The sequence below is a fragment of the Amblyomma americanum genome, chromosome 10 (assembly GCF_052857255.1).
Source record: "Amblyomma americanum isolate KBUSLIRL-KWMA chromosome 10, ASM5285725v1, whole genome shotgun sequence".
Taxonomy (NCBI): domain Eukaryota; kingdom Metazoa; phylum Arthropoda; class Arachnida; order Ixodida; family Ixodidae; genus Amblyomma; species Amblyomma americanum.
In genome coordinates, this window is record NC_135506.1 from 94,830,000 (window position 1) to 94,962,348 (window position 132,349).

General features: G+C 47.3%; 3 protein-coding genes and 47 non-coding genes across 51 annotated transcripts in view; 49 read left to right on the top strand and 1 right to left on the bottom strand.

Moving 5' to 3' along the window:
* The window catches only part of LOC144108811 (uncharacterized), a 9,278-nt gene extending 230 nt beyond the window's left edge, over nucleotides 1-9,048 (bottom strand). The window contains exons 1-3 of one of the 2 annotated variants that reach the window (XM_077641993.1): nucleotides 6,563-9,048; nucleotides 4,063-4,173; nucleotides 1-430 (exon numbers count right to left, since the gene is read on the bottom strand). The exon at nucleotides 1-430 is cut by the window's left edge and continues 230 nt beyond it. In XM_077641993.1, the coding sequence (XP_077498119.1) occupies nucleotides 21-430; nucleotides 4,063-4,173; nucleotides 6,563-6,830 (789 nt within the window). In that variant the 5' untranslated portion in view covers nucleotides 6,831-9,048 and the 3' untranslated portion in view covers nucleotides 1-20. Of the gene's footprint in view, nucleotides 434-4,062; nucleotides 4,174-6,562 lie in introns of both variants that reach the window. The other variant, XM_077641992.1, reaches the window with a different exon arrangement.
* A 6,184-nt stretch (nucleotides 9,049-15,232) lies between these two features.
* Nucleotides 15,233-15,305, top strand: TRNAA-AGC (transfer RNA alanine (anticodon AGC)). The gene has a single exon. It is a non-coding gene; the product is annotated as a tRNA-Ala (tRNA).
* Nucleotides 15,306-45,657: 30,352 nt separating this feature from the next.
* On the top strand, nucleotides 45,658-45,730 carry TRNAF-GAA (transfer RNA phenylalanine (anticodon GAA)). The gene has a single exon. It is a non-coding gene; the product is annotated as a tRNA-Phe (tRNA).
* Nucleotides 45,731-45,859: 129 nt separating this feature from the next.
* LOC144108563 (uncharacterized) lies at nucleotides 45,860-47,200 on the top strand. The gene has a single exon (XM_077641769.1). It carries the CDS (start codon nucleotides 45,860-45,862, stop codon nucleotides 47,198-47,200), a length of 1,341 nt encoding a protein of 446 aa, XP_077497895.1.
* A 5,757-nt stretch (nucleotides 47,201-52,957) lies between these two features.
* On the top strand, nucleotides 52,958-53,046 carry TRNAF-GAA (transfer RNA phenylalanine (anticodon GAA)). Its single transcript has one exon. It is a non-coding gene; the product is annotated as a tRNA-Phe (tRNA).
* A 257-nt stretch (nucleotides 53,047-53,303) lies between these two features.
* On the top strand, nucleotides 53,304-54,248 carry LOC144108564 (uncharacterized). Its single transcript, XM_077641770.1, has one exon. It carries the CDS (start codon nucleotides 53,304-53,306, stop codon nucleotides 54,246-54,248), a length of 945 nt encoding a protein of 314 aa, XP_077497896.1.
* A 3,815-nt stretch (nucleotides 54,249-58,063) lies between these two features.
* On the top strand, nucleotides 58,064-58,149 carry TRNAF-GAA (transfer RNA phenylalanine (anticodon GAA)). Its single transcript has one exon. It is a non-coding gene; the product is annotated as a tRNA-Phe (tRNA).
* Nucleotides 58,150-58,220: 71 nt separating this feature from the next.
* Nucleotides 58,221-58,293, top strand: TRNAF-GAA (transfer RNA phenylalanine (anticodon GAA)). The gene has a single exon. It is a non-coding gene; the product is annotated as a tRNA-Phe (tRNA).
* Nucleotides 58,294-58,362: 69 nt separating this feature from the next.
* TRNAY-GUA (transfer RNA tyrosine (anticodon GUA)) lies at nucleotides 58,363-58,435 on the top strand. Its single transcript has one exon. It is a non-coding gene; the product is annotated as a tRNA-Tyr (tRNA).
* Nucleotides 58,436-63,411: 4,976 nt separating this feature from the next.
* Nucleotides 63,412-63,484, top strand: TRNAF-GAA (transfer RNA phenylalanine (anticodon GAA)). Its single transcript has one exon. It is a non-coding gene; the product is annotated as a tRNA-Phe (tRNA).
* Nucleotides 63,485-68,415: 4,931 nt separating this feature from the next.
* TRNAF-GAA (transfer RNA phenylalanine (anticodon GAA)) lies at nucleotides 68,416-68,488 on the top strand. Its single transcript has one exon. It is a non-coding gene; the product is annotated as a tRNA-Phe (tRNA).
* Nucleotides 68,489-68,558: 70 nt separating this feature from the next.
* On the top strand, nucleotides 68,559-68,631 carry TRNAF-GAA (transfer RNA phenylalanine (anticodon GAA)). Its single transcript has one exon. It is a non-coding gene; the product is annotated as a tRNA-Phe (tRNA).
* A 68-nt stretch (nucleotides 68,632-68,699) lies between these two features.
* Nucleotides 68,700-68,772, top strand: TRNAF-GAA (transfer RNA phenylalanine (anticodon GAA)). The gene has a single exon. It is a non-coding gene; the product is annotated as a tRNA-Phe (tRNA).
* Nucleotides 68,773-68,842: 70 nt separating this feature from the next.
* TRNAF-GAA (transfer RNA phenylalanine (anticodon GAA)) lies at nucleotides 68,843-68,915 on the top strand. The gene has a single exon. It is a non-coding gene; the product is annotated as a tRNA-Phe (tRNA).
* A 67-nt stretch (nucleotides 68,916-68,982) lies between these two features.
* Nucleotides 68,983-69,055, top strand: TRNAF-GAA (transfer RNA phenylalanine (anticodon GAA)). Its single transcript has one exon. It is a non-coding gene; the product is annotated as a tRNA-Phe (tRNA).
* A 10,070-nt stretch (nucleotides 69,056-79,125) lies between these two features.
* Nucleotides 79,126-79,198, top strand: TRNAF-GAA (transfer RNA phenylalanine (anticodon GAA)). The gene has a single exon. It is a non-coding gene; the product is annotated as a tRNA-Phe (tRNA).
* A 65-nt stretch (nucleotides 79,199-79,263) lies between these two features.
* Nucleotides 79,264-79,336, top strand: TRNAF-GAA (transfer RNA phenylalanine (anticodon GAA)). Its single transcript has one exon. It is a non-coding gene; the product is annotated as a tRNA-Phe (tRNA).
* Nucleotides 79,337-79,406: 70 nt separating this feature from the next.
* Nucleotides 79,407-79,479, top strand: TRNAF-GAA (transfer RNA phenylalanine (anticodon GAA)). Its single transcript has one exon. It is a non-coding gene; the product is annotated as a tRNA-Phe (tRNA).
* Nucleotides 79,480-79,547: 68 nt separating this feature from the next.
* Nucleotides 79,548-79,620, top strand: TRNAF-GAA (transfer RNA phenylalanine (anticodon GAA)). Its single transcript has one exon. It is a non-coding gene; the product is annotated as a tRNA-Phe (tRNA).
* Nucleotides 79,621-79,690: 70 nt separating this feature from the next.
* TRNAF-GAA (transfer RNA phenylalanine (anticodon GAA)) lies at nucleotides 79,691-79,763 on the top strand. The gene has a single exon. It is a non-coding gene; the product is annotated as a tRNA-Phe (tRNA).
* Nucleotides 79,764-79,831: 68 nt separating this feature from the next.
* Nucleotides 79,832-79,904, top strand: TRNAF-GAA (transfer RNA phenylalanine (anticodon GAA)). The gene has a single exon. It is a non-coding gene; the product is annotated as a tRNA-Phe (tRNA).
* A 67-nt stretch (nucleotides 79,905-79,971) lies between these two features.
* TRNAF-GAA (transfer RNA phenylalanine (anticodon GAA)) lies at nucleotides 79,972-80,044 on the top strand. The gene has a single exon. It is a non-coding gene; the product is annotated as a tRNA-Phe (tRNA).
* A 68-nt stretch (nucleotides 80,045-80,112) lies between these two features.
* Nucleotides 80,113-80,185, top strand: TRNAF-GAA (transfer RNA phenylalanine (anticodon GAA)). The gene has a single exon. It is a non-coding gene; the product is annotated as a tRNA-Phe (tRNA).
* Nucleotides 80,186-80,252: 67 nt separating this feature from the next.
* TRNAF-GAA (transfer RNA phenylalanine (anticodon GAA)) lies at nucleotides 80,253-80,325 on the top strand. The gene has a single exon. It is a non-coding gene; the product is annotated as a tRNA-Phe (tRNA).
* A 68-nt stretch (nucleotides 80,326-80,393) lies between these two features.
* On the top strand, nucleotides 80,394-80,466 carry TRNAF-GAA (transfer RNA phenylalanine (anticodon GAA)). Its single transcript has one exon. It is a non-coding gene; the product is annotated as a tRNA-Phe (tRNA).
* Nucleotides 80,467-80,534: 68 nt separating this feature from the next.
* On the top strand, nucleotides 80,535-80,607 carry TRNAF-GAA (transfer RNA phenylalanine (anticodon GAA)). The gene has a single exon. It is a non-coding gene; the product is annotated as a tRNA-Phe (tRNA).
* Nucleotides 80,608-90,677: 10,070 nt separating this feature from the next.
* On the top strand, nucleotides 90,678-90,750 carry TRNAF-GAA (transfer RNA phenylalanine (anticodon GAA)). Its single transcript has one exon. It is a non-coding gene; the product is annotated as a tRNA-Phe (tRNA).
* Nucleotides 90,751-90,815: 65 nt separating this feature from the next.
* On the top strand, nucleotides 90,816-90,888 carry TRNAF-GAA (transfer RNA phenylalanine (anticodon GAA)). The gene has a single exon. It is a non-coding gene; the product is annotated as a tRNA-Phe (tRNA).
* Nucleotides 90,889-90,958: 70 nt separating this feature from the next.
* TRNAF-GAA (transfer RNA phenylalanine (anticodon GAA)) lies at nucleotides 90,959-91,031 on the top strand. Its single transcript has one exon. It is a non-coding gene; the product is annotated as a tRNA-Phe (tRNA).
* A 68-nt stretch (nucleotides 91,032-91,099) lies between these two features.
* On the top strand, nucleotides 91,100-91,172 carry TRNAF-GAA (transfer RNA phenylalanine (anticodon GAA)). The gene has a single exon. It is a non-coding gene; the product is annotated as a tRNA-Phe (tRNA).
* Nucleotides 91,173-91,242: 70 nt separating this feature from the next.
* On the top strand, nucleotides 91,243-91,315 carry TRNAF-GAA (transfer RNA phenylalanine (anticodon GAA)). Its single transcript has one exon. It is a non-coding gene; the product is annotated as a tRNA-Phe (tRNA).
* Nucleotides 91,316-91,383: 68 nt separating this feature from the next.
* TRNAF-GAA (transfer RNA phenylalanine (anticodon GAA)) lies at nucleotides 91,384-91,456 on the top strand. The gene has a single exon. It is a non-coding gene; the product is annotated as a tRNA-Phe (tRNA).
* A 67-nt stretch (nucleotides 91,457-91,523) lies between these two features.
* TRNAF-GAA (transfer RNA phenylalanine (anticodon GAA)) lies at nucleotides 91,524-91,596 on the top strand. Its single transcript has one exon. It is a non-coding gene; the product is annotated as a tRNA-Phe (tRNA).
* A 68-nt stretch (nucleotides 91,597-91,664) lies between these two features.
* TRNAF-GAA (transfer RNA phenylalanine (anticodon GAA)) lies at nucleotides 91,665-91,737 on the top strand. The gene has a single exon. It is a non-coding gene; the product is annotated as a tRNA-Phe (tRNA).
* A 67-nt stretch (nucleotides 91,738-91,804) lies between these two features.
* TRNAF-GAA (transfer RNA phenylalanine (anticodon GAA)) lies at nucleotides 91,805-91,877 on the top strand. The gene has a single exon. It is a non-coding gene; the product is annotated as a tRNA-Phe (tRNA).
* Nucleotides 91,878-91,945: 68 nt separating this feature from the next.
* Nucleotides 91,946-92,018, top strand: TRNAF-GAA (transfer RNA phenylalanine (anticodon GAA)). The gene has a single exon. It is a non-coding gene; the product is annotated as a tRNA-Phe (tRNA).
* A 68-nt stretch (nucleotides 92,019-92,086) lies between these two features.
* On the top strand, nucleotides 92,087-92,159 carry TRNAF-GAA (transfer RNA phenylalanine (anticodon GAA)). The gene has a single exon. It is a non-coding gene; the product is annotated as a tRNA-Phe (tRNA).
* A 69-nt stretch (nucleotides 92,160-92,228) lies between these two features.
* TRNAF-GAA (transfer RNA phenylalanine (anticodon GAA)) lies at nucleotides 92,229-92,301 on the top strand. Its single transcript has one exon. It is a non-coding gene; the product is annotated as a tRNA-Phe (tRNA).
* A 68-nt stretch (nucleotides 92,302-92,369) lies between these two features.
* TRNAF-GAA (transfer RNA phenylalanine (anticodon GAA)) lies at nucleotides 92,370-92,442 on the top strand. The gene has a single exon. It is a non-coding gene; the product is annotated as a tRNA-Phe (tRNA).
* A 4,986-nt stretch (nucleotides 92,443-97,428) lies between these two features.
* TRNAF-GAA (transfer RNA phenylalanine (anticodon GAA)) lies at nucleotides 97,429-97,501 on the top strand. Its single transcript has one exon. It is a non-coding gene; the product is annotated as a tRNA-Phe (tRNA).
* A 71-nt stretch (nucleotides 97,502-97,572) lies between these two features.
* Nucleotides 97,573-97,645, top strand: TRNAF-GAA (transfer RNA phenylalanine (anticodon GAA)). The gene has a single exon. It is a non-coding gene; the product is annotated as a tRNA-Phe (tRNA).
* Nucleotides 97,646-97,716: 71 nt separating this feature from the next.
* Nucleotides 97,717-97,789, top strand: TRNAF-GAA (transfer RNA phenylalanine (anticodon GAA)). Its single transcript has one exon. It is a non-coding gene; the product is annotated as a tRNA-Phe (tRNA).
* A 69-nt stretch (nucleotides 97,790-97,858) lies between these two features.
* TRNAF-GAA (transfer RNA phenylalanine (anticodon GAA)) lies at nucleotides 97,859-97,931 on the top strand. Its single transcript has one exon. It is a non-coding gene; the product is annotated as a tRNA-Phe (tRNA).
* Nucleotides 97,932-98,002: 71 nt separating this feature from the next.
* On the top strand, nucleotides 98,003-98,075 carry TRNAF-GAA (transfer RNA phenylalanine (anticodon GAA)). The gene has a single exon. It is a non-coding gene; the product is annotated as a tRNA-Phe (tRNA).
* Nucleotides 98,076-98,146: 71 nt separating this feature from the next.
* TRNAF-GAA (transfer RNA phenylalanine (anticodon GAA)) lies at nucleotides 98,147-98,219 on the top strand. The gene has a single exon. It is a non-coding gene; the product is annotated as a tRNA-Phe (tRNA).
* Nucleotides 98,220-99,107: 888 nt separating this feature from the next.
* Nucleotides 99,108-99,180, top strand: TRNAF-GAA (transfer RNA phenylalanine (anticodon GAA)). Its single transcript has one exon. It is a non-coding gene; the product is annotated as a tRNA-Phe (tRNA).
* Nucleotides 99,181-99,248: 68 nt separating this feature from the next.
* On the top strand, nucleotides 99,249-99,321 carry TRNAF-GAA (transfer RNA phenylalanine (anticodon GAA)). The gene has a single exon. It is a non-coding gene; the product is annotated as a tRNA-Phe (tRNA).
* Nucleotides 99,322-99,391: 70 nt separating this feature from the next.
* Nucleotides 99,392-99,464, top strand: TRNAF-GAA (transfer RNA phenylalanine (anticodon GAA)). The gene has a single exon. It is a non-coding gene; the product is annotated as a tRNA-Phe (tRNA).
* A 782-nt stretch (nucleotides 99,465-100,246) lies between these two features.
* On the top strand, nucleotides 100,247-100,319 carry TRNAF-GAA (transfer RNA phenylalanine (anticodon GAA)). The gene has a single exon. It is a non-coding gene; the product is annotated as a tRNA-Phe (tRNA).
* Nucleotides 100,320-110,926: 10,607 nt separating this feature from the next.
* On the top strand, nucleotides 110,927-110,999 carry TRNAF-GAA (transfer RNA phenylalanine (anticodon GAA)). Its single transcript has one exon. It is a non-coding gene; the product is annotated as a tRNA-Phe (tRNA).
* Nucleotides 111,000-132,349: the final 21,350 nt, after the last annotated feature.

Here is a 132,349-nt window from a genome sequence, read left to right on the forward strand (position 1 = left end):
TCTTTCATACTTTCGCTCGCTCACGGGTGGCGGTGCGCCTTATTGCGCACGTGGCGCGCCAGGTTGGACTCGTCGCCGAAAGCCATCGAGCAGACCGGGCAGCGGAAAGGCCGCTCGCCCGTATGTGTCCTCATGTGTGCCGCCAGCCGGGCCCGTCGGTGGTAGGCTCGCTGGCAGATGCCGCACCGAAAGGGCCGGTCCTCGGCGTGCAGCCGCACGTGCTGTGCCATCTCCGTGCCCAGGCGGCACGTCCAGCCGCAGCCGGCCACGGGACACTGGCACGGAAGGAGCCTTGCTGGCTGGGCCACCACCGTACGCTGTGGAAGGGGCAAGACTTCGCCGAGGCTGGAGGTCGACACCGGTACGGCTGCGCAGGCGGCAGGTGCATCGGCGGTGCTCAGCGAGCGGGGCGTGCTGCCGGGGACGTCGCCTGCTGAAAGTCAGGTGCATTACGTAAGCTGACGGAGGATACTTGGCACTGGACTAGAATACGATCTGAATAGCTGGAACATATATACTGCTTTACCCGCCGTGCTGGCTCAGTGGTTAAGGCACCCGTATACTGAGCCGGAGGACCCGGGTTCAAACTTGACCGCGGCAGCCATGTTTCGATGGAGGCGAAACGCAAAAGGCGCCCGTGTGCTGTGCGATGTCAGTGCACGTTAAAGATCCCCAGGCGGTCGACCTCCACTATGGCACCTCTTTCTTCTGTTCTTCTTTCACTCCCTCGTTTGTCTCCTCCCTTATTGTAGGTTTCGTGTGTCCACCGAAATATGAGAAGCAGTTACTGCGTCATTTCCTTTCCTCAAGAACCAATTTTCATTTTCATATATACTGCTTAGGAGGCAGCATAAAAACAAGAGAGAAGGAATAGAGCTTTCATTTTGTACGCTTGTTTTTGCGCTGCCTCTAAGAATGGTTACGGCTACAGCAGCTAGCAATGACGGCACATAAACCTATAGTGTGCATTCAGCTTTGCAGGAGTGAAGAGAAAATTTATGTGCACTTTGTGCCTTCCTATGAGGTTAAAGAGCAGGAGCAAGTACATGCACCTCCCACTCTCACTGCACAAGAGTGCCAACTACAGGGCTGCACAAGATCTGGCATACTGGACAATCAAAAACATTCTCAAGAATGCCTGCTGTCCAGACAACACTAGGCAACATACTGTCACGGCAATGGCCACAATATGAATTAATGAGCCCTTAAGTATGGTACACTAAAACGTAGTTCCAGAGTAGGATAATGTGCGGCGCGGCCGTGTCTTCTCCGAAAATGCCACATGGCATTCCCCCCCCCCCCACACACACACACACGCACGCACGCACGCACGCACACGCACACGCACACACACACACACACACACACACACCTGCAGGAACATGTGCTGTAGGAAAGTCACAGAAAGATGAGAAAAAGTACGAAGAAATCTTATCCATTACAGTTCAAAATACGGTTTCATGCGTAAAACTTGGGCGACTTCGGAGCAGGGCGATCGATGATGCGGCTGCTCTGCACCACCAAGCAGCACTTCGTAATTAACTTCAGTGAACTGCCGCAACACTTTGTAAGATCCGAAATACCGGCTATGAGCTGCTTTTCAGACAAGCCCTTGCGTCGCATAGCAGACCATACGCAAAGTTCGTTGCCAGGGTTGTAGAACACTGACGGAGGTTATAGTGGCATATCTTTATCCTGTTACTTACGTAGCTAACGGGCCAGCTCAGCATGTTCAGCGAACTGCTCAACGTTGAAAGCCAGTTTGTCACTCGGGCAACAGCATTGCGCCTAGTACTGTCCGAGCATTGATCCCTGTCATAGAGAAGGTGAAACGCGGTGAAAGACGCTTCCTGGGGTCCTGTAGTATAAATGAACACAATGAACGTGAGGATCAGGTCCCAGGTCTTGTGCTAATATAACGACAGTGTACGACCAGTATGTACAGTTCACAGTTAACATCACATGAAATTGCTCGCCTACAAGTCACTCATTAGACCTAAACTTGAATATGCATCCGCCATATGGAACCCGCATCATATTAACCTCGTAAACGATCTAGAAGCCGTTCAAAACCGCGCTACAAGGTTCATTCATTCTTCTTACTCCTACGACGTCAGTGTTTCAGCCTTAAAAACCAAATCAGCACTATCGCCTCTTTCCGTTCATCGTCGCATAGCCACGCTATCACTGTACCACAAGTTCTTTTACTCATCACTTAACCGTGCCCCTTACATCACGCCAGCATCATACATTTCTCATCGCACTAGCCACACGCTTCAAGTTTTTCGCCCACAAGCCCGAACTGTTACTTTTTCAGCCTCCTTCTTCCCACGTGCAGCTAAAGATTCGAACGGCCTTCCCCAGCATATCGTCGACATCACCTGTCCTTCATCATTTGCAAGCAATCTAAACAACATTTTTTGTTCATGATCACTAGTGGCATTGTTTTGTGCCTTTTCTGCTAATCCCACCCCTTATGTAATACCCCGTGAGGGGTCTTTAAGGTAATAAAATGAAATGAAATGAAACAAGATTCTGCTGTATTTACACCTGAGCAAATACATGCAATTCACTCTTATTCCACAATTTAACTTAATTCAATGTAATCCACTCTTAATTAATGCACATTCATCTGCAGAATCAACCCTTCATTCATCAGAATCCATCATAACCCAACTTAATCCACCCTACTGCACCTTAATCCAATAGTAATCCACTCCTAAGCCTACGTAATTCACTTTAATTCCACTTCAGTATGCCAGGATAACCCATAATTAACCACAGTCTACCATAATCATTCGTGCTGGAACTTAATCCAAAGTAATCCACTAATAACCCATCATAATATGATGTAATTGAATGTAATTCAATCTTAATCCAGCCAATGCAGTTTAATCCCCATTCAATGCACCCTATAATGCAACTTAATCCCAAGCAATCCACTCTTAATCCACCGCAATCCAGAATCTATCCTTAATCCAATTTAATGCTCTCTTGATTTAGTGCAATCTGCCGGAGTCCACTCATCATCCATCACAATCCACAGTAATCAAACTTAATTCACCTACTGAAACTTAATCCAATGCAATACATCCTTAATCAAACTTAATATACTGTTAATCCACCACAATCCTCGTTTAATCTTGCCGCTTAAACTATGTTCACCTCTAACCATCAAGTAACATGGCATCCATTGTATCCCTATTCACTTCCCATGAGAAATTTCTGGGTTCAAATGTGACCCGTAGAGCTTTTTTTCTGGTATTTTTTTTTGTTTGTGTGATGCAGAACCACACAGACATCCCTGAAATCGCTCACTGCAGCCAGTAATGCTAGTGCATTAAAAAAGTGCCTGGTGCAGCTATGGCACTGCATGATACGACATCTCAGAACGATTACAATATTACATTAGTATTTACACACACTTGACAAAGGAACCTGTGAATTTTTGGCAAAAATATTTGGTGCTACTAAGCTCTGCATTAAGCATTAATTTATGAGCTTATGTGGCGAATTCGGGACCAAAGCGACAAATACCCCTTAGCAGAGGACCTCCAGACAATCGTGTCAACCTACGATGGTGTGCCCCTTGTACCTATCAACATGGCATCAGCACCAGCAGTTTGACTGTGACGTCATCACAATAGGTCTATGTCCTTGTTTGGAGGACCTCCATTGAAGGGAACTTTGCATTTTATTTTGATTTGCATCCTGCTATCAGGGGCATATAGCAGAAATTGACACAGGTAGAGCATATGTCTAAGTTTCATAATGTGTTTCAGGCGAATCCCCGGAGATGGAGTCAGTCTGCAGTAAGGGGCAATTACTCGCTAGCATCCACCTAAGCGCAGCCATACGACTACAGAGGAGAGCTATACAGCTTTCACAGAACGTTCGTAGTTCAGTGTTCGAACGCAGAACTACGAACATTCTGTGAAAGCTGTATAGCTATCCCCTGTAGCCCTTTATCATATATATATATATATTGATCCCTTTATTATATATATATTTAATGCCTGCTGAAGCCGTAAAAAAAAACAGCACCAATTACAGCAACGATACCTCCTCCAGTCGACAACTGTGACTCCAGGTATTCAGCAGGTTCAGCATGGTAAGTGATGTGGCCTGCTGCGACTCCTGTTACATCGCGGTTTTGATCCTCACCATTCTTGTCTGCACACAAAACCAAGTACTCATGCCTTACACAGCCACAGACAGCCTGTGACAAATAATTATGCAGCTACATAATTGCTAGTGATTGTTGTTGCTGGATGGCATCAGTAAACATCAGTAACTACGTTCTGGTGAATCAAGCCAATGCTACAAGTCGTCTTCAGTACACAATCAAGCATTAGGAACTTAGCAGGTGGTCTACAAATTCACCGTCACAGTACGTCAGTTCATTCAGATCAGGGCATGCACTCATTTAATGCAAACAGCATGCACAAAAAATTTATTTCCTGGTATTATTGTTAAATCAGAATTCTGAGATCAAATTCCATAGTTCAGCACTGTTAAATGCTACTCAGCCCGAAAATGGCATTTTGCTAGTTGCTAGAAAATTCCATAAAATTTAGCTTCATTTAGATGTGAAATAATACCTTGTATTTGGTGTTCTCATGTACAGAAAACTTTACAACCAATTTACTAAAAAACAAAGCTGTGATCATTGTTTCTGACTGTTCTTGGCCAAAGCAAGTGTCAAACAAGCAAACTAAGGCAGTTTATTGCATAGCAAGCAAGAAACAAGCCATTAGAAAAAGCAAAACAAGCAACACAATCTAACTAAACAGTAGCAAACAGATACAAGCCTTCTAACACAAGAATGCAAACAAGTGATATAGGTTTCAGAACACTCAGTAGGTCAGCATAATCAATAACCAAACAGTAGCAGCCAGATACAAGCCTTCTAAAACAATAATGCAAACAAGTGATATATAGGTTTCAGAACAATCAACCAACTCAAATAAAGCTAAATAAAGACCACTGGAACGCAACTAGAGAGACAGGTCATTCTACTAGTTTCGCACATGTTAGGCATTAGGACTAGACTGACAAGTACTTATAGCGAGCTAGAAAATGACTATGGCAGGTAGCTAATAAACACCGGAAAACAGAATGCTTACAAACTGCAAGGCACACTGAGGTAATGCAGTACAAGGAAATACAGGCAATAACAATGAAATTCAAAAGTTGTCACATAGAATCTGGGGACACTAAGGCATTGGTACAAAAAGCTGCCTCAAACTGCATTAAAGCTGCTTAGAAACAAACATTTGATTAGATACAAAGCTCAGATCACTTTTCTGCTAAGGTAGTATAGCAATTATCTGGCACAACTGCAACTATCTGCTGAGAGCTGAGCTAACACTAAGCGAAATGAACAGCACTGGACACCTGAAGTCATATATTTAGCTATTCTTCCTGCCCTTCGTTGTTCCGCTTCCTTACCATTTACTAACTGCCACTTCAACGGTAGAACCAGGGAACAACATTGTTATAGTAGGACACAACTTAAAAAAACAGCAGTTGCTAACACTGGGCCAAGGTCCTTTGCATACTGTATACTCTGCTGGCCAATAACAATAGCAAATGAAATCAACTTTTTACTGTTTGACTACACTAAATAAGCCAGGTATTAAAATTCTAGCGGTTATAACTTTTTTTTCCTTGTGATTAGCAGTTTGTTCAGGTAACAAGAAAAGTTTTAACAACGGATAACTTTTTGCCGTGAAGGAATTCTGTGCGACAGTCCTGAATGCTGGTGAAGCTTTTCTGCAGACTTAAGTTGTGTCTGACTATGGTGTCAAAAATCACGACAGTGAATAATAGCAGGGCAAAAGGATGAATCAGCAGAAAAATCGTTAAGAAATATGACTCCTGGTTGACACAGGTCTTCTTGTAAACTGCACACTTGACCACGCACAGAGGCAAGGAAAGATATCACACATTTTCGAAGGCAGTTAACTCAAGCAAGTGCAGACATGAATTGTACTAAAATATCTTCTACCATCTGAGAGATCGCATTGACTATTTGCAAACCTTTGTACTGGGCTGAACGCATATCAGCACAAGTCCATCAACTAGACTGCTTCTACTCATACAAGAGATGCCACTGGTGGCTACTCATTAAATTTTGATTGCACAGACTCAATAACAAATCATAGCTGCACTGGAATGATAAAAGATCAATGGACCTCAATTGTTTCGTATAGAACAAATCTATGCTACACTGGAGCACAATTTTTTTTCAACAAGGACTAGGCCATACCCCAGGTATCCAAGAGGCCGCATGTGATTGCAGTACTTTGTTATTTATCTGCCCCAGACTGCATCACTAAACCTGGAAATGGTCCAAGTGGCTTTGCTAACAGAAGGCACTGCTTGGAGTCAGTGTGCAGCGCTCAGCTGCGATTCCCATGACTGATCATATGAGACTCCAAGCTTTCTTTTCGACTGAACGCCTGCGAGCAGGTGCCACATTTGAAAGGTTTCTCGCCTGTGTGAGTAAGCATGTGCCTCCTCAAATTGGATTTGCGGGGAGTTGCATAGTGACACAAACCACATGTGAATGCACTCCCCTTCACGTGCTCACTCAGGTGAGTCAGCAGAGAAGCTTGGCTGTTCAGCTGCATGCCACATGTGTCGCAGCGATAGGGCTGGTCAGCAGGATAAGACTTGACGATGTCGAGCAGGGACTTCTGGTCGATGGCCGTGTACCTCAAGGATCGTGGGTCTTCACCGGTTGGCTGGTTGTCTGTCAGGTTTGAAGCACCAAACCTGTTACTTGCAGCAGCCTTCACTGCTGACTCGCTGTTGCGCTGATACATAGATCTCGCGCCTTCTAGACCACCAGTCCCTTCAACGCTCAAACAATAAAGGGACCCGTTCTGAAGCTGGAAGTAGGCACCTCGTCTTCTGGGAGGCGGCTTAAAGGATGCGTGCAGAGGAGGTTCTGAAACATAAGCACAAAGTTGCAATGGTCACAGCACTGGAGAAGCATGCAAGAAGAAAGATGCAAGTATTCAAAGTATAATGACAAACTTGAACAACTAGGCAACACCATCATGAAAAAGAACATCAGATGAATGCGTATCAAGGACTGCAGTGAGCTGCGACAAAAAAAAAAGCATAATAATTAAACAGACCTGAAGTGAACAAGGCACTACTGTTACTTTGTTCCAGTAAGCACTGTGCAAAATAATATTCACAGCACTCGGATGTAAATCCAAAGAGCAAGAAAAGCTACACGGGCACTTGGAAAGACACCACTGCTCTACGAGCATTTATCAAACAGAAGCGTTGACAAGATGCACACGAAGTATCTGACTATTTGTTAAAATGTAACCAGAAGAACAGACACCAATACTCAATTAGGGAGCACAGGCTACAAAGAAAGAGGCACGTCAGCAGCAAGAGTTATAAGACATTAGTTGCACTGCATTTGTCCACGACTGTTTATTTGCATGAGTACTATGCTGAGCTATTTTGGATGCCTTAATGGTACCTAATTTCTCCCTGAAGAATTGATTCTGAAATCATTTTTTTCCATACCCAGTTCATGGCAGCCCACCACATTTTAGCGGGTTTTCAGCAAAGAAATTATGGTAGCAAACATGGCAACTGTCAAAGCATATTTTTCAGTTGCAACGCTGCCCTTCAATCATTAATTTTTTTTTAATGAACCAGATAAGTTTTCTTCACGTACAAGGCTTGACAGAAACTGGCCTAAACAACCATGCTGGTCACGCCAACGTGTGGCCACTAGAAGAAAGGTAGGAAAGCGTGTCTATACAGCTGGTGGCCACTATAGAGTCAGGCTCAATTCAAAGCTTTCATGTAACTGATAATGTGTAGCACTACGACACAAAGCAGTACACAGACTGAATTCGACACTTCTCCGTCAACATCATCTTGACCCACAGATGTGCTTTCCATGCCTCCAACAGTTGCTCAGATTAAATACCAGACAAAAAGTGATTGGTTTAGCGATGACATGCAAAATGCACACCTCAGGTGTAAAGTTAACTTACATAAACAGTTCTACTGAGCCTAATCTTGACATAGGTGTTTGATGAGAATACGAAAGACGCTATTTCCAGAGCCAGAATAGGCGGAAGTCAGTGGAAAGCAATGATCACTGTCACTAAGAATACCAAGTGTATACTTGTCCACACACTTGTCTCGAATGGCACGCTCCACTGTGCATATATGACAATTGTCGCTTCCTGGAGGGCCTGACGTAGCTTTTAAAGACATGAGAAGTGAAGCACGATCCATGAGAATGCGCACACACGATAAAGTCAGGTTTCAACTCTTAGGCCCTAGGTAAACGGCACAAGTGCACCTCCTGGCGAGCTGTTTGAGTTCCCTACAGGCGAGTGGACGAGTGCACAAATAATACAAACAAGTGCACAGCAGTGCATGCAAGTGCATATTATTCTGTATAGGTAGGTGCAATAAGAAAGGTAATAGCTAGTATTTGCAGTAGAAAAATTTTGTGAAGCAGTGAAGTTTAAAATGCATATTGGGTGTTATTAGTACAGAAGAAAACTATTCAGAAAAAAGGGTCAGTCATCTTTACGGAGTAGCCATTGGTTGAATGTTTGTGTTTCGTTTTGTATTGCTGCTACCAGTGCAGGTACACACAAATAATGCATTATTATGAGAGCAGTTCCATTTTCTCTAGCATGAGCTCATTGCAGCAATAACAAGGCCGATTCTTACTCTTCGTAGCAGTGGTTAGTAGGAAACATGGAAGTTATCTAAACAGTACAAGCGGACACTAGAAGCGTAGCTATGTAATCTATTCTCCACAGGGGACATAACAAAATACACAAATGAATAGGTGGCCATGAAAAAACTAATGGTTTGCATATGGTCAACCAGTGCAAACAGTAAATTGAATAGAAAAAAGTTCCCTGCTGATTCAGAGAATGGAGCTTTGCCATCAATAGTTTCTTGACAGATGAGTGCACAACAGCCGTCTTGCTTGAAGCAGATGATGCAGGTGTGCCTGCGAATAATCATGGTGCTTGCACGAGAAGTATATAAGAGCAACACAATATTTGTTCCTGGACATAGGATTACAGCGCCATTTTTTTCTTTCACATCTACAACATGTTTGCCAAATGTTTACCACGGCATATAAGAACAGAAATCACATATGTTCCTTTATGTACTGCTCACTTACATGCACAAGGTCATTCTCTTCAGCCTACTTCTGTAAATATTTATGCTGCCAGGGTTTTGACACGGGTATATGAGTTAATGAAGGGTGCTGCAAGCAATAATGATAAGTGCACAGCACTACAAAGCTACAGCTACAGCAGATCAATGACTGGCTAAGAATGCAGCTTTCTGTTCAGAGCACAAACCCAGCTGTGGTTCTGCAGTCTTTACTGGGCAGCTGAAACAAAGAGAAAAACATGGTCAAACATAAGAATGACGCCACAATGAACGTGCGAATACCTCTTTTTGCACAATTACGGTTTCTCTGTTTTGCACACATGGACTCTGTTGATAAGTTGCATTAAATTAGCCATGCTTCAGTCATGACCGCAATGAAATGTGGAGATTCAACTGCACTTCTGCAATAGCGTACTCTCATTTTCCCATCAGACAAAATGCTGGTCAGCTGTGACACGTACAGAAGCTGATAAGAGACAAGTACACGCAAAGTTGAAACCAGTTTCACAAGTGTTTACAAGGGGTGACGATTTGAAATAAATGTCACACTGCATTTCTGTACGCTGCCAGCACATCTAATGGAGGACAACAATCATGTGGGTCGTGGAAGCCCAGCCACTCCCCTAACCTCCCCATAAGGAGGGGGAGATAAGGGCACTTCTGCTTCCAACCAGAGGCACAAATGGAAGAAGCTTCAAGCCTCGCCGCTGCTACTCTTTCTGTTATCAAAACAGATGTTTGACTTTTAGAGTAGCTGAGAATAGGAGACAGGGGTGCATGAGGCAACGAGTCTTTTGGAACAATTCCCTGTTTCGAGACACATACTGATGACTTTCTATCATTTTCTGTCATTTTGTTCCTGCTAGACTGAGGTGATGCAAACCCTATGACAATGCAACTGCAACCAAACTAACCATCACTTAAGCTACTGTTAATGCCTTTCACCGTCATTTTGTGAGTCACTTATAGCTCGTCAGCAGTGGCTCTGCAAACAGTTTGCATTGCTGTCATACAATATAACGTGACACCTTTTTTAGCATTTTTTTTTTCCATGTCAAGAACTTATGCCTCCAGACTACTACAAAAGTGCAGTTTGGAATGGACAGTTGCCTTTAGTGGTCTCTGAAAACATCTGATGGATAACTGTCAGACACAGTTACTAACTGCTCAAATTGCCTTAATGAACAATGCCGAGTTGCCTTCAGCTGGTACCAAATGGCTTCAGCTGGAATTAACTGGGAAATGCTCCTTAAAATAGTTTGGCCAGTAAGAACCAGTTAGGAATTTCCACCTGGGAGGCGTGAAGTAGGTTTCAAAGGGAAAAGAAAGGCAGTTTATAGGGCTTTCAAATCCTGTGTGAGAATCCGGTGTTACACATTTCTTCGATAAACATCCACTAAAACAGCCTCCTAGCAGTTGCTTAAATATTCTGTTGAAAAAAAAAAAAAGTTGGCATTTTGGCGTGTATTTGAAAAATTAGTTGGAGCACATAGCAACAAGCATGGCAAGGGCGACAAGCTGCACCAACCATAGCTATCCCCAAAAGAGCTGATTTTGTCTTCAGCAAACCAATTAAACATACGAATGACATAATATTGCAAGGGTCAGTAGCAATACACACGTTCAGGCTGGACTCTTGCTCAAGTTTAAATCATGCAGTTTGACTAGGTCAGCCACAGCTACATCCTCTTTCAATTACCTAATGATTAACTGCCCCCTGCTTGAGTTTAAAGGTAGCAGGCAGTACTCATTCCTCACTATTGTACTCAACACGACACGTAAAACATTAAATCTAGACAAAGCTCACTTCACGAAGCACTGTATGAGCCCAGCAGAGCTGAGGAGTTGGAGCTTAGCCGACATTCCCAAAAGAGTTGGGTTCTGATCCGCGTCCCAACACATTTGCTGCTGTGTGTACCTCATAACAAATTCAGTAGCTACAAACCACTAGCACACTAGCATCACTGAAAAACATTACAGGTTTCTCAGGCAAACGTTACCATCTGCAGCAAAAGCAGTGGTTACCGCTCACTACGTTTGCCATTCAAGGTGTCACACACACTACTGCCAAGAAGTTCACACAAACAAATTAATGTAGTCATTTCATCAACATGTGCAAGTGACTGCACTCCAGCAACATGCAAGTTGGTCCAAGAATGTCCACAAAGGTAATGTTTTACGCTGGCCCAAATGTAGAGTCCGCATTACCCTTGCACAGAGAGCTCGGGCGTCACACTGCTCTGCAAACAAAGCATGACTTCACCATAGTTGCTGGGTTCTGGAGGAAACACTTCTGTGGAAGTAGGGATACACAGACCTACAAGACAGGTGGGTAAAGCACTTGACCGGAAAACCAGGAGCTGCTGTCTAAATACAGTTCTTATTGTTTGGTGTGCAGAGCTCGAGCACTCTACAAATGGTTGGTGCACACTGTTCCAAACAAGCATTCTTTGCACAGTAAACTGCTGCTTACCAACTACAAAGATGGCTTACAAACTGGGAAAGCTGCCCACAAAGCTTCTCTACAAGTACAGGCAAAACTCGATCTAACAAAACCACATTTTACGAAGTTCGTGATCTAACGAAAAAATTTTGATTCCCCGGCAAGTACCAATCGGGTTCAGTGCTCTCAGTAACCCAAAATAATGAAACAAACGTCTACTAATCCCGACCTAACAAAGTTTTTCCGGGAAGAAATTAGTAAGAAAAGAGATATCTCACTTATTTCGTCCACAATGTATAGCAGATATTGTTGGCAGCATGCCAGCAGTAACATCTAGGCGCCCAAGTCGTGGCGTTGCTTTAATTATGATGGGACTGCAAGCTGCGCCGCTGCACGGAACAATGGACTCAGCAATTGGCGGCGCTTCCCACCTTGGCACTGAATTCGTTTTACCAGATGGCGCTTTCATGCACAAGCAATTCTGGCTGCCTTTGCAGGCTAATCATACGCGCAAGCGCGGGTTACCAGCAAATATGATGCTGCAGTAGCTTATGGGCGCAGCTACGTTGCGATTTTAAATTTCAAATGGCGGAAAAATTCCTTCCTCGATTTTACAAATTTCCCGATTTAATGAAATAATTTGTGGCTCTCTTCAGTTCGCTAAATGGAGTTTTAACTTTATGTATGAGGTGGCTTTGTGCAGTGCTTTCTCCTCACCCCTGCCTGAATCACAGAAGCCGTGTTATCCTGAAACATGGTGACATTAAAACCAGGCAGAAATGAAGCATACCCACAATGCTTTGGCAGGAAACACAGTCTGTAAAGTTACTGCACTGTTTTGGAGGTGCAGCAGAAAAGAGGGTCACTATAAAATAATGATGCTTTCCCTATTCCATTTAATCTTGAATTTCCCGACCTTCGCCATTAGCCAGACTGATGCCGTGCCCAGGGCTTGAGCTAACAAGGGAGAGGGAACATGGAGTGTGTCACTTCAGTGAATGCGAAGGGCGGGAAACTCAAAATGGAATGGAATAAGAAAACAATTCTGCTATACTGAGCAAGTTTTAGTACAGAAGAGGTTCTGCCTCTGCATGCACTTTGTTGCCCCCTTGTCTGTCAGTGCGACAGGTTAGGCTAGTTGGTACAGGTCCAATACACTACAGTTGGGCCAAGGAACCCATACGCAAGGAAGATATGGAAGGCGGAGTCAAAAGCCAGCAAGTGTATTGTCAGTTTCTTCCCCAGATGCATGTTTCTTGATTCATTTTAACTGTAATGTGCTAAAGGAAGTTCATTTGGCACGATGAAATGGACAGAAATCAAGACTAATTCACTCTCCCAATGTCTTGCCGGAACTTGCCATGTGAGAGAATTGCATGTGATCAAGACATAATGCAGAGCAAAAAGAACAGGTAAAGAGGCAGGAAAGTGCTGCCTGCACAGGTTTTATATACCTATCTCAAGTGGCGAAAAACTGGCACTGAATCTGCCGACATGTAAGGCACACCCAGGGTATGAAAACTTGGAAGATGTGAGTGACGAACTTGATAATGCCCTTCAAGTGAACACTACTGGCCAGGAGGTCTGCAGAGTGTCTGTGTTCTTGTATTTGTGTTGTGTTAAACTGCAAACCATGCTAAAGTGTCTTTGTAACATTCAGTAATGCTCCGTTGCTGGCCAGGTTAGTGTTGCAGGCTCAAAATAAGCTGTTGGTGCAACAGGTACCTGTAATCAGGTGAGGCACAACGATCCCAGCCAAGTGATTGTTGTAGCCCAGCTCATCGTCTAGTTCCTATTGCACTTCCAATATCTGAGAATGTTATATTCAGTTGACAACATATTCAGGGTAGTTGTGGGCATGCATGATGACACTTGCCTCAGACCTTCTAATGCTACCATTTGACAGCTCTGCAACACTTCAGTTCCACGCTGTTGTGGGCCACTGATCTACAGTTTAATCACAATGTGTACTTTAAACTTCTCCTTTGCCAATCTTTCCAGCCATTCTGCTGAAAGCGTTAATTAGCAATGCTGACCCACTTTCAAGTATAACAACAGTTTACCATCCCATCCACTCTTCTATTGTGAGATAACTGGCCTAATAGTCTAAAGCAGACTCCCCATAAGAGGACTGATTCAAGCATGTCATTTTCGCTTAAAAGCAGCAAGCCATTAGATTGCATTTGCAGTGACGGTCAATGTAACTGACAACTACCAGCATCAAGAAACTGTGTTAGCCTACAGGCAGACCACGAATTCTGGCCCAGATGTTAGCTAGTCACACCTGGTGCCTGAAATGGGAAGTGAAGCACCACATGCGCAGTAAAGCGTGCTCTGCAGCAATGCTTGTCAGTTCGAATAAGCAAAGCACTGAAACTACGCGTTTAATTGCCCTTTTTAGCACTCTGGTATCTAAGAACACCATTCAGGTCACATAGTCATGTTAACTACATTTGTGTCACAGATAAATATATAGCATGAGGCAATATGAACAAATGTGGAATAAAATAAGCACTAAACCTCACTTCAAACTGAACAGGAAAATGAACTCCAGCGCGGAAATCCATATGGTTAACACAATAGCGCACATTCTACTCACAATCGAACGCATACAGAAACACAGCTGCCGCTGTTGATAATTAAGTTAATCAATTTCGCTGAGCAACCGCCATTTACGAGCCTCTCTGTGATATTTCAGCAAAGAAGGGAGAATGCCACACTTCGCACAGCAAATGTGGTCAGGCTCATGAAGTCTGCGACGTTCAACCGTGTTCGAAAACACCGCCAAAAGAAAACAAAAAAAAGCACGCGGAAACGACTTGGCTGGTACGAGGGACGAACGTCTTCGTGATGGGACACTTGCGCGAACACCACTACCACCACAAACGGCACGAGGGAAACAGCCGTTCACCAGAAGAGTTGCATTTACACGCACACGCACAAAACACGCAGCTTTCGGTAGAGCTTGCCGCCTCTTTCGAACCGTGCTAGGGCGCGAAAAAGCAAGCCAGTACGCCAGCACCGTTGATTCGTTCGAGAATGGAGAAACACCACGTAGCAGAACGCGACACGCTCGCGCAGCAGTAGTTGTGCGAACGGACGTGTTGCAGAGCTCAACACAAAGAAGCAAAGAAATGTAGAAACATCCACAGAGCGCGGGCCGGAAATCAGATGGCTGTCGGTAACCGGAGCCGCGTTTATGTGACACCACGGCGCATAGACGGCGGATGGCGTACGCTCACAGGTTCTACGTCTCGTTCACGGGCAGCCCGTGGACGCTTAGCTTCACTCAAAGGCCCGCGCGAACGGTGCGGACAAGTGTAGGGGCTTGGAAAACTGCAAGGCGTGCTGCTGACCGTCACGCGAAGCGCTTGGCACCTCGAGTACTGTGCAGCGAACGCCAGGGCGCACGGCAGGCTTTTGACGGTTGGGGCATGCGTTCTCGGCGAATCAAGCGATTCGTCGTACGCTTTGCACGCGTCTGTTTCCAACGCAAGCGACGATGGTAAAGACGTAAAGCGCCGGTAGCTATCCAAAAATTCTGTCGTGCTACTACGCTACACACATTAATAAGTACCCCTAAAGACAACAATATCCGTTGGGGGTGTAGCTCAGATGGTAGAGCGCTCGCTTAGCATGCGAGAGGTACGGGGATCGATACCCCGCACCTCCAGAACACTTTTTGCTTTGCGTTTTTTTTTTTTTTTTTACAACGCTGCTTGTTATTTAGGTCTCGTTGTGCGCACGGTCAAAGCAGAAAAGCTTTAGTAAGACTTTAGTACTGCTCTCCCGCCGCGGTAAAACACGCACCATTCTTGCCGCTTGTTTGTCTGCCATGAAACGTGTGCAGAAACGCAAATTCAAAACACGCAGCGTAAAAAAAAGCCACGGTTTGATGTGGTGTGCATCCAGCGTTAAACCAAAGGTGTAAACCGCCAGCTACAAAACGCATTAATGCACTGATTCGTCTGCTTGAAGCAAGGAAGGTGAAAATGCGAACAGCGTGAATAGGTACGAGCAGGACTTTTACAACAGGGAAACTACACTGTCGCGAAAGCGTCAACGCCTTTCAGAAAAATACAGCTGCTGCGGCTACATGTAGGCTCCTTAAACTGTAAAAACATGGTAAAAAGGTAAAAACCATTTCCCTTCATCCAAAATGAAAACTGTAAGCACTCCTGCTGCCATCTCTCGGGATAAAATCAGAACGCGCGAGTCCTCTGGCGACACCCGAGATCCTTCATGTTTCGCTCTTGCGCTCTCTGTTTGAATTTGTTCCGAAAAGTAGATTTTTATCAAAGCATGCATCTCCACCGGTACTGTTTAACTATGCATGGTTGTAGCGTTTGTAAATAGCATAAGTGTTGATGATGATACTAGCCACAAACTGCTTCTGGTGTCTCTTTCTTCCTTTCTTCTTTCACTCCCTCCTTTATCCCTTACCTTAAGGCGCGGTTCAGGTGTCCAACGATATACAGTATTGTGCGCTTTTATCGTGAAGACTTTCAAAAGTTTCCCCGCCTCAACCGCTGGCTCATTTACGATGAAACTGCACACAGAGCTTGCGTATTATGGTAAATTTTGCATCCTAGCAAGTTTGACGACGGTACTTACTTAGTTGAGCCGTGCATGATGCGAAAACGTAATCGTCTATGTGGAGATCGGCGACCCAAAACCCGCCAACGACGTTTTTCGCTGAATGGCGGCAGTTGCGCCATCTATTTTCGGCAGTCGAAAGTGTCACGACAAGGCCGCCGAGGGCAACGTTTTTAGATCTAAAAACGTTGGCCGAGGGAGCGTTGCAAGAGGCGCGGATCCTTTGAATATGCCGCTACAGTAGTTTCGTCTGCCTCAACTGAAGCGCTTACAACATTTTCGGCTAATTGAGTGGAAAAAATATCAGAACAACTACTTTCACGAGGCTTTACCTTTCAAAGAATATTGTTTGCAACGATCGTCTCGGCGGCCTTGTCGTGACGCTTTCCACTGCCGAAAACAGATAACGCCACTGCCGCCCTTCAGCGAAAAAACGTCGTCTGCGGGTTTAGGTTCGCCGATCTCTACGTAGACGATAACGTTTTATTTATTTTATTTTATTTTATTTATTCATACTGTTAACCCTCTGCATGAGGGTCATTACAGGGAGGGAAACATATATAGACACAAGTGCAATTCTCTTCGCTAAAAAAAAGAAACACTCAAATGCACAGAATTACAGATTTGCACAGCAATCTTCGAGGAACGCGTTCACACCTATCACAAATTTTTCTACATCTGTTTGGTCCACAACGTCACTTGGTAGTTGATTCCAAATTTCTACAGCATCGGGAAAAAAGGAGTAGCGATAGACATCAGTACGTGTAATAATAGGTTGTAATACCTTACTGTGATTTTTCCGAGGGCAACGCATGCACGGCTCAACTCAGTAAGTACCGTTGTCAAACTTGCTACGATACAAAAGTTACCACAATACGCAAGCTCTGTGTGCAGTTTCACCACAAATGAGCCAGCGGTTGAGGCGGGGAAAATTTTGAAACTCTTCACGATAAAAACGCACAATACTGTATGAGACAGATACTGCGCCATTTCCTTTCCCCAAAAACCAATTATTGTTGTCAATGGCGGAACGTTTGGAAAGGTTTCCGCCGGTTCAGACGACGCGTGTCCCGCTGCGGTTGAAAAAGCATGAAAAAGCGTTGACTCAATTAGCTACGCCTGTCTCGCTGGTTTTGAAAGCCCAGCAAGCGAAGCATTCGGCGCAGTGTTTGATAAGGTGCAGTTGACGCGCCAGATTTCGATGCCTCTCTTTCTCCCTGGTGTTAGGGTGGCTAGAAAAGAGCCATTCTAGCCATCTTACTGGCGTTATTGCTTGCTAGAAAAATGTGCGCGTCAAAATTCTTCTAACAGGAAGTGTAATGGCGTTAAATCGCAGTGTTGCCAGAACAAAAAAAAAAACGCTTGACAAAACCGTGTACGTGCGTTATGCATTTATCGCTCGCTTGTTAAAAACGAATCTTCGAAATCATTTTCTGTTCAGTGGACGGACATAGCCCTTAACATGTAGTGCAGAGTTCACTGAAGGCAAATCCCCCTAAGGGCGCTAGGCACCGGCCAGTTGTGTAATGTAAATATGTTTGTAAATATGTAATGAATAAATCTAGTAGGAATGCAACTGTATGAAAAACAGGGCACTGTGGAATTACAGTAGAGACGAGGTGGTAAAAGGGATTTGGAAGGCGGTGATGGTTCTTAGTCTGACTTTCGGCAATGCGGTCCTGTGCATGAGACCAGATGTTCAGTCAAGGTTAGAAATCGAACAACGTGTCGTAGGGAGGCTAGCTTTGGGAGCACATGGCAATACACCAAATCAGGGGGTACAGGGTGATATGGGATGGGCGTCGTTCGAGAGCAGAGAAGCTAGCAGTAAGATAGCATTTGAGAAACGATTGAGAAAAATGTGGGAAAAGCGGCGGGCTAGGAAAGTTTTCAGATACCTGCACATTTGGAATGTTGACGCGAAATGGAGAAAGCGAACTAGAAAATTCACAAGCAAATATCTGGACAGCCGTCGAGGGGCAAATAGGCAATTATCGGTTAAGAAAAAGGCTAAAGAAATAGACAGAGAGAGAGCTCTGTGGAAAATGGGGATGCTGACGGAATCGGCACTGGGAACATACAGGATCATTGAGCAGGAAATTGCCAAATAAAATATATATAATTGTAGGGGAAGCTCTTTGTTGTTTGAGGCCAGAATATGGTTCCACGAGATAGACACGTTGTGTGGTGCTTGTGGGCAGGATGAGGAAACGGCTGAACTCTTGAAACTTTTCTGTAAAGGGCAGTGGAAAGCAGTGGGGCTTATTTATTCAAAGCATTGCGGTTTAAGGACAGCGAAGAAAAAGTAGATTTTAAGCGGGTGGAATTAACCAAGCGAAGGTTACTTTTCTGATTGGCGGCTAAAATTGAGACAAGAGTAAAATTTCAGAAGTCATGGCTAGGTGGCTTAAACCAACGCCCGATTTAACGGGTTACGCCTTGTCCATTTATGTATAGTGTACTAATCTAGTACACTATAGCTTATTTTTTTTATTGCCGGGCTTCGACAGAATACAACAAAAACATACACGGGTAGACACCCAAACTACAAAAAGGTAGCGTAAGTCTCCAGAGGGGCAGGCCTTGTCAGTTTAAAATTCCCTGAGTTCCGTCAAAGGTTCGAGCTTTGAAAGCCACTCAGGGGGAGATGCTTGTGTTTTCAGCATTTCGATGAAGTTGTGCATTGTCTCGCGGAAAAACAATCGCGCAGGCCGCACACCCGGGTCACAATGAAAGCCTGCCATTCGGGAGTGCCATATGCTATGGAGGCCCGCGAGCATTACTAAATCAAACGGCATGCTATCTTCTTTTGCTGTAGGCAGGAATCGGATTCCATAGGAATCCAATGGTAATTCTTTTTTGATGGTCCTTTGAAGGACGTCCCAAAAATATACCCCTTCCCAACAGTGCAAGAAAACGTGGTCGATTGTTTCTGGTTGTTTACATATAAGGCAGTGGGATCTCCAAGGTAGTTAAAACCACTTTTTTTCTTGGAAAGATTTTACAGACAGAGTCCCGGTGTGAAGCTTGAAGAAGAAACTTTTTGTTCCCGGTGGTACCTGCATTTTTCTCACCCGTTTCAGGACATCTCTGCCTGGGCCTCCGGAGCATATTGTCCTGTACATTGGTTCCAGCAATAAAACGTCACATACATCCTTGAACAATGTTTTCCGCTGAAAACCACTTAAACAAATTTTTGAAAATCTCGCCGTCAAAAACCTGACGCTAAGCACAACCTCTTTAAGAAAACCAAAAATACCTCCAGTCATAGTCTCCGTTCCAACAATGAAATCTGGCACAGCACGCCCGAGCCTGACTTGGCATACGGTACGTAGAAAGGGATCTTTATAATGTCTCGAAGAAAAAAAAACCTGTTTACTATCTGCCGTATGAACAAGTGCCCCAGACCAAGTCCCCCTACCTTGACGCTCCTGAACAGATTTGTCCGGCTGCACCTCTCCCATTTTGAGGCCCATATGAGGACAGCGAAAATACGGTGCAGCTTTTGCACATTTAACCCTGAGCAGTGGAATACTTGCATCACGTACCAGAGCTTGCTTATCAAAAACAAATTGCACACAGTTGCTCTTGCAAATACAGACAAATGAGCACTTTTCCATTTTTCGGCTTTTTCACGCGTTTCTTAAACCTGTGTTTTCCAAAAAGGCTCAGTGTCCCTGTAAAATTCGAGTGGAACACCTAGGTATTTCACAGGTGTTGTCACCCAAGAAACGCTGGCAAAAACAGCTGGAGTTGACGGCCATTCTCCGTGCCAGAATCCCAGGCACTTGCCCCAATTCACCAAACTTCCGGTGACCTCACTGAAACCCTTTACTGCTTCGATTGTCCTGCTTATGCTATCTTGGTTAACGCAGAAAACAGCAACGTCATCTGCGTATGCTAAGAGCTTCACTTCTGATTCCTGTACACGAAAACCATGAATAGCATCGTTTGCTATAATGTTTAGGCAGAGGGTTTCTATATAAATACAAAACAGCGGGGGGCTGAGGGAACAGCCCTGGCGTACCGATCTCTGCGCACTAATGGGGGCCCCCGAGGTCTTGTTTACTATTAACCTCGTAGTGCAGTTACGGTAAGCCATGGCCACACCCTCTCTGATAACAGAACCAACGTTAATGTAATGTAGAATGCAAAGCAGCAATTCGTGCGCCACACAGTCGAACGCCTTCTCAAGGTCAATCTGAAGAACTGCGACCCGAGCATATATTGCGTCACAACACTCAAGCACGTACCTAGCCTTGTGAATATTCTCGACAATGGAACGCCCCGCGATCCCACACGTTTGGTGAGGTCCGACTATTTTATGCATTACGGTCTGTAGCCTGCCTGCAAAAACCTTAATTCAAATTTTGTAGTGTAAATTTGTGAGGGCTATGGGCCTGTACGATGTTACCTGTCTGAGTTTTCCTGTTTGATCGGTTTTTGGTATGAGCACAGTATGCGAGGATGCATATGATGTAGGCAGAGCATGCAACTCATACGCTTCATTAAATACCACTGAGAGGAGCGGTGCTAGTTCTTTCTTGAAAGCTTTATAAAAAGCCGCGCTCAGGCCGTCAGGCACCGGCGACTTTCCTGAGTTTAATTTATCAATAGCCTGTTCCACTTCTTGTTCGCTAATTGGCAGCTCTAATCTTATTCTGTCTGCGTCATCAATACGTGGCATGGCCCCTAAAAATATCTCCTTAAATCTTCCCATGTCAACATGCCTCGAAGCGAAAAGCGCTTGATAGTAATCAAAAAAAGCCTTTGCTATGCTGTCATCGTCAGATGCAGCGGTACCGCCCCATTTAATTTCCGAGACATGGTTTCGCCGAGCGTGCGCCCTTTCCATTCCTAACGCCCGTTTTGTGGGTGTTTCGCTCGCGGCGAATTGCTCAGCTCTCGTGCGCACAAGTGCACCGCGATATCGCTCTTCCTCTATCGTTCCCAGCTTTTGTTTGGTTTTTCGGACGTCTTCACTGAAAACACCCGGTGCCTTGCATTCCTGAGCTAATAACTTGTCCAGTAAGGACTTCAAATGTGCCTCGCTTAACCTTTCTTGAAAACGTATGCAGCTGGCCCTTTCTGCTGTTTGCAACTTTCCCATTCTTCTCCAGCTGCTCGATTGCCATTTACGGTTATTTTATTAATTTCCTGTGCTGCAAACCCGGTGAATATTTCGTCTTCCAGAAGCTTATTGTCGAATTTACAGAGGTCCCACTGGAAAGAGTTTTTACGTTTTACCGCGCCTATACTACATTTCACCACGCAGTGGTCCGAGAAAGTTGCAGGAACAACATCGTAGCTGTGACACTTTGGCGACAGGTCGACCGATACATATATTCTATCAAGGCGGGCATGGCTACTTCGTTGGAAGTGCGTGAACATCATGCCGCGCTTGTATACCACACATTCTGTTACGTCCTCCAATGCAAACTTATCGATCAATCGACGGAGAAGTTCAGTGCTTTCATCGCGGTGGGACCGCGTGCTGGTTTTGTCAGCCGCGCTCAAGACAATTAAAATCTCCCAACTATATCAGGTGTTTTTCTGTGCTTAAGAAACGCTGAATGCTCTCAAAAAGAGCTACCCTATCCTCGCCCACGTTAGGTGCGTAAACGCAAATTAGCCGCCATTCAGAGCAGGCGAAAGCAAAATCCACTACTACACAACGACCCGAAGGGCACGATGTGTACGCCTGCACCTCGAGGCTAGGCAGCTTTTTTATAAACACAATGCATCCGGCAGATGTGCCCATGGCATGGCTCACGACAGCATAGAATCTTGAAGTAAAACGTTGCACGATGCTCTCGGTGTCTTGTTCCCCTTCCACTTTCGTTTCCTGAATAGCAAACAGATCGATATTATGATCTGTTAAAATGCGGTGCACTTGGCTCTGCTTCCTTTTAGCTGCAAAACCTCTGACATTGAGTGTTGCAAAAGTCAAGGAGGTTGCAGAAGCCATATTTAAAACGTGTGAAGACGCCGAGTGCACCGTGCTCACCTTTCACGTCTAGCACGAAGCTAGACGCCGTTGCCACCACCGGAGCCGTCAGGAGCGGATGCCTGGTTTTGCTGCGGAGGCAGTGGAGGCGCCTTCTCGGCGACCCGCTTGCCTGCCGCAAGGTTGGGCGTTGGCCTGAGTGTTGATCGCCTGGACTGGGCTGTTTTTGCTGGCGGCTCCTCAACGCCGCCAGCTGCGGGCTTGTCCCCTTCGTTGTCGGCCAGGTCGTGAGGTCGCTTGGCTGGGGCGGCGACGGTTGTCACACGGGCGCTGCTCTGGTCCATCTGTTCCTCGCTGGTCGGTGGCTGGTCGACATTTTTAACCGGATGACTAGCCCGTCGCCGGACGACAATTCATTTGTCCCAGCAGGATTTACCGTGCCCGGTTCCTTCCCACCGCCGCTGGCCGTGTTTCCGTCGCCGCTCGGGTGGGTGCCCCGGAGACTCCGTCGTCACGTCGGTTCCCTTTGCCGCCTCTTCTGTCTCGGCGACGTCCATTATGTGCTCCGTCGTGTCGACTCCCATTGCCAGCCCGGTTGCCACTGCGTATGTGCGGACGCAGTCGCTGTCGGCGTGGCCGTAACGCCTGCATTTCGAACACCGGGGCACTTTACATTCTCGGCGAACGTGGCCCGTGCCATGACAGCGCAAGCACTGCATCGGTCTCCCAGGCGCCACAACAAGGTCCAACTCCCCGGCGACACGTAGTTGGTGAGGCAGATCGTCGACCTTCAAACCAGGTTTCAGTTTTAGGAGCACAGTTCGTGTTGTAGATCCCGTCGTGGACTCCTTGGACGCGCCACCGTTCCCGGTAACTTCGGTTACCTTCCCGAACGCAGCAAAAGCCGTCCGGATGTCTTCGTCGGCCACACCTTCCAGCATCCAGTGGAGCCGTAGCTTGACTTGTTGGTCTTCCGGATCGATGATAAGACATCGTCGTCCTTTAACTTTCAGTTCCTTGAAGGCGAGAAGCCTCTTGGCTCCTTCAGTGGTCTCCAAAGTCACAGCCCAAACTTGTTTGATTTGGTGCGCCCCCAAAGCCACCACGTCAGGGAGCGTACCAGCCTGGGCCAGCGCATCACGAAAATCCTCGACCCGAAAGGGCCTAACACGAACATCACCGTGCAGAAAAAGAGTGTTTAAAACCACACGTCCGGTAGGCAGCTGTGGCAAGATCACCTGATAATCCATATCTTCGCTTCCCTCGATCCTGTTTCCGTGGCCAGCAGGGGCCGCTGTCGCCGCTCCGCCGGACCTGTATATAAAGAATGTTGACACGAAATGGAGAAAGCGAACTAGAAAATTGACAAGCAAATATCTGGACAGCAGTAAGGGGGCAAATCAGCAATTATCGGTTAAGAAAAAGGTTAAAGGAACAGAGAGAGCTTTGTGGAAAACAGGGATGCTGACGAAATCGGCACTGGAAACATACCGGACCTTTAAACAGAAAATTGTCAAAGAAAATATCTATGATAATTGTAGGGGAAGTTCTTTGTTGTTTGAGGCCAGGACTGGAGTTTTGCGGACTAAGACGTATAGAGTCAGGTACCAGGAGATAGACACTTTGTGCATTGCGTGCGGAGAGGAGGAGGAAACAGCTGAACACTTGGTACTTTTCTGTAAAGGGCTTCACCCTACAGTGGAAGGCAGCGGGGCTGACTTACCCAAGGCATTGGGGTTTAGGGATAGTGAAGGGAAAGTGTATTTTAACAGGTTAGAAGTAACCAAGCGAAGGTTATCTGATTGGTGGCTAAAAGCAAGACAGGAGTAAAATTTCACAAGACATGGCTAGGTGGCTTGAGCCACCGCCCGATGTAAAGGGTTCAGCCGTATCCATCCATCCATCCATCCATCCATCCATCCATCCATCCATCCATCCATCCATCCATCCATCCATCCATCCATCCATCCATCCATCCATCCATCCATCCATCCATCCATCCATCCATCCATCCATCCATCCATCCATCCATCCATCCATCCATCCATCCATCCATCCATCCATCCATCCATCCATCCATCCATCCATCCATCCATCCATCCATCCATCCATCCATCCATCCATCCATCCATCCATCCATCCATCCATCCATCCATCCATCCATCCATCCATCCATCCATCCATCCATCCATCCATCCATCCATCCATCCATCCATCCATCCATCCATCCATCCATCCATCCATCCATCCATCCATCCATCCATCCATCCATCCATCCATCCATCCATCCATCCATCCATCCATCCATCCATCCATCCATCCATCCATCCATCCATCCATCCATCCATCCATCCATCCATCCATCCATCCATCCATCCATCCATCCATCCATCCATCCATCCATCCATCCATCCATCCATCCATCCATCCATCCATCCATCCATCCATCCATCCATCCATCCATCCATCCATCGGAGCTCATGATCTCGCGTCCGTCACGCTCGGTGGCCGGAAGTAGAATGCAGTAGTACACTACAGCTTATGTAACAGACAAAGCATATTTAGAGTAAATATGGGCATATTCGTTAAACGAAAGTTCGTTTGTAAATAAGCCCACTTGAAGATCAAAAGTATCTTCGTGAAATGTCCATTGAGCCATACCATTCCACGAAAAGCCGGTTCAAGAAGTGCAGGGACACACATTTACAGAGTTTTACATATTTTAGTGCGGAAGCTCTACTTCACAGGGCCATACCCACCCAAGATCTCTCTTGCGTCCCTGACCATGAGGGTGCAGAACTAAAATATTGCCGCGACCGGGTTTCGAACCCGCGGCGGCTTCAACAGGTCAGCTTCGCTGGCCACTGCACGAGAGCACTATGCTATCTCTGCAGCTGGTAACTCTTCGTGTTAAACTTCAACGTGTTGCAAGTCATACTGTATGTTATCGTACGTTCATCTTTATGAAGATGGCGGCCAAGGCAGACGCATATTAAAGTCCCTTGATAATTTATCAAGGGGCTTTAGCGCATGTGCCCTGAGGAAACGGATATGAGGAGGAAACGGCTGAGCACTTGGTACTTTTCTCTAAAGGGCTTCACCCTGCAGTGGAAAGCAGCGGGGCTGATTTATTAAAAGCATGGGAGTTTAAGGACAGTGAAGGAAAAGTAGATTTCAAGCTGGTAGAAGTAACCAAGTGAAGGTTACCTGATTGGTGGCTAAAATCGAGACAAGAGTAAAATTTCACAAGTCATGGCTAGGTGGCTTGAACCATCGCCCGATTTAAAGGGTTCAACCTCCGTCCGTCCGTCCGTCCTTCCGTCCGTCCGTCCGTCCGTCCGTCCGTCCGTCCGTCCATCCATCCATCCATCCATCCATCCATCCATCCATCCATCCATCCATCCATCCATCCATCCATCCATCCATCCATCCATCCATCCATCCATCCATCCATCCATCCATCCATCCATCCACCGTCTCTCCGTCCGTCCGTCCGTCCGTCCGTCCGTCCGTCCATCCATCCATCCATCCATCCATCCATCCATCCATCCATCCATCCATCCATCCATCCATCCATCCATCCATCCATCCATCCATCCATCCATCCATCCATCCATCCATCCATCCATCCATCCATGTGCGTGCTGCTCCGAGCCCATTCGTGGTAGTCCGCAACTCTTGTCGCGCGCGTCTTACAAGTTGCGTTTCACTGCAAACGCATCGACATATAGGCCGAGGAATACAATATTCTCCTGGAATCCGGGACCGGCAAGTGCAAATGTGTTTCCTGCGTGATACAGCGCGATGCTTGGACGACAGAGCTTATCTGCAAAACCGGCGACACTGAAACGCCCCTCGAGGCACTTCGCTCTTGCCTCGATCTTCGAGACGCCGCTTCCGTCAGTGCTTTATCGAGTGCTGTTCTGATGGCGCAAAGAATGGCTAGTTGAATAGATGCGTTGGTGCGAATGCTTCGATCCGAGAATGTGCTCGTGCCCGAAGCTGCGAGTGGCCTGAGTGCATCCGTTCTGGTTCGTGCAGTCGACAACCAGAGTGAGTGCTCGCTCCTCGTATGTCTGGGATTTCGCAGCTACGCGTCTGCTGGGGCAACAAACCCCGCTGGCACAAATTAAGCCCCCCCCCCCCCCCCCCCCGGCCACATAAGCCTCTTACTTAGTACCAGCGTACTCATCTGCCTCGCCCATCAAAAGCGGTGAGCCAACCCTCTCTCCATATAGAGCGATGTCTGGCGCAGCTAAGCAGCGCATGCTTAACGTCGCGGCCGAATTACCGGCAAAAAAGAAAAAAATATTTCTCAATCCAACTACAACAGCGTCTGACACACAGGAGCTTTTGGCGGATAGTAGGTCGCATGATTATTACGTGTACAAGACTGAAAAAGAGGTACAATATATATGTATTGCTCCTTCCGCGTTTCTCTGGATGAGCATTTGTTCGAACTTGTGATCAAACGTGAAATGTCCTTATGGTTGCGTATTTCGCGCTTTCTATGGAAGCCTGTAGTAGTCCCTACGGCTCTCTGATTATCCTTACGGTAGTCTAATCATGTCCGAAAATGGCACGGGAATTTAATTGGCATTATCAATACACGAGAGGGTTCCGAGCTGAAAAGTTAAGTGCTCTTCGCGAATGCATATCAATTTGAGTATGACATTATATTCCAGACAATAACATGGCTAAACTAATCGTATGCAAGTGCCTCTCATTTTTTTCCTTTATTTTTTTCTTAGACAGTGCCTAAGAGGAGGCCAAGGCTAAAGGCTAAGAGCCTGACGAGGCCTTGGCCCCTTGTACATGCGGTTGCATCGATGAACAAATCTCGCAGATACACTTCGGTCAGTACAATAATTGCGATAAAAAAAATACAAGTTTTCAAAAGGCAGAAAAAAATAATAATGTACCACCCTGTACATCAGTCCGAAACAATTCACTCATGCAGTACAAAACAAGACTTCTGGTTACGCTCGCAAGTCGGCACAAAAAGCAAAGGCAACATTATGTATCAAATGCGAAACCCGCAATAAAACGTCGGAACCATATATACCACGAAAGGGAAAGAAAAACAGAATCTCAAAATAATGTGGTTTTGGAACAATGTAAAACGCAATACATGTACAGCGGCAGTACAATTTTCATGTACACATCCCGAAAAAATCTAGAATATGGTTATCCAACCGTTAAAGCAAGTCATTGAGCCGTGTATGAAATTCCGGAGTTAACCAAGATGCTTCTACATTCACTTTTAAAAATAGCAAAGAATTTGTTGAAGTTGACGTCTGTTTTAGAGCGGTTCAACAGTTTAATGGACTGAAAAGTTATCGTTTGCCTACCGTAATTGGTTCGTACCTTTGGCGCTCTCCTTTTAAGATCGCGGATCGGGTATGTGCTCATATGTTCTATCGGAGGGATATGCAGTTTATTTCGATAGATCCATTGCAGTAGTTTGGGGTAATAGATCTGGTTTGCTTTTAGCATACTGTGTTTAATGAAGGGAGGCCCGGTTCGCAGGTTACGTCTATCGCCTTTGTAAATCTCACACAAGCGTAGTATCTTTTTTTGAGCAACAATTAACTTATTATAGTTACAGATTGTGGTGGTGCCCCAAACTAATATTCCATAACTCAATCTGGAGTAAAAAAGGGAATTATATAGGATCTGTTTTAAAGTTGTAGGTATAAGGTTCCAGATTTTGTAGATGCTACCAGTTATTTGCGCCAGTTCAGCTGTTAATTTATTAACATGCGTGGTCCATGAAAGCTCTTCACTGAACAATGTGCCCAAAAAATTTTTGTTCTTTTACCTGCTCTATTAAATTACCGTCATAGGTTATATTTATTGTTGTGTAGTCTCGCCTATTTATGGGCTTGAAAACTATATACTTTGTTTTGCTTGTGTTTAACCTCAGTTTGTTGTTTGAAAGTCACCGTGATAATTTACCTAGGTATTCATTAGCAGCCTTTTACAAGCTTTCTTTGCTTGCTCCTGTGAAAAACACATTCGTATCATCCGCATATAAAACTATACCAGAAAAGCCATTTATTGAAGTAATATTTTATGTATAATAAGAATAAAAGCGGACCAAAGCTGGATCCCTGGGGCACACCGTATAGAATTCGCATTTTACTTGATGATACTTACCCGCCGCGGTGGCTGAGTGGTTAGGGCGCTCGACTCCTGATCCGGAGCTCCCGGGCTCGAACCCGACCGCGGCGATTGCGTTTTTATGGAGGAAAAATGCTTAGGCGCCCGTGTGCTGTGCGATGTCAGTGAACGTTAAAGACCACCCCAGGTGGTCGAAATTATTCCGGAGCCCTCCACTACGGCACCTCTCTTCCTTCTTTCACTCTCTCCTTTATCTCTTCCCTTACGGCGCGGTTCAGGTGTCCAACGATATATGAGACAGATACTGCGCCATTTCTTTTCCCCAAAAACCAATTATTATTATAATTGGATGATACGCCATTCATGTCAACATACTGGCAGCGTTCACTTAGATAATTCTTTAATAAATTCAATGCTACGCCTCGTACGCCGTACATATGAAGCTTTTTCAACAAAATGTCGTGCTGTACAGTATCGAAAGCTTTTCTTAAGTCTAAAAATAATCCTAGGGTCAAAAGTTTGTTTTCAATATTTTCCACAATCTTTTCTTTAATATGAATCAGGGCCATTTCTGTTGATTTTTTCCTTTGAAACCCATGCTGAACAGAGGTTATAATCTGATGATTTTGAAAAAAAAGACACGAGTTGGTCACTTATAACACCTTCAAATATTTTTGAAAAAAACCGGCAGGACAGAAATCGGGCGATAGTTATTAATGTCTAATACTGCACCACCTTTATATACGGGTGTGACTTTGACAATTTTTAGTTCTTCAGGATACTCTCCAGACTCAAGCATTGCATTAATAATATGTGCCAGTATTGGGCTAATAATAGATGCAGTGTATTTCAGCGGCAGGGCTTTTATTCCGTCGTCACCAGCTGCGGCACCATTCCTTAGTTGCGTGATTTTTCTCTCAATTTCAGCAGGAGTAGATGGCAAAAACATGATCGATTCTGGCAGGCTATGTCCTTGCGGGTGGTTATCTGTGCACGTATTTTTCCCATCATAGTGGCCAATGATAACAAAGTGACGATTCATTTTATCTGCCGGTTCCTGTTCATCGACGTGCTCGTTGCCGCCCAGTATCTCTTGCACACCATCTCGTGTCTGCTTTCTGCTCATAAGGTGGTTAACCACGTCCCACATTTTTTTCTGGTCTCCATTATTCTGAGTAAACTTTTGCTGATAGAAACCGGATTTTGCTTTCTTCAAGCCCGAATTCAGTCAATTCCTGAACTTTTTATACTCAGCAAGCAGAGTAGGATTACGGTTCTTTATGAAAGCATGGTACATATTATCCCTTTCTTTTATTCTTTTATATAGATCTTTTGTTACCCAAGGTTTTCTTATTTTTCTGTTTATTGTCTTACTTTCTCGCAGAGGAAAAGCTGCGTTATAGCACGAAAGATACTGAGGAAGAAACTTTTTATACACTGATTTTGGGTTGATGTCCTTAAATATGGGATCCCAGTCTGCTTGCTCTAGAAGAGAACGGAAGTCTTCCAACGTGTTTTCGTACATTGTACGAACCAGCAACCTGTTACGCTTCCCTTTGCCATAGCTTTTCTCCGTGACAGAGACCAGGCAAAAGATTGGCATGTGGTCACTGATATTGCTTGTTATCACACCAGCAGACAGATTTTCGACTTCAATGTTCGTGACGCAGACATCAATACACGTGGCTGTATTTGAAGTAATCCTGGTTGGTAGCGTTATATTTTTGCATGCATGCTCATGAACAATATCTAGAAATTCCTTTGCGCATGGTCCATCAGATAGTGTATCAATGTTCACATCGCCGAGAATAACAAAAGAGGCAGCTAGATTCCCAAGTGATTCCAGGGAGTTTTCGAAAAAAATATAAATTCGGCTGCAGTGCCGGATGGCGGCCTGCACAGTGCACCGATCACCACATTAGATATCTTAACAAAAAGGCTTTCGATATTTTATTTCATCTTAGTTAAATGATCAAAAATTACATATGAATAACAATTTTTGAAGTATACGGCCATGCCGCCGCCTCTCATTTTCTCTACTAATGGTTACGCTCTTATAAACCTGAATGTGTGGCGGCACATCGGCGTTCGTCAACCATGTCTCAGTAAGGACTATTGCATCAAATTTTACCGTATGTGAGTCGAGAAACATTTCGAAATCATCTATCTTGTTTTTAACACTTCTCATATTCAGATGCATCGTAGCAAGCAGTCCATCCCTATATTTGTGTACGTTTTGCTGGAGTGTAGGGCTGTCATAATAGGAACAATTTCCTTGTCTGTCCATTTTAGGGGTTTCTGTAGCACATAGGAATGCGGGTCATGGTATATAGCTTGAAATTTTCGCAATATCTGCCATATTTGCTATCCTCACAATGTCTGCCTCCTCGTCCTTCCTAGCCAGAATTCGGCTGCGAGCAAACCACACAAACTTCCATCCGGACCTTTTCTTTTGAGCAATGGCTGCACCGAGAAGTTTTTTGTTCGTGCCAGTCAGGTGTTCGTTCACGTACACAGGAGTGTCTTCGCCGCCATAGTCAAGGTCTTTAGTGTCAATTTTCTGCTTCTTACATTTCAACAAGAGTTTGTCTCGCTTTGTGCGCTGCACAAAACGGACGACAATGTTCTCGTCGGATTTGAAGGTACTGACGCGGTGACACACATCGATATCAGAATCAACAATCGGCTCGTCTACCAGGCTTCCAATCCTTTTCACTATGTCTACCGCATCGCCTTCCTGAGATACACCTTTTATTTCCAAATTGTTCGCTCTCATATACTGCTCCAGTTCTTCCATTCTTTTTGGTCAGCTTTCGGTTTTCGTTGACGTAGTCACATATGTCACTACAGTGCCTCACACTGTGTTTTAAATTTCGCAGGTAAGCCCATATTTCGCGCTTGAAATCATCAAAGGTTTTTGCTAAATCTTTCACTTTTTTACTCATTGTTAGATGACAAAAGATAGCAAGCTATAAGGCAGTTTGCAAAACGCACAGTCAGCGTCACAAGAAAAAGCTAAATCACTTCAGAAGCGTCTCATGCAGAGAACATATGTAAGTAGTCAAAGTCATAAGTGGCAGCAGCGACGAAGCGGATAATTAAAATTTCAAAAATGTGAGTACGTCTCATTCATAACTAACCTGCAGTAGAAGCAAAAAGCCTCTAGCATCAGTTCTTCGCAGCTTCGCCGCTACTGCCAAGAACTGGCCGAGGTTGCGGTGCTCCTTTTGTAGCGCCCAGGCCCTGACGTACTGCGACGTAGGCGCAGCTCTGGTGCCGGGTTGAGGCGCACACGTTGATGATAAAGCCGGTTATCTTGCAGGATTCGCACGTGCGCTTGTCTGTCACAGCCGGTACCGCAACAGGAGTAGAAGCAAAAAGCCTTTAGCAGCAGTTCTTCGCAGCTTCGCCGCTACTTTTCAGAGCCTACAAAATTTTTTGAACTGGTTAAACACGGAGGCGGAGCTCTGATGGCCTAATTCCGTTGTTTATTAGTGCATTTAGGAGACCAGACCTCGAGATAGGCGAAGAATGTGAGTGGTCGAAAATTCCAGCACATGAAAAATCACCCTATCTCGTCGGCTGTCGTTACTTTCCGCCAAATTCGTATTCTAACGTTTGCACGAATCATTTTTTTGGATACTAGGGCAAAAATTGTTTTTTTTTCAATATTTTACCATCAAGGCCTGGGACATTACAGAGGGGAGTGGTTGAATGAGATAAATACAATACAGAAAAGATATCACGAAGCATACAAATTAATGATCGACATATATGTTAAACAATATAGGCGCTAATATAGACCCTTGCGGAACACCAGATCTTAGTTGTTGTAAATAACTTTTATATTTACTTAGTGACACGATTTGCTAGTGGTTAGCAAGATAGTCGACAAGAAGAGACAGCAAAAGTTTTCTAAAGCCATACTTATCAAGTTTATCGGACAACATATCATGATTAACGGAGTCGAACGCCTTCGAAACATCGAAAATAATGCACAGGCAAATTCGTTTTCATCAGTGGTGCTATTTACCAGATCAGAGAGTTCAGCAAGTGTTTTCTATGGGATGCCGCGACCCTTGAGGAAACCGATCTGGTTACATGAGAACACATCATGAGCCTCAAGAAAACCAATCATCACCAAGGAAATATGTTTTTCTAAAACCAGCGCAAGCGACGGTAAGATCGAGATGCCACGAGATACCAGAAAAAACTCTTAGCTTGTCACATGTTTAGGATTATTATGCAAACATGTTTCCAGGCAACACTACACACCCAAGAGGCCATTGTGGTTCATGCCCATTTAAATCATGTCAATGGTGCCGGAGTTCACTTGCGATGCGCTACAATGGTGATGCTGCCGCGTTGATATAAAACATGGATGATGCATGCTTTACACTCATGATGATATGCGCTCCTCATGTCACCACCCTGGTCGAGATCAGTAGCTGACCCAGGACGAAGCGAGAACACAACACAGGCGCTGTTCCCGTATCAGCGCTGTTTCTACCGTGATCTTAAACCAAGAAGCACAACTCTCCACCCTTATGAGATCAGTAGGAAACGTGTTGCGTCATTTGTGTTACCCCAACCACCGCGATGCTTTTTTTGCAGGCTAGTTCCCGCCGTGCTGGCGATGCCCAAGCGGAAGCACCCAGTAGAAAGCCTTGCCGTTCAAAGTGACCAAGAGGAGGTCCCTGTGCCCAAAAAGGTACCGTTGTCCGAAGAGGTTTACGCTCCTGTGGACGAGCAAGTTGCCGAGGCGGCTCAGGTTCCCGCCGACGTCGAGGTGTCCGCCGACATGCAGGTGTCCGCCGACGTACAGGTGTCCGCCGACGTGCAGGGGCCCGCAGGCGTCTAGGTGGGCGAAGATGCGGAGAAGCCCGGGACACTGTCACTGGACGAGATGGGCGTAGCCTGCAGCCCGTAAAGCCTAACAGTCGACTGCTGTTGACCATGAACTAGCCGGGAAGGCCATCTGTGCCACATCGCAGCCAACCTGAAATCTTGGAACGCCTTCTTCCGGGTCGTCGGGTTGGAACTACAAGAGGACGCCGCCTCACAGCTCACCCTTGTTCCGTCGAGTGACGGCACATGCGAGGAGCACTGGACAATGAAAAAAAGAGGCAGCAGGCAGCGAAACTCCTCTACCATCTGCTCACTGAGCACCGCTGCGTGGCGGAAGTCACCATCAACGACGACATTCTCGCCGACTAAGAAGATATTATGTGCCACGCAATTCGGCACAGCGTCGGGTTGAAGAGGCTCTCGTTGGAGTTGACGTGACCGGAGCTTGTTGTCTCCGGCGCCGTTGCGGCAGCCGTACCTTCCTTGACACGGCTCGAATCGCTCCAGCTGTGCGTGGACACGGGCGGGCACTTGCTTCGCTCTCTGGCGCCTCTGCTCGCAGACACTGCATCCTTGAAGACCCTCATAGTTGTGGATGTCCTTGAGGCCCATGCGACCACCAGCATTTTCTTGGCAAGGCTGTTCCGAAACAGGAGCATCACAGACCTGTCACTCTCGTCATGGATTTTTAACGCGGCAGTGCACCGTACGGCCCAGACAACCCGCATGTCGATCTTCGCACGTACCTAAGGCTTAGTACGTCCCTGACATCGGTGTTTATAACAGCCCCTAAAGATGGCCCAGAAGTGGACGTCTGGATGATATGTGACGCGCTGACCACTAACAAGATGGTGGTTAGACTTACTAAGCTAGAGGTGAAGACGCTCAAGTTGGAGTATGCCACAGCAGTAAAGTTGCTTTTGTACAGAAACAAGACGCTCAGGTACATCAACTTCACGTGCAGCTACTCCGATGACGGCTTTCCTCGACGGGAGTGCCAAAGGTGCCACATTATCCACCTCGATGGCGACGGCCATGTAAATCCCTGGGTTTCCGCTCTGATCGAGAACGACACCTCCATCACGGAACTGACATTCTCAATGTGCGGCTTTAGCCTCTTAGAGTGCCAGAAGTTCTGTCGAGTGGTGACAGCGAACAAGTCACTGAAGACGATCAACCTTGAATACCCCGGTCGCCATTCATGGGAGATCTGCGGAACACTCTTTGAATGTGGTCTGCAAGACAGTCATTGTCGGCGCTTCGTCGAGAAAGCTCGAGCAACGGAACTGATTGCTCGATGCGTGCTCCGACTGCAAGGCTTCACAGGGTTCATGCGCCTCGCAGGCGTAGTGCGTGACGGTAGAGTGCAGCGGCAGGGCTGAGGGGAAGACGCAACTAGAAGGAAGGAAGGAAGGCCTCAGACGTTGCTGGCACATACCCACTACGGGGGAGTGGCCAAGACACAGGCGGTTAATTGCTGGATACAGGAAAGTTTTGACAGGAAAAGGAGTGGTAATATGATGTAGCCTGATAGATTGGAAGACGGAAGGACAGGGGTCCTGTTAACTTGGAGATTGAAGACGGGACAATGGCTTAATGTGCATAATAGTATACAATGCCTGTAATGTTCCAATGTCGTACTGACTGAGAGCGGGAAGAAGAAATTAGAATGGGAGGCGCTGTGTTTCTTGCAGAAAATTTTGCACAGCAGAGCGCACAGTCCTGTCGCTTCGTCCAAGCAAAGAAGCGCCAATTGAAAGAACAACTGCGGAAGACACAGGCAAGCCCAGTTGATGGAATGGAATTTGCAAAAGACGCTTCCTCAAATGAGAGAAGCGGCGCAACTGGGTGACTCGTCCGATCTTTGTCTTCGTCGCATACGGCATTTCTTGCGCTCGAGCGATGTGCTCGATTGATCGGACGAAACTGATGCCGTGCTGAATGTTATTACTGTGTTACTCTTGGCTAGGTTTTTTTCATCCTGTAATATATCATAATCATTGGATTCGTTCTCCCATATACTTACATTTTTATTCATTTACAGCTAGAGCTGTTGCATCTGTTTTACTGTATAGGCGTGCATTCCGCCATAGAGTCTCGGCGTCAGCCGTGGGACATTATTTACCCATTGATATAAATGCATACATTTAATAACTGACTTATTTTAACAATATAAAACCAATTCATTAGCTGCCAAGATTGGCAGTTGTAAAACTGAAGAGAACGAAAGTTCCCTCTCCGCGTTAGAGAAGAGGCAGGAGCTGGACGTCCCGGAGGAAATATTGAGAGAGGGTGGAGAGTCAGGGGTAGCTAGATCAATTTTTGCTTATTCGCCTCAGCGCGCCGAGCCATTCGTTTACGGAAGCAGAATACAGGGCCAAATGCGCTTTGGCGATAAGCTTAGCTCTATACAACTTTGTTCCTGCGCCTTTACGCGGAGCTATATGCTGCAAGGAAACAGGCTACATCCTTCCTGTGATGACAATTTTGTGATACCAATAGAGTGATTCCCCCTCGCGCACTGGATGTTATTTCTACGAGTCTCTTTTTAGCTGGTCCTATTCAGTAACCATGCGTTCGCTCCAAACGATTCAAACACGGCACCTTTAGTTAGCGACCCTCTGGTGCACGTGTAAACAGTGGCGCCATGTAGTGACAAGACTTCAATGCAGATGAACGCTGGTGTGCAGAATTATTTTTCCCCTAATTAAAGGTTACAAGGGCGGGTGCATTGCGAGCTTTCTTCTCTTCCAACGAGGTAAACTGCGCAAGTAGAAGAAAATGTAGCGACCTACTGAAAGCAAGACTTCTTCGCACTGTCGTTGCTGCAAGGAAAACACTTCATTTAGCTAGGCCTAAGAGGTTTAAGATCACTAAATTATCTTGAACACAGGGGCTTGTTGTGGCTCATCATACATTTACATGTGGGTGAGAGTGTCGCAAATAAAACTTCACCGCTACCATTTCAAGCGAGTTATCGCTTGGAGCAATGCAGCGCCGACATGTGTTTATTCTGTAGCGGCGAGCAGCGCGCCGCCATGTTGTTAACGCATCCCGTAACGTGCCCGTAGCCTGCGCACTCTATGATTTGTAGAGTTGCTCGCAAGATGCAATGCGATACGCGGCGTTCCGCGCATGCGCATTGGTCCCCCTCAGAGGCGCTGCGTACTCCCCAACTGAAATCAATTTGTTGAGGTCAACCCACACACATAAAAACAGGTTTCTGTTCTGATGCTTCAGCACATATTGGAGCGCTCTTTGGTCTTCCAGGAATTTTCGAACCGTTGACTTCAGGTGCATCCGGAGAGGCCGATTCGTACAACTTTCAAGCAGGCACTGTCAATGCCCGGTGTGGTTCAGCATGCCACACGATGATTATCGACAAATTTGCCTGCAGCGTGCCTCAGACACTTGAGCTTTTGCAACAGAATGGGTTTGTATTGTAGTAAATCAGGACACATTGACTGGCCAGCGATTTCTAGAAACACTGCGCTCTAAAACACAAATACGCCTTTATGAGAGCAAAATGAAGTAAGTCGTCCTTTAGCGCACTACCTTTCATAAAATGAAGTGTGCTGGAAGACAGTTTATTTATTTGCACTCAGGGCCGTTTGGCGTTGCCGAGGGGAGTGGGAATAACATACGAGTACAGAAAACTCCTTTGTTGTTTAGAATGTCCAGAGAAAGTGCGAAAGCACGGATTTTTGCTACGTAGAAGACAACGATGAGCGGACAGTGCCGCGGGACGGAGAAGGATTACCGGGAGATTTTTGTGTTAACTTTTCTTTGCCGTTACTTTTCTCTCAAAATTAATTTATTTATGGTTATTCCTTTAAAATTTACTTATTTCCGCTTCGTTTCCTCGATTTTCACCCCGATTTCCTCAAGATCTCTCGAAATTTGTTAGTTATACTCACAGATTCCTCTATATATGTTTATCAGCCGAATGCGATAAATCTTGGTGTATTTTATGCTGTTTGGACTCGCACCAAACGCTGGCCAATCCCGCGGGTATGTGTCATCGCTTTTGAGGCAACAACAACAACGGAGCGCTAGCGCTAGGCCAGCTGTGCCATTCATCCTGAGAACATCATCATCCAGCTACGAACAGACAAGCTTGTTACAGAAAAAGGTTTATTTTGCTCTGGGTTGGTACACATCGGATTAGTGCCTGCACACAAATGGCCGGGCTGGGAACTGGTTCATAGCGGATGCCACAGCGAAGTAAGGACTGGGCCGATAAAGTGCAAGGGGAAGCAAGAGCGAGCTTTTAAAGCCAGAGGCTTATGTTTCAAAGGCAGTGCTTTCTGCAGTGCCGTACTACTTCGTTCTTGCTCTTTGTGTGATTTTTCGACAACGATAGGTTAACAGACTTAATGGGAGCCGAAAGTGCCCGTATGACGGCTGCACCTAAGTCGTTGCTGCTTCCGAAAAAATGCAGCTCGATCTTCAAAGCGTGCAAAGCACTCACGGAAATTTGTACTTAATGGTGTTCCGCGATTATATACGGGGGCATCTTTGTGCATTTGTCCGGTAAATAAAATTTGAAGAGGGCACTCATGCGCAGCCTTAAGGGTATGACGCAATATCGTAGTGGGTTAGGCTTTCATTTCTCAGCAGTGTGACACCCTTGAATGTGTTTTTATTTGTTATCAATCATTTAAATTAACTTCGATTACCCTAAAGTTTCTTACGGAGCTTCATCAAGCATAGTCTATTCATTATGAGCATTTTGACACCTTTCAACCCCTCTTTTTCCAATTTTTCAATGATTTTTCAATGCCTTTTTTACAAAGCACAATATCTTAACAGAATGTCAGCATGATTTCCGTAAGGATAGGTCAACGGAGTCTGCCCTTCTGTTGCAAAAAGAAATCATTATTACAAACATTGAAGCTAATAGATTTACACTGGGAATCTATATAAACTTCAGTAAAGCATTTCATTCGATATGTCACACAACCTTTTGTTAGATCATTACGGTGTCCGCGGGTTAACAAATACTCTTTTGCAACCGTACCTAACCGGCCGATCCCAATGTGTTGACATTGGTGGATGGATATATACTATTCCACCTTCCAACGGATTTAATCCGGCGTCACACAGAGCAGTACTCTTGGGCGTTTTTATTTAATGTCTATGTAAATGATCTTATCTGCACTGATGATAATGCTGTATTTGTATTAAATGCCGATGGTTCAAGCTTGTTCTTTAGTTCCACTAATGAAGTCGATTTGCTCAGTATGGCGAATAGTGCTGTCAAGACTACTGAAATGGTCCGAAACAAACAGCTTAAAAATGAATGAAAAAAAAAAGACAAAAGCTATTTTATTTGCACCTAAAAACAAACGTGTGGACTCTAGTCAAGAACTAAAACTAGGACATTATAAAATAGATATCGTGAAACAGCATAAAATACTAGGTGTCATATTCTTCAGTCAGATGACATGGGACAGTCATGTTGAACAGCTAGCTAAAAAACTCTCATCTGCTGTAGGTGCCTTATTTCGGACGTGTGACATATTTCCGATTTCCGTTACATTAAAAGTTTACCACGCCCTCTTCCGTTCATACCTTAACCACTGTACACAAGTATGGGGGACGACTACTAAAAAAAAAAACGTCAATACATTTCTGCCTCTAGAAAAAAAAAAACCATACGTTGCTTAAACAAAGTTTCATATTTACTTCCCTCAGCCGAGCTATTTCATCAGCATCATGTAATCAAATATTCACTCCCTTTATAATTACCGCCTTCTCCACCAGTTTCATTTTGTTAATGAAAAGTATAAAGAATTCTTATTCACATTTTCAGGTGCAACGTTACGCTGCAATATTTCTAAAACACGGGCGCCTGAAAAATGGGTGATTTCAAACCGCCGAATAAGTTACCTTCTACAGTCATTAAGCTATACATTGCCAGTGTTACTAAATAAGCTCAATGTACCCAGTTTTATTAACCCTGTAATAACCCGCAAAGTTTTGCGCTCCCTATTTATAAAGTGACCTGTGCATGCGTGCTATAGACATAGTAATGTGATCTTTATGTCTAACTTGAGTGCAATGATCGGCTTTGTTTTAATCTCGTGTGCATGTATAGGCTAGTCTTTGTATAACGCCTTGATGTCCTTTTTTATTCTTACTTCTGCTTTTATTTTTGTAAATTTATGTTAAAATGTGTTTTTTTCGAAATAGCAGTGCATGTATAACTTCTTTTTTGTACTGCTGTCACTGTGTCCTGCCGCCGGCTTTCAGGCCTCGTCAAGCTGTCCCCACAGCTTTTTGCCTGGAAGATCGTCAACATTGTGAAATGTTGAAAATAAAAGTGAACTTCACCTTGATCATTCTTTTTTTTTGTACACATGCGGGTTTTTGCGAAACAGCGCTCCAGGCACCAGGAACGGGGTCTAAAACGTTTCAGAATATTAGATGCCAGTGCGTGCATGCGTGATGTGTCAGCCACAAGTAGCGGTTTTCGTATTGCGCGAACACAGCTCGTTCGGTCGAAAAGCCGTCGCCGTAGTAGTTGGCACCGCCTGCCGGAAATAATCAGAACTGCGTAAAAAAAGCTGTATCATGATCGTTGCGGTTCTAGTGATTGATTATTGATTGGTGTGTGATAGGCGATGAAAAGTTAATGAAATTAAAATTCAAACTCAGTGGGAAGAAGAGCTTCCATCAGTGGGAAGAAGAGCCAGCTTTCAAACTCTCCTCGCCTGCCCACTGACGTCATCGCGCGGATAAGTGCCGCCCTAATCAGTGCGAGCTACTGCTAGCACTGAGTTTTAATAATTATTTCTAAATTCCACACAGGGCTTTTACATTTGACTCGAATACCCACAAAGACCACCTCTACGGATCTGTTGCACTAGAATATGCTCGTCGAAATCATTTCAGGTTCCCTTTAATTGAATGGAAAAGAAGCAGAGGGTAGAACTGCATCGAAATTGGAAAAAGCAGATCAGAAAGGAATCGTTCTACGATAACTCAAAAGGTAGTGCCCTACTCTTTGAAGTTAGATGAGGGTACCTTAGGACGCGTAGCTACAAAAAGAAATTCAAGGAAGATGACGACGCATGTGCTATATGTGGTAAATTTGCAGAAACAATTGAGTATCTTGTACTCGAATGTGATGGCATCCATCTGGGTGTCGATGCAGGCACAGTCACTCTCCATGTAAACGGGGCTTCAGGTGACGACACATGTCAAGAAGACAGCGGGAAATACACCTCAAAGGAGACACCCCAGCAATGGTGTAGACTGATTTTCATGACGTCGTGATTAACCCCCTTTCACTGAGGCACTTCCCAGTCCCCTGCGAATTCATGCTATACGCGCGGACTACTATCTGTGGCATTGCCACTGCCCGCAGCAAGCGGAGAAAGGACCGTCTCCTTCCTTTTCCTGCTTAGCCACTGCTGCTCTGCAACTTCGACGTCATTAGAACCGGTCGAAGCCAACTGGGGCATCCTCCACTGCTTTCTTGAGTTGTATGCCGACGAACCTCGAACAATGGCTCGCAAGGGAGTTAAAAAGCGTGCCTTTGGCTCTAATGTAGTTAACCCTGAATGTGTCGGATCGGCATCGAAACGTCGGGTTTCTGATGAATATTTGTTCGAGTGTCACTCTTTTCTCTCTAATTCTCCTCCCGACCAGGCAGATCTCTGCCAAAATGTCCACGTTGTGATCAGAGCAGGTGCTCTCGACTGTACGCCGGTAAGGCGTGGGTGCACCCTCTCTGCAAAAAGCAGCTCGCAGGTTTCCGAGTCATCATACTCCAAAGTTGACATTTCCTTGGTGTAAACAACCTGATGCCAGAGGGGCGTGACCTTGCTGGCAAAACCATCCAGTTTTGATTCTCAGCCGGTTTCGCATATGTCAAGCGTTCCCCAACCGCCTTTCTTTTCCCAGTTAGATCAGCCTCGGTATGCGTCACACCTAATCGCACCTCCGGCACCACTCTACCAAATGTCGCATATTTAAATCAGAAAAGCGCTCCGAAGGTACGCTATGAATTCAGAGCGATAAAAACAAAAATCATGTTGAAGCAGGGCGCAAAATGAGACTTTCCGGGAAACCAGCGCCGGTATAGAAATTTCACTTGCAAATCTGTGACGTCATCACCTTTGCTTGAAGGCATTGGTTGGAACTTTCTCCAAAACAGTAAAAACTCTCTTGTGCAATGGCGAAATTCGCGTTTAAAGTCTGACGATCTGAGTGGTTCTGCAAACCACACTTGTCACTGTTTTATTCACACTTCATTTGTTTAAAGCGGCGAGCTAGACGTGTTGGTAGATATTTTTCAGAAAAGGCAGCACGAAAAACACGTGGACAAAGTCGAGACGAAAAGGGCGGGCGCTGAACTTACAACAGCTTTTATTGTGAAAGAAATCACTTTTATAAACATTCTCTACATCCGTGGCTATCGTTCACGCGTGCGCAAATAGGTGAGGTCTTTTTCGGAAAGGGTGCTGGAGGTGGCGCTGACAGAGCCCTCCCCACGACTACATATCTGTTCGAATTCTGTGATTTCACTTGTGATGCGTTCTTTGCTCTTTCAGGTTACGGAGGTGTTATCAAATGACAGCATTCGGAAAGATCACCGCAGACACCCGTGCACGGTGGCGAGTTCAAGGTATGACGGAAAAATCCGCTACTACAAGGACTGTTTTACTGAAGATGAAGCCAGGTGTAACAATTGAAGACATCCCTCATCAGCTAAGAGTTGCGGGAGAGCTGGGACTTGTGGTTGTGTCTGGTAGGACTATGCAATGCCTGCACTGTCGCGGCACTGGGCACGTTCGGCGAGAATGTAAAATCCCTCGCTGTACGAAATGCAAACGTTTCGGTCATTGTGACGCTGATTGCGTTCGCACCTACGCATCGGCAACGGGAGCTGCGTTCGACGACGAAAAGGCGGAGTTCCAAATGGATGCCGCTGGAGCTAAGGAGGCGGCTAAGAGTGCAGGGGAAGCGGATAAGACAGCAGTAGCCATGGTTTTTCCACTGTCTTCGGCGGAGGACACCGGGACGCCTAGTGACCAAGGGGAGGAGCCTGAACCGCCAGTATCTATGGCAACCAAAATGGCGGAGGACGGCGGATCTGCAGGCGCTTCAAAAACTGAGGTGCCCCAGCCTGTGTGTGAGGAGGGCATGGATGACCCGGACGGCCGCTTGGCGACCATTAGTGCGCCCGTCAAGTGTCCTCATGAACCGACTCGCAACGAGGAGGCCGACGAGACTACAAGCAATGGAGAGGAGCCTCCAGCGAAAGCTACTCGGGCCCGGAGGCCTGATTTCAAGCCGCGCCCCAACTTTTAAGCTGAAAGGCGAGTGGCCGCAAGTTCACCTTTGCGGCAAGGCCACGGCGATCGACCTGATGACCCGGGTGTTAAACAAAGCGTCTAGCCATACGCTAGGCGTGAAAGGTAAGCGCCATGCCTTCGGTCTCTTCACCTTTTTGCCGAAATGGCTCCTCTACCTTGCCTGAAAATAGCCGCACTTAATGTAAGGGGATTGGCGGGAAAAAAAAAACAGAGCCAAGTGTATCGACTTGTAACTGACTACGACATTGTTCTGTTGGCGGTACAAGAAACTAAAGTAGACGAGGAAGAGACCGGGAGCATGGTGCAGCGTTTCACTTCTATGTATTACGCGATAGTTGCTCATGCAGCTGGAACGTCGGCTGGGTGTGTGCTCTTCTGTAAAAAGCTACCGGGCCTGGTTGTTCGGGCTTACGGGACGTGTTACTTTGGGCGATTTATTGTGCTTGATTATGCTTACTTGGATGTGGAGTGTTGAATAATCTGCATTTACGCAGCTAACAATGTCAAAGGGAGGGCAGCCTTTTTTGAAAGTATCGAGCAGTACTGTACTTTCGACAGGCGATTGATCGTCATTGGTGATTTCAACTGTCTTGGCTGCGCGTAACAAAACAAGCGATAGCATATTCAGAGACAGAAGCACCGAAAGATTGTCCGCGTTAGTAGATAACTGGAATATTGAAGATGTGGCTGACTGTTTAGAAGGCGAGCGAGATGTGCAATTTACGCACTTTCAGCGGTAAAGTCACGCACGTCTGGACCGTATTTATATGGCGGTAGACCTGCTTTCAAGATGTAACAATTACAAGGTTGTATCTGTGTCGGTTTCGGACCACTGCTTGGTACTGTGTAGGCTAGGCATAGTGAAGCGGGACAATGCGTTTCATTGGAGCTTGTGGAAATTTAATGATAGGTTGTTAAAGTGCGAACGTTTTTATGACAACACAAAAGATAAAATGTGCAAAGTTGTGCCTAATTCAAGAGAAAATTTATGTGAGCAGGGAAAACTATGTAAGCAGCAAATTAAAATGAAGACAATTGAAAAGGCTTGCTGCATGAAAAAAGAGGGAGAATTAAGGAAAAGAATTTAAGAGAACTGCTGTGGAAACTAATCGAGCAGGGGAGTAAAGCTCCTGGTCTGTGAATTGATGACGTAAAGAAAATTATACAAAAGATAGAAGTTATGGAAGAAGAGCGCTGTCGCGGTGCGCTGGTGCGTGCGAGAGCCGAAGAGGCGGTTTTCGGTGAAGCACCAACGAAACGAGCATTGGGCATGGAAAAAGCCCGTGCTGAGCGCAATCTGGTTGATAAGATATAATGGGGAGGGGTCATAGAAGGTTACAGCCTACAGGCCGATTTCACTCACGAACGTGGACTACAAAATATTTATGAAGGTGCTAGCAAGGCGGTTACAAAGGGTAATGAATGTGATTGTAGTATCAGACGTGTGGCATCAAAGGCCTTTATATTATGTCTGATATTCATAACGCAAGATGTGTTCTCGAGTTTTGAAATATTACAGACAGTCGTTTTGCTATTCTTCAGTTAGACCTGGAAAATGCTTTTGATTACATGTAACATAAACTTTTGCTTTTAATTTTGGATCAAGTGAATGTTAGATCAGACATCAGGGAGGAAGTGGTCATGGCATACCGCATCTGCACAACTAGACTAATAATAAATAAGAGTTTGAGGGTCCTAATAAGCGTGAAGCGTTCGGTGCGCTTGTTTGGTATATACATAGAAGTCCTGTAATTGAGCATAATGCAGAATGACGGTATTCAAGGTTTTAGGCTACAAGCGACAGAAATTACGCTGCTGGTTTATGCGGACGACGTAGCCGTTTTCGTGGTTGATTATGAGAGCGTAAGAAAGGCCATCGATTGTGTGCGGCAATTTAGTCAATCCGCAGGAAGTCGAGTAAATTGGGCAAAATGTATTGGCTTCTAATATGCTGAATGGCCAACGACTCCAGTTAGTTTTGCGAATGTGTCCTGGGTGACGACCTCAATGGAGTACTTAGGTGTCCCACTGGAGTGTTATCGACACAGCGAATCGTATTGGAAGGGGCGGTTGGAAGGCACACGTGCAAAAGCTGACATGTGGAAAGGGGCTCGGTTATCAACTTTAGCGAGGGTTACAGTGTGCAACTTATTCTTCATCAGCAAGCTGTGGCACCAGATGCAGGTACTGCACTGTTCACAAACTAACGTGCAGAAACAGCACCGCATTTTTGCAGTGTTTGTCTGCGCCTCGAGCTGGGAACAATGCAGCCGCACAAATTTGTTTAGAAGTGTAAAAGATGGAGGCCTAGGCCTAGGCCATCTGTTTTCACGCCCAATCGTGAGCATGCTTTTATTTTTTCATGACGCGAGTGACCCATTCTTGCGTACAATATGCCAAGTAAGGCTGGGCCATGCCTTACAACAATGGATTGTGGGAACATATAACATTCAAGGTCGGATTTTTGGATACAGAAGAGAAGTGGTTATGAGTGTTAGATTTTTAGCTGCTCGTTTTACAAAGCAGTACCTCTCTGCTGTAAAAAGAAAACACTCTATCGGGATTTACGTGATGTTGTTCTGCCTGATACTTTGTATTGTGCCATGTACCATGGAGGCTCGGGCGGTAATATGTTGAAGGGTGTGAAGAAAATGCAGGTACCACTGGCCACTAAATCTTTCTTTTAAGTTACACATAGGAACACTGGCCGTGAAAGCATTTATAGAGAGAAAGGGGATGTTTCTGCCTTGGGACTCAGATTGTCTGATTTGCAAGAAGCCAGAGAATTTCGATCACGTATTCTTGCATTGCTGGGAAGGCGTCTACTTCAGGGACGTCTCGCAAAGAAAGACTTTCCCCTAGACACGTATGGAATATGGTATCTGCCTCTACAAAACGAAGTGGGTGTACATTATGACACAGAATTGCTTTTGGGTCACCACTATTTGGCGCTCGGGAATGGCTGGCTACTACTGTGAACCGGATGAGAGGCCTGCCCGAATTTACTTCCGTGATATTGTGCACTGGTTCATTGAAATAAATAAAAAAACGGCCGATCAAGTTCCTGAATGGGTCTCGAGGGTAGAGTCCTTGGTGTCCCTAAGGGACTTTTAACATGACGATGCCAGCAGCAGCGGCTGGTTGAGCGTCAGTACTCAAGCAGCAGCCTACGCTCCCATACACGTGCCGAAATAGCTCAGTTGGGAGAGCGTTAGACTGAAGATCTAAAGGTCCCTGGTTCGATCCCGGGTTTCGGCAGCGCTTTTTTTTTGTTTCGCTCGAACAGTGCGCATAGTACGCAAGCAGCAGCCTACGCTCCCATCCACGTGCCGAAATAGCTCAGTTGGCATTCTACTTCCGGCAACCGTTCGGTGCGGACGCAGAATCATGTGCTCCGGCGGAGCGGCGATAGCGGCCCTTGCTGGCCGCGGAAACAGGCTTGCTGCCGACGCAGATAAGGAATACAAGATTGTTCTGCCTACTCTGCCAACAGGACGTGTTGTGCTTAACACGGTGTTTCTGCACGGGGACGTGCGAGCGAGGCCCTACAGGGTGGAAGATTTTCGGGACGCCCTCGCCAACGCTGGTGCGCTCCCCGACGTCGTGGCGTTGGGGGCGTATCAGATAAATCATGTGTGGGCGGTGACGCTCAGCAGTGCTGAAGCCACGAAAAAGCTTGCTGGATTGAAGGAGCTACAAGTGAAAGGACGCCGGTGCATCATTTTCGACCCGGAGGATCAACAGGTAAAGCTGCGCCTGCATTGGATGCTGCACGGTGTGGCCGACGAAGACATCCGGACTGCTTTCGCGGCGTTCGGAAACGTGACGGAGGTGACGCGGGAGCGTTGGCGCGTCCAAGGGATGAAGGAGAAAGGCTCAACCACCAGGACCGTGCTACTCAAGTTGAAGCCGGGAATGAAGGTGGATGATTTGCCACACCAGTTGCGAGTAGCCGGTGGGCTGGCCCTCGTGGTTGTGCCCGGGCGACCGATGCAGTGCTTGCGTTGTCACGGCACGGGCCACGTTCGCCGAGATTGCAAGGTGCCCAGGTGTTCCCAGTGCCGGCGCTATGGACACGCGGACGCGGACTGCGTCCGTACCTACGCGTCGGCTACCGGTCTCGGAAAGGCGAACGACACCGCGGAACTCATGGACGTCGCCGAGGCGGAGGAAGCAGCGACTGGCACGGACGAGGCGGGCAAGCCGCCTTCGACGCTTGCCACGTGTGTGAGCTCCGGGGATAGCAGCAAGGCGGCCGACGAACCAGCGAGCCAACCGCCGACGGCAGACTCCCTCGGTGCCGATAACGTGACAGCTGGGAACGGGGCTAGCCCAACAGAGCCCGAGGCCGTCCAGTCAAACCCGAACAAGGACGACCACGGGAAGAGCGGCGCCCGCACAACTAGCGTCACGCCCCTCGTCACCACCCCGGCGAAGCGTCCCCACGACCAGACCAGCCCCGAAGGGGACAAGGTGGTAGCGCCCGGAGTCGGGGAACCCCCTGCAAAGACGGCTCAAGCCCGGCGTCCGAAATTCCGGCCGCGCCCAAACTTTTCGGATGGCAAGCGGGCCGGTGACAAGGTTGACTCATCGAGCAGGCCGATGTTCTTCCGACCGATGATACCGGCGGCAACAGTGGCGTCTTGCCGCGCGCTAGACGTGGGAAGTAAGCGCCATGCTGTTGGGTCCTTGCTCTTGCGTAGAAATGGCTCCCGCCTCCGCCTTTAAAGTCGCTACGCTAAATGTCCGGGGCCTGGCGACCAGGAAAAAACAAGGCCAGGTGTATCGACTTATTAAGGAGCGCGAGATAGATGTATTGGCTGTGAAGGAGACGAAAGTGGACGGCAACGAAAGAACCGACAGCACGGTGCGACGTTTCACGGCTAGATTTTTTGCTGTCGTCAGTCATGCAGTGGGGACATCGGCTGGTTGCGTGCTCTTTGTAAAGAAGATCCCGGGGCTAGAGGTGCAAGCTTATTTTTCGTGTGTGTCTGGCCGGTCTATTGTCCTTGACTTTTCACTGAATAGCATTGAGTGGCGCATTGTTGTCGTGTATGCACCGAATGTGGTAGAGAAAAGAGTTGCTTTTTTCCAAAGCCTCCAAGAGCGCGTTCGCACGGAGAGGCAGCTCATCGTCTTAGGTGACTTCAATTGTGTCCTAAATGCGCGCGATAAGTCAAGCATCCGTGGGTTCCGAGACAGGAGCACTGAAGTGTTGATCAGAATTATTGATAACGGGAACCTCGAGGATGTGGTTGAATGGCTTGAGGGTGCGCGGGCAGTGAAGTTCATCCATTTTCAGGGCTCAAGCCATGCACGGCTGGACCGCATTTATACATCAGTTGACCTTGCCCCTGTATGCAGCCAGTACAAAGTTATGGGAGTGTCCTTCTCAGACCACTGTTTAGTTGAGTGCTGCCTCGGAAGTGTCAAGCGAAGCAAGGCATTTTCATGGGATATGAGGAAGCTAAAGAACACGCTTCTTCGCGACGATGTGTACTACCGAGCAGTAAAGGATGAAATAGGGAAAATAAACCCGTGCAAGAACCTGAAAATTTGGCAACAGTGGGAGCTAAGCAAAGAATCTTTAAAATGCAAAAAAAGACGAACTGCGCAACAAGAACACGGACGAAAGGGAGGCAGACACACACTAACGCAGACTTACAACTCTACTAAAGGAAGGAATACAAGGCAAATATATATAGCGATCCCAACGCACTTCAAATCTGATCAATATGGCACGTGACAATCTGCCCAGGCGATAAACAGACCACACAAGAACCAACGCTTACAAGATAATCTTATACCGGGCCGGCCCTTTCTATGAAAACAAAAAGCAAAGGAACGCTTAGCGACAGTGCACTCTTGAGAATTACGCGTTCTCCAAAGTAAGAAAATTCAAAACAAAACCACACCACTGTAGCCATCTGATACCACTGAAGCTCGAACCGCTTACAAGCGCAGGTGCTGACACCAAAACCAAGAGACGAAGCACACCCCCTTTTGAAAGCAAACAAAACGGGAAACAAGAACAACCACATCGGTTATCGTCAAAATCAAAAAAACAGTGAAAAAAGGCACCAGGTCAAAAGGGTAAAAACACCATGAATCAGCTCAAGAAGCTACGTCACAAAAACAGTGAAAATAGGCACCTAGTCATTTAAAAAACAAAAAGATGAAAGACGGGACAACAGTTTAAGACAACAACGGTTTTAAAAAAGGGGGGAGGGGTGAATGAAATCCGAAGCGTAGGAAAACATCTCAAACCATGACAGAACCGAAACAAAACTGAGATCGCTAATCAAATGAACAACGAAAGCATCAAACGCAATCAGGAGGCACTGCTCAATCACCAGGGCACAAACAGGCCACTAGGCTACACATGCCCCCGCAAAAACGAAAATTCTTTGGATGATAAGGAAATGGAAGCCTTGCTTACACAGTTGTCCGTGGTGCCGATGTAAAAAGTTTCGACGACGAGACGCTCCCATTTGTCATTCAATCTGGCCAGAAATTCCGTCTTTTCGAACCATGGTACACAGTCCCGTTGCTTCATTTTTGTGCAGTCCGCACAATGCTTAGCCAAAAACCCTCCATCGTTGTTTGCCACGCTCAACCGGTGCTCCCTTGCTCTTTCATTAAAGCATCTGCCGGTTTGGCCTATGTAGACTTTTCCGCAACTAAGGGGAATGCGGTAAACAACGCCGGAAACGCAATCTTTGAACTTCCTTAGATGTTTGATTTTGCAAGGGGTCTTCTTAGTGTTCTTCATCATCACGCACACCTTGGACAGTCTGCATGGAGCCGAGAAGACAACGTTGACGCCTCCTTTTCTCGCCACTTTCTTGATGTTGTGCGAGAATTTGTGGATGTATGGAATGACATGGGCCTTCTTTTGCTCGGCGTCTACTTTGTCTTTGCGTTCTCTCTTAATTTTTTGAAGCACATTTTCACACACACTCGAAATGACGTGCGGAGGGTATCCAGCTGCTTGCAAACGCTGAAGCTGGTACTGGAAGCTCTCTTGGACTTTGTGGTCACAGGACTTTTTTAGGGCCGACTCAACACATAGGGAAATGATGCCTCGCTTGACCAACTTCGAATGGGCACTAGTGTAGGGAAGCAAAGCCTTTTTTGACCTGGGTTTGAAGGACCAGCACACACGCTGTTTGTCAAAGTGCAGATCTAAATCCAGGAACTGAAGATGACCATCAAGCGGTAGCTCACTGGTAAACCGGAGCCCGAAAGATTCAGATGAAAATGCCGAGAGGATTTTTGAGGCCAAATCCTGAAGATTGCCGTCCCCCGGTGGGGTCAGGAAGATTAGGTAGTCATCGACGTACCTGCACACGCGGGTGACAGCCATCCCTCGCAGCTTTTCTTGAAGACGTCGGTCAAAGGATGACAGAAAAATGTCGCTTAGGGCTGGAGCTATGCTCGAACCTATACAAATGCCTGCTTTTTGAATATGATAACTCTCATTGAAGTGAATGACGGAAGACTTTAGATAGAAATCTATAAGTTCCAAGAAGTTGCCAGTGTTGAGGCCAACTGAATTCCGGAACTTCGTCTCTCCGTGAAGCTCCACGCATTCTCTGATGGCAGCGAACAGTCCTTCGTGCGGAATGGAATAATACATGTCCTCGATGTCGACGGAAAAAGCCGTCGTGGAAGTTGGTAGCCCTTTTCCCATCAGCTCAACGACTTCTTTGGAGCTTCTAACGAGGAACGGGTCATTGCCTAATAACACATTCAAATGTATCTGCAGGAAGTTTGTGTCTGCCTCCCTTTCGTCCGTGTTCTTGTTGCGCAGTTCGTCTTTTTTGCATTATGATCAACCAACTAGCCCGACAAGTCCTGTTGAATAATCTTTAAAAATCAAAGCAATAGAAAGGGCCACTTGTATCCGGTATAAGGAAAAACAAGACGAAGCTGAGTTAAGGGCACTGCTGCAAATGTTGCTGAAGCAGGAATGCAAAGCGCCTGGGCAATGGATAGATGTCAGGAAAACCAAGCAAGAGATAGAGCTCATGGATGAACGGCGTTATCGCGGAGCACTGGCGAGGGCGGAAGACACAGCTGCTGGCGAAGCGCCATGAAAACGTGCTCTCGGTCTAGAAAAAACCCACGCTGAAAGTAATCACGTGGATAAAATAGAATGGGGGGTTATCTTATCGGCAGACACTGACCAAATCGAAGCAGCCTTTAAAGAATTCTACGAGAAGCTTTCTTCATGGCATCCGGTAGACGCAGTCGCATTTAAGCATCAGTTTCTTGGTGCAATGCCACGGCTGGACGAAGAAAAGAAAACGAAAATGGAACTAGCAATAACTGAAAACGAAGTTGCGCAAGCGATAGATGAATTAAACCTCGGGAAATCACCAGGACCAGATGGATTCAGTGCGGCATTTTATAAAGAATTTAAGCATGAAATTTCCCCGGTGCTGTGTACAATGTTTAATGAAGCCTATAGAATAAACTTTTTGCCTCCGTCTTTTGGGACTTCCCATACAGTAATCATTCCGAAAACTGATGATATAGAGAAATTGCAATCTGTTTCCGCATATCGACCAATAGCACTCACTAATGTCGACTACAAAATCTTTATGAAGGTATTGGCGCGAAGACTGCAAACAGTGATATCGGATATTGTTGGACCTCACCAGACATGCGGAATAAAAGGGCGATCGGTTTTTTCGAACATTCACAAAGCGCGCAGTGTACTTGAAAGCTGCGATGATATTAATGGGCGAGTGGCCATTCTTCAGATTGATCTCGAAAAAGCTTTTGATTGTGTTCCTCATGAAATCTTGTTTTCCGTTTTAGACCATGTGAACGTCGGTTCAGTTATTCGCGAGGGTGTAGCCCTGGCGTATCGAAACTGCACGACAAGATTGATCGTGAACAAGTGTCTGGGGGCTCCCATTAGCGTGCAGCGTTCGGTGCGTCAGGGCTGCCCCCTCAGCCCTCTCTTATTTTGTATTTACATCGAAACACTGTGTAGGAAAATAATAGAAAACAATAGCATTAATGGGTTTCGGTTGCAAGCTGCTGAAGTTAAGCTGCTGGCGTATGTTGACGACGTTGCTGTATTCACGGTTGATCAGGGAAGCATAAGCGAAGCTGTCGGGTGTGTACGCGAGTTCAGCGAAGTCACCGGTAGCGGGGTTAATTGGTCCAAATGCCTCGGACTCTGGCATGGATGGTGGCCATCCCACCCGGACCATTTTGCCAACGTACCGTGGGCGACGACCCCTGGCAAGTATTTGGGCGTTCCGCTCGATGCTTATCGCGAAAGCGAGCTGTATTGGAAACAGCAAACGAAAGAAGCGCGTGACAGAGCTGAAAAATGGAAAGGCACCAATCTCTCAATTTTCGCCAAAGCTACAGTCTGCAATCTTTTTTTTATTAGCAAGCTCTGGTATGTCATGCAGGTTTTGCATTGCTCTCGGGTGAACATTCAAAAGCTACACCGGATTTTTGCCGTCTTTATATGGGGTTCCGAACGGGAACGTTGCAGCCGAACGAACCTGTTCCGGCGGGTAAAAGACGGTGGGTTGGGGTTAGGGCACCTCTTTTTAAGGCAGCTGGTGAACCGTTTTTTTTGTTTTTTCGCGATGTCTCTGACCCGTTCCTGCGCACCGTGTGCCAGGTGAGGCTGCGGCGATTGCTGCCCGAGTTTGTTGTTTCCACAGAAGAGGTCGCGGGTGGAATTTTTGGTTACTACAAAGAGATTGTAGCAAGTGTTAGGTTTCTTTCAGCGCGTTTTTTCCAGCGATTATTTGTATAAAACTAAAAGAAAAACGTTGTACCACGATCTTTGTGATATTGTTTTTCCAGAGCCCATGTACAGGGCCTTGTACAGTGGAGGTCCTGGAGCTGATGTTTTAAAAAGGGTGAAGAAAATGCAGGTGCCACCAGGAGTAAAGACCTTCTTTTTTAAGTTACACACCGGGACACTGCCAGTTAAAAAGTTTTTGGAGGGAAAGGATTTCTTTTTACCGTGGGGATCGAACTGCTTAATTTGTAAACAGCCCGAAACAATAGACCATGTTTTTTTGCATTGCTGGGAAGGGGTTTATTTTTGGGATGTGTTACAAAGGACAATAGAGAAAGAGCTACCACTTGACGCGGAGGGAATTCGTTATTTAAGCACAGACAATGAGGATGGGGTACCATTTGATCTCATAATGCTATTGGGCCTCCACTGTATATGGCGCTCCAGAATGGCAGGCTATTATTGTGACAAAGACGCACGACCTGCCCGAATTTATTTTCGGGAAAAAATGGACTGCTTTCTGGCTATCCAGAAAGCCGCTGCGGAGCCTCCAGAGTGGCTCTCGAAGCTGGAGCCGCTCTGTATGCTTCGTGAATTTTAGTATGACGAAGCCAGACTCATGATGGCTGACCACGACAGTGTCGTATGTACATAGCGTTTTGTGTGTTTTTTGTTGAGTGTTTTTTGTGTAAATGTTATGGGTCAAAGCCAGGCAATAAAGAAAAAAAAATAGCTCAGTTGGGAGAGCGTTAGACTGAAGATCTAAAGGTCCCTGGTTCGATCCCGGGTTTCGGCAGCGCTTTTGTTTGTTTCGCTTGAACAGTGCGCAGAGTACGCAAGCAGCAGCCTACGCTCCCATCCACGTGCCGAAATAGCTCAGTTGGGAGAGCGTTAGACTGAAGATCTAAAGGTCCCGGGTTTCGGCAGCGCTTTTTTTTTGTTTCGCTTGAACAGTGCGCATAGTACGCAAGCAGCAGCCTACGCTCCCATCCACGTGCCGAAATAGCTCAGTTCATTCTGCTTCCGGCCGCGCTAGTGAACGGACGCGTTATCATGAGCTCCGTCGGAGCGGCGTCAGCGGCCCAGCAGGGTCGCGGAAACAGGTCTTTTGGTGCTTTTTCTTCGACAGGTGCTGAATACCAGGTAGTTCTACCGAGTTTGCCTACAGGGCGTTTCGTTGCCAACACAGTTTTTTTGCACTGTGATATCAGGGCACGCCCATACCGGGTGGAAGATTTTCGCGATGTTCTGGCTGAGTTATCGCTCCTGCCGGAAGTAATCGCCATCGGAGCCTACAGGATGAGCCACGTGTGGGCGGTTACGTTTAAGGATGAAGACGCCGTGAAAAAAATTGTGAGTGCTGGTGAGCTGGTTGTGAAAAAGTGCCGGTGTCTTCTCATCGACCCAGCTAACCAAGACGTGCGCATGAAAGTCCACTGGCTTTTGCACAGTGTTCCTGACGACGACGTGAAGCTCGCCTTCGCGGCATTTGGCAAGGTGACTGACGTTGCCCGCGAGCGGTGGCGAGTTCAGGGTATGGCAGACAAAGGCTCCACTACAAGGCTCGTCACCCTGAAGGTGAAACCGGGAGTGAAGCTCGACGACATTCTGCACCAGGTGAGCGTCGCCGGTGAGCTGGCTCTCGTGGTCGTGCCGGGCAGGGCTCCGCTCTGCCTTCGCTGCCGTGGCACGGGCCACATACGCCGGGAGTGCCGCATACCGCGGTGCGGTGCTTGTCGACGGTTCGGCCACGAGGACAGCCAGTGCGAGCGTACCTACGCAAAAGTCACCGGGTCCGTTAACAATCAGGACGCTTCAGCCTTGCTCATGGACGCGGCGGATATGGAAGAGACGTCTGCCGCTACGACTGCGACAGCGGCGGGCGAGACGAATGCCGTGGAGACATCGCAACAGGACAAAATTGTTGCTGAGGGGGGCGTAACCATACGTGAACCAGCGCCTCGCAGGACGCATGGCAGAGGTCGGAGGGTGAGGTGAAATCCCCAGTCGCTACTGGGGCTCCTTCCATTCCTCCTGACCCTGTGAGCATGGACATGTCTTCCGAGGCGGCTAACCTAGCGGCGGGAAAGCGCCCGCACGACGACGGTGAGAGCACGGCGCTTCAACAGGACGGCAATGGCGGAGACGAGCCGCCGCCCAAAGCCGCAGGTATGAGGCGGCCGAGCTTGAAGCCGCGGCCGAACACTTCGTCCGAAACACGGCAGGCGGGGAAACCGCCTCCGTAGTTTCATGCCTAGAGCCCGTTCTGGGGTCTGGGGATTTTTTTTTTTGGGCGTGGCGCGAAGGCAGGCACCATAAAATGAGGCGTTTTTTTCTATCGATATGGCTCTCTTTTTAACTGAAGCACTGCGTGTAGCCACCTTAAACGTGCGAGGCCTTGCAGCAAGAAGGCGACCATGCCAGCTCAGTCGCCTTCTTCTAGACAACGATCTGCACGTAGTTGCAATACAAGAAACTAAAATTGAAAGCCAAGAAGCTACAGAACGTATGGTGTCCGTTTTCCGTACGCATTTTGAAGTATGTGTGTGTCATTCTGTAGGTGCCTCTGGCGGCTGCGTACTTTTTCTTCGCAATAATTTCGCTATTACGGAGCAGTCACTTTTCTCGTGTGATAGCGGCCGTCTTCTTGTCGTTGATTTTTTGTACTCTGGCGTTGAGTTCCGAGTTATTTGTGTGTATGCACCAAATGCGGAGTCCGAGCGAAGAGTGTTTTTTGACCGCTTTGAGACATACCTAAACTGTGACAAAGTACTAATCCTACTGGGCGATTTCAACTGCGTCTGTCAGGCTACCGATCGTGCAAGAAGTGCGTTTGTGAGAGATAGGAGTGCTGATGTCTTGAACGAATTGGTCCGTGGCCATAATTTAGAAGATATTGGAAGTGTTTTCACCAATGGCCCTTGTACACGGTATACCCATTTTCAGGGCAATAGCCATGCCCGATTGGACAGAGTGTATGTGTCGGCAGAACTTTTTTCACTATGCACATTGTATGATGTCAGACCTGTGGCTTTCAGTGACCACGCCCTAGTGATTACAACCTTTGGCAGGCAGCAAAGCAAAAAGCGGTTTAATTGGCATTTATGGAAATTAAATAAGTTGTTGGAGGACGAAGGATTCGCTAAGGAAGTAAAGCAAGAACTAGAGAAGCTAATTACAGCGCAACCGCCGAACTTCGCTGCAGAGTGGGAGGAGTTTAAGCAAAGGGTAAAAATAAGAGCGACTGAAAAAGGTACGCAGTTGAAATATGCCGAGAAACAAAAGGAAGCAGAGCTTCGTGAACAGCTTGAATACCTCACGTGTATAGAAAGCGCACAACCAGGCACATGCTTTAATGAAATCAGGGATGTCAAAGCCCAGCTGGAAAAAATGGACGCCGATAAGTATACTGCGGCAGTTATTCGGGCGCGAACTGAGCAGCTATGGGCAGGGGAGACACCAACAAAACGAGCGATATCCGATGAAAAACGATACTCGTGCCGAAAGCAAATACGACAAATAAACACTGGGGCAGGGGTTTCGGCAGACAGTGGCGTAATCAAGGAAACAATCTGTGATCACTTCAAAAATATGCTGGGTCATTCGCGGAAAGCGGAAAGGGGCTTCCATTGCGAATTTCTACCTCTTATGCCGAAACTTGACGAAGAAATCAAAATACGGCTCGAACAGACGATTTCCTTGCAAGAAATAGAGGACGCGATAGATGCATTGCCAACCGGTAAAGCTCCTGGCCCCGACGGCCTGGAAGCAGCTTTCTACAAAGCTTTCAAAACTGCAATAGCCCAGATACTGCAAGTCATTGTCGTTGAAAGTTATGAGAAAAAACGTGTTCCGCTGTCCTTCACAACTTCGCACATAGTGCTCATTCCTAAAACCGATGATGCTGAAAAGCTCCTGATGGTGGGGTCTTATCGCCCGATAAGCCTCACAAACGTCGACTACAAGATTTTCATGAAGGTGTTGGCGAAGAGACTGCAGAGTGTTATAACATCGATTGTAGGCACGCACCAAACGTGTGGCATAAAAGGTCGAAGTATCGCTACGAACATACACGTGGCGCGGTCCATACTAGAATGCTGTGACTCTTTTGATGACCGAGTGGCGATGATACAACTAGATCTGGCAAAAGCCTTTGACCGGGTGTCTCATGACGTCCTGTTTGCCGTACTAGAGCATGCGAATGTTGGCCGAATAATAACGGAAGGTGTAAGAATGGCATACGCAAACTGTACGACTCAGATTGTTGTGAACGGCGAACTCACTGGCAGCTTGCAAGTGCGATCTTCTGTAAGACAAGGTTGTCCCCTGTCGCCATTGCTGTTCGCGGCGTACCTTGAGCCACTTTGCTTGGCCATACGGAATAATGATTGCATAACGGGCTTCAGGCTGCAATCAGCGCACGTAAAAATCTTGGTTTATGCTGATGACATCGCTGTATTTTGTGCAAATACAGAAAGTATTTCTGAGGTAACGAACGTAGTGCACAATTTTTGTAGCTGCACTGGAGCCCACATCAACTGGGAAAAAAGCATCGGGTTCTGGCACGGTGGCTGGGACGTCACGCCTGAACACTATTCTCGGATGCGCTGGTCCACCACTCCAGCGTTGTATTTAGGAGTACCCCTTGACAGTTACCGGGACCCAGATCCGTACTGGCTTGACCAAGCATCGAGGGCCAAGGAAAGAAGTGATGCATGGCAAGGGAGACGGTTATCGATGTTTTCGCGTGCCATTATCTGCAACCTGTTCCTTACTGCTAAAGTGTGGTATGTGATGAATGTGCTCAGTGCTTCCCGGGCAAGCATTCAAAAACTTCATCGTGTATTTGCGGTTTTTATTTGGGCTTCGACCTGGGAAAGGACGAGTCGAACAAACTTGTTTCTTTCTGTGAAGAAAGGTGGGCTTGGCCTGGCGCGTTTATTTTTGAGACAAGTTGTCTCGCGTTTCATGTACCTACGGGATGAAAATGATGTCTTCCTCCGGACTGTAATGCACGTACGGCTTTGTCGACTTCTTCCTGACCTTCTTGTAAGTTCGGTACATGTAAATGGTGCGATAAGAGGGTACCTTAAAGAAGTTGTGCTCGCGTACAGAATGCTGCATGTTCGGTTTTCCATGGAGTATTTGTGTAATGTCAAGAAAAAAAAATTGTACGTGGACTTAGTGGACACAATGCTTCCTCTGCCGATATATCGTTTGCCACACATTGCAGGCCCAGGAGCTGATGTACTTAAAAGAGTTAAGAAGATGCCAATATTGCCAGCGATCAAATCCTTTTTCTTTAAACTCCACACTAATACCTTATCAGTGAAAACGTGGATGCACGATAAAGGTCTTTTCGTCCCTTGGTCAACAAACTGTTTCCTGTGCCACAAACCGGAAACCATTGAACATGTGTTTTTGGACTGTTGGGATCCCATTTTTTTCTGGGATGTCCTTCAGAGAACTTTAAAGAAAGACCACCCATTAGATGCATATGGCATAAGATTTCTACCTTTTCACAAAACAGATGATTTTCCATTTGATGCAGTAATGCTCCTGGGACTTCACAGCTTGTGGAAAACCAGAATGGAGTTTAACAAAGCAGATGAACAAGTGAAACCTGTACGGGAACATTTCATTCAAAATGTTGTGCGATTTAGGGAGGCGTATAAGGCCCTCCCTGAACAGCCAAAATGGATCGATGTGCTTGATGATTTGGCAAGACTGAAAAAATTTTAACATGCCGTGTCAGGCAAAGGTCTGCCGACACGTTTTAATTGTTCATCTTGTGTGTTTTGAATGTCAAAGTCGGCAATAAAAAAAAAAGAAATAGCTCAGTTGGGAGAGCGTTAGACTGAAGATCTAAAGGTCCCTGGTCCGATCCCGGGTTTTGGCAGCGCTTTTTTTTTTGTTTCGCTCGAACAGTGCGCATTGTACGGAAGCAGCAGCCTACGTTCCCATCCACGTGCCGAAATAGCCCGGTTGGGAGAGCGTTCGACTGAAGATCTAAAGGTCCCTGGTTCGATCCCGGGTTTCGGCAGCGCTTTTTTTTGTTTCGCTCGAACAGTGCGCATAGTACGCAAGCAGCAGCCTACGCTCCCATCCACGTGCCGAAATAGCTCAGTTGGGAGAGCGTTAGACTGTAGATCTAAAGGTCCCTGGTTCGATCCCGGGTTTCGGCAGCGTTTTTTTTTGTTTCGCTCGAACAGTGCGCACAGTACGCAAGCAGCAACCTACGCTCCCATCCACGTGCCGAAATAGCTCGGATTCGACTTCCGGCCACCGAGCGTGACGGACGTGCGATGACGGGCTCCGTTGGAGCAGCTACAGCGGCCATGTCTGGCCGCGGAAACAGGGCTTTTGCCTCGGATGAAGAGTATCAGGTGATTCTGCCTACCCTTCCTACAGGACGTGTTGTGTTAAACACAGTTTTTTTGCACGCTGATGTGCGGGCCCGTCCTTATCGGGTCGAAGATTTCAGGGATGCGCTGGCTCAGCGGATGCTGCTCCCCGAGGTTATCGCCTTGAGGGCGTATCGCATGAGCCATGTATGGGCTGTTACTTTCGCGAGTGCTGAGGCGGTGACGAAAATTCTTTCTGCCGGCGAATTGAAAGTCAAAGACCGCCGCTGTCTCGTCATCGACCCGGCAAACCAGGACGTCCGCGTCAAGCTGCACTGGCTGCTGCACAACGTGCCCGACGAAGACGTGAGGGTAGCCTTTGCTCCGTACGGCAAGGTGAGCGAAGTCACCAAGGAGCGGTGGCGCGTCCAGGGTGTCGCCAGCAAGGGGTTGACGACACGCTTGGTTTCATTGAAAGTGAATCCTGGCGTGAAGCTGGAAGACCTCCCTCACGAAATCAGGGTTGGCGGTGAGCTGGCTCTCGTGGTTGTACCGGGCAGAGCTCCGCTGTGTCTGCGCTGCCACGGTACTGGGCACATTCGCCGTGAGTGCAAGGTTCCACGATGCGGCGCCTGTCGTCGCTACGGGCACGAAGAAAGCAGCTGCGTACGCACGTACGCGAGTGCTGCCGTCCCAGTCAACACTGACATTTCGTCCGAACTTGTCATGGACGAGGCTGACGCGGAAGACGCTGCAGCAGAGGCAGGGGACAGCGTGGAGAAAAAGGCCCCAGCTGTGCCCCCTCCGGAAATATCCACAAGCGTAGAGGAGCCCAGCAGTAAGCGGCAGCAACAGGTAGCGCAGCCTGCAGAAGTCAAGGCGCCAACGGACGAAGTCTTGAGCAGTGGGGCGTCAGCTCCCGTCGTTCCCCAGCATGGTGACAGCATGGAAGTGTCACATGCATCAACCAGCAACCAGGCAGGGAAGCGACCGCACGAGCACAGTGCGAATGGAGAGCCCAAAGTGAGCGAAGGCGACGAGCCACCGCAGAAGACTGTTGGTGTCAGGCGACCGACGTTGAAACTGCGGCCGAATGTACAGGCCGATCAACGAGCGGCGGCTATGCCGCCGCCTTAGTTGGAGTGAGTGTCCTGTGAGTGGTTTGTGTGGGCGTAAGATGGCCTTTTTCGGTGACGGGCTGCATGGGCTGATTTTCCAGTCCATACGCAAGAGGAACTTGTGAAAAAGACGTTGGATTACCGCCGCCGCACCCATCGAACACCTTAGACTAGGCAAGTCACCCGCACCGTCGCTTTTTGTCCCGAGGCATGCACCATATGGCTCCTGTACCTAAACTAGATGGCTTCTACACCTCTTAGAGCGTTGCGCATTGCAACAATTAATGTCAGGGGACTGGCTTCCAAGAAGCGTCAGTACCAGCTAAGCCGGCTGTTCGTTGATAATGACCTAGACATAATAGCCGTACACGAGACCAAAGTCGAAAGACAGGAACAGGCGGACCTTATGGTGCAGCCTTTTACGGCACGCTACAATGTTTGTGTGTGCCATTCTTCTGGCACATCGGGCGGTTGTGCTGTATTTATTAGGAATTCTCTGGGGATTGTCGAGCAGAATTTAACCGTGTGTCAAACTGGCCGTTTGGTTGTAGTGGATTTTTTATTGCAATTTGCTATGGAGAGTCATATGCGTGTATGCCCCTAACAGGGAGAACGAGCGCAAGGAATTTTTTGAGCGCCTTGAACAATATGTGTGTGAGCGGTTAATTGTGCTTTTGGGCGACTTTAACTGCGTTTGTAAAGCAGAGGATAGAATTACAAAAAGACTCCTTCGTGATAAAAGTGCGGAATTTTTGAATTCGATTGTGCAAGAAAATGGTTTAGATGATGTTGCTGAAGTTCTTTCGGTTGCGCCGCATTTGACTCACTTCCAGGGTGAAAGTCACGCGAGACTTGACAGAGCGTATGTGTCGCTTGATCTGATTCCTTTGTGCAATAGCTACGAGGTGAAACACATGTCATTTACCGACCACAGCTTAGTTACGTTTACCCTGGGGAAAAAAGACAAGAAATCTCGTTGCTCGTGGGAACTGTGGAAGTTTAACGCACAGTTACTCGAGGATGAACGCTTTGGCATTAAAGTTAATGAATGCATTAAAGCATTGCTATCAGCAGAGCCTGGGAACTGGGTAATTAGGTGGGAAGATTTCAAACAGCAAGTGAAAATAAACGCGATTGAAAGGGCAAGCATTATATGCCACGGTAAACGTGTTAAAGAAAAAGAACTACATTGCCAACTTGACTTGCTCGTAGGCCTGGAAAGTTCCCAGCCGGGAAGGTATAAGAAAGAAATATGAGATACAAAAAGTAAACTTGAGATTATCGAAAAAGACAAGTTTACAGCTGCCATGATACGGGCCCGTGCTGAACGTCTCTGGCTTGACCAAGTACCTACTAAACGCTCGCTTAGTGACGAAAAGAAGTACGCGACTCAGAATGAAGTAAGACAAATCAGGTACAGAAACGAGGTAACGAATGATAGCAAATTGATTCAGTTGGCGTTTGTTGAGCAGTATCGGGAATTGCTTGGGCGGCGACGACTTGAAGAAGAGGGGTTTGCAAACACGTTCTTGTACCGTATGCCAAAACTAGGAGACGATATAAAACAAGGGCTGGAGGTACCAATCAGCGTAAGCGAAGTGGGAAGAGCAATCGAAGAGCTGAGTGCCGGAAAATCTCCTGGTCCTGACGGCCTGGGTAGTGAATTTATAAGAAGTTCAAATCCGAACTCACCCAAGCTCTCCACTGCGCCTTCACCGAAGTTTATGGGACAAAGAAAATGCCACCATCATTTAAAACAGCACGTGTGGTTTTAATACCCAAGAGTGAGGACCAGGCTAAACTTCTGTCCGTTGGGGCTTATCGGCCGATAAGCCTAACCAACGTTGACTATAAAGTGTTTATGAAGATTCTTGCCAACAGACTGCAAAAGGTCATAAAGGACCTTGTTGGGCCCCACCAAACGTGCGGTATTAAAGGTCGCACCATTGGAACAAAGGTGCACATTGCTAGAACTGTTCTTGAATGCTGCGATGCCTTCGGGGGTCGAGTTGCCATGATACAGCTTGACCTTGCAAAGGCCTTCGATCGAGTGTCGCACGGCATTCTTTTCGCCATTCTAGAATATGCCAACGTCGGCTCTGTGATACTCCAAGGTGTACAGATGGCGTACGACAACTGTGTTACCCGAATTATAGTGAACAAACAGCTGACTGAACCTGTACCTGTGTGTTCTTCGGTCAGGCAGGGTTGCCCGCTCTCGCCATTGCTCTTTGCGATCTACCTTGAGCCTTTTGTGTTATCACTGTTACACAATGATGGGATCTGTGGTTTCACTCTTCTGTCGGCGCAAGTAAAAGTGCTTGCTTACGCTGATGATATTGCTGTTTTTTTGCGCGGACCAAGAAAGCGTTAAAGAAGTTGTGAAAGTTGCGGGGGAATATTGCAAAAAGACTGGGCCTGAAATTAACTGGGATAAGTGCATAGGTTTTTGGCACGGTGATTGGGACAGCACACCTGCCGTTTTTGCTAACATGAAATGGACGACCTCCCCTGCGAAGTACTTGGGGGTACCCTTGGAGCACTACAAAAGCAGTACGGAGTTGTGGGGTGAGATAACGCAGAGTGCAAGGAAAAAAGCGGATGGCTGGAAAGGACGTGATCTTTCTGTTTTCGCGCGCGCAAGTGTGTGCAATGTATTTTTAATAGCCAGAATTTGGTATTTATTGCAGTTCGTGTTCATTACCCGAGCAAACCTGCAGAAGCTGCATAGAGTGTTTGCTGTCTTTATTTGGAGCTCAAATTGGGAGCGAACAAGTCGAGTTAATCTGTTCCTTCCGGTCAAAAGGGGCGGCCTTGGTCTTTCTAATTTGTTTCTGAAGCAAGTTGTCTCAAGATTTTTGTTTCTACGTGATCAAACCGATCCTTTGTTGCGCACAATGTTGCAGGTGCGCTTAGGCAACGTGTTGCCGGAATTTGTTGTGTCCAGTTACCCGGCCACGAATCGTGCTGTAACAGGTTTTTTGCGTGAAGTTGTGGCAGCCTTTCGCACTTTGAGCGCTCACTTTTCTACAAGGTATCTATGTGCGGTACCCAGGAAAAAACTGTACAAAGATTTGCTAGATATATTTATACCTGCTCCCTTATACCGTTCCTTTTACTGCGGAGGCCCAGGCAAAGATGTGCTAAAGCGATTTAAGAAGATGCCGGTAAGACCGACTGTCAAATCCTTTTTTTTAAACTTCATACTGGTACTCTTCCGGTGAAAACATGGCTAAACGATAAAGACATTTTTGTGCCCTGGACCACTGACTGCATACTCTGCAAAAAACCCGAGACCATCGAACATGTGTTTATCGACTGCTGGGACCCGGTTTTCCACTGGGACATCTTGCAAAGAACATAAAAGAAAGAACTACCTGTAACTCCTTACGGCATCCGGTTTCTACCTATAGAAAGTGAGGAAGTTCCTTACGACATGTTTATGCTACTGGGCCTCCACAGCATCTGGAAAACGAGAATGGCGGCCAGGCACGCCGACGCAAATGTGCGACCAGTGAGAGAAAACTTTATAGAAAGTGCAGTTTTCCTGAGAGATGTTCTCCGCAGTAAACCCCAGCCGCCGGACTGGGTGGCAGTTATGGATGAACTGATTAACATGAAAAAGTTTTAACCCATTGTCTCGGCCAAAGTGTGGCTAGAGATTTTTATGTATTGTTTACCGGTAATAAAAAAAAAAGTGCCGAAATAGCTCAGTTGGGAGAGCGTTAGACTGAAGATCTAAAGGTCCCTGGTTCGATCCTGGGTTTCGGCAGTGCTTTTTTTTTTCGCTTGAACAGTGCGCATAGTACGCAAGCAGCAGCCTACGCTCCCATCCACGTGCCGAAATAGCTGTCATTCGACTTCCGGCCACCGAGCGTGACGGACGCGTTATCATGAGCTCCGTCGGAGCGGTTTCAGCGGCCCAGTCGGGCCGCGGTAACAGGTTTTTTACGGCTACTGCCGAAGATTATCAGGTTATTCTGCCCAATCTGCCATCCGGACGCATCGTCGCCAACACCGTTTTTATGCACGGCGATCCAAGAGCCCGGCCCTATCGTGTTGAAGACTACCGGGACACTTTGGCCAACCTTGGTGCGCTTCCCGACGTTGTGGCGTTGGGGGCGTATCAAATGAACCACGTGTGGGCTGTGACAATGACAACTGCTGATGCTGCTCAGAAGCTTCTTTTGGCCGTCGACGTGAAGGTAAAGAATCGCCCGTGTTTGCTCATTGATCCGAATAACCGAGAGGTTCGCGGAAAGCTGCACTGGTTGCTACATGGCGTTACCGACGAAGACGTTCGCGTGGCACTGTCGCCCTACGGGAAGGTGTTGGAAGTGACCCGGGAGAAGTGGAGGGCGCTTGGTGTCACTGAAAAAGGGTCGACGACTCGTACAGTTGGACTAAAATTGCATGCCGACGTCAAAATAGACGATATTCCGCATCAGCTCAAGATAGCCGCAGAGCTAACTCTTGTTGTTGTGCCGGGCCGCGCTCCTCAGTGTCTCCGCTGCAAGAGCACCGGGCACATTCGTCGCGACTGCAAAGTGCCGCGCTGTAGTCGTTGTCGTCGTTTCGGCCACGTCGATGCTGATTGCGCAAAGACGCACGCCAGCGTAGCCGGACCAGTGCAGGCAAACGACATATCGGACCACCTGATGGACGAGGAAGACTCAGAGGAAACAGCAAGGACGAGCCGTAACCTGGTTACGCAAGGTGCATCGTCGAACTGTCAAGGGGAACAACTAATAGACGGCGGAGATAAACCCGCAGACAAGCGGCGACATGACGACGCAGAAGGCGGGAACGAGAAGGATGAGGCAAGCACTACGGGCCACCCCTCTCCCGGAGGAGGCGAGAAACCACCCACCGAGCCGGCACCAGTCACCGTGATGGACAGCGACAGTATTAGTGCCGCTGCAAAGCGACCTCACGACGCAGGCGAAAATGAGAAGGAGCTTAGTGTCGTTGCTGCAGACGAGCCGCCAGCCAAGACGACTGTTGGACGGCGTCCTTCATTTCGACCGCTGCCGAACACTTCGGCGGCGCGCAAGACGGCGGAAACGCCGCCTATGCCGCCGTGAGGACCGCCCTGTGCTAGCACACTCCGGATCAAACCGCAGTTGTGAGGTAAGCGCTATGCCCCCGGTTTTCTTTCCCACCTTGCTATGATGACTATGGAAAAGTCCATTCGCGTGGCAACATTAAATGTCCGAGGGCTTGCCTCAAGGAGGAAGCAGAGTCAACTGTACCGCCTGTTAAGCGACTTTGACCTTGACATTCTAGCAGTGCAGGAGACGAAAGTCGAGGGCGACGTGGAAACCGGGGGCATGGTGCAGCAATTCGTAGCGCGATACTGTGCTATTGTGAGCCATTCCGTGGGATATTCTTCAGGCTGCGCATTGTTGGTCCGACATAGTCTAGGAGCTAAAATAGAAGCCGTCACGTCATGCACGTCAGGACGGTTTATTGTATGTGATTTCTTGTTATCGTCCTTGCAGTGGCGTGTAATCTGTTTGTATGCGCCGACTGTTGCTGGGGAAAGGTGCAGGTTTTTTGAACAGCTAAAACAGTATACCCAGTGTAATAGGTTGGCCATTCTTATTGGTGATTTCAACTGCGTTCTTTCATCCCGGGACAAAACTAGCACCCGACCGTACAAGGATGCAAGCACGACTGCCCTAAATGAAATAATAGGGAACAGTAGTTTGGCGGATGTGGCTGAATGCCTTGGTGGTGGAAGAAATACACAGTACACCCATTTTCAGGCTTCGAGCAACGCTCGTTTGGATAGAGCATACGTAAGCCTTGATTTGGTACCCTTTTGCAAGGAGTACCGAGTGAGCGCTGTTTCATTTACTGATCACTGCTTAGTCAGTTTTCTAGTAGCAAGCACGAAAGAAAGGAAAAGAAGCTTCGAGTGGCAGTTATGGAAATTGAATTCAAAATTACTGGATGATGAAATTTTTATGGCAGACGTGACGACGCAAGTTGATGCAGTGAAACATATGGGTAATACGACGTGCAGAGAAATATGGGAGAACTTCAAGCAGACAGTTAAAATGAAAGCCTTGGAGCGGGCGAGCGCTATACGCAGACAAAAGGGGGCAGAGGAAAAAACGATGCGCAGAAACTTGGAAAAATTGATCAGTGAAGAGTGTAGTAGACCCGGCATGTTCATGGACGATATTCGCGCACTAAAGCATAAAATAGAACAGTTCGACATCGAAAGATACCACGGTGCTCTGGTGCGAGCGAGAGCTGAAAAGCTGATAGCGGTGGAAGTTTCATCAAAAAGAGCGTTGGGCGCAGAAAAGTGGCACGCGCGGCGCAATCAGATAGTGGAAATTGAAGTTGGTGGAAAAGTTAGTGACACAGCAGAAGATATTGAGCGCGCTTTCTTCGAGCACTACAGTGGGTTATTTGCCAACTGCTCAGTTGACATTGATCGTTTCAAGAAGGACTTCCTTTTGTTGATGCCCAGCCTAGACGACAGTACGAAGGAATTATTGGAGGCAGCTATCTCAGTAGAGGAGGTGAAAAACGCTATTGAAAGCTTGCAGCCGGGGAAGTATCCGGGCCCGGATGGTCTGACCTCAGCCTTTTATAAACGTCTAAAAAGAACAATTTCACCAGTTTTAGCTGCTGTCTATAATGAGGCATTCGATCTCAATGTACTGCCGCCTTCCTTCACATCCTCCCACACTGTTCTTATACCGAAATCAGAAGACCCCTCTGTATTGCGCAGAGTAACTTCTTACCGTTCAATTTGCCTCACAAATGGAGACTATAAGATAATGATGAAAATTTTGGCTAAGCGATTGCAGACAGTCATTACTGACCTGGTGGGGCCGCATCAGACGTGCGGTATTAAAGGCCGATCTATTTTCTCAAATATACATGTAGCGCGTAGTATCCTTGAGTGCTGCGACGCAATGGGCACACAGGTGGCAATGATCCAAATTGATCTGGAGAAAGCTTTCGATAGGGTGCCTCATGAAATTCTTCTGTGCATTCTAGATCATGTGAATGTGGGTAGAATTATTCGAGGCGGGGTCGCCATGGCGTACCAGGATTGCACGACAAGTCTAATTGTCAACAAGGTTGTGGGCTCACGCATTCCAGTCAAACGCTCGGTGCGCCAGGGTTGCCCTCTTTCGCCACTGTTGTTTTGTTTGTATATAGAGTCATTTTGTTTGAGCGTGATACAGAGCGATTGTATGCGCGGTTTTAAACTACATCAGTTAGAAGTCCGACTGTTGGCTTATTGCGGATGATATAGCCATGTTTTGTAATGATTACGACAGTGTAACACAGGCTGTTAAGTGTGTTAAAAGTTTTTGTGCGGCCAGTGGCAGCGCGGTAAACTGGAGTAAGTGCCTGGGATTCTGGCACGGGGATTGGCCGGAGGCCCCAGACACTTTTGCCAACATGAGTTTTACTACGACTCCTGGTAAATACTTGGGAGTTCCTCTTGAGTGTTACAAAGACAGCGAGGCCTACTGGAGGAGTGAAGTGGATAAAATGAGGGAAAGAGTGAATAAATGGAATGGATGGAATTGGTCAATGTTCTCGAGAGCCACAATTTGCAACATATTTTTAGTGAGCAAACTTTGGTATGTCCTTCAAGTCTTGCATTGCTCCAGGGTTCATATCCAAAAATTTCATCGGGTGTTTGCAGTGTTCGTGTGGGCATCTTCCTGGGAAAGATCAAGCCGCACCAAGTTATTTCTACGAGTTCGAAATGGAGGACTCAGTTTGTCACATTTGTTTTTGAGACAGGTTGTCAATCGGTATTTATTTCTTCGGGACGTTAAGCACCCGTTTCTACACACTGTCTGTCAACTTCGCCTGGGGAAGCACTTGCCTAATATGGTTGTCTCTGCTGGCAGTATGCCCGGTGGAGTGCATGGTTTTCTACGCGAAGTTGTGGTTTCATGTACGTTTTTGATGGCGCGGTTTTCACTCCAATACCTGAGTGAAGTCAACCGGAAAAAACTGTATAAAGACCTCTGTAGTGTGGTTCTCCCCTTGCCTTTATATCGGTCCCTTTACAGGGAAGGTATAGGTAACAAGGTACTAAAGCGTGTTAAGGCAATGTTAGTCCCGTCTGGTGTTAAGACTTTCTTTTTCAAATTACACACTGGAACTCTGACTGTCAAACCGTGGATGGCTGAAAAAGGTTTTTTTGTTCCCTGGGGTACTCACTGTATAATATGCAGAAAGGAGGAAACAATTGAGCATGTGTTCCTTGAATGCTGGGATGCTGTGTTCCTTTGGGATGTGCTTCAGCGCACAATCAAAAAAGAATTTCCGCTTGATGGGTACGGAATTCGCTACTTGCCAATTGAAAGTGATGACGGTACCCCATTTGATTTGATCATGCTAATAGCCCTACACAGTATTTGGAAATGCAGAATGGCAGTAAGGCACGCCGATCTCGATGCAAGACCGGCACGTCAATATTTCAAAGAAAGCATAAGCAACTTTGTTCAGGAGAAAAAGATGCTGGAATGTAGTCCAGAGTGGCTGTCACGTGTTGAGTTATTATTGGCGATGAAGGAATTTTAGCATGAGCGTGACCGCACAAGCTGAGCGGCCGTTGTTTTAACAAAGATGTTGATTGTGTTTTAGTGCTTATGTATGAATATGTGCTTTCTTTTCATGTGGGTCAAAATACCGGCAATAAAGAAAGAAAAAAAAGCCGAAATAGCTCAGTTTTGAGAGCGTTAGACTGAAGGTCTAAAGGTCCCTGGTTCGATCCCGGGTTTCGGCAGCGCCTTTTTTTTGTTTCGCTCGAACAGTGCGCATAGTACGCAAGCAGCAGCCTACGCTCCCATCCACGTGCCGAAATAGCTCAGTTGGGAGAGCGTTAGACTGAAGATCTAAAGGTCCCTGGTTCGATCCCGGGTTTCGGCAGCGTTTATTTTGTTTCGCTCGAACAGTGCGCATAGTAGGCAAGCAGCAGCCTACGCTCCCATCCACGTGCCGAAATAGCTCAGTTGGGAGAGCGTTAGACTGAAGATCTAAAGGTCCCTGGTTCGATCCCGGGTTTCGGCAGCGCTTTTTTTTTGTTTCGCTCGAACAAAGCGCATAGTACGCAAGCAGCAGCCTACGCTCCCATCCACGTGCCGAAATAGCTCAGTTGGGAGAGCGTTAGACTGAAGATCTAAAGGTCCCTGGTTCGATCCCGGGTTTCGGCAGCGTTTATTTTGTTTCGCTCAACAGTGCGCATAGTAGGCAAGCAGCAGCCTACGCTCCCTTCCACGTGCCGAAATAGCTCAGTTGGGAGAGCGTTAGACTGAAGATCTAAAGGTCCCTGGTTCGATCCCGGGTTTCGGCAGCGTTTATTTTGTTTCGCTCGAACAGTGCGCATAGTACGCAAGCAGCAGCCTACGCTCCCATCCACGTGCCGAAATAGCTCAGTTGGGTTTATTCGACTTCCGGCCACCGAGCGTGACGGACGCGTTATCATGAGCTCCGTCGGAGCGCATTCAGCGGCCCAGTCGGGCCGCGGTAACAGGTTTTTTTGCGGCTACTGCCTAAGATTATCAGGTTATTCTGCCCAATCTGCCATCCGGACGCATCGTCGCCAACACCGTTTTCATGCACGGCGATCCAAGAGCCTGGCCCTATCGTGTTGAAGACTACCGGGACACTTTGGCCAACCTTGGTGCGCTTCCCGACGTTGTGGCGTTGGGGGCGTATCAAATGAACCACGTGTGGGCTGTGACAATGACAACTGCTGATGCTGCTCAGAAGCTTCTTTTGGCCGTCGACGTGAAGGTAAAGGATCGCCCATGTTTGCTCATTGATCCGAATAACCGAGAGGTTCGTGTAAAGCTGCACTGGTTGCTGCATGGCGTTACCGACGAAGACGTTCGCGTGGCACTGTCGCCCTACGGGAAGGTGTTAGAAGTGACCCGGGAGAAGTGGCGGGCGCTCGGTGTCACTGAAAAAGGGTCGACGACTCGTACAGTTGGACTAAAATTGCATGCCGACGTCAAAATAGACGATATTCCGCATCAGCTCAAGATAGCCGCAGAGCTAACTCTTGTTGTTGTGCCGGGCCGCGCTCCTCAGTGTCTGCGCTGCAAGAGCACCGGGCACATTCGTCGCGACTGCAAAGTGCCGCGCTGTAGTCGTTGTCGTCGTTTCGGCCACGTCGATGCTGATTGCGCAAAGACGCACGCCAGCGTAGCCGGACCAGTGCAGGCAAACGACATATCGGACCACCTGATGGACGAGGAAGACTCAGAGGAAACAGCAAGGACGAGCCGTAACCTGGTTACGCAAGGTGCATCGTCGAACTGTCAAGGGGAACAACTAATAGACGGCGGAGATAAACCCGCAGACAAGCGGCGACATGACGACGCAGAAGGCGGGAACGAGAAGGATGAGGCAAGCACTACGGGCCACCCCTCTCCCGGAGGAGGCGAGAAACCACCCACCGAGCCGGCACCAGTCACCGTGATGGACAGCGACAGTATTAGTGCCGCTGCAAAGCGACCTCACGACGCAGGCGAAAATGAGAAGGAGCTTAGTGTCGTTGCTGCAGACGAGCCGCCAGCCAAGACGACTGTTGGACGGCGTCCTTCATTTCGACCGCTGCCGAACACTTCGGCGGCGCGCAAGACGGCGGAAACGCCGCCTATGCCGCCGTGAGGACCGCCCTGTGCTAGCACACTCCGGATCAAACCGCAGTTGTGAGGTAAGCGCCATGCCCCCGGTTTTCTTTCCCACCTTGCTATGATGACTATGGAAAAGTCCATTCGCGTGGCAACATTAAATGTCCGAGGGCTTGCCTCAAGGAGGAAGCAGAGTCAACTGTACCGCCTGTTAAGCGACTTTGACCTTGACATTCTAGCAGTGCAGGAGACGAAAGTCGAGGGCGACGTGGAAACCGGGGGCATGGTGCAGCAATTCGTAGCGCGATACTGTGCTATTGTGAGCCATTCCGTGGGATATTGTTCAGGCTGCGCATTGTTGGTCCGACATAGTCTAGGAGCTAAAATAGAAGCCGTCACGTCATGCATGTCAGGACTGTTTGTTGTATGTGATTTCTTGTGATCGTCCTTGGAGTGGCGTGTAATCTGTTTGTATGCGCCGACTGTTGCTGGGGAAAGGTGCAGGTTTTTTGAACAGCTAAAACAGTATACCCAGTGTAATAGGTTGGTCATTCTTATTGGTGATTTCAACTGCGTTCTTTCATCCCGGGACAAAACTAGCACCCGACCGTACAAGTATGCAAGCACGACTGCCCTAAATGAAATAATAGGGAACAGTAGTTTGGCGGATGTGGCTGAATGCCTTGGTGGTGGAAGAAATACACAGTACACCCATTTTCAGGCTTCGAGCAACGCTCGTTTGGATAGAGCATACGTAAGCCTTGATTTGGTACCCTTTTGCAAGGAGTACCGAGTGAGCGCTGTTTCATTTACTGATCACTGCTTAGTCAGTTTTCTAGTAGCAAGCACGAAAGAAAGGAAAAGAAGCTTCGAGTGGCAGTTATGGAAATTGAATTCAAAATTACTGGATGATTAAATTTTTATGGCAGACGTGACGACGCAAGTTGATGCAATGAAACATATGGGTAATACGACGTACAGAGAAAAATGGGAGAACTTCAAGCAGACAGTTAAAATTAAAGCATTGGAGCGGGCGAGCGCTATACGCAGACAAAAGGGGGCAGAGGAAAAAACGATGCGCAGAAACTTGGAAAAATTGATCAGTGAAGAGTGTAGTAGACCCGGCATGTTCATGGACGATATTCGCGCACTAAAGCATAAAATAGAACAGTTCGACATCGAAAGATACCACGGTGCTCTGGTGCGAGCGAGAGCTGAAAAGCTGATAGCGGGGGAAGTTCCATCAAAAAGAGCGTTGGGCGCAGAAAAGTGGCACGCGCGGCGCAATCAGATAGTGGAAATTGAAGTTGGTGGAAAAGTTAGTGACACAGCAGAAGATATTGAGCGCGCTTTCTTCGAGCACTACAGTGGGTTATTTGCCAACTGCTCAGTTGACATTGATCGTTTCAAGAAGGACTTCCTTTTGTTGATGCCCAGCCTAGACGACAGTACGAAGGAATTATTGGAGGCAGCTATCTCAGTAGAGGAGGTGAAAAACGCTATTGAAAGCTTGCAGCCGGGGAAGTCTCCGGGCCCGGATGGTCTGACCTCAGCCTTTTATAAACGTCTAAAAAGAACAATTTCACCAGTTTTAGCTGCTGTCTATAATGAGGCATTCGATCTCAATGTACTGCCGCCTTCCTTCACATCCTCCCACACTGTTCTTATACCGAAATCAGAAGACCCCTCTGTATTGCGCAGAGTAACTTCTTACCGTTCAATTTGCCTCACAAATGGAGACTATAAGATAATGATGAAAATTTTGGCTAAGCGATTGCAGACAGTCATTACTGACCTGGTGGGGCCGCATCGGACGTGCGGTATTAAAGGCCGATCTATTTTCTCAAATATACATGTGGCGCGTAGTATCCTTGAGTGCTGCGACGCAATGGGCACACAAGTGGCAATGATCCAAATTGATCTGGAGAAAGCTTTCGATAGGGTGCCTCATGAAATTCTTCTGTGCATTCTAGATCATGTGAATGTGGGTAGAATTATTCGAGGCGGGGTCGCCATGGCGTACCAGGATTGCACGACAAGTCTAATTGTCAACAAGGTTGTGGGTTCACGCATTCCAGTCAAACGCTCGGTGCGCCAGGGTTGCCCTCTTTCGCCACTGTTGTTTTGTTTGTATATAGAGTCATTTTGTTTGAGCGTGATACAGAGCGATTGTATGCGCGGTTTTAAACTACATCAGTTAGAAGTCCGACTGTTGGCTTATTGCGGATGATATAGCCATGTTTTGTAATGATTACGACAGTGTAACACAGGCTGTTAAGTGTGTTAAAAGTTTTTGTGCGGCCAGTGGCAGCGCGGTAAACTGGAGTAAGTGCCTGGGATTCTGGCACGGGGATTGGCCGGAGGCCCCAGACACTTTTGCCAACATGAGTTTTACTACGACTCCTGTTAAATACTTGGGAGTTCCTCTTGAGTGTTACAAAGACAGCGAGGCCTACTGGAGGAGTGAAGTGGATAAAATGAGGGAAAGAGTGAATAAATGAAATGGGTGGAATTGGTCAATGTTCTCGAGAGCCACAATTTGCAACATATTTTTAGTGAGCAAACTTTGGTATGTCCTTCAAGTCTTGCATTGCTCCAGGGTTCATATCCAAAAATTTCATCGGGTGTTTGCAGTGTTCGTGTGGGCATCTTCCTGGGAAAGATCAAGCCGCACCAAGTTATTTCTACGAGTTCGAAATGGAGGACTCAGTTGGTCACATTTGTTTTTGAGACAGGTTGTCAATCGGTATTTATTTCTTCGGGACGTTAAGCACCCGTTTCTACACACTGTCTGTCAACTTCGCCTGGGGAAGCACTTGCCTAATATGGTAGTCTCTGCTGTCAGTATGCACGGTGGAGTGCATGGTTTTCTACGCGAAGTTGTGGTTTCATGTAGGTTTTTGATGGCGCGGTTTTCACTCCGATACCTGAGTGAAGTCAACCGGAAAAAACTGTATAAAGACCTGTGTAGTGTGGTTCTCCCCGTGCCTTTATATCGGTCCCTTTACAGGGAAGGTATAGGTAACAAGGTACTAAAGCGTGTTAAGGCAATGTTAGTCCCGTCTGGTGTTAAGACTTTCTTTTTCAGATTACACACTGGAAATCTGACTGTCAAACCGTGGATGGCTGAAAAAGGTTTTTTTGTTCCCTGGGGTACTCACTGTATAATATGCAGAAAGGAGGAAACAATTGAGCATGTGTTCCTTGAATGCTGGGATGCTGTGTTCCTTTGGGATGTGCTTCAGCGCACAATCAAAAAAGAATTTCCGCTTGATGGGTACGGAATTCGCTACTTGCCAATTGAAAGTGATGACGGTACCCCATTTGATTTGATCATGCTAATAGCCCTACACAGTATTTGGAAATGCAGAATGGCAGTAAGGCACGCCGATCTCGATGCAAGACCGGCACGTCAATATTTCAAAGAAAGCATAAGCAACTTTGTTCAGGAGAAAAAGATGCTGGAATGTAGTCCAGAGTGGCTGTCACGTGTTGAGTTATTATTGGCGATGAAGGAATTTTAGCATGAGCGTGACCGCACAAGCTGAGCGGCCGTTGTTTTAACAAAGATGTTGATTGTGTTTTAGTGCTTATGTATGAATATGTGCTTTCTTTTCATGTGGGTCAAAATAGCGGCAATAAAGAAAAAAAAAAAAGAGAGCGTTAGACTGAAGATCTAAAGGTCCCTGGTTCGATCCCGGGTTTCGGCAGCGTTTATTTTGTTTCGCTCGAACAGTGCGCATAGTACGCAAGCAGCAGCCTACGCTCCCATCCACGTGCCGAAATAGCTCAGTTGGGTTTATTCGACTTCCGGCCACCGAGCGTGACGGACGCGTTATCATGAGCTCCGTCGGAGCGCATTCAGCGGCCCAGTCGGGCCGCGGTAACAGGTTTTTTTGCGGCTACTGCCTAAGATTATCAGGTTATTCTGCCCAATCTGCCATCCGGACGCATCGTCGCCAACACCGTTTTCATGCACGGCGATCCAAGAGCCTGGCCCTATCGTGTTGAAGACTACCGGGACACTTTGGCCAACCTTGGTGCGCTTCCCGACGTTGTGGCGTTGGGGGCGTATCAAATGAACCACGTGTGGGCTGTGACAATGACAACTGCTGATGCTGCTCAGAAGCTTCTTTTGGCCGTCGACGTGAAGGTAAAGGATCGCCCATGTTTGCTCATTGATCCGAATAACCGAGAGGTTCGTGTAAAGCTGCACTGGTTGCTGCATGGCGTTACCGACGAAGACGTTCGCGTGGCACTGTCGCCCTACGGGAAGGTGTTAGAAGTGACCCGGGAGAAGTGGCGGGCGCTCGGTGTCACTGAAAAAGGGTCGACGACTCGTACAGTTGGACTAAAATTGCATGCCGACGTCAAAATAGACGATATTCCGCATCAGCTCAAGATAGCCGGAGAGCTAACTCTTGTTGTTGTGCCGGGCCGCGCTCCTCAGTGTCTGCGCTGCAAGAGCACCGGGCACATTCGTCGCGACTGCAAAGTGCCGCGCTGTAGTCGTTGTCGTCGTTTCGGCCACGTCGATGCTGATTGCGCAAAGACGCACGCCAGCGTAGCCGGACCAGTGCAGGCAAACGACATATCGGACCACCTGATGGACGAGGAAGACTCAGAGGAAACAGCAAGGACGAGCCGTAACCTGGTTACGCAAGGTGCATCGTCGAACTTTCAAGGGGAACAACTAATTGACGGCGGAGATAAACCCGCAGACAAGCGGCGACATGACGACGCAGAAGGCGGGAACGAGAAGGATGAGGCAAGCACTACGGGCCACCCCTCTCCCGGAGGAGGCGAGAAACCACCCACCGAGCCGGCACCAGTCACCGTGATGGACAGCGACAGTATTAGTGCCGCTGCAAAGCGACCTCACGACGCAGGCGAAAATGAGAAGGAGCTTAGTGTCGTTGCTGCAGACGAGCCGCCAGCCAAGACGACTGTTGGACGGCGTCCTTCATTTCGACCGCTGCCGAACACTTCGGCGGCGCGCAAGACGGCGGAAACGCCGCCTATGCCGCCGTGAGGACCGCCCTGTGCTAGCACACTCCGGATCAAACCGCAGTTGTGAGGTAAGCGCCATGCCCCCGGTTTTCTTTCCCACCTTGCTATGATGACTATGGAAAAGTCCATTCGCGTGGCAACATTAAATGTCCGAGGGCTTGCCTCAAGGAGGAAGCAGAGTCAACTGTACCGCCTGTTAAGCGACTTTGACCTTGACATTCTAGCAGTGCAGGAGACGAAAGTCGAGGGCGACGTGGAAACCGGGGGCATGGTGCAGCAATTCGTAGCGCGATACTGTGCTATTGTGAGCCATTCCGTGGGATATTGTTCAGGCTGCGCATTGGTGGTCCGACATAGTCTAGGAGCTAAAATAGAAGCCGTCACGTCATGCATGTCAGGACGGTTTGTTGTATGTGATTTCTTGTTATCGTCCTTGGAGTGGCGTGTAATCTGTTTGTATGCGCCGACTGTTGCTGGGGAAAGGTGCAGGTTTTTTGAACAGCTAAAACAGTATACCCAGTGTAATAGGTTGGTCATTCTTATTGGTGATTTCAACTGCGTTCTTTCATCCCGGGACAAAACTAGCACCCGACCGTACAAGTATGCAAGCACGACTGCCCTAAATGAAATAATAGGGAACAGTAGTTTGGCGGATGTGGCTGAATGCCTTGGTGGTGGAAGAAATACACAGTACACCCATTTTCAGGCTTCGAGCCACGCTCGTTTGGATAGAGCATACGTAAGCCTTGATTTGGTACCCTTTTGCAAGGAGTACCGAGTGAGCGCTGTTTCATTTACTGATCACTGCTTAGTCAGTTTTCTAGTAGCAAGCACGAAAGAAAGGAAAAGAAGCTTCGAGTGGCAGTTATGGAAATTGAATTCAAAATTACTGGATGATGAAATTTTTATGGCAGACGTGACGACGCAAGTTGATGCAATGAAACATATGGGTAATACGACGTGCAGAGAAAAATGGGAGAACTTCAAGCAGACAGTTAAAATGAAAGCATTGGAGCGGGCGAGCGCTATACGCAGACAAAAGGGGGCAGAGGAAAAAACGATGCGTAGAAACTTGGAAAAATTGATCAGTGAAGAGTGCAGTACACCCGGCATGTTCATGGACGATATTCGCGCACTAAAGCATAAAATAGAACAGTTCGACATCGAAAGATACCACGGTGCTCTGGTGCGAGCGAGAGCTGAAAAGCTGATAGCGGGGGAAGTTCCATCAAAAAGAGCGTTGGGCGCAGAAAAGTGGCACGCGCGGCGCAATCAGATAGTGGAAATTGAAGTTGGTGGAAAAGTTAGTGACACAGCAGAAGATATTGAGCGCGCTTTCTTCGAGCACTACAGTGGGTTATTTGCCAACTGCTCAGTTGACATTGATCGTTTCAAGAAGGACTTCCTTTTGTTGATGCCCAGCCTAGACGACAGTACGAAGGAACTATTGGAGGCAGCTATCTCAGTAGAGGAGGTGAAAAACGCTATTGAAAGCTTGCACCCGGGGAAGTCTCCGGGCCCGGATGGTCTGACCTCAGCCTTTTATAAACGTCTAAAAAGAATAATTTCACCAGTTATAGCTGCTGTCTATAATGAGGCATTCGATCTCAATGTACTGCCGCCTTCCTTCACATCCTCCCACACTGTTCTTATACCGAAATCAGAAGACCCCTCTGTATTGCGCAGAATAACTTCTTACCGTCCAATCTGCCTCACAAATGGAGACTATAAGATAATGATGAAAATTTTGGCTAAGCGATTGCAGACAGCCATTACTGACCTGGTGGGGCCGCATCAAACGTGCGGTATTAAAGGCCGATCTATTTTCTCAAATATACATGTAGCGCGTAGTATCCTTGAGTGCTGCGACGCAATGGGCACACAAGTGGCAATGATCCAAATTGATCTGGAGAAAGCTTTCGATAGGGTGCCTCATGAAATTCTTCTGTGCATTCTAGATCATGTGAATGTGGGTAGAATTATTCGAGGCGGGGTCGCCATGGCGTACCAGGATTGCACGACAAGTCTAATTGTCAACAAGGTTGTGGGTTCACGCATTCCAGTCAAACGCTCGGTGCGCCAGGGTTGCCCTCTTTCGCCACTGTTGTTTTGTTTGTATATAGAGTCATTTTGTTTGAGCGTTATACAGAGCGATTGTATGCGCGGTTTTAAACTACATCAGTTAGAAGTCCGACTGTTGGCTTATGCGGATGATATAGCCATGTTTTGTAATGATTACGACAGTGTAACACAGGCTGTTAAGTGTGTTAAAAGTTTTTGTGCGGCCAGTGGCAGCGCGGTAAACTGGAGTAAGTGCCTGGGATTCTGGCACGGGGATTGGCCGGAGGCCCCAGACACTTTTGCCAACATGAGTTTTACTACGACTCCTGGTAAATACTTGGGAGTTCCTCTTGAGTGTTACAAAGACAGCGAGGCCTACTGGAGGAGTGAAGTGGATAAAATGAGGGAAAGAGTGAATAAATGGAATGGATGGAATTGGTCAATGTTCTCGAGAGCCACAATTTGCAACATATTTTTAGTGAGCAAACTTTGGTATGTCCTTCAAGTCTTGCATTGCTCCAGGGTTCATATCCAAAAATTTCATCGGGTGTTTGCAGTGTTCGTGTGGGCATCTTCCTGGGAAAGATCAAGCCGCACCAAGTTATTTCTACGAGTTCGAAATGGAGGACTCAGTTGGTCACATTTGTTTTTGAGACAGGTTGTCAATCGGTATTTATTTCTTCGGGACGTTAAGCACCCGTTTCTACACACTGTCTGTCAACTTCGCCTGGGGAAGCACTTGCCTAATATGGTAGTCTCTGCTGTCAGTATGCACGGTGGAGTGCATGGTTTTCTACGCGAAGTTGTGGTTTCATGTAGGTTTTTGATGGCGCGGTTTTCACTCCGATACCTGAGTGAAGTCAACCGGAAAAAACTGTATAAAGACCTGTGTAGTGTGGTTCTCCCCGTGCCTTTATATCGGTCCCTTTACAGGGAAGGTATAGGTAACAAGGTACTAAAGCGTGTTAAGGCAATGTTAGTCCCGTCTGGTGTTAAGACTTTCTTTTTCAGATTACACACTGGAAATCTGACTGTCAAACCGTGGATGGCTGAAAAAGGTTTTTTTGTTCCCTGGGGTACTCACTGTATAATATGCAGAAAGGAGGAGACAATTGAGCATGTGTTCCTTGAATGGTGGGATGCTGTGTTCCTTTGGGATGTGCTTCAGCGCACAATCAAAAAAGAATTTCCGCTTGATGGGTACGGAATTCGCTACTTGCCAATTGAAAGTGATGACGGTACCCCATTTGATTTGATCATGCTAATAGCCCTACACAGTATTTGGAAATGCAGAATGGCAGTAAGGCACGCCGATCTCGATGCAAGGCCGGCACGTCAATATTTCAAAGAAAGCATAAGCAACTTTGTTCAGGAGAAAAAGATGCTGGAATGTAGTCCAGAGTGGCTATCACGTGTTGAGTTATTATTGGCGATGAAGGAATTTTAGTATGAGCGTGACCGCACAAGCTGGGCGGCCGTTGTTTTAACAAAGATGTTGATTGTGTTTTAGTGCTTATGTATGAATATGTGCTTTCTTTTCATGTGGGTCAAAATACCGGCAATAAAGAAAAAAAAAGAAATAGCTCAGTTGGGAGAGCGTTAGACTGAAGATCTAAAGGTCCCTGGTTCGATCCCGGGTTTCGGCAGCGCTTTTTTTGTTTCGCTCGAACAGTGCGCATAGTACGCAAGCAGCAGCCTACGCTCCCATCCACGTGCCGAAATAGCTCAGTTGGGAGAGCGTTAGACTGAAGATCTAAAGGTCCCTGGTTCGATCCCGCGTTTCGGCAGCGTTTTTGTTTCGCTCGAACAGTGCGCATAGTACGCAAGCAGCAGCCTACGCTCCCATCCACGTGCCGAAATAGCTCAGTTGGGAGAGCGTTAGACTGAAGATCTAAAGGTCCCTGGTTCGATCCCGGGTTTCGGCAGCGCTTTTTTTTTGTTTCGCTCAAACAGTGCGCATAGTACGCAAGCAGCAGCCTACGCTCCCATCCACGTGCCGAAATAGCTCAGTTGGTAGAGCGTTAGACTGAAGGTCTAAAGGTCCATGGTTCGATCCCGGGTTTCGGCAGCGCTTTTTTTGTTTCGCTCGAACAGTGCGCATAGTACGCAAGCAGCAGCCTACGCTCCCATTCACGAGCCGAAATAGATCAGTTGGGAGAGCGTTAGACTGAAGGTCTAAAGGTCCCTGGTTCGATCCCGGGTTTCGGCAGCGCTTTTTTTTTGTTTCGCTCGAACAGTGCGCATAGTACGCAAGCAGCAGCCTAGGCTCCCATCCACGTGCCGAAATAGCTCAGTTGGGAGAGCGTTAGACTGAAGATCTAAAGGTCCCTGGTTCGATCCCGGGTTTCGGCAGCGTTTATTTTGTTTCGCTCGAACAGTGCGCATAGTACGCAAGCAGCAGCCTATGCTCCCATCCACGTGCCGGAATAGCTCAGTTGGGAGAGCGTTAGACTGAAGATCTAAAGGTCCCTGGTTCGATCCCGGGTTTCGGCAGCGCTTTTTTTTTGTTTCACTCGAACAGTGCGCATACTACGCAAGCAGCCTACGCTCCCATCCGCGTGCCGAAATAGCTCAGTTCGGAGAGCGTTAGACTGAAGATCTAAAGGTCCCTGGTTCGATCCCGGGTTTCGGCAGCGTTTATTTTGTTTCGCTCGAACAGTGCGCATAGTACGCAAGCAGCAGCCTATGCTCCCATCCACGTGCCGGAATAGCTCAGTTGGGAGAGCTTTAGACTGAAGATCTAAAGGTCCCTGGTTCGATCCCGGGTTTCGGCAGCGCTTTTTTTTTGTTTCACTCGAACAGTGCGCATACTACGCAAGCAGCCTACGCTCCCATCCGCGTGCCGAAATAGCTCAGTTCGGAGAGCGTTAGACTGAAGATCTAAAGGTCCCTGGTTCGATCCCGGGTTTCGGCAGCGTTTATTTTGTTTCGCTCGAACAGTGCGCATAGTACGCAAGCAGCAGCCTACGCTCCCATCCACGTGCCGAAATAGCTCAGTTGGGAGAGCGTTAGACTGAAGATCTAAAGGTCCCTGGTTCGATCCCGGGTTTTGGCAGCGTTTATTTTGTTTCGCTCGAGCAGTGCGCATAGTACGCAAGCAGCAGCCTACGCTCCCATCCACGTGCCGAAATAGCTCAGTTGGGAGAGCGTTAGACTGAAGATCTAAAGGTCCCTGGTTCGATCCCGGGTTTCGGCAGCGTTTATTTTGTTTCGCTCGAACAGTGCGCATAGTACGCAAGCAGCAGCCTACGCTCCCATCCACGTGCCGAAATAGCTCAGTTGGGTTTATTCGACTTCCGGCCACCGAGCGTGACGGACGCGTTATCATGAGCTCCGTCGGAGCGCATTCAGCGGCCCAGTCGGGCCGCGGTAACAGGTTTTTTTGCGGCTACTGCCTAAGATTATCAGGTTATTCTGCCCAATCTGCCATCCGGACGCATCGTCGCCAACACCGTTTTCATGCACGGCGATCCAAGAGCCTGGCCCTATCGTGTTGAAGACTACCGGGACACTTTGGCCAACCTTGGTGCGCTTCCCGACGTTGTGGCGTTGGGGGCGTATCAAATGAACCACGTGTGGGCTGTGACAATGACAACTGCTGATGCTGCTCAGAAGCTTCTTTTGGCCGTCGACGTGAAGGTAAAGGATCGCCCATGTTTGCTCATTGATCCGAATAACCGAGAGGTTCGTGTAAAGCTGCACTGGTTGCTGCATGGCGTTACCGACGAAGACGTTCGCGTGGCACTGTCGCCCTACGGGAAGGTGTTAGAAGTGACCCGGGAGAAGTGGCGGGCGCTCGGTGTCACTGAAAAAGGGTCGACGACTCGTACAGTTGGACTAAAATTGCATGCCGACGTCAAAATAGACGATATTCCGCATCAGCTCAAGATAGCCAGAGAGCTAACTCTTGTTGTTGTGCCGGGCCGCGCTCCTCAGTGTCTGCGCTGCAAGAGCACCGGGCACATTCGTCGCGACTGCAAAGTGCCGCGCTGTAGTCGTTGTCGTCGTTTCGGCCACGTCGATGCTGATTGCGCAAAGACGCACGCCAGCGTAGCCGGACCAGTGCAGGCAAACGACATATCGGACCACCTGATGGACGAGGAAGACTCAGAGGAAACAGCAAGGACGAGCCGTAACCTGGTTACGCAAGGTGCATCGTCGAACTGTCAAGGGGAACAACTAATAGACGGCGGAGATAAACCCGCAGACAAGCGGCGACATGACGACGCAGAAGGCGGGAACGAGAAGGATGAGGCAAGCACTACGGGCCACCCCTCTCCCGGAGGAGGCGAGAAACCACCCACCGAGCCGGCACCAGTCACCGTGATGGACAGCGACAGTATTAGTGCCGCTGCAAAGCGACCTCACGACGCAGGCGAAAATGAGAAGGAGCTTAGTGTCGTTGCTGCAGACGAGCCGCCAGCCAAGACGACTGTTGGACGGCGTCCTTCATTTCGACCGCTGCCGAACACTTCGGCGGCGCGCAAGACGGCGGAAACGCCGCCTATGCCGCCGTGAGGACCGCCCTGTGCTAGCACACTCCGGATCAAACCGCAGTTGTGAGGTAAGCGCCATGCCCCCGGTTTTCTTTCCCACCTTGCTATGATGACTATGGAAAAGTCCATTCGCGTGGCAACATTAAATGTCCGAGGGCTTGCCTCAAGGAGGAAGCAGAGTCAACTGTACCGCCTGTTAAGCGACTTTGACCTTGACATTCTAGCAGTGCAGGAGACGAAAGTCGAGGGCGACGTGGAAACCGGGGGCATGGTGCAGCAATTCGTAGCGCGATACTGTGCTATTGTGAGCCATTCCGTGGGATATTGTTCAGGCTGCGCATTGTTGGTCCGACATAGTCTAGGAGCTAAAATAGAAGCCGTCACGTCATGCATGTCAGGACTGTTTGTTGTATGTGATTTCTTGTGATCGTCCTTGGAGTGGCGTGTAATCTGTTTGTATGCGCCGACTGTTGCTGGGGAAAGGTGCAGGTTTTTTGAACAGCTAAAACAGTATACCCAGTGTAATAGGTTGGTCATTCTTATTGGTGATTTCAACTGCGTTCTTTCATCCCGGGACAAAACTAGCACCCGACCGTACAAGTATGCAAGCACGACTGCCCTAAATGAAATAATAGGGAACAGTAGTTTGGCGGATGTGGCTGAATGCCTTGGTGGTGGAAGAAATACACAGTACACCCATTTTCAGGCTTCGAGCAACGCTCGTTTGGATAGAGCATACGTAAGCCTTGATTTGGTACCCTTTTGCAAGGAGTACCGAGTGAGCGCTGTTTCATTTACTGATCACTGCTTAGTCAGTTTTCTAGTAGCAAGCACGAAAGAAAGGAAAAGAAGCTTCGAGTGGCAGTTATGGAAATTGAATTCAAAATTACTGGATGATTAAATTTTTATGGCAGACGTGACGACGCAAGTTGATGCAATGAAACATATGGGTAATACGACGTACAGAGAAAAATGGGAGAACTTCAAGCAGACAGTTAAAATTAAAGCATTGGAGCGGGCGAGCGCTATACGCAGACAAAAGGGGGCAGAGGAAAAAACGATGCGCAGAAACTTGGAAAAATTGATCAGTGAAGAGTGTAGTAGACCCGGCATGTTCATGGACGATATTCGCGCACTAAAGCATAAAATAGAACAGTTCGACATCGAAAGATACCACGGTGCTCTGGTGCGAGCGAGAGCTGAAAAGCTGATAGCGGGGGAAGTTCCATCAAAAAGAGCGTTGGGCGCAGAAAAGTGGCACGCGCGGCGCAATCAGATAGTGGAAATTGAAGTTGGTGGAAAAGTTAGTGACACAGCAGAAGATATTGAGCGCGCTTTCTTCGAGCACTACAGTGGGTTATTTGCCAACTGCTCAGTTGACATTGATCGTTTCAAGAAGGACTTCCTTTTGTTGATGCCCAGCCTAGACGACAGTACGAAGGAATTATTGGAGGCAGCTATCTCAGTAGAGGAGGTGAAAAACGCTATTGAAAGCTTGCAGCCGGGGAAGTCTCCGGGCCCGGATGGTCTGACCTCAGCCTTTTATAAACGTCTAAAAAGAACAATTTCACCAGTTTTAGCTGCTGTCTATAATGAGGCATTCGATCTCAATGTACTGCCGCCTTCCTTCACATCCTCCCACACTGTTCTTATACCGAAATCAGAAGACCCCTCTGTATTGCGCAGAGTAACTTCTTACCGTTCAATTTGCCTCACAAATGGAGACTATAAGATAATGATGAAAATTTTGGCTAAGCGATTGCAGACAGTCATTACTGACCTGGTGGGGCCGCATCGGACGTGCGGTATTAAAGGCCGATCTATTTTCTCAAATATACATGTGGCGCGTAGTATCCTTGAGTGCTGCGACGCAATGGGCACACAAGTGGCAATGATCCAAATTGATCTGGAGAAAGCTTTCGATAGGGTGCCTCATGAAATTCTTCTGTGCATTCTAGATCATGTGAATGTGGGTAGAATTATTCGAGGCGGGGTCGCCATGGCGTACCAGGATTGCACGACAAGTCTAATTGTCAACAAGGTTGTGGGTTCACGCATTCCAGTCAAACGCTCGGTGCGCCAGGGTTGCCCTCTTTCGCCACTGTTGTTTTGTTTGTATATAGAGTCATTTTGTTTGAGCGTGATACAGAGCGATTGTATGCGCGGTTTTAAACTACATCAGTTAGAAGTCCGACTGTTGGCTTATTGCGGATGATATAGCCATGTTTTGTAATGATTACGACAGTGTAACACAGGCTGTTAAGTGTGTTAAAAGTTTTTGTGCGGCCAGTGGCAGCGCGGTAAACTGGAGTAAGTGCCTGGGATTCTGGCACGGGGATTGGCCGGAGGCCCCAGACACTTTTGCCAACATGAGTTTTACTACGACTCCTGTTAAATACTTGGGAGTTCCTCTTGAGTGTTACAAAGACAGCGAGGCCTACTGGAGGAGTGAAGTGGATAAAATGAGGGAAAGAGTGAATAAATGAAATGGGTGGAATTGGTCAATGTTCTCGAGAGCCACAATTTGCAACATATTTTTAGTGAGCAAACTTTGGTATGTCCTTCAAGTCTTGCATTGCTCCAGGGTTCATATCCAAAAATTTCATCGGGTGTTTGCAGTGTTCGTGTGGGCATCTTCCTGGGAAAGATCAAGCCGCACCAAGTTATTTCTACGAGTTCGAAATGGAGGACTCAGTTGGTCACATTTGTTTTTGAGACAGGTTGTCAATCGGTATTTATTTCTTCGGGACGTTAAGCACCCGTTTCTACACACTGTCTGTCAACTTCGCCTGGGGAAGCACTTGCCTAATATGGTAGTCTCTGCTGTCAGTATGCACGGTGGAGTGCATGGTTTTCTACGCGAAGTTGTGGTTTCATGTAGGTTTTTGATGGCGCGGTTTTCACTCCGATACCTGAGTGAAGTCAACCGGAAAAAACTGTATAAAGACCTGTGTAGTGTGGTTCTCCCCGTGCCTTTATATCGGTCCCTTTACAGGGAAGGTATAGGTAACAAGGTACTAAAGCGTGTTAAGGCAATGTTAGTCCCGTCTGGTGTTAAGACTTTCTTTTTCAGATTACACACTGGAAATCTGACTGTCAAACCGTGGATGGCTGAAAAAGGTTTTTTTGTTCCCTGGGGTACTCACTGTATAATATGCAGAAAGGAGGAAACAATTGAGCATGTGTTCCTTGAATGCTGGGATGCTGTGTTCCTTTGGGATGTGCTTCAGCGCACAATCAAAAAAGAATTTCCGCTTGATGGGTACGGAATTCGCTACTTGCCAATTGAAAGTGATGACGGTACCCCATTTGATTTGATCATGCTAATAGCCCTACACAGTATTTGGAAATGCAGAATGGCAGTAAGGCACGCCGATCTCGATGCAAGACCGGCACGTCAATATTTCAAAGAAAGCATAAGCAACTTTGTTCAGGAGAAAAAGATGCTGAAATGTAGTCCAGAGTGGCTGTCACGTGTTGAGTTATTATTGGCGATGAAGGAATTTTAGCATGAGCGTGACCGCACAAGCTGAGCGGCCGTTGTTTTAACAAAGATGTTGATTGTGTTTTAGTGCTTATGTATGAATATGTGCTTTCTTTTCATGTGGGTCAAAATAGCGGCAATAAAGAAAAAAAAAAAAGAGAGCGTTAGACTGAAGATCTAAAGGTCCCTGGTTCGATCCCGGGTTTCGGCAGCGTTTATTTTGTTTCGCTCGAACAGTGCGCATAGTACGCAAGCAGCAGCCTACGCTCCCATCCACGTGCCGAAATAGCTCAGTTGGGTTTATTCGACTTCCGGCCACCGAGCGTGACGGACGCGTTATCATGAGCTCCGTCGGAGCGCATTCAGCGGCCCAGTCGGGCCGCGGTAACAGGTTTTTTTGCGGCTACTGCCTAAGATTATCAGGTTATTCTGCCCAATCTGCCATCCGGACGCATCGTCGCCAACACCGTTTTCATGCACGGCGATCCAAGAGCCTGGCCCTATCGTGTTGAAGACTACCGGGACACTTTGGCCAACCTTGGTGCGCTTCCCGACGTTGTGGCGTTGGGGGCGTATCAAATGAACCACGTGTGGGCTGTGACAATGACAACTGCTGATGCTGCTCAGAAGCTTCTTTTGGCCGTCGACGTGAAGGTAAAGGATCGCCCATGTTTGCTCATTGATCCGAATAACCGAGAGGTTCGTGTAAAGCTGCACTGGTTGCTGCATGGCGTTACCGACGAAGACGTTCGCGTGGCACTGTCGCCCTACGGGAAGGTGTTAGAAGTGACCCGGGAGAAGTGGCGGGCGCTCGGTGTCACTGAAAAAGGGTCGACGACTCGTACAGTTGGACTAAAATTGCATGCCGACGTCAAAATAGACGATATTCCGCATCAGCTCAAGATAGCCGGAGAGCTAACTCTTGTTGTTGTGCCGGGCCGCGCTCCTCAGTGTCTGCGCTGCAAGAGCACCGGGCACATTCGTCGCGACTGCAAAGTGCCGCGCTGTAGTCGTTGTCGTCGTTTCGGCCACGTCGATGCTGATTGCGCAAAGACGCACGCCAGCGTAGCCGGTCCAGTGCAGGCAAACGACATATCGGACCACCTGATGGACGAGGAAGACTCAGAGGAAACAGCAAGGACGAGCCGTAACCTGGTTACGCAAGGTGCATCGTCGAACTTTCAAGGGGAACAACTAATTGACGGCGGAGATAAACCCGCAGACAAGCGGCGACATGACGACGCAGAAGGCGGGAACGAGAAGGATGAGGCAAGCACTACGGGCCACCCCTCTCCCGGAGGAGGCGAGAAACCACCCACCGAGCCGGCACCAGTCACCGTGATGGACAGCGACAGTATTAGTGCCGCTGCAAAGCGACCTCACGACGCAGGCGAAAATGAGAAGGAGCTTAGTGTCGTTGCTGCAGACGAGCCGCCAGCCAAGACGACTGTTGGACGGCGTCCTTCATTTCGACCGCTGCCGAACACTTCGGCGGCGCGCAAGACGGCGGAAACGCCGCCTATGCCGCCGTGAGGACCGCCCTGTGCTAGCACACTCCGGATCAAACCGCAGTTGTGAGGTAAGCGCCATGCCCCCGGTTTTCTTTCCCACCTTGCTATGATGACTATGGATAAGTTCATTCGCGTGGCAACTTTAAATGTCCGAGGGCTTGCCTCAAGGAGGAAGCAGAGTCAACTGTACCGCCTGTTAAGCGACTTTGACCTTGACATTCTAGCAGTGCAGGAGACGAAAGTCGAGGGCGACGTGGAAACCGGGGGCATGGTGCAGCAATTCGTAGCGCGATACTGTGCTATTGTGAGCCATTCCGTGGGATATTGTTCAGGCTGCGCATTGGTGGTCCGACATAGTCTAGGAGCTAAAATAGAAGCCGTCACGTCATGCATGTCAGGACGGTTTGTTGTATGTGATTTCTTGTTATCGTCCTTGGAGTGGCGTGTAATCTGTTTGTATGCGCCGACTGTTGCTGGGGAAAGGTGCAGGTTTTTTGAACAGCTAAAACAGTATACCCAGTGTAATAGGTTGGTCATTCTTATTGGTGATTTCAACTGCGTTCTTTCATCCCGGGACAAAACTAGCACCCGACCGTACAAGTATGCAAGCACGACTGCCCTAAATGAAATAATAGGGAACAGTAGTTTGGCGGATGTGGCTGAATGCCTTGGTGGTGGAAGAAATACACAGTACACCCATTTTCAGGCTTCGAGCCACGCTCGTTTGGATAGAGCATACGTAAGCCTTGATTTGGTACCCTTTTGCAAGGAGTACCGAGTGAGCGCTGTTTCATTTACTGATCACTGCTTAGTCAGTTTTCTAGTAGCAAGCACGAAAGAAAGGAAAAGAAGCTTCGAGTGGCAGTTATGGAAATTGAATTCAAAATTACTGGATGATGAAATTTTTATGGCAGACGTGACGACGCAAGTTGATGCAATGAAACATATGGGTAATACGACGTGCAGAGAAAAATGGGAGAACTTCAAGCAGACAGTTAAAATGAAAGCATTGGAGCGGGCGAGCGCTATACGCAGACAAAAGGGGGCAGAGGAAAAAACGATGCGTAGAAACTTGGAAAAATTGATCAGTGAAGAGTGCAGTACACCCGGCATGTTCATGGACGATATTCGCGCACTAAAGCATAAAATAGAACAGTTCGACATCGAAAGATACCACGGTGCTCTGGTGCGAGCGAGAGCTGAAAAGCTGATAGCGGGGGAAGTTCCATCAAAAAGAGCGTTGGGCGCAGAAAAGTGGCACGCGCGGCGCAATCAGATAGTGGAAATTGAAGTTGGTGGAAAAGTTAGTGACACAGCAGAAGATATTGAGCGCGCTTTCTTCGAGCACTACAGTGGGTTATTTGCCAACTGCTCAGTTGACATTGATCGTTTCAAGAAGGACTTCCTTTTGTTGATGCCCAGCCTAGACGACAGTACGAAGGAACTATTGGAGGCAGCTATCTCAGTAGAGGAGGTGAAAAACGCTATTGAAAGCTTGCACCCGGGGAAGTCTCCGGGCCCGGATGGTCTGACCTCAGCCTTTTATAAACGTCTAAAAAGAATAATTTCACCAGTTATAGCTGCTGTCTATAATGAGGCATTCGATCTCAATGTACTGCCGCCTTCCTTCACATCCTCCCACACTGTTCTTATACCGAAATCAGAAGACCCCTCTGTATTGCGCAGAATAACTTCTTACCGTCCAATCTGCCTCACAAATGGAGACTATAAGATAATGATGAAAATTTTGGCTAAGCGATTGCAGACAGCCATTACTGACCTGGTGGGGCCGCATCAAACGTGCGGTATTAAAGGCCGATCTATTTTCTCAAATATACATGTAGCGCGTAGTATCCTTGAGTGCTGCGACGCAATGGGCACACAAGTGGCAATGATCCAAATTGATCTGGAGAAAGCTTTCGATAGGGTGCCTCATGAAATTCTTCTGTGCATTCTAGATCATGTGAATGTGGGTAGAATTATTCGAGGCGGGGTCGCCATGGCGTACCAGGATTGCACGACAAGTCTAATTGTCAACAAGGTTGTGGGTTCACGCATTCCAGTCAAACGCTCGGTGCGCCAGGGTTGCCCTCTTTCGCCACTGTTGTTTTGTTTGTATATAGAGTCATTTTGTTTGAGCGTTATACAGAGCGATTGTATGCGCGGTTTTAAACTACATCAGTTAGAAGTCCGACTGTTGGCTTATGCGGATGATATAGCCATGTTTTGTAATGATTACGACAGTGTAACACAGGCTGTTAAGTGTGTTAAAAGTTTTTGTGCGGCCAGTGGCAGCGCGGTAAACTGGAGTAAGTGCCTGGGATTCTGGCACGGGGATTGGCCGGAGGCCCCAGACACTTTTGCCAACATGAGTTTTACTACGACTCCTGGTAAATACTTGGGAGTTCCTCTTGAGTGTTACAAAGACAGCGAGGCCTACTGGAGGAGTGAAGTGGATAAAATGAGGGAAAGAGTGAATAAATGGAATGGATGGAATTGGTCAATGTTCTCGAGAGCCACAATTTGCAACATATTTTTAGTGAGCAAACTTTGGTATGTCCTTCAAGTCTTGCATTGCTCCAGGGTTCATATCCAAAAATTTCATCGGGTGTTTGCAGTGTTCGTGTGGGCATCTTCCTGGGAAAGATCAAGCCGCACCAAGTTATTTCTACGAGTTCGAAATGGAGGACTCAGTTTGTCACATTTGTTTTTGAGACAGGTTGTCAATCGGTATTTTTTTCTTCGGGACGTTAAGCACCCGTTTCTACACACTGTCTGTCAACTTCGCCTGGGGAAGCACTTGCCTAATATGGTTGTCTCTGCTGGCAGTATGCCCGGTGGAGTGCATGGTTTTCTACGCGAAGTTGTGGTTTCATGTAGGTTTTTGATGGCGCGGTTTTCACTCCAATACCTGAGTGAAGTCAACCGGAAAAAACTGTATAAAGACCTTAGTAGTGTGGTTCTCCCCGTGCCTTTATATCGGTCCCTTTACAGGGAAGGTATAGGTAACAAGGTACTAAAGCGTGTTAAGGCAATATTAGTCCCGTCTGGTGTTAAGACTTTCTTTTTCAAATTACACACTGGAACTCTGACTGTCAAACCGTGGATGGCTGAAAAAGGTTTTTTTGTTCCCTGGGGTACTCACTGTATAATATGCAGAAAGGAGGAGACAATTGAGCATGTGTTCCTTGAATGGTGGGATGCTGTGTTCCTTTGGGATGTGCTTCAGCGCACAATCAAAAAAGAATTTCCGCTTGATGGGTACGGAATTCGCTACTTGCCAATTGAAAGTGATGACGGTACCCCATTTGATTTGATCATGCTAATAGCCCTACACAGTATTTGGAAATGCAGAATGGCAGTAAGGCACGCCGATCTCGATGCAAGGCCGGCACGTCAATATTTCAAAGAAAGCATAAGCAACTTTGTTCAGGAGAAAAAGATGCTGGAATGTAGTCCAGAGTGGCTATCACGTGTTGAGTTATTATTGGCGATGAAGGAATTTTAGTATGAGCGTGACCGCACAAGCTGGGCGGCCGTTGTTTTAACAAAGATGTTGATTGTGTTTTAGTGCTTATGTATGAATATGTGCTTTCTTTTCATGTGGGTCAAAATACCGGCAATAAAGAAAAAAAAAGAAATAGCTCAGTTGGGAGAGCGTTAGACTGAAGATCTAAAGGTCCCTGGTTCGATCCCGGGTTTCGGCAGCGCTTTTTTTGTTTCGCTCGAACAGTGCGCATAGTACGCAAGCAGCAGCCTACGCTCCCATCCACGTGCCGAAATAGCTCAGTTGGGAGAGCGTTAGACTGAAGATCTAAAGGTCCCTGGTTCGATCCCGCGTTTCGGCAGCGTTTTTGTTTCGCTCGAACAGTGCGCATAGTACGCAAGCAGCAGCCTACGCTCCCATCCACGTGCCGAAATAGCTCAGTTGGGAGAGCGTTAGACTGAAGATCTAAAGGTCCCTGGTTCGATCCCGGGTTTCGGCAGCGCTTTTTTTTTGTTTCGCTCAAACAGTGCGCATAGTACGCAAGCAGCAGCCTACGCTCCCATCCACGTGCCGAAATAGCTCAGTTGGTAGAGCGTTAGACTGAAGGTCTAAAGGTCCATGGTTCGATCCCGGGTTTCGGCAGCGCTTTTTTTGTTTCGCTCGAACAGTGCGCATAGTACGCAAGCAGCAGCCTACGCTCCCATTCACGAGCCGAAATAGATCAGTTGGGAGAGCGTTAGACTGAAGGTCTAAAGGTCCCTGGTTCGATCCCGGGTTTCGGCAGCGCTTTTTTTTTGTTTCGCTCGAACAGTGCGCATAGTACGCAAGCAGCAGCCTAGGCTCCCATCCACGTGCCGAAATAGCTCAGTTGGGAGAGCGTTAGACTGAAGATCTAAAGGTCCCTGGTTCGATCCCGGGTTTCGGCAGCGTTTATTTTGTTTCGCTCGAACAGTGCGCATAGTACGCAAGCAGCAGCCTATGCTCCCATCCACGTGCCGGAATAGCTCAGTTGGGAGAGCGTTAGACTGAAGATCTAAAGGTCCCTGGTTCGATCCCGGGTTTCGGCAGCGCTTTTTTTTTGTTTCACTCGAACAGTGCGCATACTACGCAAGCAGCCTACGCTCCCATCCGCGTGCCGAAATAGCTCAGTTCGGAGAGCGTTAGACTGAAGATCTAAAGGTCCCTGGTTCGATCCCGGGTTTCGGCAGCGTTTATTTTGTTTCGCTCGAACAGTGCGCATAGTACGCAAGCAGCAGCCTATGCTCCCATCCACGTGCCGGAATAGCTCAGTTGGGAGAGCTTTAGACTGAAGATCTAAAGGTCCCTGGTTCGATCCCGGGTTTCGGCAGCGCTTTTTTTTTGTTTCACTCGAACAGTGCGCATACTACGCAAGCAGCCTACGCTCCCATCCGCGTGCCGAAATAGCTCAGTTCGGAGAGCGTTAGACTGAAGATCTAAAGGTCCCTGGTTCGATCCCGGGTTTCGGCAGCGTTTATTTTGTTTCGCTCGAACAGTGCGCATAGTACGCAAGCAGCAGCCTACGCTCCCATCCACGTGCCGAAATAGCTCAGTTGGGAGAGCGTTAGACTGAAGATCTAAAGGTCCCTGGTTCGATCCCGGGTTTTGGCAGCGTTTATTTTGTTTCGCTCGAGCAGTGCGCATAGTACGCAAGCAGCAGCCTACGCTCCCATCCACGTGCCGAAATAGCTCAGTTGGGAGAGCGTTAGACTGAAGATCTAAAGGTCCCTGGTTCGATCCCGGGTTTCGGTAGCGCTTTTTTTTGTTTCGCTCGAACAGTGCGCATAGTACGCAAGCAGCAGCCTACGCTCCCATCCACGTGCCGAAATAGCTCAGTTGGGAGAGCGTTAGACTGAAGATCTAAAGGTCCCTGGTTCGATCCCGGGTTTCGGCAGCGTTTATTTTTTTTCGCTCGAACAGTGCGCATAGTACGCAAGCAGCACCCTACGCTCCCATCCACGTGCCGAAATAGCTCAGTTGGGAGAGCGTTAGACTGAAGATCTAAAGGTCCCTGGTTCGATCCCGGGTTTCGGCAGCTCTTTTTTTTTGTTTCGCTCGAACAGTGCGCATAGTACGCAAGCAGCAGCCTACACTCCCATCCACGTGCCGAAATACCTCAGTTGGGGGGATTCGACTTCCGGCCACCGAGCGTGACGGACGTGCGATGACGGGCTCCGTTGGAGCAGCTACAGCGGTCATGTCTGGCCGCGGAAACAGGGCTTTTGCCTCGGATGAAGAGTATCAGGTGATTCTGCCTACCCTTCCTACAGGACGTGTTGTGTTGAACACAGTTTTTTTGCACGCTGACGTGCGGGCCCGTCCTTATCGGGTCGAAGATTTCAGGGATGCGCTGGCTCAGCTGATGCTGCTCCCCGAGGTTATCGCCTTGGGGGCGTATCGCATGAGCCATGTATGGGCTGTTACTTTCGCGAGTGCTGAGGCGGTGACGAAAATTCTTTCTGCCGGAGACCTGAAAGTCAAGGACCGCCGCTGTCTCGTCATCGACCCGGCAAACCAGGATGTCCCCGTCAAGCTGCACTGGCTGCTGCACAACGTGCCCGACGAAGACGTGAGGGTAGCCTTTGCTCCGTACGGCAAGGTGAGCGAAGTCTCCAAGGAGCGGTGGCGCGTCCAGGGTGTCGCCAGCAAGGGGTCGACGACACGCTTGGTTTCATTGAAAATGAATCCTGGCGTGAAGCTGGAAGACCTCCCTCACGAAGTCAGGGTTGGCGGTGAGCTGGCTCTCGTGGTTGTACCGGGCAGAGCTCGGCTGTGTCTGCGCTGCCACGGTACTGGGCACATTCGCCGTGAGTGCAAGGTTCCACGATGCGGCGCCTGTCGTCGCTACGGGCACGAAGAAAGCAGCTGCGTACGCACGTACGCGAGTGCTGCCGTCCCAGTCAACGCTGACATTTCGTCCGAACTTGTCATGGACGAGGCTGACGCGGAAGACGCTGCAGCAGAGGCAGGGGACAGCGTGGAGGCCCCTCCTGTGCCCCCTACGGAAATATCCACAAGCGTAGAGGAGCCCAGCAGTAAGCGGCAGCAACAGGTAGCGCAGCCTGCAGAAGTCAAGGCGCCAACGGACGAAGTCTTGAGCGGTGGGGCGTCAGCTCCCGTCGTTCCCCAGCATGGTGACAGCATGGAAGTGTCACATGCATCAACCAGCAACCAAGCAGGGAAGAGACCGCACGAGCACAGTGCGAATGGAGAGCCCAAAGTGAGCGAAGGCGACGAGCCGCCGCAGAAGACTGTTGGTGTCAGGCGACCGACGTTGAAACCGCGGCCGAATGTACAGGCCGATCAACGAGCGGCGGCTAAGCCGCCGCCTTAGTTGGAGTGAGTGCCCTGTGAGTGGTTTCTGTGGGCGTGAGATGGCCTTTTTCGGTAACGGACTGCATGGGCTGATTTTCCAGTCCATACGCAAGAGGCACTTGTGCAAGAGACTTTGGATTACCGGCACCGCACCCATCGAGCACCTCAGACTAGGCAAGTCACCCGCACCGTCGCCTTGTGTCCCGAGGTATGCACCATATGGCTCCTGTACCTAAACTAGATGGCTTCTACACCTCTTAGAGCGTTGCGCATTGCAACAATTAATGTCAGGGGACTGGCTTCCAAGAAGCGTCAGTACCAGCTAAGCCGGCTGTTCGTTGATAATGACCTAGACATAATAGCCGTACAGGAGACCAAAGTCGAAAGACAGGAACAGGCGGACCTTATGGTGCAGCCTTTTACGGCACGCTACAATGTTTGTGTGTGCCATTCTTCTGGCACATCGGGCGGTTGTGCTGTATTTATTAGGAATTCTCTCGGGATTGTCGAGCAGAATTTAACTGTGTGTCAAACTGGCCGTTTGGTTGTAGTGGATTTTTTTTATTGCAATTTGCTATGGAGAGTCATATGCGTGTATGCTCCTAACAGGGAGAACGAGCGCAAGGAATTTTTTGAGCGCGTTGAACAATATGTGTGCTGTGAGCGGTTAATTGTGCTTTTGGGCGACTTTAACTGCGTTTGTAAAGCAGAGGATAGAATTACAAAAAGACTCCTTCGTGACAAAAGTGCGGAATTGTTGAATTCGATTGTGCAAGAAAATGGTTTAGATGATGTTGCTGAAGTTCTTTCGGTAGCGCCGCATTTTACTCACTTCCAGGGTGAAAGTCACGCGAGACTTGACAGAGCGTATGTGTCGCTTGATCTGATTCCTTTGTGCAATAGCTACGAGGTAAAACACATGTCTTTTACCGACCACAGCTTAGTTACGTTTACCCTGGGGAACAAAGACAAGAAATCTCGTTTCTCGTGGGACCTGTGGAAGTTTAACGCACAATTACTCGAGGATGAACGCTTTGACATTAAAGTTAATGAATGCATTAAAGCATTGCTATCAGCAGGTCCTGGGAACTGGGTAATTAGGTGGGAAGATTTCAAAGAACAAGTGAAAATAAACGCAATTGAAAGGGCAAGCATCATATGCCACGATAAACGTGTTAAAGAAAAAGAACTACATTGCCAACTTGACTTGCTCGTAAGCCTGGAAAGTTCCCAGCCGGGAAAATATAAGAAAGAAATAAGAGATACAAAAAGTAAACTTGAGATTATCGAAAAAGACAAGTATACAGCTGCCATGATACGGGCCAGTGCTGAACGCCTCTGGCTTGACCAAGTACCTACTAAACGCTCGCTTAGTGACGAAAAGAAGTACGCGACTCAGAACGAAGTAAGACAAATCAGGTACAGAAACGAGGTAACGAATGATAGCAAAGTGATTCAGTTGGCGTTTGTTGAGCAGTATCGGGAATTGCTTGGGCGGCGACGGCTTGAAGAAGAGGGGTTTGCAAACACGTTCTTGTCCCGTATGCCAAAACTAGGAGACGATATAAAACAAGGGCTGGAGGTACCAATCAGCGTAAGCGAAGTGGGAAGAGCAATCGAAGAGCTGAGTGCCGGAAAATCTCCCGGTCCTGACGGCTTAGGTAGTGAATTTTATAAGAAGTTCAAAGCCGAACTCACCCAAGCTCTCCACTGCGTCTTCACCGAAATTTATGAGACAAAGAAAATGCCACCATCATTTAAAACAGCACACGTGGTTTTAATACCCAAGAGTGAGGACCAGGCTAAACTTCTGTCCGTTGGGGCTTATCGGCCGATAAGCCTAACCAACGTTGACTATAAAGTGTTTATGAAGATTCTTGCCAACAGACTGCAAAAGGTCATAAAGGACCTTGTAGGGCCCCACCAAACGTGCGGTATTAAAGGTCGCACCATTGGAACAAATGTGCACATTGCTAGAACTGTTCTTGAATGCTGCGATGCCTTCGGGGGCCGAGTTGCCATGATACAGCTTGACCTTGCAAAGGCCTTCGATCGAGTGTCGCATGACATTCTTTTCGCCATTCTAGAATATGCCAACGTCGGCTCTGTGATAATACAAGGTGTACAGATGGCGTACGACAACTGTGTTACCCGAATTATAGTGAACAAACAGCTGACTGAACCTGTACCTGTGTGTTCTTCGGTCAGGCAGGGTTGCCCGCTCTCGCCTTTGCTCTTTGCGATCTACCTTGAGCCTTTTCTGTTATCACTGTTGCACAATGATGGGATCTGCGGTTTCACTCTTCTGTCGGCGCAAGTAAAAGTGCTTGCTTACGCTGATGATATTGCTGTTTTTTGCGCGGATCAAGAAAGCGTTAAAGAAGTTGTGAAAGTCGCGGGGGAATATTGCAAAAAAACTGGGTCCGAAATTAACTGGGATAAGTGCATAGGTTTTTGGCACGGTGATTGGGACAGCACACCTGCCGTGTTTGCTAACATGAAATGGACGACCGCCCCTGCGAAGTACTTGGGGGTACCCTTGGAGCACTATAAAAGCAGTACGGAGTTGTGGGGTGAGATAACGCAGAGTGCAAGGAGAAAAGCGGATGGCTGGAAAGGACGTGACCTTTCTGTTTTCGCGCGCGCAAGTGTGTGCAATGTATTTTTAATAGCCAGAATTTGGTATATATTGCAGTTCGTGCTCATTACCCGAGCAAACCTGCAGAAGCTGCATAGAGTGTTTGCTGTCTTTATTTGGAGCTCAAATTGGGAGCGAACAAGTCGAGTTAATCTGTTCCTTCCGGTCAAAAGGGGCGGCCTTGGTCTTTCTAATTTGTTTCTGAAGCAAGTTGTCTCAAGATTTTTGTTTCTACGTGATCAAACCGATCCCTTGTTGCGCACAATGTTGCAGGTGCGCTTAGGCAACGTGTTGCCGGAATTTGTTGTGTCCAGTTACCCGGCCACGAATCGTGCTGTAACAGGTTTTTTGCGTGAAGTTGTGGCAGCCTTTCGCACTTTGAGCGCTCACTTTTCTACAAGGTATCTATGTGCGGTACCCAGGAAAAAACTGTACAAAGATTTGCTAGATATATTTATACCTGCTGCCTTATACCGTTCCTTTTGCTGCGGAGGCCCAGGCAAAGATGTGTTAAAGCGAGTTAAGAAGATGCCGGTAAGACCGACTGTGAAATCCTTTTTCTTTAAACTTCATACCGGTACCCTTCCGGTGAAAACATGGCTAAACGATAAAGGCATTTTTGTGCCCTGGACCACCGACTGCATACTCTGCAAAAAACCCGAGACCATCGAACATGTGTTTATCGACTGCTGGGACCCGGTTTTCCACTGGGACATCTTGCAAAGAACATTGAAGAAAGAACTACCTGTAACTCCTTATGGCATCCGGTTTCTACCTATAGAAAGTGAGGAGGTTCCTTACGACATGTTTATGCTACTGGGCCTCCACAGCATCTGGAAAACGAGAATGGCGGCCAGGCACGCCGACGCAAATGTGCGACCAGTGAGAGAAAACTTTATAGAAAGTGCAGTTTTCCTGAGAGATGTTCTCCGCAGTCAACCCCAGCCGCCGGACTGGGTGGCAGTTATGGATGAACTGATTAACATGAAAAAGTTTTAACCCATTGTCTCGGCCAAAGTGTGGCTAGAGAATTTTATGGATTGTTTACCGGTAATAAAGAAAAAAAAAGCCGAAATACCTCAGTTGGGAGAGCGTTAGACTGAAGATCTAAAGGTCCCTGGTTCGATCCCGGGTTTCGGCAGCGCTTTTTTTTTTGTTTCGCTCGAACAGTGGGCATAGTACACAAGCAGCAGCCTACGCTCTCATCCACGTGCCGAAATAGCTCAGTTGGGAGAGCGTTAGACTGAAGATCTAAAGGTCCCTGGTTCGATCCCGGGTTTCGGCAGCGCTTTTTTTTTTGTTTCGCTCGAACAGTGCGCATAGTACGCAAGCAGCAGCCTACGCTCCTATCCACGTGCCGAAAAAGCTCAGTTGGGAGAGCGTTAGACTGAAGATATAAAGGTCCCTGGTTTGATCCCGGGTTTCGGCAGCGCTTTTTTTTGTTTCGCTCGAACAGTGCGCATAGTACGCAAGCAGCAGCCTACGCTCCCATCCAAGTGCCGAAAAAGCTCAGTTGGGAGAGCGTTAGACTGAAGATATAAAGGTCCCTGGTTCGATCCCGGGTTTCGGCAGCGCTTTTTTTTTTGTTTCGCTCGAACAGTGGGCATAGTACACAAGCAGCAGCCTACGCTCTCATCCACGTGCCGAAATAGCTCAGTTGGGAGAGCGTTAGACTGAAGATCTAAAGGTCCCTGGTTCGATCCCGGGTTTCGGCAGCGCTTTTTTTTTTGTTTCGCTCGAACAGTGCGCATAGTACGCAAGCAGCAGCCTACGCTCCTATCCACGTGCCGAAAAAGCTCAGTTGGGAGAGCGTTAGACTGAAGATATAAAGGTCCCTGGTTTGATCCCGGGTTTCGGCAGCGCTTTTTTTTGTTTCGCTCGAACAGTGCGCATAGTACGCAAGCAGCAGCCTACGCTCCCATCCAAGTGCCGAAATAGCTCAGTTGGGAGAGCGTTAGCGTATTTACAGGGCCTTGTACAGTGGAGGTCCTGGAGCTGATGTTTTAAAAAGGGTAAAGAAAATGCAGGTGCCACCAGGAGTAAAGACCTTCTTTTTTAAATTACACACCGGGACACTCCCAGTTAAAAAGTTTTTGGACGGAAAGGATTTCTTTTTACCGTGGGGATCGAACTGCTTAATTTGTAAACAGCCCGAAACAATAGACCATGTTTTTTTCATTGCTGGGAAGGGGTTTATTTTTGGGATGTGTTACAAAGGACAATAAAGAAAGAGCTACCACTTGACGCGGAGGGAATTCGTTATTTAAGCACAGACAATGAGGATGGGGTACCATTTGATCTCATAATGTTCTTGGGCCTCCACAGTATATGGCGCTCCAGAATGGCAGGCTATAATTGTGACAAAGACGCACGACCTGCCCGAATTTATTTTCGGGAAGGAATGGACTGCTTTCTGGCCATCCAGAAAGCAGCTGCGGAGCCTCCCGAGTGGCTCTCGAGGCTAGAGCCGCTCTGTATGCTTCGTGAATTTTAGAATGACGAAGCCAGACTCATGCTGGCTGACCACGACAGTGTCTTATGTACATAGTGTTTTGTGTATTTTTTTGTTGAATGTTTTTTTTGATAAATGTTATGAGCCAAAGCCAGGCAATAAAGAAAAAAAAAGAGCGTTAGACTGAAGATCTAAAGATCCCTGGTTCGATCCCGGGTTTCGGCAGCGCTTTTTTTTTGTTTCGCTCGAACAGTGCGCATAGTACGCAAGCAGCAGCCTACGCTCCCATCCACGTGCCGAAATAGCTCAGTTAGGAGAGCGTTAGACTGAAGATCTAAAGGTCCCTGGTTCGATCCCGGGTTTCGGCAGCGTTTATTTTGTTTCGCTCAAACAGTGCGCATAGTACGCAAGCAGCAGCCTACGCTCCCATCCACGTGCCGAAATAGCTCAGTTGGGAGAGCGTTAGACTGAAGATCTAAAGGTCCCTGGTTCGATCCCGGGTTTCGGCAGCGCTTTTTTTTCGTTTCGCTCGAACAGTGCGCATAGTACGCAAGCAGCAGCCTACGCTCCCATCCACGTGCCGAAATAGCTCAGTTGGGAGAGCGTTAGACTGAAGATCTAAAGGTCCCTGGTTCGATCCCGGGTTTCGGCAGCGCTTTTTTTTCGTTTCGCTCGAACAGTGCGCATAGTACGCAAGCAGCAGCCTACGCTCCCATCCACGTGACGAAATAGCTCAGTTCGCACTTTGAGCGCTCACTTTTCTACACAGTATCTATCTGCTGTACCCAGGAAAAAACTGTACAAAGATTTGCTAGATATATTTATACCTGCTCCCTTATACCGTTCCTTTTGCTGCGGAGGCCCAGGCAAAGATGTGTTAAAGCGAGTTAAGAAGATGCCGGTAAGACCGACTGTCAAATCCTTTTTCTTTAAACTTCATACCGGTACCCTTCCGGTGAAAACATGGCTAAACGATAAAGGCATTTTTGTGCCCTGGACCACCGACTGCATACTCTGCAAAAAACCCGAGACCATCGAACATGTGTTTATCGACTGCTGGGACCCGGTTTTCCACTGGGACATCTTGCAAAGAACATTGAAGAAAGAACTACCTGTAACTCCTTATGGCATCCGGTTTCTACCTATAGAAAGTGAGGAAGTTCCTTACTACATGTTTATGCTACTGGGCCTCCACAGCATCTGGAAAACGAGAATGGCGGCCAGGCACGCCGACGCAAATGTGCGACCAGTGAGAGAAAACTTTATAGAAAGTGCAGTTTTCCTGAGAGATGTTCTCCGCAGTCAACCCCAGCCGCCGGACTGGGTGGCAGTTATGGATGAACTGATTAACATGAAAAAGTTTTAACCCATTGTCTCGGCCAAAGTGTGGCTAGAGATTTTTATGTATTGTTTACCGGTAATAAAAAAAAAAGTGCCGAAATAGCTCAGTTGGGAGAGCGTTAGACTGAAGATCTAAATGTCCCTGGTTCGATCCCGGGTTTCGGCAGCGCTTTTTTTTGTTTCGCTCGAACAGTGCGCATAGTACGCAAGCAGCAGCCTACGCTCCCATCCACGTGCCGAAATAGCTCAGATTCGACTTCCGGCCACCGAGCGTGACGGACGTGCGATGACGGGCTCCGTTGGAGCAGCTACAGCGGTCATGTCTGGCCGCGGAAACAGGGCTTTTGCCTCGGATGAAGAGTATCAGGTGATTCTGCCTACCCTTCCTACAGGACGTGTTGTGTTGAACACAGTTTTTTTGCACGCTGACGTGCGGGCCCGTCCTTATCGGGCGAAGATTTCAGGGATGCGCTGGCTCAGCTGATGCTGCTCCCCGAGGTTATCGCCTTGGGGGCGTATCGCATGAGCCATGTATGGGCTGTTACTTTCGCGAGTGCTGAGGCGGTGACGAAAATTCTTTCTGCCGGAGACCTGAAAGTCAAGGACCGCCGCTGTCTCGTCATCGACCCGGCAAACCAGGACGTCCGCGTCAAGCTGCACTGGCTGCTGCACAACGTGCCCGACGAAGACGTGAGGGTAGCCTTTGCTCCGTACGGCAAGGTGAGCGAAGTCTCCAAGGAGCGGTGGCGCGTCCAGGGTGTCGCCAGCAAGGGGTCGACGACACGCTTGGTTTCATTGAAAATGAACCCTGGCGTGAAGCTGGAAGACCTCCCTCACGAAGTCAGGGTTGGCGGTGAGCTGGCTCTCGTGGTTGTACCGGGCAGAGCTCCGCTCTGTCTGCGCTGCCACGGTACTGGGCACATTCGCCGTGAGTGCAAGGTTCCACGATGCGGCGCCTGTCGTCGCTACGGGCACGAAGAAAGCAGCTGCGTACGCACGTACGCGAGTGCTGCCGTCCCAGTCAACACTGACATTTCGTCCGAACTTGTCATGGACGAGGCTGACGCGGAAGACGCTGCAGCAGAGGCAGGGGACAGCGTGGAGAAGGCCCCTGCTGTGCCCCCTACGGAGATATCCACAAGCGTAGAGGAGCCCAGCAGTAAGCGGCAGCAACAGGTAGCGCAGCCTGCAGAAGTCAAGGCGCCAACGGACGAAGTCTTGAGCGGTGGGGCGTCAGCTCCCGTCGTTCCCCAGCATGGTGACAGCATGGAAGTGTCACATGCATCAACCAGCAACCAAGCAGGGAAGAGACCGCACGAGCACAGTGCGAATGGAGAGCCCAAAGTGAGCGAAGGCGACGAGCCGCCGCAGAAGACTGTTGGTGTCAGGCGACCGACGTTGAAACCGCGGCCGAATGTACAGGCCGATCAACGAGCGGCGGCTAAGCCGCCGCCTTAGTTGGAGTGAGTGCCCTGTGAGTGGTTTCTGTGGGCGTGAGATGGCCTTTTTCGGTAACAGACTGCATGGGCTGATTTTCCAGTCCATACGCAAGAGGCACTTGTGCAAGAGACTTTGGATTACCGGCACCGCACCCATCGAGCACCTCAGATTATGCAAGTCACCCGCACCGTCGCCTTGTGTCCCGAGGTATGCACCATATGGCTCCTGTACCTAAACTAGATGGCTTCTACACCTCTTAGAGCGTTGCGCATTGCAACAATTAATGTCAGGGGACTGGCTTCCAAGAAGCGTCAGTACCAGCTAAGCCGGCTGTTCGTTGATAATGACCTAGACATAATAGCCGTACAGGAGACGAAAGTCGAAAGACAGGAACAGGCGGACCTTATGGTGCAGCCTTTTACGGCACGCTACAATGTTTGTGTGTGCCATTCTTCTGGCACATCGGGCGCTTGTGCTGTATTTATTAGGAATTCTCTGGGGATTGTCGAGCAGAATTTAACTGTGTGTCAAACTGGCCGTTTGGTTGTAGTGGATTTTTTTTTATTGCAATTTGCTATGGAGAGTCATATGCGTGTATGCTCCTAATAGGGAGAACGAGCGCAAGGAATTTTTTGAGCGCGTTGAACAATATGTGTGCTGTGAGCGGTTAATTGTGCTTTTGGGCGACTTTAACTGCGTTTGTAAAGCAGAGGATAGAATTACAAAAAGACTCCTTCGTGACAAAAGTGCGGAATTGTTGAATTCGATTGTGCAAGAAAATGGTTTAGATGATGTTGCTGAATGAAGTTCTTTCGGTAGCGCCGCATTTTACTCACTTCCAGGGTGAAAGTCACGCGAGACTTGAGAGCGTATGTGTCGCTTGATCTGATTCCTTTGTGCAATAGCTACGAGGTAAAACACATGTCTTTTACCGACCACAGCTTAGTTACGTTTACCCTGGGGAACAAAGACAAGAAATCTCGTTTCTCGTGGGACCTGTGGAAGTTTAACGCACAGTTACTCGAGGATGAACGCTTTGACATTAAAGTTAATGAATGCAATAAAGCATTGCTATCAGCAGAGCCTGGAAACTGGGTAATTAGGTGGGAAGATTTCAAAGAGCAAGTTAAAATAAACGCGATTGAAAGGGCAAGCATCATATGCCACGATAAACGTGTTAAAGAAAAAGAACTACATTGCCAACTTGACTTGCTCGTAAACCTGGAAAGGTCCCAGCCGGGAAGATATAAGAAAGAAATAAGAGATACAAAAAATAAACTTGAGATTATCGAAAAAGACAAGTATACAGCTGCCATGATACGGGCCCGTGCTGAACGTCTCTGGCTTGACCAAGTACCTACTAAACGCTCGCTTAGTGACGAAAAGAAGTACGCGACTCAGAACGAAGTAAGACAAATCAGGTACAGAAACAAGGTAACGAATGATAGCAAAGTGATTCAGTTGGCGTTTGTTGAGCAGTATCGGGAATTGCTTGGGCGGCGACGGCTTGAAGAAGAGGGGTTTGCAAACACGTTCTTGTCCCGCATGCCAAAACTAGGAGACGATATAAAACAAGGGCTGGAGGTACCAATCAGCGTAAGCGAAGTGGGAAGAGCAATCGAAGAGCTGAGTGCCGGAAAATCTCCCGGTCCTGACGGCTTAGGTAGTGAATTTTATAAGAAGTTCAAAGCCGAACTCACCCAAGCTCTCCACTGCGTCTTCACCGAAATTTATGAGACAAAGAAAATGCCACCATCATTTAAAACAGCACACGTGGTTTTAATACCCAAGAGTGAGGACCAGGCTAAACTTCTATCCGTTGGGGCTTATCGGCCGATAAGCCTAACCAACGTTGACTATAAAGTGTTGATGAAGATTCTTGCCAACAGACTGCAAAAGGTCATAAAGGACCTTGTAGGGCCCCACCAAACGTGCGGTATTAAAGGTCGCACCATTGGAACGAATGTGCACATTGCTAGAACTGTTCTTGAATGCTGCGATGCCTTCGGGGGCCGAGTTGCCATGATACAGCTTGACCTTGCAAAGGCCTTCGATCGAGTGTCGCACGACATTCTTTTCGCCATTCTAGAATATGCCAACGTCGGCTCTGTGATAATACAAGGTGTACAGATGGCGTACGACAACTGTGTTACCCGAATTATAGTGAACAAACAGCTGACTGAACCTGTACCTGTGTTCTTCGGTCAGGCAGGGTTGCCCGCTCTCGCCTTTGCTCTTTGCGATCTACCTTGAGCCTTTTCTGTTATCACTGTTGCACAATGATGGGATCTGCGGTTTCACTCTTCTGTCGGCGCAAGTAAAAGTGCTTGCTTACGCTGATGATATTGCTGTTTTTTGCGCGGATCAAGAAAGCGTTAAAGAAGTTGTGAAAGTTGCGGGGGAATATTGCAAAAAGACTGGGTCCGAAATTAACTGGGATAAGTGCATAGGTTTTTGGCACGGGGATTGGGACAGCACACCTGCCGTGTTTGCTAACATGAAATGGACGACCGCCCCTGCGAAGTACTTGGGGGTACCCTTGGAGCACTATAAAAGCAGTACGGAGTTGTGGGGTGAGATAACGCAGAGTGCAAGGAGAAAAGCGGATGGCTGGAAAGGACGTGACCTTTCTGTTTTCGCGCGCGCAAGTGTGTGTAATGTATTTTTAATAGCCAGAATTTGGTATATATTGCAGTTCGTGCTCATTACCCGAGCAAACCTGCAGAAGCTGCATAGAGTGTTTGCTGTCTTTATTTGGAGCTCAAATTGGGAGCGAACAAGTCGAGTTAATCTGTTCCTTCCGGTCAAAAGGGGCGGCCTTGGTCTTTCTAATTTGTTTCTGAAGCAAGTTGTCTCAAGATTTTTGTTTCTACGTGATCAAACCTATCCCTTGTTGCGCACAATGTTGCAGGTGCGCTTAGGCAACGTGTTGCCGGAATTTGTTGTGTCCAGTTACCCGGCCACGAATCGTGCTGTAACAGGTTTTTTGCGTGAAGTTGTGGCAGCCTTTCGCACTTTGAGCGCTCACTTTTCTACACAGTATCTATCTGCTGTACCCAGGAAAAAACTGTACAAAGATTTGCTAGATATATTTATACCTGCTCCCTTATACCGTTCCTTTTGCTGCTGAGGCCCAGGCAAAGATGTGCTAAAGCGAGTTAAGAAGATGCCGGTAAGACCGACTGTCAAATCCTTTTTCTTTAAACTTCATACTGGTACCCTTCCGGTGAAAACATGGCTAAACGATAAAGGCATTTTTTTGCCCTGGACCACCGACTGCATAGTTTGCAAAAAACCCGAGACCATCGAACATGATTTTATCGACTGCTTGGACCCGGTTTTCCACTGGGACATCTTGCAAAGACCATTAAAGAAAGAACTACCTGTAACTCCTTATGGCATCCGGTTTCTACCTATAGAAAGTGAGGAAGTTCCTCACGACATGTTTATGCTACTGGGCCTCGACAGCATCTGGAAAACGAGAATGGCGGCCAGGCACGCCGACGCAAATGTGCGACCAGTGAGAGAAAACTTTATAGAAAGTGCAGTTTTCCTGAGAGATGCTCTCTGCAGTCGACCCCAGCCGCCGGACTGGGTGGCAGTTATGGATGAACTGATTGATATGAAATTGTTTTAATCCATTGTCTCGGCCAAAGTGTGGCTAGAGATTTTTATTTCTGCGTATGTATTGTTCACCGGCAATAAAGAAAAAAAAGTCGCCGTAGCTCAGTTGCTAAGAGCACCGGACGCGATATTCGGAGGCCGTGGGATCGGATCCCCCCGGCGGCAAGGTTGTTTTTTCTGCAGCTTTATATAAGTAATTTTCTTTAAGCGATTTATTAATCTAAGCAATTTTATCTCACTGATAAGCATAACACATTAAAAAAAAATAACGTTCCCCTATGCACCTTGGTTTCGGTGAGTGTTGGCTCCCTTCATCAGTTTGTCAAACGGGCCCCTCATTTACTTTACCTTGTCTGCTAATAGCTTGACGAGGGTCTCGGTTCTGGCAGTCTTGATGCACAGGTTGCTTAAGAGGGCTCTCGCACAGTTTCCTCGCTCGCCGTTAGATGACGTTCCACGTCACGCTCGCGGTAATACAGTACGTGCTACGTCCGCCGCTATGGTCGAGGGTGGCGCTGGTGAACACTCTCAAGGTTCGCGTACACCAAATAAACATAAATACCCACGAGAGCAGCAGATTGGACAGCCGTCGCCGTAGCTCAGTTGGTAAGAGCACCGGACGCGATATTCGGAGGTCTTGGGTTCGGATCCCACCGGCGGCATGGTTGTTTTTCTGCAGCTGTATATAAGTAATTATCTTTAAGTGATTTATTAATCTAAGTAATATTATCCCACTGCTAAGCATAACACATTAAAAAAAAATGTTCCCCTATGCACCTTGGTTTCGGTGACTGTTAGCTCCCTTCATAAGTTCGTCTAGCGGGCCCCTCATTTACTTTGCCTTGTGTGCTATATATATATATATATATATATATATATATATATATATATATATATATATATATATATATATATATATATATATATATATATATATATATACCGAAACCAAGGTGCATAGGGGAACGTTTTTTTTAATATATATATATATATATATATATATATATATATATATATATATATATATATATATATATATATATATATATATATATATATATATATATATATTTATATATATATATATATTTATATATATATATATATATATATATATATATATATATATATATATATATATATATATATATATATATATATATAGCCGCCGCGGTGGCTGAGTGGTTATGGCGCTCGGCTGCTGGCCCGAAAGACGCGGGTTCGATCCCGGCCGCAGCGGTCGAATTTCGATGGAGGCGAAATTCTAGAGGCCCGTGTACTGTGCGATGTCAGTGCACGTTAAAGAACCCCAGGTGGTCTAAATTTCCGGAGCCCTTCACTGCGGCGTCTCTCATAGCCTGAGTCGCTTTGGGACGTTAAACCCCCATTAACCATAACCACATATATATATATATATATATATATATATATATATATATATATATATATATATATATATATATATATATATATATATATATATAAACATACAATGAGGGCAATTAGTACAACGAATACTATCAGTAACATCAAATGAGATCACAATTAAAACAGTTACAGAAAAAAACCCAATTGAGTAGAGAACGGGATTTACAAACGAGTCGCTCAAGCACATCAAACTATGGGCGAGAAAAGAAATATAGACAAATTTAATGTTCAAAGAAAGATAGTAACCGGTCTTTGAATTTGACAGGGTCATTTTCCATGACAGTAGAATCTGTTAGTTCATTCCATTCCTGTATTGCGATTGGTAGAAATTACTTATTAAAAGCAGATGTTGATCCATGCAGGCGCTGTATACTTAAGCTATTGAATAAGCGTCGAGATGAACGTGCTGGTGGATGAAGAAAAGATTGGCGCAGATGCGCGAAATGATAGAATATTTTGTGAAACAGGCATAGCCGTGATATCGTGCGGCGAAAGACCAATGAGGGGAGAAGCAGTGATGATTTTATACCGCTGATACTGATTTTGTAGTATTTTGAAGATATAAAGCGAGCGGCGCGGTTCTGCACAGACTCTAAATAGTTAATGAGATAAGTCTGATGTGGACACCAGATTGCGCATGCGTATTCGAGTTTGGATCGTACGAAGGTTTCATATGCCAGTTTATGGACGGTCGGGGGCGACAACGATAATGTTCTTGGAATAAAACCCAGTGTTTTGGAGCACTCCGCGACCTGTTTAATTATATGCTCGGACCAATTTAGATTGCTTGAGATTAAGATACCGAGGTAACGATACGTTAGTACTTGTGAAATATTGACTGAGTTTAAAGAGTACACGTGGGTGACGTTAGAGCGTTTGCGCGAAACTTGCATAAACTTGCATTTTGAGATATTAAGCTGCATCAGCCACTTATTGCACCAGTCATCTATTAAAATTAAGTCATCCTGAAGCGTGGTCTGGTCGGTTTGATATGAAATTCGGCGGTAGAGGACACAGTCATCTGCGAAGAGACGTATTGGTGATGAAATACCAGAAGGAAGGTCGTTAATATAGATGAGAAAAAGAAACGGGCCAAGGACTGAGCCCGGTGGAACGCCAGAAAGAACCTTGGTTGAGGCTGAAGGATGCCCTCCTATGATGGTGAAATGAAAGCGGTCGGTGAGGAATCATTTGATCTATGATAAGATTAATGGGTCTAGGCTGAGAGAAGAAAGTTTACAGATGGAGTCTCAAGTGAGGAACACGATCAAAAACCTTAGAAAAGTCTAAGAATATAACATCAGTTTGAAAAAATGAATCAAGGTTTTAATGAAGATCAGTCGTGAATTCAAGAAGCTGCGACTCACAAGAAAGACCAGAGCGGGAACCGTGCTGATTAGCGAAGAAGAATGCGTTGTTATCAAGGTGTTCGGCAACTTGAGAATAAAGGATGTGTTTCATTAGTTTGCAGGCGATGCATATTAAAGATATTGGGCGATAATTTGATGGATTAGACCTTTGGGAATAAAGCCGTTAAGACCCGCTTCAACTGGAAACTTTGGAAACTAAATGTGAAATTGCTAGAAGACGAAGCCTTCGTTAAACAAGTTAAAAAAGAAGTGACCAAAGTGTCGTCCACCAAGTCAGGAAGCTGCGCAGATAAGTGGGAAAACTTTAAGAACACCGTCAAGATGCTAGCGATAAAAAGAACTATCCGTCATCAAGATCAAAAGAAAAGAATCAAAGAATTGCAGTGCCAAATAAACTTTTTGACGTGCATGGAAACAGCAGCGCCTGGGTTGCACATAAAAGAAATCAGAGAAGTTAAAAGCCAGCTAGAAGCTCTGGAAACAGATAAGTACCGGGCGGCTGTGATAAGGGCGTGCGCCGAAAAGCTGTGGGCGGGCGAAACTCCCTATAAGCGTGCGTTGTGCGATGAAAGAACGTATACTGCACAAAATGAAATCCGACAGATCCGTTACCGCAACAGAATAACGACCGGTAAAGAAGAAATTGAGCAGGCGTTTGTCGACCATTACAAAGAGCCGATAGGGAGTGAAAGAAGCGTGAAGAGCGGGCAGTGGGAAGATTTTTTGCAGCTCATGCCTCGATTAGACGAAGAGATACAGGCTCGCCTAGAACGGCCTGTTAGTTTAGAGGAGGTTCAGAAGGCTATAGATGGACTACCACTTGGGAAAACACCGGGGCCGGATGGTCTAGGGGGCTGCTTTTTATAAAGCATTCAGTGAAGAAGTCAGCCCGGTTTTATATGAAATGATCGCAGAAGCATATAGAGTGAATCAAATGCCACCTTCCTTTCGCACTACTCACCTAGTATTGATCCCTAAAACAGATAACCGAGAGAAATTGCAGTCAGTGGGGGCTTATCGTCCGATAACCCTCACAAATGTTGACTATAAGATCTATATGAAAATTCTAGAACGAAGGCTGCAGAGTGTGATCACGAAGCTCATTGGACCGCACCAAACATGCAGAGTGAAAGGCCGTACAATTTGCACGAATGTACACGTTGCTCGCAGTATTCTTGAATGCTGTGATGTCTTCGGGAGCCGAGTCGCAATGATGCAGCTAGACCCGTCGAAGGCGTTTGATCGCGTGGCACACGATGCCTTGTTCTCGGTCCTGGAACAAGTGAATGTGGGTAGTGTAATACAAGATGGCCTTAAGATCGTTTACAGCAAGTGTTCTGTTCATATCATTGTCAATAATAACCTGAGTGACGCCGTCCCTCTGCGTTCCTTCGATAGGAAAGGATGCCCACTTTCACCATTGCTATTTGCGCTTTATCGCGAGCCCTTCTGTTTAAATCTTATTAACTGCGAGCGAATTAATGGCTTCGGGTTTCAGTCATCTAATGTTAAAATTCTTGCGTATGCAGACGACATAGCTGTATTTTGCAGTGACCGCGAAAGTGTTCAGGAAACTGTTGGTGAGCCAAACGATTTTGTCATCTAACAGGTGCTGAGATTAATTGGGAGAATAGTTTCGGCTTTTGGCATGGAAGCTGGCATAATACACCGCCGGCGTTCGCGAATTTGCAGTGGACAGCCGTTCCACCAAGCTACTTCGGTGGGCCTCTAGAGCACTATGACAAGAGCGCTGATTATTGGAATGAGGTGACGCCAGAAGTTAAGGAAAAAGCAAGGGCATGGCAAGGACGAGACTTGTCGATGTTTACGAGGGCAACAGTTTGCAACATGTTTTTAATCGCGAAGGTGTGGTATGTTTGGCAGTTTTTGGCTATGTCGCGTGTAAATGTCCAAAAAATGCATAGGGTGTTTGCTGTATTTATCTGGAGTTCAAGTTGGGAGAGGGTTAAGAGAACCAATTTGTTTCGAGCTGTTCAAAATGGCGGCCTTGGTCTCGCACATTTGTTTGTTCGCAGCTTGTGTCGCGATTTATGTTTATAAGAGATCAGAACGACCCCTTTTTGCGTTCCATGATGCAGGTTCGTCTGAGCAGTGCTCTGCCAGATTTTATAGTGTGTACTGTGAGACTGTCAGCTTACGCTGCTAGAGGTTACTTGAGAGAAGTTGTGGACTCTGTGCGATTCCTTAAGGTTCGGTTTTCAATAGAGTACCTTAGCGCTGTAAAGATGAAAAAGTTGTACAGGGATCTGATAGACATAATAATGCCTGTGCCTCTGTACCGTACAATAAATTCTGGAGGCCCACGGCAAGATGTTCGAAAACTTATTAAAAAGATGCCAGTCAAGGCAAGCACAAAAACATTCTTTCTCAAATTACACACGAGTACTTTGCCGGTTAAGACGTGGCTTGCAGACAAAGGTATATTTGTACCATGGACAACAAACTGCTTGCTTTGCAAAAAGCCTGAGACTATAGAACACATGTTCATTGAATGCTGGGACCTGATTTTTTTATTGGGATGTCTTACAACGGACGCTAAAAAAGGAATTACCCATAACACCAATTGGAATTCGCTATACTTACCGGTAGACATAGATGACACAGGCGTCCCTTACGGCATGATTATGCTTCTGGGCCTCCATAGTTTATGAAAAACTAGAATGGCTGTCCCGAATGCTGATGTTGTTATTCGCTCTGTAAGAGAGAACTTTGTGGAGAGTGTGTGTTACATACGAGATGTGTACCGGGCACAGGCAGACCCACCTGTGCGTTGAGTGTGCTCGATGAATTGGTGCAACTCAAGTAATTTGACCTTGTGACCGGCCGAAGCAGGCCGCGTTGTTTTAGCAATGCATCGTGCTTGTATCATTATAAAGGCATTAAAAAAAGTGCCGGAATAGCTCAGTTGGGAGAGTGTTAGACTGAAGATCTAAAGGTCCCTGGTTCGATCCCGGGTTTCGGCAGCGCTTTTTTTGTTTCGCTTGAACACTGCACATAGTACGCAAGCAGTAGCCTACGCCTCCATCCCCGTGCCGAAATAGCTTTAGGTTACTCTGCGTCGAAAACTATCGTCCTATAAGTCTAACAAATGTCGACTATAAGATATACATGAAGGTGATTGCCAGTCGGTTACAGAATGTTATCACGTAACTCGTATGCCCGCACCAGACTTGCGGCATAAAAGGCAGGTCAATTTTCACAAATATACACACACCAAGAAGTGTCCTTGAATGTTGCAACGCAATGCATGACCGCGTAGCTATGCTTCAATTAGATCTGCAGAAGGCATTCGACAGGGTCGGACACGACATCCTGTTCGCGCTTTTGGAGCATGTGAACGTCGGCTCTGTCATCACTGATGGCGTGAAAATAGTTTATAAAGAGTGAACGCTTACCAGTACTGTCTTCTGTCCAACAAGGCTGTCCACTCTCGCCCCTCCTCTTCACCCTTTACTTGGAGCCATTCTGTTTGAGACGCCTTACGGGACCAAACATTCGAGGGTATACCTTCTTTGATGCGGATGTTTGGGTTTTGGGCTATGCAGACGACATCGCAGTGTTTTGTGCCGACCAGGACAGTGTGCGTGAAGTTGTTAAGGAAACCGCGGAGTTCTGTAGGGTAACTGGTAGCGCAGTAAGTTGGACAAAATGCTTAGGATTCTGGCATGGAGACTGGGAACACACTCCAGAATTTTTCTGCCAGAGCCAGATGCAATGGACGATAACTCCTGGCAAGTACCTTGCAATCCTTCTCAAGCATTACCGGAAAAGTAAAGAATATTGGGACGAGGAAACGCAGCGAGTTAAATCTCAGACAGCTAAATGGGGAGGGCACAATTTTTTCATGTTTTCGAGAACCACTGTGTGAAATGTATTTTTGGTTGCTAAAATATTTTGTTTTGCAAGCGTTGTGCATGGCAAGAGCGGCGGTGCAGAAGCTGCACCGAGTATTTGCGACGTTTGCATGGGCCTCTACACGGGAACGAACAGGCCGGTGCAACCTATTCCATGCCGTACGGAACGGGGGTCTCGGGCTGTCGCATTTATTTCTCAAACAAGTAGTTACCCGGTTTTTTTTTTCTTGCGCGATCAAAGTGATCATTTTCTAAGAAAAATATTACAAGTGCGATTATGTCATTCACTGCCTGAGTATATAGTGTCCACTGTATCAAGCACAACGGCGTTAAGTTCATTTTTGCACGAAGTTGTCGCATCCTTTCGTATTCTCCAGGCGAGGTTTTCGGAAGAGTATGTGGCCAAAGTCTCAGGGAAGGTGCTATATAAGGATCTACGTGATGTGGTCTTGCCAGTACAAGTGTATCGTGCTGTGTATAAATTGGATTCTGAGTGTGATGTCCTTAAAAGTGTTAAAAGAATGCCAATCAGAGCTTCGGCCAAGTCTTTCATCTTTCAATTGCATACTGGCACTCTAATAGTGAAGCCATGGCTGCAAAGCAAATGTCTCTTTGTGCCTTGGAGTGTTAACTGTATTATTTGCAAAAAACCAGAAACTATTGAACATATCTTTCTCGACTGCCACGACGCAATTTTCCTGTGGGATATTCTTCAGCGAACTTTAAAAAAAGATTTGCCGATAACGCCTTTTGGGATACGTATTCTACCATGTGCTTCACATGAAGGAGTGCCGTGTGACATGATGATGCTGCTGTGCATGCACAGCGTGTGCAAAACAAGAATGGATGTAAGACATGAACATGTTGTTATACGTCCCGCTCGGCAGTATTTCGCTGAGAGTGTGATGCACATCAGGGATGTTTTCAGGGCCCAGAATGAACCTCGCGATTGGTTACCTGTCTTCGACGACCTGTCCTCTATGAGACATTTTTGACTTCAATGCAGTACACAACTAAAATATTGCTTTTATCTCTTTGTATATAGCAATGCTGCCTTTGTGTGTGACTGTGCCATTCTGCTTCCGGCAGCCGAGCTGATCGGATCGCAGAGTCATGGGCTCCAGCGGAGCGGCGACAGCGGCCTTCGACGGCCGCGGAAACAGGATTGAAGACTGTGAAGATAAGGATTACCAGATCATTTTGCCGACACTGCCAACAGAACGTGTTGTTTTCAACACGGTTTTTCTTCACGGAGACGTGCCAGCGAGGCCGTTTCGGGTTGAGGATTTCCGTGACGCCCTGGCCGAGACCGGTACGCTCCCCGACGTGGTCGCGTTGGGGGCGTACCAAATCAACCATGTGTTGGCGGTCACCCTGCGGAGCACGGTGGCAGCAAAGAATTTGCTCGCCTTCAATGAGCTGCAAGTTAAGAGACGCCGCTGCCTCATCATCGACCCGGAAGACCAACAGGTAAAGCTGCGGCTACACTGTATGCTTCATGGTGTGGCCGACGACGACATTCGGACGGCATTAGCGGCGTTTGGCAAAGTGACCGACGTTACGCGAGAGCGGTGGCGGATCCAAGGCGTCAATGACAAGAACTGTCCTACTGAAATTGAAGCCCGGTCTTAAAGTGGATGACCTACCACACCAGGTACGCGTCGCCGGAGAGTTGGCTCTTGTCGTGGCGCCTGGACGTCCAATGCAGTGCCTGCGCTGCCACGGTACGGGCCACGTGCGGCGTGAATGTAAAGTTCTCCGCTGTACGAAATGTCTGCGGTACGGTCACGCGGATGCCGACTGTGTCCGAACTTATGCGGTGGCTACGGGCGTTGAGTCGAAAGACGACTCTGCGGAACTCTTGATGGACGTAGCCGAGGCCGAAGAATCTGCAAAAGGCATTGGCGAACCAGAAAAGCACGCAGGCGCGACGGACTCTTCGGGACCCTTCAGCAGCGATGGTGGGCGGAAGCCTGAAGGGGCAGAATCTTCGACAAATGGGATGGAGGCGTCGAGTGATGAAATAAGCGTTGCGGCGCTCTAAGAAACCGAGCCAGCAACTCCGAACGAGAACAATGACAAGAGCGGCGCCCGTACTACCAGTGGTCCTGCCCCAGCGAAGCGACCACACGCCCAGACCGGAGCCGATGGAGACAAGGCGACATCCCTCAGTGTCCAGGAGCCGCCGGCAAAAACGACCCAAGGACGGCGGCCGTCCATCCGACCACGACCTAATGTTTCGACGGAGAGGAGAACTCTCAACAAACCGCCCCCGCAGCCAGGCCTGGAACCAGCACCGGATGGCTCCGGTGTCAAAGACGTCGTCTAGCCACGCGCTAAACGGGAATTGTAAGCACCATGTTCCCGGCCTCTTTCTTCTGTATGAAAATGGCTCCTGCGTCCACCATAAAAGTCGGTACACTTAACGTCAGGAGACTGGCAAGCTGGGGATGATTGCATAAGTGCTCCATCAATTCTGCTGTCACAAAAAGAGATGGCATATCTGACATCTTTCATATGTGTTACATGATAACTGGTATCAGTCATAACTCTGCGGTAATTGCCCTGTAAGCATGTGCAGACACTTATCAAGAGTATAAATTTCGCTTCTTGCATGAAATAAAATCAGTTGGAAGTAAGCGCTCGTGTTGTCTGCCTTAGTCTGTGTCCTTGTGTTTTTTGCGCTTTTACGTTCAGAATGGAAAACCAACTCGCCCAAATGCAGCCATTATCAAGAATCAGAGCCAGGTATACCACATTTTAACTGAGCATGACATTGATGTCCTGGCAGTGCAGGAAACGAAAATTGACGGGGAAGATGAGACCGGGAACATGGTGCGACGTTTCACGTCTGGGTTTTTTGCAGTAGTGTCCCACGCTATAGGCACGTCTGCGGGCTGTGTCATTTTTGTTAAGAATTTACCGGGACTTGAGGTTCACAGATATATGGCGTGTCCATCGGTGAGCTGTGTTTTGGTTGACTTCGTGTACAACAAAACGTATTGGCGCATCATTTGTGTTTACGATCCAAATGCGGTGGATGAAAGGACAGTTTTTTTTTCAAAACCTACAAAAGTGTTTAATTTGGGAGAAATCACTGACCGTCATGGGTGACTTCAATTGCGTCCTGAGAGGTTGTGATAAAACCAGTGCACGGGCGTTTAGGGACAGAAGCACTGAGGCACTCTCAGAGGTTATAGCGACGTGCAACCTCGATGATGTGGCAGAATGTTTAGAAGTGGAGCGTTGTCTGAGGTTCACACATTTTCAGCGGTCAAGCCATGCACGGCTAGATCGCATTTAGGTGTCGCCGGACGTTATTTCAAAATGCAGTACCTACAGTGTAGTACCGGTATCTTTTTCTGATCATTGTTTAGTGGAGTGTGGGATAGGGACAAAGAAAAGAGGAAATCAGTTTTCTTTACCAGGAAAGTAAATGAAGAAATCGTCAAATAGAGACGAATGGGGAACTGAAAGAATGGCAGCAGTGGGAACATTGCAACCAACAAATGAAGATAGCAGCGATCGAAAGGTCAAGCTGCATACGACAAGAGGAGAAGCGTGAAAAAGAAAATTTAAGATCTTTACCGGCTAGACTTCTCGGAAAAGAAAGAGAAGAACCTGGAAAATAGATGGACGACTTTAGAAAAATAAAACATAAGATTGAACTCTTCGAAGAAGAACGCTACCGTGGCGCGCTTGTGCGGGCTAGGGCGCAAGATGTAGCAGCTGGGGAGACACCGTCAAAACGTGCGCTAGGAATTGAAAAAACGCATTCTCAGCGAAACCACATTGATTTGGGTGGGGCGTTATCTGGAGAAAGCGGTGATATCCTGCAGGCATTTCTTGAATATTATCAGGTGTTGTTTGCGAAGGAAGAAGTGGATGCGAGCGCGTTCAAGGAAAAGGTTCTTGGCGCTTTACCGCGATTAGATGACGAACAGAAAGAAAGGTTGGAGCTGTCGATAACTGCGTCAGAGGTCGAGCATGCGATAGAAAGTTTGAACCTTGGAAAATCACCTGGACCTGATGGATTAAGTGCGGCTTTTTACAAAGCATATAAACACGAAATAGTGCCAGTACTGACAGCAGTGTATAATGAAGCCTACAAAGTAAATGAATTGTCTCCTTCTTACGGTAAATCCCACACAGTGTTAATTCATAAATATGATGAAGCAGAAAAGTTACAACTGGTCACAGCATATCGGCCTATTGCACTCAAAAACGTACATTATAAAGTTTTCAAGAAGATTTTAGCCCGTAGACTACAGTCAGTTATTCAAGATATAGTCGGTCCACACCAGACGTGTCGGATCAAAGGGCGCTCCATTGTTACCAATATTCATAGAGCGAGGTGTGTGCTTAAATGTTGTGATCATACAAATTGTGGTGTAGCCATACTTCAGCTAGGTCTTGAGAAAGCATTTGATTGTGTTTCGCACGAAATCCTGTTCTGCGTACTCGACTATGTAAATGCATGGTCCATTATTCGCGATGGAGTGGCCTTGGCGTACCGGAGCTGCACGACAAGACTAATTGTAAATAAGAGTTTGGGGGCCCCCATCGTCCTGCAGCGTTCGGTGCGCCAGGTTTGTCCCCTTAGCCCCCTTCTATTCTGAATTTACATCGAAGCGTTGTGTTTGAATATCATGAACAATTAAAAAATTCGTGGCTTCCAGATTCAAGCGGCAGAAGTTAAGCTGCAGGCCTATGCGGATGATGTCGCAGTGTTCACAGTGAATCGGGAAGGTGTAACCGAGGCCGTAGCATGTGTAAAAGAATTCACCAAACTCACAGGCAGTAAAGTGAATTGGTCAAAGTCCCTGGGGTTTTGGCACGGAGAATGGCCAACGAAGCCCGACAATTTTGCGAACATGTCCTGGGTGACGACCCCAGTAATGTACTTGGGCGTCCCACTAGACGGTTATCGCGATAGCGAACCGTACTGAAGAGAACAGACGCAAACCAAGCGTCAAAAGGTGGAGGGTTGGGAAGGGCAACATCTGTCTATTTTCGCAAGGGCCACAGTGTGTAATCTGTTTTTTATGTCTAGGTTGTGGTACGTGATGCAAGTGTTGCATTGTGCAAGGATGAACGTAGAGAGATCTTTGCCGGATCTTTGCCGTTTTGTGTGGGCTGCGGGCTGGGAACGATGCAGCCGGACGAATTTGTTTATGCGGGTCAACGACGGTGGCCTGAGTCTGGGGCACTTATTTCTGCGGCAGATCGTGAGCAGATTTTTTTTTTGTACGTGATGTAAGTGATCCGTTTTTGCGCACTGTGTGCCAATAAAGGCTTGGAAATGCACTACCGGATTTTGTTGTCTCAACCGAAAGTTTATCGGGACGTATATTTGGATACTTTAGAGAGGTTGTCGCGAGTGATAGAACATAGTTGCAGTTTGTAACGATGATGACGCCAGTATTGCCATAATTTCCTGCTTATGCTGCACCAATTACACGAAACTGTTAGAGTAAACATGCAAATAACTCTAATATAAGCTTCCCATCTTTGTTGTCCTTTGTACAGTATTATTTCCCAAAATTTTTACAGCCTCTCCAAGAGCAGCTCAATATAGCGTTGCATTTTCCTTTTGCAACAGTCACCCAGAGTACTGTCCTAATGGAAAGAATCACTGCCAGGTGTTAAGACTTAAAATATGGGCGAAGAAGTTATCTCTTCATAAAAAACACACTCATAACAATAGGATTCAAAGCGGACCAGGTTTGCCGGAGGCTGAATTAAGCGCTTGAAAGTTATCGCTGGCAGTAAGTAAATTGCTCTTTCAAGTCGAGATTTATTCACACAATGTGGATTATAGCAGCACCTGCCGACCCGAATAGACCGATCTTCTTAGCGGTTGTTTCAGAAAAGACCAAGTGTTTCTGCCACTGCCAGTGAATGTTGGCAATAACATTTACACAGTAAGCACCGACAGAAAGGATGTGGGGCCGCTTTGATTTGCTACTAGAAAATACCAGTTTTTATTGGAGAGTACCTGCCTCAAATCTGCGCGGCGGCTGCGTTTTTATGGAGGCAAAACTCTATGGCGCCCGTGTACTGTGCGATGTCAGTGCACGTTAAATATCTCCAGGTGGTCGAAATTATTCCGGAGCCCTCCACTACGGCACTTCTCTCTTCCTTTCTTTCACTCCCTCCTTTACCCCTTCCCTTACGGCGCGATTCGGGGGTCCAACGAAATATGAGGCAGATATTGCGCCATTTCCTTTCCACAAAAACCAATTATTATTATTATTTTTTCAGTTACCTTATTTCAATTTTCAATTTTCATTTACCTTCTTCTGGCTTCGGCAGGAGCCAGAATGAGGTATTCCAGGCGCCACTTGGAAATACTTGCTCCAAAAAAGAATAAGAATGTTGACCTCCAAGTGATCTGCATTTGCGTTTCAAAACTCTCCAAGAGAGGTTCACAATTTCAATACCTTTGCTGAACCTCAAATGCACTCTATTCAATAAACAGATGAGGCTCAGCAACTGACATCGCTGGTAAATCATGCCACATTTTAAAGAAATCAGACATAGCTAGAATTCTAAACAACTCATTGCGCTTATGCTAGCCCTTAAGCATGCATGATTTATGATACCGTGCATCTAAAGCTTGTAATTATCGATAATTGCGACTCTCTTACATGCTGTGCCCTATGCAGGTGCAATGGAACACCCTGGGACACCTGTCGACGACCCAAGAACGCGTGCTGCAGCGCTCGAAGCAACCTCTTCCGGTTTCCCCGGGCAAATACAGAGGGCGGAAGGCGTTACGACATAGGCCCTCTTCTCAGCTACTATGCGCCTTGCACAGCGACGGACGCTCACGGATGCCGCATCATCCACCACCTTAGACAATGGAACACGCTTCTCTTCCCTGCACGCTTCGAGCTGCAGGAATTAGCGGGTACTCCCGGCCGGCTCTCCCTGGAAACGTTCTCCTTTTCTAGCCTTGAACTGCCGGATCCATAGGAGTCCGAATCGCCACAGGCTGACAGAGCTCTGCATAGGCTACTCATGACCCATCATTGCATCGCGTCTGTGCACACCCCACTACCACGTTCTGGTAGTTCCGAGGCACTTCTCTGCGACGACCTTGGGCGCAATACGTCACTCAAGACCTTAAAGCTGGAGTTTTCGGAAATAGAAATATCTAGCGATATCGCTGTGGTCATACAGTGCTTGACCAGCCTCGAAGAGTTTGAATGTACTGTGTACAGTGTGTCCAGCAAACTTTCTTGCGGCAGTGTGTACACTTCCCCGCACATCCACCTGCTTGACTTCCATGAGGATGCACGGCTGCTTCCTTGCGGAGCCGCAGAGTAACGCAATTCTGGAAGCTCTCATGGGGAACTCAACGTTGAGAGAATTCAGTATGGACGGATCTCTTGCGCTAGACTCACACGGAGATGCGTTCAGCAACTACCTCCAGTTCATCACAGCGTTGACGCTTTGCGCTTTGCTGCAAGAAATGACAAAACGAAGAATTTGCTTCTGCGAGGAATTTTGCGAAATCGGACCCTCTCGTCTCTAACCCTAACAAGGTTCATTTGTAACGAAGAAAGTAATGGACTTGTAGCCAGAATATTTCGAGAAAATGAAGCCCTTCTGGCTTTCAGAATCATCTCAACGCAAGTGAGCCTAAGACGTTACAACCACAGGAACTATGACTGGGTTGCGGCGCTGTATGAAAACAATACATTACAGGAACTCACTCTTCCTTTGTCAATATGGCCGCCTTCAAGCTGAGCAAACTTCTTCAGTGTGCTGGCTGAAATGTCGAACTTGAGAAAAGTGTATATTAAGGACTGCTTCAATTTCCTCCTCCTATCTTCGATGTGCAGAGCCCTTGTGCAGAACCCTTCGATGTGCAGAGCTTCGACATATTGGCTGACACGGTCAGACATAGCCACAGCATCAGAACGTTTTACTTGATGGACGAGACTGCTGCAAATACCGGCTCGTTTGTGATCAGCCTGTCGAATGGCATTGCTAATAACTACACCCTGCAAAGCGTTAGACTTCACAGCCGACTGGATGCGGAGGCTACTGCAATCACCTAAACTGCGAGGAGGAACTGCGGCATTTGGGCATAATAATAATAATAATAATAATTGGTTTTGGGGGGAAAGGAAATGGCGCAGTATCTGTCTCATATATCGTTGGACACCTGAACCGCGCCGTAAGGGAAGGGTAAAGGAGGGAGTGAAAGAAGAAAGGAAGAGAGAGGTGCCGTAGTGGAGGGGCACGGGCGATCCAATTTTCCGGAGGTCACCGACTGGACAGGTACTTGTACTTTGGTGTGGCACGATGGCAGAGAAAACGACCCTTAGCTATCACACTATATCTCCCATTATGTTCTTATTGGTATATAATTATTATCGTAACACCCCCGCAAAGCGGGCTACATAAAGTGCACTTACGATGAGTGCCACTTGCTAAAAGTGCACTCTAGCCCCTCAAAACAGTGTAATATGAGCGCACTCGCTGAAGTGCTAATTTATTTCCGCATTGTGTTTCCAGACCACACCGTGAGGCATGTGTACGTAGTCTCGACGGCAGTGACGTTTTGTTGATAAGAGGGAATATAGAAAATTCGCATACATGCTGATTTTCCCTGTTTCATAATTTTATTGTTTGTGCAACGGTTTTACGATGACTACAAGCGAAATAACAGACTTTAAAAACCCGCTTTAGTCTCCGCGTTTTTAGTTGTCCGGATTTTGGATGCGCTAGTAACTTGTCTTGACACGCTACCCTAGCATAAAACAAATTTATTGTGGCTGTGGCCGAAAATGAAGCTGCGTTCCTATTCATATACACTACTGCTCTAAACGAGCATAAATTTGAAGGTTAAGCGTACAGATTACCCTCACTAAACAATTCGCTTTTAGCCACCTGCCATTTTCTATCTGCGAGCACAATCCGTTTTCCCATTTAGTACACGTAGCGTAAAGTTCACTTTAATGGCTGAAGCCACGCCCAATAAGTGCACCTAAATTCAGGCGCTTGGCAGGAGTGTTAGATATGATTTCATTATCGTAAATGCGGGTTCAAAAGTTCTAGGTCGGAAGCGGCGCGAAAAATTGCCCTATGCTATAGCTACCTGCATAAAGCAGAAAGCATTTCGCTTAACCGTGTGGGCTATCCAACTGGCTGCTTCCTGTTTCAGCTAGTGAGAATTAATTCTCCGCAGTGATAGCCATGTATACGCGTCTGAAGTGCAACTAGTTTTCTTTTTCGACCGACAGTAGTCCCGTCGACGTCGAAAGAGCTGAGAGGAAGAAAAATTTGGACGACATGTTTAAATGAGAGTTTTCAAGTAAAACATTGCTGGTGCATAATCGAAATCTTGCAAATCCTGGCCGCAAATGAAAAGACAGCCATAGAAAGTCTTGCAGCCCACTTGCGCTAATCATTGAAAATGAGAATAAGCACTACGATGATTCCGGATGTTCAGGGTGATAGGTGCTTATCTTGAACTGGTCTCTTCAGGTTTTGAGATGCTTGTAATTTTCTACTTTAAAAACTTTAGTTACGTAGCAATGTAATCTTGAACTTTGCCTCAGCTTTTCAAGAGAAAATTTGTAGAGCAATTTGGAAGATACGCATGTCCGTTTTCATCAAAGTACTGTTGCAGTGGCATCTTTTTTGTGCTCAAATTAAAGCACAGGAGATTTCGAATGTTCATTTTCAACATACGCTCACGGATTGTGATTTTAGCAGTGACATCATTTTCGTGCTCCAAGTAAAGCACAAGAGAAGAAAACCAGCGCAAAAGACGAAGACACAGGATCAAGGAACACAGGACACCGCTGGACTTCGTCTTTTGCGCTGGTTTCCTTCTTCAATCATGTACCGACTCGCCCAGCTCTCCACTCTACTAAAGCACAAGAGATTTTGAATGTTCAGTTTGAAAACACGCTCACGGGTAGTGATTTTAGCATCCATAAACTCACCCGAACTGATGGACCTCGGGCGCGAAACCGTCGATGAATAAACAGGGCAGCGGTCCCATTGCAAGCTCTGTGATGGCCGTGGAGACCTCGTTTTCTAACAATCATAACCCAGCTGTGGGAGCACGACGCAGCCGATGGCGTTTAACGCCACAGCAGAGAAACTGCCGGCGGTGCAACCTGGTTGAGACTTGGCTGCAGCATATTCCTAGCACAGCGTTGCAGCGGCACATCACGCTGAACCACTGCCGAGCACGATTTCTCGTTTAGTCCAACTGAATTGGCGCCGCTAATTTTTTTCATCGCAGCAAATTTGGGGTAGCTAACACCACTCCGCGGGAATGCATATTCATATGAATATTTTTAAATGTCAGGTTCTTTTTTTTCAACTGATTTCAAGGGGGGTGTGGCTATTTGGAAACTTATTTTTGTGATTCCCATAAAAATTGTTACTAATCCTAAATCCAAGAGGGTTCCATAAACTTCATTTCCCATGCGTTGTCTTTACGGCAAGTCTGCGAAATAAAAAATAGCGTTCCAAAAGAATATCGCCTAAACAACAGCTCTGCAAAAGCTGACAAATGATAACTCTGCCGAATGCAAATCTTCGATCACAATGCTATTTTTAAATTTGGCACATGTTAGCTCAGACGCCCTCAAAGAGCAGAACCACGTGGGAGCACACAAAATTTTAAAACAAACCGAATTTCTGTCGCCAGCCCCTGTTGCAGTATTTGTAGACCTTAATTTGTTTCCTACAGACGCCTATCGCACAGGGGAGATTCCCAGGTATGCGGAGGCGGCGCTTCCTGCTAAGCAAAGCCCGGAATTAACGTTGCTTAAATTGGAAAGCACTTCTTTTTTGCGAGATTCTAAAGAGTTTTGTTCAGTTTATGAAGGTTTAACGTACCAAAGCAACTGAGGCTCTGATAGACGCCGTAGTGAAGGTCTCCGGAAATTTCGACCACCCGTGGTTCATTAACGTGCACTGGCATCCCACAGTACGCGGGCTTCTACAAATTCGCCTGAATCGAAATTCGATCCCCACAGCAGGGATGAAAGCCGTGTCATTAGGCTCAACAGCCGAGCGCCATAATACTGAGCCACCGCTGCGGCAGACTGATGGGGTTTATGAGGAATTTAGTAGTGTATAAATTCACTGATATTCACAATGCTTCCTCTGCACTTCACACAGGTACGTCGCCGAAGCTTTGGAGCGTGTCTGCCTACACACAGCTCTCAGAAGACCTTGCCGATTTGTGCCAGACCACCATGGATTCAATGGCTGCCTCAGTTCAAGCGCACCTCAAATGCATCGAGCCAATCAACGCCTTCATGAGACTCACCGGCGTTGTCAGTGAACGAGTCGTCTGCCACCGGCGCGATGATGAAGTCATGCAGCTAGACGATCTAAACCAGCATTGCTGGAATCGAATTAGACGGTATCTGATGGTGGAAGACATCAAGATGAGTGCCCGACAACACCGGAGGAGAAATGTACCCGTGGAAATTGCCTCTTGAATAAAGTTGTGTGCCCACTGAAAACTAACATTTTGACCGATTTGCGTGTATGGTTTAGTTTCAAGACTAAAAAAAAAACTAACACCTCCCCAACAAAAACTTTGATTTTCACAGGCGTACTTAAACACGCTAGCTACTGCCTCAGTCACCCATGAAGGAACCGAGCCGGCTCCGGAAGGTTGGATTTCAAATAAAGTTCTTGTTTGGAGATGTGTAGTGTTTTTTTATGAATGTGGCCACTATGCACGATGGACAGTTTTGGCAAATAGGTATTTACTTCGTCAATCATAGCGTCGATCATCACACACGTTCCTGCAGTGAACTGTAAGACCAATGAGACATGTGTACCCAGCATTTAATGGCGCTTTAGTGCTGCTAAAAACCCATGGAAATTCAGCATCTCTTGGTTCGCTTAGTCTTTAGAGACAACACGAGACGAACGCGGTTAATTTCCCCACGAAAGATATGTTGAAAATGTCATTTGTGTGCTTCTGAATGCAGTCTTCGAAAGCTCTAAATGCATTTCTGGTGAAAACTCTTAGGTTACGCGCCTCTTGTGGAGTCCACGTGCTTGCTCGCCTCAGGAGAGCGGAGCAAATTTATATGAGGTGATAGTGAGCTTTTTTTTATGAATTTTAAACCTCTTTATTGTGCCCCGGAAGTGAGGTGTGCTGAAACAGCGCTCCTAATTCACTTAAAAGCCGGTCACTTCTGCTGCTGCACAGCACAGACGACTTTTCAGCCATCTGGTCACCACATCAGGCTTATTTAATTCATTCACTCGAAGCAATTCAGAACCGTGCAGCGCGTTTTATTTCTCACGACTACAACCGTCATTCCAGCGTAACAAGCATCAAGTTATCTTTATCGCTAATAAGTTTACAGACACGTAGGGATATCGCACTTCTTTGCTTACTACAGAAACTAATATACAGTCGTCACGCGTCCACACTGCCCCTTACACGTCCAATGCGCACTTCACGTCGCCTACATAATAATCTCAGCTTCCAACGTCTATTCGGCCGAACACTCGCGTTTAATTCTTCTGCTTTGCCACGTGCTATCAAGTGTTGGAATGGCCTTCCGGATTGCATTGCTACCATACGTGACCCATTAATCTTCAAAAACGAATTGACCACCTTCATGCATCCATGATATTGTACATAAATTGTTTTCGTATGTGTTGTCAAATCCATGCAGTGCCACTATTTGTTTGCTGTTTTTCCTCTGTGTCAGTATATTACGGTTTTTTTTTTCATGTACGGTGTAATCATTGTTTGCAGTCCAATGTATTTAATATTGTTTATTTTTTGTTCTTTCCACTTTGTACCATCTTTTGTCTGCTAAATATTGTAACCCCTCCCCTCACACAATGTTCCAAGTGTGGAACCTGTGAGGTATTTGTATAAATAAATAAATAAATAAATACTGTTGTAGAAACTACGAGCACGAATCGAGCGCTTTAAGAATCGTGTTTTTCTCACGCTCACACCTCACAGGGCTGGAAGCTAACGTGGGCGGTCACACGTGGAGCTCTTATGCAAGGGTGATACATTTGCAGAAGCAAAACTCTTTAGCGGGCTGGCTCGTTCATGACAGTTTACAAAGTTGAGCTTCAAAAAGAGCACCAAGAGACACGTCAGAGAGCGCACTTTAACTGTTTGTAGGTAGAAAATGTAGTCGCCTAGTTAGCCCAACACACAACGGCAGGAAAAAAAAAGCACTGCTCTCTTTAGCCTTCAGAAGGAATATAGTTGAATAAGGATTGCGCGGTTTTAAAGTCCCGATCAACTCGGGCTATTAGGGATGCCATACTAGAGAGCTCCGAATTAATTTAAACCACCTGGGGTTCAATACAGTGCGCCGACATCGCACAGCACACGGCAATTTTTGTACTACTTCTAGATGAAAATACGGCCAGCGGAACCGAGAGGAAATCTACGACCTTGGAATTGGAAGACAAACGCCAAAGCCATTGTTCAACGCGGCCGGTCTCGGAAGCAACAGAGAACCGAAAAAACTCTAAACAGATATGAGAAAAGTTCGTTTTAATTCCAAAAGAGGTTTCAGGGTCCCCCTAACGCTTTTCTTTCCATGTTACCCGAAGGCAATTGGGTTCTTCGATGTGCAGGCATATAATCAGCTGGGTACGTGCGCTTAAGGTACTGTCTGAAGCTTAAGGTTGTGATAGTTTGGTAATGGTATCTCTTTCTTGCGTCGATTTTTGTCCTGCACTGCCTATGTGATTCCTTTTCCCGGAAATGAACGGCTCCGAACGCTGCACTTTACATTTTTGCCATTTCTCATCCTTCTCGGTTTCTTAAAGCAGCTTAAATTTCACAGACACTTGTCTGCGCGCACACTGAGTCTACACCGTGCCTGTGAAACTTTGGCGGCTGGATGGAAGAAAGGCGCAACTAGATAATAGTGATGTCCTCAGGCGTAACGACACGTACACACGGCGGGGGATTGCCCAGTGTGCATTGCTGATACTAACGCACACATCGGTAAAATGCGGCGTAATTGAATAATTTTGTGAAGAAGACTCGAAGTTGGATATAAAAGGTGATAAAAAACGGAAATGAAAAGCTATGAATTCACTTTTTGGCATTAGAATCTACCTGATGCAATTATATATCCGTGAATCAAATCGCATACAGGTTTCAAAACATAACCCTTGGAGCTTGCCTCAAAGGAGGGGAGGATCGGAATAGAAAGAGGTAGCCCCAGTCTAGAGAGGGGGATCTCAAGGTATGTTCTACGCAGAGCAGCGAACCGCCGGCAAAAGATGAAAAAGCGGTCTATTGGCTCAATTTCGCCAAAAGACTCACAGAGGTTGCTCAGCGATAACCTTGATCGAAATAGTGATTTAGTCGGGGTATTCTGCAGCGCAAGGGGGTCATGGACACCTCACATTTCCCTGAACTGCACATCTGCCCACTCCAAGTAAATGCCAGGTGTTGAAAATCTGGTAAAGCAAGGAGTGGCTCATGGCGCAAGTAGTGCAGGCGCTGGAACCGTTGGTAGTGCGTGCTGCAGTCGAGAACGCAGTATTAGGGACGAAAGAGACAATAGGTCAACCAAGAGCGAACATAGCTAGAAATTCAGCCCTCTCATTAAAAGCAATGCCACAGTGCCCAGAAACCCAGTAAAAACGTAGCTCTGTAATCTGCGATAGAATAAAAAACCGAAGGGGACGGCTCATAGGAGTATCCCTCGGTTTTTCGAGCGCTGTCAAGAGAGAAAGGCTGTCTGAAAGTATAATAACCTCAGAGGTACTGCAGGTAATCCTTATTAAGGCCAACGCAATGGCCAGAAACTCGGCGACAAAAATAGAGGTATACTCAGGGGCCCGATATGAATAACTCGTATCAACAGCCATTGAGCAAATGCCAATGGCTGCCTTTTCATTTTGCTGGGAGGCGTCTGTAAAAACGGCAATATGGTTAGGAAAATTATGCAGATACTACTCAATAAGCCCATTTAATACACTGAGAGGCAGATTTTCCGCATTTTCAGGGAGGGCGTCATCAAAGGAGACTACAGTATCAGTGCGGCGGTGGAGAAATGGTAATACCGAATTTATTGATGGAGAAATTTTTGACAGCAGGGAATTAGTGAACACAGCCTGAGGAAGCTTATACCTCGGCCAAAAACTACAAATGAATAGAGATGGATTCGTTGTAAATATGCGGTTAGCCAATCAAGGAACACGCTACAAAGACCATAAAAACGTCCGCACAGTAAGAAGCTGAAACCGCAAATTTAGATCAGGCATCCGAGTCTCCAAGTATAGCGCAGCATTCGCCACTGATTTAGGCAGACCTAAGCAAAGGCGCAGAGCGCGTCGCTCTATAACAAACAGGGGTTCAAGCTTATAACTTGGCCACCCAGAAAAGAGAACAGAGCCGAATTCAAATATTGGCCGCACATAGACCTTATAAAGAAAGAGCAAAGTGTCCCAACGCATACCAAAATTTTTTTGCTGATCCTATAAACCCACCAAGGGCACGCTCACCTTTAACCACAATGCTTCTAATAAGGGGCCGCCAGTCTATTAGCGGCTCATATAATATACCCAAGTGTTTAACCGAATAAACTTGCGGGATTAGGATGGAGTGATGTGACAAAGAAATGTAAAGAGGGCATGACTGTGGGAAAACAAGGACCGCCCACTTGTTGACATTTAAAGTTAACATCAGGCTTCCGAGCCAAACTTCCAGAGCATTTAAATACTCTTGCAACCATTTATACAGGATATGAATATTTTTGGCAAAAGCGAAAAAAGCAATATCATGCGCTTACATATGAACTTTGACGACCGGGTGAGTAGGGATATCACGCAATAGTATATTAAACAACAACGTCGAAAGAACGCAGCCTTGTGGGACACCTGTAGACTGGGTGTATGTGTTATAATTTAACGTACCGGAAGTAAAAAAACAAAGATCTGTTTCTTAAGAAATCCCTTATCTACGCGAATAGGTGCGAAGGAGGTTGTACACCAGCTAGCTTTTAAAGCAGACTGCTGTGTTCAACGCTGTCGTACGCCTTGGCAATATCCAAAGTAACCCGAGCAGATACCTCTTTTTGCTTCACAGCAACCCTTATACTGCTATCCAAGTCTATGTGCGCGGTCCAAATTGAACGCCCACTGCGAAAACCAATCTCAGCCTCACTGAAGCCTTGAAGAGACCGAACATGATTCGTAAGGCGGCTGTAGACAACCCTTTCTACAAGCTTAGCAAAATTTATGTGAGAGCTATCGGCCATATATTGCCGAGATTAAAACCCTTTTTGTGGAATTTTAGCAAAACTATTTTTTTCGCAGTTTTCTTTTTTTTGGAATCCAAGCTTTTTCCAAAGACGAAATGACAACCTGCAAGAGGTCCGGGTCAAAGTCTTGCATTAGTATCTTCAGCATGCCAACTGTTTTTCTATCAGATCCAGGGGCAGCAGACCGCAGAAAATTTACTACAGACGATAAATCAGATACAGAAACCTCAGTGAGTAAGTCGGCACTCAAATGAAATGGGGTCGAAGGAAAGGCAGTGCGAGCATGAAAACGCGCAGCAAGGCCTTGAGCTAGGCACACCAATTTGTCTTTTTCTTCTCGAGGGGGCAGCACTGTGGACTGAACGACATGAGAAGAGGGCTACACGCTAATTCGTTTCTTGTATCTATATATAGATTTCCGGTTGACTGGGTTGGACAAATAGGTGTTCAGATTGGCATTCTATTCATCCTTAGCCTTAGATATGGTTCTTTTAAAATATGCTGCAAAGAATTTGTAATTTATCCAGTTCTTAAAGCACTGCTTATGCGCTAGGCTCTTCCATGCGCTTTTCTTTCACGACAGGTTTTTTTAGCAGGTTTCATTGCACCAGCTCGAAGGAGTCTTATTTTTAACGGTTGATAGAACCATAAAGACTGATCGCCGAGTGGCGTCTAACACGCAAGTTAAAACTTGAGGACTCCGGTCAGATTTATCTGAGGGAACAACCGACGAGAAGGCCTCCCCTGGAAGTCTCTTTAACAGTGTATTATTGACTAATTTTTGTGCGTAACCAGTCGCCCTAAGCGGGCTGCATGCAATAGTGAAAGTGATTGGGTAGTGGTCACTTGACGTAGTGTGGTCAATTGTAGACCACGAAGATACTCCCATACCATTGACAGCTAACGTTAAATCAATAGCTGAACGAGAATTTGCCCTCAGGAAAGTTATGGCGCGACTGTTGTAACAGCACACAACATTTGCCGACATACAAAACCAAAGTGACTGCCTGCTGTAGTCTGTCCTGAAACTCCATATGACATGATGCGAATCGAAGTCCCCAGCCAGAACTACATTTTTGTGGCTGCGCAGTATAGCATCTAGGCCATCCGTCCTACGGACCCCGGCGGTGAAGTAGATATTCGCTACTGTAGCAGGGGCACACTTCGGCACAAGGATGTCAACTGCAAGAATCTCACAATCAGGTTGCATCAATCGATGGGACACTTTAGCATGATGGAATAGTTTTGTTGAAGTCAATGCTACCAAGCCCCGACCCCTGCCGTTTGGGCGATCAACTTTAAAAACAGGTTAGCGTTTAAATGTAAAAGGATGATTTGGAGAGAGCCACGATTCTTGTAGTAAAATAATGTCTGGAGAAAATTTAAGAATAAGCTGCTCTAAATCATGGAAAGAAGATGCCATACAGCGACAAATCCACTGAAGAAAGAAATATCCGCCATAATTACTGCTTTAAAAATGAGCAAGCAAAAGCCTTTCAACACGTCTGATTTCTCTGCAGTTCCTGGCCAACCTTTCTTGGTCTTCACATGCGGAAGGTCTGATTAAGAAGGAGAAGAGGAAGCACGACGCTTCTGAGATGGAGGTCATTTCAACATCTAACTCACAAGCGTTAGAGAGGGGAACTTGGTCAGAGACGTTTACACCCACAGGCGTGGAGGCAAAAGAGGTGGTTGGTTGAATATTGTCAACAGTAACAAAACAGGGAAAACCGGTAGACGAGGTATGGTTATCGAGCACAAATGAAGCAGCCTGCGCGGAAATTACTTCAGATAATGCATCACAGAACGTACTGATCATGCGTTCAAGTAAACCAGCAGCAGCCTTCTCCACCGCCGCGACGACCGACTTTAGTAAGCTTGTCCCCACATCGGCAGCGGTCGTGCGGACAACATTCGCGTACGAGCTCTGTCGTCTGTCAAGACGGGCATAAGCATCCACACGTGAACACCGTTTCTGCTGAATAATGTCCAAGACAGACTGAGATGGGATCGTCAGCTGTGTGATCAGAGTGGCAAAGGCAATAGCTAAGCGACTCAGAAGTGGAGACGTCTGCAGCATGATCATTGCCGCAAATTCGGCAACACGTTGCCGGCTTGTAAGAAATTGCCACTATGACCAAAACACCAGCTGTTCTTACACTGTAATGGTCGGGGCTGCAGTGGGTCAACACAGTATACAATAGGCCAGAATTTGATATCACGTGGGCAAGAGGACCCCGCAAACGTCTATATAAGAGACTCAGTTGGAATACGAGAGCCTCCAGCCTCTCTGTTGCAGCAGTAAACTGAGAGGAGACCAACAGAGGCATCATGGATATCTGTAAAAATTTCTTCTGGCGTTGCAGAGGGATCCGCACCGCGGATTATTCCTTTTATGCGGGCAAGATGCTCAGGAATAAACGCTTTCACCGGGAGTGAGCCGAAAGAAGTACACTGCAGCAAGTCTGCAACACAATATAAATCAGGTGATTTGCACAAAATTCCTCTTTTGACAAATGATCGCACCTCAGAAATCTTAGGATATCGGATGGTGGCAGCCTTCAGCTGCTCCTGGATCAGACGCGAGATTTTTATCTGAAAGAAACCAACTCCTACTGGGACCAGCGCCACAGGGATATGCTTGACACCATTTTGGGAAAAAGACTTTAGCGGCATGTTTTCAGCCGGCAAACTGGCGAACCAGGTTACCGGACCTGTGCCCGGGGAAGACATAGCCATTGCCCTCAGCCTAAAGAGGCATGACGCCTACACCGAAAAGGGGAAAACCTTGGCCACCCCCCCACCCTTCGCGGAACGGCCTCACCAGGAGTTGACGACAGGCTAGAAGACGCAGAGGCAGCCAGAGGATCAGGAGCACCAACACACACTTCAGCACCGAGGATTCCTTGAAGGACGCAGGAATGAAGCTTCCAGCTGAAGTTCGCCTTCCATCCTGAACGTGGCAGCGGCAACTAGACGTTTTGAATGAAGCGCCGCCTTCTCTTCGTTAGCTGATATGCACTCAGCCAACGTCCGGGAGGCCTTGCATGTGCGTTAAATCCGGTATTCCAATGGTGTGAGCTCTAAAATTTTTTACATCCTAAGGTTGCCAAAAAGTAGCCTCCCAGGGCTAACACCATTTATAGTGTTCATAAGCGCCATTAGTTATCCATGAACGCCCTAATACCTTAAGGGGTCATGAACGCCCTTAAGCTGAAGGTGAACACCAAAGACTGTTCCGACAATCCAACAACCGACAACGACTTCCGACAACCGGCCGTTCTGCTTCCATTGCGGTGAGGGCTGCCATATTCCTCGTCACTGCCCGTAGTGACGTATCGGTCTTCGAGGATTTGCCTTTGACGCCCCACGACCACGCTTCGGCCAACGTCCGCAGGAAATCGGCGAGTACCTGCGTCGAGAAGAGTACACGCAGAACCGCCTTTCGAGCTCACCATCGCCGTCAACTTCGCGCTTTGCGTCGCCACGCCACAGCTACGCAGCCACGGTACGAGGAAGGTCTCCCAGACCCCGTAGGGGAAACTAAAGACAGCAGCCTCTGGAGGTGACGTTGCTGACGAGCGAAACGCCGAAGATCCTCCACCGACCACGCCCCATGAAGACGCTGCACCCGCTACGCCGCATGAAGACGCTTTACTCTATGCACGGACGCCGTACAAAATTATAACCGCGACCACGACGCGAACTGCATTCAAAACGACGCCGCCACACAGAAAAGCTTGACGAAGACCTAGTGGGTGGATACGTGTCCGCTTCTAGCTCTGTGTTTTCGCTTTTCGCTGTCTTCTCGCGTGTGGCATCGGTCGGACAGTGCCCTCCGTGAGATCGAATGCTGACGACACCCCTACGGAGAAATTCCCGGCAAGGTGGGCGCATTCTCAAGTGAGAAAACCCAACCGGAACCCTCAGGGGCAAGCTAGGCTTAGCTCGGCGCTGCCGAGCGAGGCCGCGCTACGCGTCTTCATGGATGGATGGGCGCTACACATCTGCAGCTACGCGGATGCCCGCGGTGTTGCCACCTGACGCAGCCTCCACGTCCACGCAATCGACAGCGCCTCCGGGCCTCCAGCCTGCGCCGTCTTCCCATGCTACGACATTGCTCTGTGACATGGACTGCTCCACCGCCTCTGTGCCCGTGACACTCCCTCAAGAAACTGTGCCCGTCGCGCCGGTTCAGTA

Bases quoted from the DNA above. Each gene is read 5' to 3' on its own strand.
- LOC144108564 (XM_077641770.1), top strand. From the start codon at position 53,304: ATGAGCTCCGTCGGAGCGGCGTCAGCGGCCCAGCAGGGTCGCGGAAAC.
- LOC144108563 (XM_077641769.1), top strand. From the start codon at position 45,860: ATGTGCTCCGGCGGAGCGGCGATAGCGGCCCTTGCTGGCCGCGGAAAC.